The following is a 140,406-nucleotide window of genomic DNA, read 5'->3' as shown; positions in this document are numbered from 1 at the left end:
GTTGGGGCAGGCAGTAGACATTGCCAGAAACAAGATTGGATGAATATCGGAAACTTCCAAAATGTCATTATTGCTTAGGCACTAAGCGATATAAGATGGATGCCATTTACATATTTTTCTAGAATCATATGAAAATCTGACACCTGACAAGTTCAGTTGGCGCTAGATTAAAAGAATTTTGGAGCTCCTATTCTTAAACAAACTTTATGTAGATCCAAAAAACAAAACTTTTCTTTACAACCCCTAAAAGGTGATTACGCTTCGCAGTCTTCTCCCTTTATTGTTGTAAGATGTTGATCCAGAGGCTTTGTCAGAACCACGAACAGGAATGTGTTTTATGAGAACATTCTGTGTTCCTATGGATACTCAAATACTTACAGTTCCGCCGAAATTTAATAAGTGTGACATGACGTTCAGACAGTTCTTTGGATAATGTGGTAAAATGGAATCAAAATGTATAACATATTTCTAAATTAATGTAACCTGCTTATAAAATATCACAGATGAAGGAATTTATCTAGTGCCTACACCCCACTAATAACAAATGCAGTGAAACCTCTCCAAAAGACCATCTCCTTTGAAGACAGCCCCCTTATCCAGACCACATTTCCTGTGAAAGATTCTCAGTTATACCATATATTATGCATACTGGCCATTTTCTATGAGAAGACCACTTTTTAATGGATTTTTTGTTTGGTAATTCTCAAAGGATAAATGAAAAACGCTAATCAAAAAGGCAAACATGGTAGCGGTTACTGCTGCTGATTTGTCTTACACGGTATTGCTGTCATTACTACATTGCCGTTAACCCTATGCTGTTAGAAATCAGACATTGCTTCATTTTCTTTTACTATGTGTTGTACAATGTTCCCTAGATTTCTAAACAAATGGACAATATGGCGCAAGCTACTGAACTACCAATACCTATCATTTCACTACCACTATCTATCCGACAATGTTTGCAGCTATAGTGGTATTGAGTAACCTAAAGCCACACTCCATTCTATTTAGTGCAATAAACCAGAAAAAAGTGTATGTACTTCTTAAATAAAATTAAAAGTCATCTGTCAGTAGGATTAACCCTCCTAAGCCGTCTATATGGACATGTAGATCATAGGAAGCTGAATACAATGATACCTTGATATCTGCAATCCGACGTTTTATTCCAGAGAAATCCACGTTTATCTTACACTAGCTGAAGAGCCCAGCGTTGCCCGGGCATAGTAACTAACTGTGGCTAGTTATAACAAATTATAACGAAACACAGCCGGCGCCATTTTGTGGAAGCAAAAGGTTTTTTAACACAATATTAACCCCTTAACGACTGCTGATGCAACTTTTATCGGGGGCAGTTAAGGGGCCTTATTCCTCCTGCACCTCACGCTCCTCCTTTTTACACAGCATTTTTCTACAGCACAGCTTTTCTCCTTTATAGTCGCCTCCTCCGGCAGCACCTCACACTCCTCTTCTGCATACAATTGGAAACAGTTGATCGCGAGAGAAATTGCACTAATTGCAATAAAGTGTATCGTATACACAGCCTACTTCTTCTGCAGCACCACACTTTTCTCCTTTAGACCTCGTTCACAGGTTATTTGATCAGTATTTTTACCTCAGTATTTGTGAGCTAAAACTTGGAATAAAACAATCAGAGGAAAAGTTTATTAGAAACGTCACCACTTCTGTATTTTTCTCCCACTCCTGGTTTTGGCTTATAAATACTGAGGTAAAATACTGACCAACTACTGAGCGTGTGAATGTGGCCTTATACACAGCCTCCACCTGCAGCGCCTCACTCTTCCCTATATGCAGCGCCCCCACTGCCGCAGGGCCGAGGGGTACCCGGTACCGGGCCTCTGAGTCTCTGCTCTGGGGTTGTCACGGTGGCTAGACCCGGTCCGTGACCCTGCTGAGGGGCGCCCAAGGAAAGGTGTGGATGGTGGTAGTGGTGCGGTGCAGTAAATAACGAGAACACCAAGTTGCAGTCTCTTTACCTTTTTACTGAAGGCTTCTGGGTCCTCAGTCCGGAATACGGTTAACCGGGCTGCGCAAGTCCGGCCGGTCCGATGGCACCTCCAGAGTTCCCGTTGCAGGTGGAAATCTGTGCCTTCCTTCTAGCGTTTGTGTGTTGTGGTCCTCCCCTGCTGTGCTTACGGGATAGTACCCCACAACTGTTGTGTCTGTTCCTCGTGTTCCCTCACAACAACTCGATTCTGATGTTCTTCTTCTTCTTCTCGCCCCCCAGATCTTATGGTAGGACGCACCCGTATGACGGGAAGGCTCGGAGCTCTTCCGGGACCCTAGAGTCGCCCCTCTCCAAAGGTTGCCCCCTATGTCTGCGTAGGTGATGTAGGTGAGACAGCCAGCCTATAGCTCTCTGCCCTGCCGTTGGTTTGAAGTAATGCTTAGAGCTCTGTACTTCCTCGGCGTTCCGGCCACCGGTTATTTACGCCTCAGTCTAACAGCACGACTCCTACTGGTATTTCTCCCTGTTGCATTGATCTCATTTCTCACTCAGCACAATAAATCTCGCTTCTTGTCCTTTCTTAGGGCACTGCCGCTATGAAGTGCAGGCGCGGTCCCGTAGCTTTCTCTCTGATTGCCAGGCCTCTGTCAGGATCCCACCCCTGACAGGGACCCTACCGAATCTTCCCCTACAACACCCTCTGCCACAAGGTGTTGCCTGGTTCCAACCCAGTCAGCATTCTCCCTAACTTCCTGCCTAACCCCCAGTTTTACCAGACTGTGAGGAGTGGCCTAATGAATAGTACCCTTAGCTCCCCCTGGAGGCCAGACTGTGAAATGTATTGGTGTATGTGATACCTGGTCAGATGAACTCCTTCAGTGCCATCAGACGTACCATAGCCCCCCCTTAGCGGCGGAGCCACAGTACTGCAACGACCAGGACTCTGGGGCGCTGCACTATACACAGCCTCATACTGCAGCAGCACCTCACTTCTCTCATGTTCTCATCACACCTCATTTTCCCCAGTAACCCCAGTCATTTTGACCTCACACCTGTCATTTTCCCCTCACACCTGTCATTTTCCCTCACTCCTCTCATTTTCACCTCACTCCTCTCATTTTCACTTCACACGTGCACAGCAACTTCCTGTTATGAGCACAGCGGTGTAATCTATGAGGCTTCTCCCTTTCCCTTGATGTCATGCCTCACAGGAGCAACTCCATTCTAGACACGATGTGGGCGTAGCTTGATACACACACACACACACACACACACACACACACACACACACACACACACACACACACACACACACTTAGCTTTATATACATAGATGTCAATAAGCTGTTCAGGACCATGGGCCAGACATAGATCTCCCAGAGGCTCTGTCTCCAGAAGTTATTATAAATGAAAGGTGTTACTAGTTTGAGACATGTAACTAACACAGAACAATAAAACTGAACGTTGTCTCATACCAAACACGTTAGCAGCTGCAGCTCTCACAGCTCTGCTGTATTACAGCACTGGCTACCTGTGAGATGGAACCTGAAGCTGAGAGGAACCTGCAGGTGTGTCAAATATAATCACAAACCGCTCTGCAGTGAGATCAGAAGAGCAGAGAGCGGCCATTACACAGCACACTGGTAACGCTACCTTATATTTATAGTAATTTCTAGAGGCAGACTCCCATGCAGATCAGTGTCCGACTCATAGTCCTGAACAGCTCATTTACATATAAGAAAAACTTGGATTTCTCTGCAATAAGACATTGGATCGCAGATCATTTTATTCAACTTCTTATGACCTACATGCCCATTTGGCTGGCTTAGGAGGGTTGATCCTACTGACAGATTTCCTTTAAAAAATTAACAATGGCAATGCTATTATGATTTGTAATAAATGTGATATTACTGCACATTTTCTTGCTTTTTTAAACCAGATACTGACGCTTTTTTTAATTTAGCTTATTTTACTTTTTTATCCGAAATGCTAAAGTTGTATCATGTTCTTTAAACTTTTAAAGAGTAACTGTTTTTTTAATTTTTATTTAATAAATCAATAGTACACATGAAAATAAGCAACTTTGTAATATATCTGCTGTAAGGATTCTGTTGTTATACACAGGATCTCTGTATATTGTGTACAGGTAATTGAGAGATCGCCGGTGACATTATACATAGGAGCTCTGTACAGTAGATAGTATATAGTGTAATGGTAATATAGTGATCACTGGTGACACAGGATAACTGTAGATAGTATAATGTGTACAGGTAATACAGTGATCACTGGTGACATTCTACACAGGAGCTCTGTATTTAGTGTATAATGTACAGGTAATACAGTGATTAGTGGAGTTATACACAGGAGCTTTGTATTTAGTGTATAATGTACAGGTAATACAGTGATTAGTGGAATTATACACAGGAGCTCTGTAGATAGTATATAGTGTACAGGTAACACAGTCTGGTCTTTTCTGTAATAACATATGGATGTGAAACCTGGATGATGAGGAAACAAGACAGAAGAAGTATCAAAGCCTTCGAAATGTAGTCCTGGAGAAGAATGTTATCAATACCATGGGTGGCAAGAAAAACAAGCAACTCCATCTTGGAACAAATCAAGCCAGACATGTCACTCAAAGCAAGGATCACCAATCTACGACTTGGACACATCATATGAAGACAGCAACTACTGGGGGACATCATGGTCGGAAGAATAGAAGGAACAAGGTGAATAGGAAGACCTGCAGCTTGATGCAATCAAAATAACGGTGGAGAAGACCCTCTGTGTATAGTGCAAAGTGTAACACGCTATGGGCGTTGTAGGGTGGCATGGCCATGACAGACGAAAACAGTCCATATAAAGGAAATGTGGGGCTTTTATTTTCAGCCAAAATGTAGCAAACAACAGATCAACCGAAAAACAACAAAGACTTGTTCGGCTAGGCGCTAATACACCATCCCTTGTAGATTGTGAGCCCTCGTGGGAGGTCCTCTCTCCTCCTGTACCAGTTATGACTTGTATTGTTTAAGATTATTGTACTTGTTTTAATAATGTATACCCCTCCTCACATGTAAAGCGCCATGGAACAAATCGCGCTATAATAATAAATAATAATACCTCTGACTCACGATATCAAGGATTTGTGAGTGGCTTGGCTCCCCGGCAACTCAGCGTTTAGCACATTTAAACGCTATGCATATCCTTCTCAGAACAGTAGGGATTAGTCCTACAGGTAATAGGTTTTCCGGGAGTCCATCATGACGGCACTGCCAGTAGGTTGTCCTTCATATCCTTGATAGGGACAGGAACACACAAGAGCTTAAAACGCCCCTCACTCCACCACCCCTCAGTGATTTTTTTCAAGTACCACACCAGGATGGATGCAACTCTATTTTATTTGGTTTCCTTCTACATACATTAAAATTCTTATCTGATACGTGAAGGTAACATGTAGAAGCTCCTGTATGTATATATGTTTAACCTCTTGTGTGTTCTTGTTCCTATCAAGGATATGAAGGACAACCTCCTGTTAGTGCTGTCATGATAGACTCCCAGAAAACCTATTACCGGCAGGACTAATGCCTACTTTCCAGGATGTCGCTACTGACAGCACCATCAGGAGAATACCAGAGGATACATTCAGGGCGGGACTACAGCTTAGAGAACCTTTCTTCCGAAGGCCATTTTTTGGCCTGATAAAACGCCCAGTTTATAGCATCTGTAAAAGGTGTTAAGATTTGCCCATGTTGCAGCACTGCAGTCAGATCTGGTCCACTGAGGCCCCTGCTTGTCCTGCCCAAGATGTGGCTACTGCTCTAGTAGAATGGGCTCTAATGTTGATAGGAGGAGACTTTCCTTCTGATGAGTACGTCAAGCTGATCACTGACCTAACCCATCTCGCCAGCGCTGCCTTTAACATCTCCCCCCCCCCCCCCCATTTTTACCAGAAAACTGTATGAACAGATTGTGATCTATTTGCCAGCTCTTTGTGGAGGCCTACTCTTCTGACATTCAGGGAATTAAATGTCCGTTCCTATTTTTATGGACCTGGCAGAAGGAGGGCAAGACTACTTTTTGGCTCATGTGAAAGGTTGTTACTAGTTTCGATAGGAACACAGGATCTAGCCTGAGAATAATGTAGTTATCTAAGATCCTTAGGTATGTTTTTTTTTTATGGAAAATGCCTATATTTCCCCAATCTGTCTGGCTGTTGTTATGGTGACCAGGAATGCAGTCTTTAGGGAGAGAGATTTTATATCTGAATTCTCGAGTGGCTCATATAATGGTCTACATAAACCATTTAAGACTGTATTTAAATCCCATGGTGGGATGTGGGCTCTAACAGTGGGTCTTATTCTGCTTGTGACTTTAATGAATCTCTCGATCTATGGATGCCCTGCTAGTGGATAGTCCATAAACGCACTCAGAGCTGAAATCTGCACTTTCAAAGTGCTAGGTTTCAGGCCTATATCAAATCCTGCTTGGAGAAACTCTAAAATTTTGGGGATATTAGGCCTAGAGATTTCTACCGTCATCTCAGGATATTGTGCACAAAATTTCCCCCATATTTTTGTGTATATTGCCGCTGTTACTGGCTTCCTACTTTTTTGTTTGGTTGTTATGACGGAGTCAGAAAGGCCTTTGGATCTCAAGATCTGCTGCTCAGGATCCAGGCAGACAATTGTAGGAGCTTCACATTGGGATACTGTATTGACACTTGAAACACTAGATCGTGCCTTTCTGGAGGGATGATGGAATCTTCTATGGACATCCTTATAAGCAAGGGGAACCAGCTCCTCCTGGGCCAAAATGGTAATATTATGATCACCTTGGCTTGATCCTTCTGTATCTTCCATAGCACTGCAGGAATTAGAGGCAATGGAGGGAATGCGTATGCCAGGTCCATATTCCATTTCTGAGATAAGACCTGTCTTCCTAATTGAGGGAAAAAGTTTTTGCTGTTTTTGCATTTTTACTGGTAGCGAACAGGCCCACCTGGGGGGCACCCCATTGAAGTATTATGCGATTAAATTCCTCTCCCAGTTCAAGTGCATTCTGATAGATGAACTGTTTTCCTCTACAAAATTCTTAGACCCCTTCAGATGTAAAAGGTCACAGATAAAATAATATATATATATATACTTTCACTGGACATAACAGATTTATATATTGTCTTCCTACTCATATGATTGATACATATGCCTAGTTTCCTATTGGGGTCTATTTCTGCTTTTTAGTTTTCTAAATATATACTGATCTTCTACATGGGCTCCCCAGCGGCTGCTGCTTGCGTCTGTGGTCATAATTATAAATGGGACAGCTTCCACATAATACCTTTCCTCAGGTTGGTCCTGGAAGTCTACCAGGCTAATTACTTATTTGTTATTGCTGACAATATTATTTTCTTGTCTAGCCCTTCTCTCCTTGTGTTCCAGGCTGGCAGAACCTGATGATGTAACTGCCTTGAGTGGAATTGACTCCACCAAACTCCTGGTATAGAAGCAGTCATTAGACTCGGAATCCTCATAGCTTCTCTGATGGAAACTTGTGATTTCCCTCCAAAAGCTGTAACTCTCTCTCTGAGCTCTTTTTGTCTTTTTTCTTGCAAGAAGGACATCTGCTGTTCGTAATCGAAGAGTATTCCTAGGGAGTAGTGATGAGCGAGTGTACTCGTTGCTCGGGTTTTCCCCAGCACGCTCGGGGGACCTTCGAGTATTTATGACGGTTCGGAGATTTCGTTTTCATCGCGCGGCAGCTGAATGATTTACAGCTACTAGCCAGGCTGAGTACATGTGGGGGTTGTCTGGTTGCTAGGGAATCCCCACATGTACTCAGCCTGGCTAGTAGCTGTAAATCATTCAGCTGCCGTGATAAAAACAAAATTTCTGAGCAGTCATAAATACTCGGAGGTCACCCGAGCGTGCTGGGGAAAACCTGAGCGAGTACACTCGCTCATCACTACTAGGGAGATCTTCTGTCTTCCTGGCACAAGATGTGATTTTTCCCAATTTATGATCCATCCTAAGTTCTTTAAAACTAAGACGGTTGACGTTAAACTGGCCTTTCGTTGCCGGTGAGGCTCTGCCATCAACAGGAAATCGTCCAGATACTGGACAATCAATATTCCTTGTTCCCACAGGAAAGCCATAACCTTTGCCACCAGCTTGGTGAAAATGCGTGGGGAGGAAAGACCAAACGGAAGGCAAGCCTGTGAGGAATAATGGCCACATGATAATACACCGCTTTGAGATCTAATGTATACACTATCATTATTTCCCTTAATCAATGGAATCGTAAATCTTATCGATCCCATACTGAACATTTTGTAGGATACCCATCCTTTTAGAGACTTTAGATTTATAATTGTGTAATAATGACCCCAAGGTTTCTTTATTCAGAATAGGCTTGAATAGTATCCCAGAAACCATTCTGACTCTGGCACTGGTACCACTGCCCCTAAATCCACCAATTTCTTTATGTCCACGAGTAGCCTTCTTGTGACCTGGGGGACTGAATAGCTGTCAGCTGTATTTTGTATCCTCCCGCTATTGTTTGAAGTATCCATGGGTTCTTGGATACTTCTGTGCAGGCTTTGAGAGAGATTTGAAGTCTTCCCCCACTTTCCTGTCGTCATTGTCTATCTGTACTATTTGCTGAACTGGGAAAGGTATTCCTTTCTCTGGCTCCCATCGGGTAGCTCTATCTACCTGTCTTCCCTTTACTGGTATATTCCGGTTTCTGATGGGAACGAGGCCTCCTTTTAGGTTTTCCTTCTGGAAACCACCTCTTCTCATCTGAGGCCCTTGCTAGAATGTTGTCTAGTACATGGTCAAATGCTCGAAGGCCAGAGAAGGAAATGGAGCACAATTTGCTTTTGGAGGAACCATCCCCCGGCCAAGTTTTTAGCCAGATTGCTCGCCTAGCAGTGTTGGAGAGTGCCCCAAATTTATTATAGCTGCAGATGACTCCCATGTTTTTTGAGAAAACCATCTGCCTTTCTCTCCATAGGATACTTCAAACATGATGACTTCTCAAAAAAGATAGCAGTTTTCTTTGCTACCCTAGCTAAAAGAATATTGACTATAGGAATTTCTTCCCATAATTGTACTACTTCAGCCTCAAAGGGTAGACGTGGTTTGAAATTTCTTGGGATCACTAGTCTCTTTTCTATGTCTTCCCACTCCTCCAGGATCATAGCCTTTCTATGTTTATTAACAGGGAATACTCCATTCATACGGCTCCTCAAACCTCCAAGCATTTCATCCTGTATTGAGGAGGTTCTGGTGAGTTACCTCAACCTTCATGATATTTCTGACGGCCGATAAAAGTGTGTCAGTGTCTTCCAAGAGAAAAGGTAACCTGATAATTTTTCCTCCTCTTCTGAACTGGATTCTATCTCCCACCGGGGTCTTTTTTTTGACTGGCAGCCATCCGGAGGATTGCGGGGTGACTAACTCCGTAACGGAATTCTGAACCTCCTCTCTTATTATGGTCCTCAAGTAGATCAAAAAGGAGGGATGTTCCTCTTTAGCCACGTTGGCAATACACTCTGGGCATAATTGTTTCCCACATACAGTATGTCAGGCAGTCATACCATGTAATATACTACAGATGGTGGATGTAAGAGTGTGTGAGAAAGACCCAGATAACTCATTTCTACCAGGGTTCAGCAGAGGTAGCAAAATGGCCAGTGAAGTGATATGTCCTTCCATGGCTGGCAGTCTAGATGCACTGGAACATCAGCTCCCCTTTGAAAATACTTTAAATAGTATAATCTCTCCTGCCTTCCATCTGAATCGTCAAAAGGCGGTTCCCCTCTAATTAGGATTTGGCGCCTTTTTCAAAAATTCCTCTGTAACCGGAATAGCAGTGACGTCAGAATGCGGTGCATGGCAGTAACGTCACTGCCATGCACCAAGCGCTGACGTCAGTGGCTGGCAGCCATTTTAACTATTGCGGAACAATTACAAGCAGGCCACTCTATGTCCTGCTCGGGGGCCCACCAGAGCATTGTCTGATGCTGAACATATTAATGATGCATATTGCATAACTTGTAAGACATTATGGACAGTTTAGTAGGTATAAATGATGTAACAGAGCAAAGTACTGCAGTGTGCAGGCACTGGGCCTCTCTGACCTTTCCCGGCGCCTGCAGACTGTAGTACTTTGCTCTGCCTTCAACAGGGCAGGCAAAGTATGCCTGCGCCGCAGCATGAATACAAGAAGAGGACGTCATCTTATGAAGATGGGAGGCGCCGGACCCGGACCGAGACGCCCATCGGACCCGGACCGCCCCTGGGTGAGTATAAAATAACCTTTATTTCTCATCTTTCAGGATACATCGGGGGTTTATCTACAGCTTTACAGAATGCTGTAGCTAAGCCCCTGATGCCGGTGGCCGCAGCTCATATACGATTTTGGGGGTGACAGACTCCCTTTAAATAAGTTATCAATACCAATTTGGTGGGGTGGCGACACCCAACATCGGCACCCCTGCCTATTAGCTCTCCGGTTGCTGGCCGTATGTGCTTAGTTGTGGAGTGGAACTGCATAGTGGCTGCAGTGCATTACTGCACATCCACTTATATTAATTAGAATAAGGGACAGATGTGCAGTTACCAGTTATGGCCTCTATACAGTTGATGAAATTGTGTTGTGTAGTTCCTCAAATAATCACATCCAGACACTGCTGCCAGCAGGAACAGCTGATTGGTGGGGGTGCCGGGTGTTACACCCCTACTGATTTGGAATTAATAACATATCCTAAAAAAAGGACATCAATAATAACGTGTTGGACAACCTCTTTAACTCAGGCTCCACAGTTGCTCCTGGTAAATGCGATATCCACTACTCAGACAACACCTTCTCAATCCCTATGTTTCTCCCCAGTAAAATAATAACACCAGTACTCATCTCCGGCACCATTTCAGCTGTGTCCCGGGCCTCGCCTGACATTATGTCGCGTGATCACTGCGGCCAGTAGCTACCAGGGGGGCAGAGGGTGCGGGCGCCCCGGGCCTGGTGCTCAGAGGGGGCCCACCCAGAGCTACGCTACTGTAACTCTATCGCTGAGCGCAGCACGATGATACAGTTACCTTCTGTGGCAGAGCAGAGAGAATCGATCTCCCCGCTCTGCCGCCGGCCGCTGTGGGGCCCCTGAGCAGGCGGGGGGGGGGGGGGGGGGGCGGTGCCAGCAGTGGGCCCCCCGCCTGTCATCGCAGGGTCAGCTATACCGGCATTTAGCTGATACAGCTGACCGCAATGATGAGGGAAGGAGGGCTGCGCTCCTTCCCCCATCATCCCAGTCAGCGTCTGAAGTCGGCGACGTGACAGGGGCGCGATGACGTCACTGCCCAGTGCCCGCTGTCAGGAGACAAGCGGGAGCTCAGAGCAGCGCAGGAACCAGGAAGAAGAGAGGTGAGTATTTAAGGGGTGCTGCCTTATAATACAGGATCTGCCTTTGATGGGGGGGTCTGCCTAATACTGCCTGGTCTGTCTATGGGTGCTCTGCCTAAAACTACAGGGTCTGCCTGTGGGGGGTCTGCCTATGGGGGGTCTGCCTAATACTACCTGGTCTGCCTATGGGGGGTCTGCCTAATACTACAGGGTCTGCCTGTGGGGGTCTGCCTTATACTACAGGGTCTGCCAATGGGGGTCTGCCTAATACTACCTGGTCTGCCTATGGGGGGTCTGCCTAATACTACAGGGTCTGCCTGTGGGGGTCTGCCTTATACTACAGGGTCTGCCAATGGGGGTCTGCCTAATACTACCTGGTCTGCCTATGGGGGGTCTGCCTTATACTACAGGGTCTGCCTATGGTGTGGTTCGCTTAATACTACTGGGTCTGCCTGTGGGGGGAGGTCTGCCTAATACTACAGGGTTTGCCTATGGGGGGTCTGCCTAATACTACAGGGTCTGCCCGTGGAGAATGCCTTATACTACAGGGTCTGCCTATGGGGGGCCTGCCTAATACTATAGGGTCTGCCTATGGGGGGGTCTGCCTTATACTACAGGGTCTGCCTATGGGGGGGGTCTGCCTAATACTACATGGTCTGCCTATGGGGGGGGTCTGCCTTATACTACAGGGTCTGCCTATGGGGGGTCTGCCTAATACTACATGGTCTGCCTATGGGGGGTCTGCCTTATACTACAGGGTCTGCCTATGGGGATCTGCCTATGGGGGGTCTGCCTTATACTACAGGGTCTGCCTATGGGGGGTCTGCCTAATACTACATGGTCTGCCTATGGGGGTCTGCCTAATACTACAAGGTCTGCCTATGGGGGTCTGCCTAATACTACATGGTCTGCCTATGGGTGGTCTGCCTAATACTACAGGGTCTGCCTGTGGGGGGTCTGCCTTATACTACAGGGTCTGCCTAGGGTGGGGTTTGCCTAATACTACTGGGTCTGCCTATGGGGGAGGTCTGCCTAATACTACAGGGTCTGCCTATGGGGGGTCAGCCTAATACTACAGGGTCTGCCCATGGAGGGGACTGCCTTATACTACAGGGTCTGCCTATGGGGGGTCTGTCTAATACTACAGGGTCTGCCCGTGGAGGGGACTGCCTTATACTACAGAGTCTGCCTATGGGGGGTCTGCCTAATACCACAGGGTCTGCCTTATACTACAAGGTCTGCCTATGGGGGGTCTGCCTAATAATACAGGGAATGCCTATTGGGGGTCTGCCTAATACTACAGGGTCTGCCCGTGGAGGGGGTCTGCCTTATACTACAGCAGTGTGCCCCCCGCCTGTCATCGCAGGGTCAGCTATACCGGCATTTAGCTGATACAGCTGACCGCAATGATGAGGGAAGGAGGGCTGCGCTCCTTCCCCCATCATCCCAGTCAGCGTCTGAAGTCGGCGACGTGACAGGGGCGCGATGACGTCACTGCCTAGTGCCCGCTGTCAGGAGACAAGCGGGAGCTCAGAGCAGCGCAGGAACCAGGAAGAAGAGAGGTGAGTATTTAAGGGGTGCTGCCTTATAATACAGGATCTGCCTATGATGGGGGGGTCTGCCTAATACTGCCTGGTCTGTCTATGGGTGCTCTGCCTAAAACTACAGGGTCTGCCTGTGGGGGGTCTGCCTAATACTACCTGGTCTGCCTATGGGGGGTCTGTCTAATACTACAGGGTCTGCCTGTGGGGGTCTGCTTTATACTACAGGGTCTGCCAATGGGGGTCTGCCTAATACCACCTGGTCTGCCTATGGGGGGTCTGCCTTATACTACAGGGTCTGCCTATGGTGTGGTTCGCTTAATACTACTGGGTCTGCCTGTGGGGGGAGGTCTGCCTAATACTACAGGGTTTGCCTATGGGGGGTCTGCCTAATACTACAGGGTCTGCCCGTGGAGAATGCCTTATACTACAAGGTCTGCCTATGGGGGGCCTGCCTAATACTATAGGGTCTGCCTATGGGGGGTCTGCCTTATACTACAGGGTCTGCCTATGGGGGGTCTGCCTAATACTACATGGTCTGCCTATGGGGGGCCTGCCTAATACTACAGGGTCTGCCTATGGGGGGTCTGCCTAATACTACAGGGTCTGCCCGTGGAGGGGGTCTGCCTTATACTACAGGGTCTGCCTATGGGGGGTCTGCCTAATACTACATGGTCTGCCTATGGGGGTCTGCCTAATACTACAGGGTCTGCCTATGGGGGTCTGCCTAATACTACATGGTCTGCCTATGAGTGATCTGCCTAATACTACAGGGTCTGCCTGTGGGGGGTCTGCCTTATACTACAGGGTCTGCCTAGGGTGGGGTTTGCCTAATACTACTGGGTCTGCCTATGGGGGAGGTCTGCCTAATACTACAGGGTCTGCCTATGGGGGGTCAGCCTAATACTACAGGGTCTGCCCGTGGAGGGGACTGCCTTATACTACAGAGTCTGCCTATGGGGGGTCTGCCTAATACCACAGGGTCTGCCTATGGGGGGGGCCTGCCTTATACTACAAGGTCTGCCTATGGGGGGTCTGCCTAATACTACAGGGACTGCCTATTGGGGGTCTGCCTAATACTACAGGGTCTGCCCGTGGAGGGGGTCTGCCTTATACTACAGGGTCTGCCTAATACTACATGGTCTGCCTATCGGGGATCTGCCTACTACAGGGTCTGCCCGTGGAGGGGGTCTGCCTTATACTACTGGGTCTGCCTATGGGGGGATCTGCCTTATACTACAGGGTCTGCCTATGGGGGGTCTGCCTAATACTACATGGTCTGCCTATGGGGGGTCTGCATAATACTACAGGGTCTGCCTATGGGGGTCTGCCTAATACTACAGGGTCTGACCGTGGAGGGGGTCTGCCTAATACTACAGGGTCTGACCGTGGAGGGGGTCTGCCTTATACTACAGGGTCTGCCTATGGGGGTCTGCTTAATACAGGGTCTATGAGGGTGTCTGCCTTATACTACAGGGTCTGCCTATGGGGGGTCTGCCTAATACTACATGGTCTGCCTATGGGGGTCTGCCTAATACTACAGGGTCTGCCTATGGGGTCTGCCATATACTACAAGGTCTGCCTATGGGGAGTCTGCCTTATACTACAGGATCTGCCTATGGGGGGTGCTGTCTTATACTACAGGGTCTGCCTATAGGGGTGCTGCCTTATAGTACAGGGTCTGCCTATGGGGGTGCTGCCTTATAGTACAGGGTCTGCCTATGGGGGTGCTGCCTTATTGTACAGGTTCTGCCTATGGGGGAGCTTCCTTATAGTACCAGGTCTGCCTATGGGGGTGCTGCCTTATAGTACAGGGTCTGCCTAAAGAGGTGCTGCTTTATACTACAGCGTCTGCCTGCGGGGTGCTACCTTATACTACAGAGTCTGCCTATGGGGAGTGCATTACATAATATAGAGTAGGCCTATGGGAAGTGCATTATACTATATTGAGGACTATCTGGTACATTATACTATATTGAGGACTATCTGGTACATTATACTATATTGAGGACTATCTGGTGCATTATACTATAAAGAGGCTATCTAAAGGGGCATCATACCGTGTGGGGATTACAGTGTTGGAGCCATCAAACAGTTTGGAGGCTACTAAGGGGTCAGTATACTGTGTATAAGAGAGCATCATACTGTGTATAGAGGAGCTGTACAGGGGGCAGACTAGGGACATTATTAAATGTAAAGTGGGCACTTATTGTTATAGGGGAAATCAGGTTACTGTGACTGTCAAAGGAGCACACAAGGCAATATTACTTTCTAGGGTACAAAATATGGGCACTATTTTCTAGGGCACTTGTGCCCAGCATTACTATATTATAGAGGGGTGCTTTAGAATTTTGAGGGCACAGAGAACCACACAGCAGGTGCAGTAATAGGGACACATACGGCAGCAGTGGCTCAATATTGAGGTATCAGGGGCAGTAATAGAGACACTTATGGCAGCAGCGGCTCAGCATTGGGGTATCAGGGGCAGTAATAGGGACAAATACGGCAGCAGGGGCTCAGTATTGGGGTATCAGGTGGAGTAATAGGGACACATATGGCAGCAGCGGCTCAGTACTGGGGTATCAGGAGCAGTAATAGGGACAAATACGGCAGCAGCGGCTCAGTATAGGGGTATCAGGAGCAGTAATAGGGACACATACGACAGCAGCGGCTCAGTATTGGGGTATCAGGAGCAGTAATAGGGACACATACGACAGCAGCGGCTCAATATTGGGGTATCAGGTGCAGTAATAGGGACACATACGGCAGCAGAGGCTCAGTATTGGGGTATTAGGGACACATACGGCAGCAGCGGCTCAGTATTGGGGTATTAGGGACACATACGGCAGCAGCGGCTCAGTATTGGGGTATCAGGGGCAGTAATAGGGACACATACAGCAGCAGCAGCTCAGTATTGGGGTATCAGGGGCAGTAATAGGGACACATACAGCAGCAGCGGCTCAGTATTGGGGTATTAGGGACACATACGGCAGCAGCGGCTCAGTATTGGGGTATCAGGTGCAGTACTAGGGACACATACGGCAGCAGCGGCTCAGTATTGGGGTATCAGGGGCAGTAATAGGGACAAATACGGCAGCAGCGGCTCAGTATAGGGGTATCAGGAGCAGTAATAGGGACACATACGACAGCAGCGGCTCAGTATTGGGGTATCAGGAGCAGTAATAGGGACACATACGGCAGCAGCGGCTCAGTATTGGGGTATCAGGGGCAGTAATAGGGACACATGCAGCAGCAGCGGCTCAGTATTGGGGTATCAGGAGCAGTAATAGGGACACATATGGCAGCAGCGGCTCAATATTGGGGTATCAGGTGCAGTAATAGGGACACATACGGCAGCAGAGGCTCAGTATTGTAGTATCAGGTGTAGTAATAGGGACACATACGGCCGCAGCGGCTCAGTATTGGGGTATCAGGTGCAGTAATAGGGACACATACGGCAGCAGAGGCTCAGTATTGTAGTATCAGGTGTAGTAATAGGGACACATACGGCAGCAGCGGCTCAGTATTGGGGTATCAGGGGGAGTAATAGGGACACATTCGGCAGCAGCGGCTCAGTATTGGGGTATCAGGGGCAGTAATAGGGACACATACGGCAGCAGCGGCTCAGTATTGGGGTATTAGGGACACATACGGCAGCAGCGGCTCAGTATTGGGGTATCAGGGGCAGTAATAGGGACACATACAGCAGCAGCTCAGTATTGGGGTATCAGGGGCAGTAATAGGGACACATACAGCAACAGCGGCTCAGTATTGGGGTATTAGGGACACATACAGCAGCAGCGGCTCAGTATTGGGGTATCAGGTGCAGTACTAGGGACACATACGGCAGCAGCGGCTCAGTATTGGGGTATCAGGGGCAGTAATAGGGACAAATACGGCAGCAGAGGCTCAGTATTGGAGTATCAGGAGCAGTAATAGGGACATACGGCAGCAGTGGCTCAGTATTGGGGTATCAGGGGCAGTAATAGGGACACATGGCAGCAGCGGCTCAATATTGGGGTATCAGGGGCAGTAATAGGGACACATACGGCAGCAGCGGCTCAGTATTGGGGTATCAGGGGCAGTAATAGGGACACATACGGCAGCAGCGGCTCAGTATTGGGGTATCAGGGGGAGTAATAGGGACACATACGGCAGCAGCGGCTCAGTATTGGGGTATCAGGTGCAGTAATAGGGACACATTCGGCAGCAGCGGCTCAGTATTGGGGTATCAGGAGCAGTAATAGGGACACATACGGCAGCAGCGGCTCAGTATTGGGGTATCAGGGGGAGTAATAGGGACACATTCGGCAGCAGCGGCTCAGTATTGGGGTATCAGGGGCAGTAATAGGGACACATACGGCAGCAGCGGCTCAGTATTGGGGTATTAGGGACACATACGGCAGCAGCGGCTCAGTATTGGGGTATCAGGTGCAACTTTAGGGACACATACGGCAGCAGCAGCTCAGTATTGGGGTATCAGCAGGATGAGGAGTTTGTGCAGGATGGGAATAGATGGTGATGGGGGCTGGAATGTGAGAAGTGAAATGTGTCTTTGTTGTTTTCTCTGCAGCCGAGTACTGGCTGGAGAAGCGGTCATGGCGTTCTGGGCCAGATGGGAAAAGTGAAAGATTCCATCAGAAAGAACGTCAGCGGTAAGTCATTATCTAGAACTGCTGTGATCTCTTATATGTTCTGCAGGGCTGGTATCTACCACTGACCATATGGCGGTAACATCCATGTTGGTCTTTGTAAAAGGGCTCATTTCCACATGCGAGAGTCAAAACGGTCCGATTAACGGAACTGAAAAAACGGAGGAAAATCGTGCGATTGTCATGCGAGTGTCATGCGATTTTTACGCACCGGTGTCCTTTGAAAAGCCGGCAAATCAGTGCTGTGTACAGTAAAATCACACTGACAGGTTAGAATAGAGTAGATATATACACATAGAATAGGTATATATACATACACTCACCGGCCACTTTATTAGGTACACCATGCTAGTAACGGGTTGGACCCCCTTTTGCCTTCAGAACTGCCTCAATTCTTCGTGGCATAGATTCAACAAGGTGCTGGAAGCATTCCTCAGAGATTTTGGTCCATATTGACATGATGGCATCACACAGTTGCCGCAGATTTGTCGGCTGCACATCCCAAAGATGCTCCATACAAGGCAGGATGGATCCATGCTTTCATGTTGTTTACGCCAAATTCTGACCCTACCATCCGAATGTCGGAGCAGAAATCGAGACTCATCAGACCAAGCAACGTTTTTCCAATCTTCTACTATCCAATTTCGATGAGCTTGTACAAATTGTAGCCTCAGTTTCCTGTTCTTAGCTGAAAGGAGTGGTACCCGGTGTGGTCTTCTGCTGCTGTAGCCCATCTGCCTCAAAGTTCGACGCACTGTGCGTTCAGAGATGCTCTTAGGCCTACCTTGGTTGTAACGGGTGGCGATTTGAGTCACTGTTGCCTTTCTATCAGCTCGAACCAGTCTGCCCATTCTCCTCTGACCTCTGGCATCAACAAGGCATTTCCGCCCACAGAACTGCCGCTCACTGGATTTTTTTTCTTTTTCGGACCATTCTCTGTAAACCCTAGAGATGGTTGTGCGTGAAAATCCCAGTAGATCAGCAGTTTCTGAAATACTCAGACCAGCCCTTCTGGCACCAACAACCATGCCACGTTCAAAGGCACTCAAATCACCTTTCTTCCCCATACTGATGCTCGGTTTGAACTGCAGGAGATTGTCTTGACCATGTCTACATGCCTAAATGCACTGAGTTGCCGCCATGTGATTGGCTGATTAGAAATTAAGTGTTAACAAGAAGTTGGACAGGTGTACCTAATAAAGTGGCCGGTGAGTGTATATATATGTCAGTGAGACACCTATATATGTATATTTATATTTAATGCAGCGCAAGATAGCACTAAAGCCGCTAATTCAATTGCCGGCTTTTCATTTCTCCTGCACAAACCCGACAGGATATGAGACATGGTTTACATACAGTAAACCCTCTCATATCCCCCTTTTTTTTGCATATTCCACACTACTAATGTTAGTAGTGTGTATGTGCAAAATTTCGGCGCTGTAGCTATTAAATTTAAGGGTTAAATCGCGGAAAAAATTGGCGTGGGCTCCCGCGCAATTTTCTCCGCCAGAATGGTAAAGCCAGTGACTGGGGGCAGATATTAATAGCCTAGAGAGGGTCCATGGTTATTGGCCCCCCCTGGCTACAAACATCTGCCCCCAGCCACCCCAGAAAAGGCACATCTGGAAGATGCGCCTATTCTGGCACTTGGCCACTCTCTTCCCACTCCCGTGTAGCGGTGGGATATGGGGTAATGAAGGGTTAATGCCACCTTGCTATTGTAAGGTGACATTAAACCAGATTAATAATGGACAGGCGTCAATTATGACACCTATCCATTATTAATCCAATTGTATGAAAGGGTTAAAAAAACACACACACGATTAAAAAGTATTTGAATGAAATAAACACACAGGTTGTTTTAATATTTTATTGCTCTCTCAATCCATGTGATGACCCTCGCTTGGAAAAATAATAAACCAACAATATACATACCTTCAGATGACCTGTCACGTCCCACGAGGTAATCCATCTGAAGGGGTTAAAATATTTTACAAGCAAGAGCCCTGCTATAATGCAGCTGTGCTCGTGCTTGTAAGCCCCGGGGAATGAAGGAAATGTAGGTCAATGACCTATAGTTACCTTCAGTCGCGGTGATGCGCCCCCTGCTGGTTGTCCTCATATGACCTCGAGCGTGGGAAAAAGTTCCCAGGCTGCTGTTCATGAGGACATCCACCAGGGGGCGCATGTGTTTTTAGCGCGGCAGCCGTTTGTTTGTTTTTACCTATTGAATAACATTGGTCCGAGTGCAATCCGATTTTTTTATCGGATTGCACTCGTTCGTTTTCCTCGCCAGTGGAAATGAGCCCTAACAGAGATTATCTTCAGTAACAGCGCGGTCATCTGCTGAGGTTCTCCTCCAGTATTAGGACACGTCACCGAGCTGTAATCAAGGTTACCTGGTTAGGGGCCCACTCAGAAGCTTGGACCCCCCTGAACCAAAACCCTAGCTACGCCTCTGACTGCGGCCAATCAGCGCTGGCTTCACTCTCCTTCGAGACAATTCAGACATATGGAGGAACCGCTGTTGCTCTCTCACTTCCTTTGTGTGTCAATTTCGTCTGAAGGAGAGAATGAAGGCAGGGCTGATTGGCCGCAGGGATCATGTGACATAATGTCAAGCGAGCCCAGGGTGAGCCATGGTCGACACTGCTGAAACCTATAATGACAGGAGTGCAGCATTAAGGCCATGTTCACACAATCCTTTTTTTGATCCTTTTTTTGATCCTTTTTTTTTCAGGTCCTGATTTGGAAAACCCGCAGTGCAAAACTGCACTGCTGATTTTCCTGCAGTTTCTTCTGCAGATTCCTCTGCGGGTTTTCAACAGCACTTTCCTATTGGTGCCTGTTGAAAACAGGAGCTGAATCCGCAGAAAGAAGTGACATGGTACTTCTTTTTTTCTGCAGGCAAATCCTCGCGGATTTGCCTGAGGAAAAAAGGATAGTGGGCACAGCGGTTTTTGTTTTCCATAGAGTAACATTGGACTGTACCCTGCATGGAAAAAGGACCTGAAAAAAAAAGGATCAAAAAAAGGATCGTGTGAACATAGCCTGAAAGGGCTGAAATGAAAACGGCCAAGAATGAGAATGAGCTATGAATGGAGAGAAAGCAGTCCCGAACATTAGAGCGTTCCCACTTCCCCTCAGTGTGTTCCAATGACTCTCACTGCCTAGGAACCTTACTGCCGCTGTAGTTCCTGCCGGAATCGTTTCACCCGCGCACCACACAGTAAACATGGCTGAGCCCAGGGGATGCGGTGACACGGAAGGGTGAAGGGACTTGTTATGTGAATGTACAGAGAAAACCCGGGATTATGGGCTTCTGTCCCCCGTCCTGGAGAGCGCTGTCCCGGCTGCTGAATGTCCGGACCTCCAGGACTCGCATATGGGGAATAGTGAATGGACGCGAGACAAGCGGAGGCGACATGAAGGGACCGCCTGTGATCATGGGGGGTGCAGCGTCATGGAGAACGTCCGGCGTCTGGAGATGTGACTGTGAGAAGCGCTCACCACTGTCCGGTGACCGGACTCCAGAACTGAGCCCACGTACAGACTATGGACGGCTCCTGCAGGGCCCTGGCCGCGGTCACGTGAGGCTGTACACCTGTGGCGGCGGGCCGTCAGTCAGTGACTCCTGGGGTCGGACACGCCCCCCGTGGAACGTCATGTTCTTTGGAACTGATGAATTTGCTCTGGAAAGTCTGAAGCTCTTGAACAAGTGCAGGTACAGAGGTGGCCGTAGCAGGGTCGGCATAGGTACAGAGGTGGCCGTAGCAGGGTCGGCATAGGTACAGAAGTGGCCGTAGCAGGGTCGGCATAGGTACGGAGGTGGTCGAAGCAGGGTCGGCATAGGTACAGAGGTGGTCGTAGCAGGGTCGGCATAGGTACAGAGGTGGCCGTAGCAGGCTCGGCATAGGTACGGAGGTGGTCGAAGCAGGGTCGGCATAGGTACGGAGGTGGTCGTAGCAGGGTCGGCAGAGGTGGCCGTAGCAGGCTCGGCATAGGTACGGAGGTGGCCGTAGCAGGCTCGGCATAGGTACAGAGGTGGCCGTAGCAGGGTCGGCATAGGTACAGAGGTGGCCGCAGCAGGGTCGGCATAGGTACGGAACCAACTATACCCAGGTACAGACACGGCTATACTGGGGCCTGCGCAGGTGTACAGAGGCGGCCGGACCAGGGCCTGTGCAAGTGTACAGAGGCGGCCGGACCGGGGCCTGCGCAAGTGTACAGAGGTGGCTGTACCGGGGTTGGCGCAGGTGTACAGAGGCAGCTGGACCGGGGTCGGCGCAGATGTACAGAGGTGGCTGTACCGGGGTTGGCGCAGGTGTACAGAGGTGGCCGGTCCGGAGTCTGCGCAAGTGTACAGAGGTGGCTGTACCGGGGTTGGCGCAGGTATACAGAGGCAGCTGGACCGGGGTCGGCGCAGGTGTACAGAGGTGGCTGTACCGGGGTTGGCGCAGGTGTACAGAGGTGGCCGGACCGGGGCCTGCGCAAGTGTACAGAGGTGGCTGTACCGGGGTTGGCGCAGGTGTACAGAGGTGGCTGTACCGGGGCCTGCGCAAGTGTACAGAGGCGGCCGGATCGGGGCCTGCGCAGGTGTACAGAGGCAGCTGGATCGGGGCAGGTGTACAGAGGCGGCTGTACCGGGGTTGGTGCGTGTACAGAGGCGGCTGTACCGGGGTTGGCGCAGGTGTACAGAGGCGGCTGGACCGGGGTTGGCGCAGGTGTACAGAGGCGGCTGGACCGGGGTTGGCGCAGGTGTAAAAACACACACAAAATTTCAGCTCACCCTTCTTGAATGATCTCCATAAGTTTTAATCAGTCCGAGCACGGAAAGGGCTTCTGCCAAAGCTCTCTGGGAACGATGAAAGTGAGAAAAGAATCCAGCTCAGGAAAATGTATAAAATCAAAAATTCTTTATTCCAAATTATTTTTAAAAAGAGAGGAAACACTGCATGTCAAAAATCAGCAATATCCAAAAAATGGAAGGACAACCATGATACAGCTGAACGCGTTTTGAACACTGAGTGTTCTTAGTCCACAGCCTGTATCATGGTTGTCCTTCAATTTTTTGGATATTGCTGATTTTTGACATGCAGTGTTTCCTCTCTTTTTAAAAATAATTTGGAAAAAAGAATTTTTGATTTTATACATTTTCCTGAGCTGGATTCTTTTCTCACTTTGGCGCAGGTGTACAGAGGCGGCTGGACCGGAGTCAGCGCAGGTGTACAGAGGCGGCTGGACCGGGGTCGGCGCAGGTGTACAGAGGCGGCTGGACCGGGGTCGGCGCAGGTGTAGAGGCGGCTGGACCGGGGCCTGCGCAGGTGTACAGAGGCGGCTGGACCGGGGCCTGCGCAGGTGTACAGAGGCGGCTGGACCGGGGCCTGCGCAGGTGTACAGAGGCGGCTGGACCGGGGCCGGCGCAGGTGTACAGAGGCGGCTGGACCGGGGTCAGCGCAGGTGTACAGAGGCGGCTGGACTGGGGTCGGCGCAGGTGTACAGAGGCTGCCGGAGCGGGGCCAGCGCAGTGGGGTCGGTTCTGTGCCGATAATGTGAAGCTTCTTGCTGAGGTGTTAAGTACGTTCACATAAAGAATGCTATAATCTTAAAGGGGCGGCCCTTCCTTGTGATATTGGTGACCTCCACCCGCCGCTCTGCACCTAGTGACATAAACAACATAGCAGAATGGCTGTAATGTCTGGGGGCGAGAACTGCAACTTTGCTCCTATTCATTTCTATATGATTTAACCTATTTGGCCTTATATGTGACCATGAGTCAATATAAATCATGAATAATCTGATATGTAGAAATAACTTTCTACGTTTATTATGCACAAAACATTATAACAAGATCAATAAAATAAAATTTTGGGAAGTTTTACAGAATTAGTTCTGTCAATCAATAATATATGTAGTAGACAGATGATACTGTATAAAATCCATTATGCCCTGTAGGTTTCTCCATAACTTCTGCTTGGCATGCAAACAATAACTGAGTAACACCCATGGGAGAATATTTCCCTACCAATAGATCTCTATTATGGACGGTGCGTTCATTGTGCGCGGGATCCCAATACTTCACATCTACGACCATGGGAATCAGGATCAAGTACAGCTCCCCCTAGTGGGGTTCCTGGCATAGTACAGGTAAAATGTCAGGATAGAAAGTCTTTTCCATGATAAAAAGATAGCAGTGAAGGTATAAAACACTGTAAATCTTGTCCCAGCAGAGTAGATGATATTCCCTGATCAGGTCGTCAGCCTAACTAGGAGTGAGGGTTATTTATTGTATAGTTGGTGCCACCGGAAAACCTGTTTTTTGATATTTGATGAAAGAGTCATTTCTCTATATCAGATTATTCATTCCTCTATGACCTGAGCTGCAGCACCTAAGAACGGTCATCACAAAGTAAAGTGAACACCTGTGTTCTGTTGCACTTTGTTTACGTCATGGTGGGGGTCCCGGGTGTCGGACCTTCACTGTTCTGATATTGATGATCTGTTCTAATGATAGGTCATCCATATCACAAGGTCAGAAAATCACTTTAAAAAAGTTTTTTCATATTTTTTGTGAATAGTGCTTTTTTATCTGCTACTATTGATACGATAGTCAAATTTAAAGGGGTTATCTGGCCTCGCAAGAAAAGTCTGCAGTCACAATGGTTCCTGTGTTCCACATGTGGATGAACGGCCATATGCATGCCATTTACTATTCTCACCAGCTCCTTTCAATAGAAGAGGATTGAGAGGGGACTAGTTGTCACTTGACCACAGGTATGTATATCGCCTACATGGTGTCATGTGACCGCCCTCTTGCACAGGGGAATATAGTGGAATTATACTGACTGCAGATTTTTCTTATGAGACTGGACAACCCCTTTAAATTTGACACCACTATCAAAAAATTGCCCTTTACAAAAACTGCAAAAACAAAAGCCCAGCATTGTTTCAAGATGTAGAATATTCAGTCTGAAAAATCCACGTGCAAATAAAATGGCAAAATCTGCATCTGTAACTTAGGAATTGCACAAGATTTCACCCCTGTGACACTAAAAGGGGTAAAATCATTCTTTAAAATCTGCAACTATGAAACTAATGTATATTTGTAGTAAGCAAATACAATATAGGCTGTGTCACTAATCCGCTCTCTCCTATGTCCTGTATAGGCAAAGCAGCAAGGCACAAGAGCAAGTAGTGGGGAGACTGGAGGTGGTCTCGCTGCCCTCCTCATTGCCGAAAGGTCTTCCAGTGACCAATTACGCCTCAGACGAGGGGATTCCTTTCCATGAATGGCCGGACATTGGCGCCTGTGACCAGTTCGATGTCGGCGTGGTGGCATCATTTGGGCGACTCCTCAGTGAAGATCTTATTTTAAAGTTTCCCTAGTAGGTAAATTCCAGTGACGTATAAAGCGGATGACTCGGTTGGAACGTTTCTCACTCTTCCATCTTTTTTCAGTGGGATCCTTAATATACACCCCAGCCTCCTGCCCCGGTGGCGAGGTCCAGCTCCCTTAATCCACACAGTACTCAATGGAGATGAGAAGACGGGAGTCACCATCATGCAGATCAGACCAAAGAGGTAAAGAACCGGAGCACCGCACTACAGCTGTGTATGAGCCATAAACGTATGGCGGCGGAAGCTTGTAATGTCTGCTCCTGTCCTGCTATACACAGAGCAGAATAAGCAATACTTAAACGCAGGAAAAATTTATTCTAATGGCCGTGCCTTCCTAAACTAGAAAGTTCACTTTCTTTTTTTCACTGAGCCAATCGGCGTGTGAAACTAATGGCAGCATGCACTTTTTTCCTGCGTAAATCGGATGAGACTCGTCTATTCAAGTCTATGGGTGCGAAAAAATTGGATGCCACAGTATGGCATCCAATGGGTACAGATACATTACAATTCTGTAACACAGGACACTGTACTTGGTCTTGTAAATGATTAAAAGCTGCTGTAAAAAAACAAAACAGAAAACGGACTGCGCCAGATGTCAAGTGCGAAAAAAAAAAATCTTTTCTGGATGAAACTGAACAATTTTTTTTTACACATTAGTGTGAACCTGTCCTAAGACCATAGCTCGGTCCCATCACCATAAGGCAGAAATGAATGTGCAGTGTTGTGTTAACTTATTGGGCATTGTTGGGAGTCAGGATGGACATTCCTATGGAGAAATTTAGGAAACCCCCCTCTGATGAGTATTATCATCTGTGCCTTTTCCATGAGATGATGACCTGTCATCTGTCAGATCAGCCAATATCTTTTGTTCCTCACTCCATAACCAGGCACGCTCTGTTCAGCATACATGTTTATTACAATAGGAAATTGGAAATAAGCCTCGTGGGATGAAAGGATAACGGATTCCGTTACCATGTTATTTTGGGGGGACAGTTGGAAGGTCCCAATCCATATATAAGCAGCTAATGTCACAACCAGCATTTATGGAATATATTATGAGTTTAGCATAAATGTCAAGTGGTAAAACACCACCATCTGAACTTTGATGGGCTGACGCTGCAGAGGAACTGTGCAGCATCCAAATCATTTGGGTGCAAACACTCCCTGGCTGCAGCGCTGTTGTCTCCTCTCCACACAAGATGTCGGATCACGCAGGAGAATGGGATTAGAGCAGACACCTTACACGTTCAGCTTGAGGATCTATTGTTAATTGATTATTTTCTCCTTTAGGTTTGACATGGGTCCTGTAGTGCTACAGGAAACACTTCCCGTTCCTCCCAAGTGCACCTCTAAGGAGCTGGAAGCTGTGCTGTCCAAGCAGGGGGCTGAAATGGTAAAGGGTAAATGACATCTTGTCAGGCTGCGTTCTAGAATCCCATCACACCCTTGGGTGCCATTTTCACTGTTTTCTTCTCTCCCAGCTTATATCAGTTTTGAAAAACTTACCTGAACATCTAAGAAATGCCACAGAGCAACCAAAAGACGGAGCAACGTTCGGTGAGTTCGTGTTATAAGTCTGTTACTATCCTTTGTAACCATAAGATGCACCCCAAATTTTGTGGAGGAAAACAGGAAAAAATTTTTTTTTTTTAATAAACTGGTGGTGCTTCTAAGTTTTTATAGTCCAATTTTACGGTAATTTACAGGTGGCTGCTGCGTTGGATAGGGGTCACAGGTGGCAGGGACTGCTGTACCAGGGTCGGCGCAGGTGTACAGAGGCGGCTGTATTGGGGTTGGCGCAGGTGTACAGAAGCGGCTGTACCGGGGTTGGCACAGGTGTACAGAAGCGGCTGTACTGGGGTCGGCGCAGGTGTACAGAGGCGGCTGTACCGGGGTCGACGCTGGTGTACAGAGGCGGCTCTACGGGGTCGGTGCAGGCAGGTGTACAGAGGCGGCTGTACCGGGGTTGGCGCAGTTGTACAGAGACGGCTGTACCGCGGTTGGCGCAGTTGTACAGAGGCGGCTGTACCGCAGTTGGTGCAGGTGTACAGAGGCGGCTGTACAGTGGTCGGCGCAAGTGTACAGAGGCGGCTGTACAGCGGTCGGCGCAAGTGTACAGAGGCGGCTGTACCGCGGTCGGCGCAAGTGTACAGAGGCGGCTGTACCGCGGCCGGCGCAGGTGTACAGAGGCGGCTGTACCACAGTCGGCGCAGGTGTACGGAGGCGGCTGTACCGGGGTCGGCGCAGGTGTAGAGGCGGCTGGACTGGGAACGGCGCAGGCACGGAGGCGGCTATACCGCAGTGGGGTCGGTTAAGTGCTGATAATGTGAAACTTCTTTATGTGCATACACCCCAGCAAGAATGCTATAGTCTTAAATGGGTGGCCCTTCCTTGTGATATTGGTGACCTCCACCCGCCGCTCTGCACCTGATGACAAACAGCATAGCAGAATGGCTTTAATGTCTGGGGGCGAGAACGGCAACTTTGCTCCTATTCATTTCTATATGATTTAACCTATTTGGCCTTATATGTGACCAAGAGTCGTATAAATCATGAATAATCCGATATGTAGAAATAACTTTTTACATTAACTATGCACAGAACATTATAAAAAGATCAATAAAATACAACTGTGAGAAGTTTTACAGAATTAGTTCTGGTGATCAAGAATATGTGTAATAGACAGATGATGCTGTATAAAATCCATTATGCCCTGTAGGTTTCTCCATAACTTCGGCTTGGCATACAAGCAATAATAACTTGTTCAGTAACACCCATGGGAGAATATTTCCCTACCATAGATCTCTATTATGGACGGTGCGTTCATTGTGCGCGGGATCCCAGTCATACTTCACATATACAACAATGGAAAACAATATCAAATACAGCTCCCCCTAGTGGGGTTCCTATCATAGTACAGGTAAAATGTCAGGATAGAAAGTCTTTTCCATAATAAAAAGATAGTGGTCGGCGCAAGGCTGGCGGTGACGAGATCTCAATTTGCGCATGCACCACCTCCAGCGACCATTTTCACAATTCCCACCGCAGGAAAATCAATGGGAAGAGGACTCATCTTATGACAGCCTGGGGCTCGCAGCCTTGCACCTCCAGGACACCCCTCCTCCCAGCCTGGGGCCCACAGCAACCACTCCTGTAGCAGCAACCGTGCCTCCTGTGACCCTGATCCACCGCTGCCTCCCATATACAGTGAGCTACCTTCGGACCATTTTCCTCCCAATTTTTTTGGGAAAGAAAAGTGCGTCTTATTACCCGAAAAATATGGTATGAATAATTTGTCTAGTAAGGCACCTTATAGACTGGATAAAGGCCTCTGACATTGCTGGAGGATGTGATTGCTCTTTTTCTTTAGCACCCAAGATAAATGTGGCCATGAGCTGTATCAGGTGGGGAGAACAAAGTCCAGAACAGATCATCCGTCTAGAACGTGCCATTGGATTTGCGGTAAACAGTTTATAATATTATTTTATTGGGGCAGAATTTTTTTTTGTCTGGGATTGCTCACCCTGTTTTATAACCTGTCCATAAGAAAGTCATAAAGCATTTGTAGTTGGGTCCAGTGACCTGCACTTCATTAGTCCAATGACTGGGGCTGAAAGAGGTTGTGGTCCATTCTCAATGATCCGGGGTAAGATTGCTGCGGGGCCTTAGCTTCACATAAAATACAAGGGTGGGGAAACCTGGAGAAATGTCATAGTGAGGATCATGTACCCAAAAACATTGTCAGATGCAATAATGCAGCAGTTTTTTCTGGATGATTCCAACATTCATTTCTGCTAGAACGTTAGAAAAGTGGCTAATCTGTCCTGGGACTTGGTAATGGGGTTCCATTGATTTTGACAACAAGAATATTTAGGTGTTTAGACTTTTACTTTAGGCTAATGGAGAGCAGACATTTGATCTTGAATACTTTGATGTTTTTCCCTTTTCTTATGCATTCCAGTATATTTAATGGTTATAATATTGTAGACTACATTGTATTCTTAACAATATGAGGAAGGCGTTCCAGCTCCATAAAATTCCAATGCTTTATTTCTCCATTAAAAATTGGTGTGATACAAAACAGTCTTTGCCTGGACGCAAAAGTCCTAGTACAGAGTACATGCGACGCGTTTCGATATCCTCAAAGATGGGCTTAATATTGTGGCCAGGAGAGCGCCAACTATTGGCAGCTCGCTATCACCTAGTCTCTTTCCATCAAAGCCGGCTTCAAGCACTTGGCTTCAATGTAAAGGCTTTTACAAATGTGGTGCTACTGCGTGTAGCACGTGCAAATACGCATTGACAAAAAATACATTTCAAGATAAGGATAAAAATCAAACTTCATCAATTGTCATTCAAAAAATGTAGTGTACAAAATTGACTGTAGGGAATGCAATTTGTCATATATAGGGTGCACTACGAGAAAGCTAAAAACTAGATTTACAGAGCATTTAAGAGATCTAGGAAGCACCAATATCCAAAGTAAAAATATATCAGCTGCTGCCAAACATTTTAACATGTGCCATTCAGGTAATACATCTATGATGACAATTCAAGGCATAGAACAAACTAATCTGTCACAGCGGGGGGGAGATATCAAAAGACAGCTCCTAACTAGAGAAGCTTTTTGGATATATAATTTGCGAACCAGGTATCCATTTGGCCTTAATCGTAAAAATGAAATTATGTATCACTATTGTTGAATTTATTCTATTCTTAGTCTTTTGAAATTTATCTTTGTATTAATTGTTGCATTATTGATTGTTTTGTATGTATATTTATAAGTATTGTCTGTTTTGTTACTTATTTTAATCACATTTGTGTGCAATTTTCACAGCTGCGGCGAAGTTTAGGTGTTCAGGACCTGTGGTAAAAATCATGTGATTAGTATCGATCACTGGATTGGCCCAAGAACACTAGATAACAATCACTGCAAATCTCAGAAAATCATGCATTGACTAAGATCGGGTACGATCGAAACGCGTCGCATGTACTCTGTACTAGGACTTTTGCGTCCAGCCAAAGACTGTTTTGTATCACACCAATTTTTAATGGAGGAATAAAGCATTGGAATTTTATGGAGCTGGAACGCCTTCCTCATATTGTTACGTATGTTCATCTCAGTCCTAGATGATGTTCCGTGCACCTGCTTGGATTGGTGAGCTGGCTGTGGCTTCTTATAGCCTTTTCTTTTTGCACATTTACATTGTATTCTTGCTGGTAAAAATATCCACCATACCCTGATCTTATGCTCTGTTCACACTGACATCGTGGCTGCTGTTTATAAGTGTTTAACTGGCTCCATTAGGTTATTATGAGATTCTGTCTTGTTGATGGAAAACTCTAGTGCAAGTGTGAACATGGCCAAATCAAGGGATATGACCAGCTGTCGCCGCTCTTCTGAGAACTGCAGACATTATGCCAGTGTGAAATATAAAATTCTCATTAATCCGACTGAAGCCTCTGATTTCTTACAGATGCCACTACAGGCTGTGTGGATGGGAGCACCTATTAAACTGCTTGACTTTGTAAATGTTCCAGATTCCCTAATCGCTTCAGGTCAGTCTCCACTGCATGTAGTGTACAGTACAAGCAGCATTACCCCTCGTGCATGAAGATATTGCAGTTTGGGTCAATGAGGATGATAATTTGCACAAAATGTAGATTAACCCCTTCATGACCCAGCCTATTTTGGCCTTAATGACCTTGCCGTTTTTTGCAATTCTGACCAGTGTCCCTTTATGAGGTAATAACTCAGGAACGCTTCAACGGATCCTAGCGATTCTGAGATTGTTTTTTCGTGACATATTGGGCTTCATGTTAGTGGTAAATTTAGGTCGATAATTTCTGAGTTTATTTGTGAAAAAAACGGAAATTTGGCAAAAATTTTGAAAATTTTGCAATTTTCACATTTTGAATTTTTATTCTGTTAAACCAGAGAGTTATGTGACACAAAATAGTTAATAAATAACATTTCCCACATGTCTACTTTACATCAGCTCAATTTTGGAAACAATTATTTTTTTTGCTAGGAAGTTATAAGGGTTAAAATTTGACCAGTGATTTCTCATTTTTACAACAAAATTTACAAAACCATTTTTTTTAGGGACCACCTCACATTTGAAGTCAGTTTGAGGGTTCTATATGGCTGAAAATACCCAAAAGTGACACCATTCTAAAAACTGCACCCCTCAAGGTGCTCAAAACCACATTCAAGAAGTTTATTAACCCTTCGGGTGTTTCACAGCAGCAGAAGCAACATGGAAGGAAAAAATGAACATTTAACTTTTTAGTCATAAAAATGATCTTTTAGCGAAATTTTTTTTATTTTTCCAAGGGTAAAAGGAGAAACTGGACCACGAACGTTGTTGTCCAGTTTGTCCTGAGTACGCTGATACCTCATATGTGGGGGTAAACCACTGTTTGGGCGCACGGCAGGGCTCGGAAGGGAAGGAGTGCCATTTGACTTTTTCAATGAAAAATTGGCTCCAATCTTTAGCGGACACCATGTCGCGTTTGGAGAGCCCCCGTGTGCCTAAACATTGGAGCTCCCCCACAAGTGACCCCATTTTGGAAACTAGACCCCCAGGTGCTTCACAAATTGATCCGTAAAAATGAAACAGTACTTTTTTTTCACAAAAAAATTATTTTAGCCTCAATTTTTTCATTTTCACATGGGCAACAGGATAAAATGGATCCTAAAATTTGTTGGACAATTTCTCCTGAGTATGTTGATACCTCATATGTGGGGGTAAACCACTGTTTGGGTGCACGGCAAGGCTCGGAAGGGGAGGCGTGCCATTTGACTTTTTGAATGGAAAATTAGCTCCAATCGTTAGCGGACACCATGTCACGTTTGGAGAGCCCCCGTGTGCCTAAACATTGGAGCTCCCCCACAAGTGACCCCATTTTGGAAACTAGACCCCCAGGTGCTTCACAAATTGATCCGTAAAAATGAAACAGTACTTTTTTTTCACAAAAAAATTATTTTAGCCTCAATTTTTTCATTTTCACATGGGCAACAGGATAAAATGGATCCTAAAATTTGTTGGGCAATTTCTCCTGAGAATGTTGATACCTCATATGTGGGGGTAAACCACTGTTTGGGTGCACGGCAAGGCTCGGAAGGGGAGGCGTGCCATTTGACTTTTTGAATGGAAAATTAGCTCCAATCGTTAGCGGACACCATGTCACGTTTGGAGAGCCCCTGTGTGCCTAAACATTGGAGCTCCCCTACAAGTTACCCCATTTTGGAAACTAGACCCCCAAAGGAACTTATCTAGATGCATAGTGAGCACTTATAACCCCCAGGTGCTTCACAGAAGTTTATAACGCAGAGCCGTGAAAATAAAAAATAATTTTTCTTTCCTCAAAAATGATTTTTAGCCCAGAATTTTTTTATTTTCCCAAGGGTAATAAGAGAAATTGGACCCCAAATGTTGTTGTCCAGTTTGTCCTGAGTACGATGATACCCCATATGTTGGGGTAAACCACTGTTTGGGCGCACGGCAGGGCTCGGAAGGGAAGGCACGCCATTTGGCTTTTTGAAAGGAAAATTAGCTCCAATCATTAGCGGACACCATGTCGCGTTTGGAGAGCCCCTGTGTGCCTAAACATTGGAGCTCCCGCACAAGTGACCCCATTTTGGAAACTAGACCTCCCAAGGAACTAATCTAGATGTGTGGTGAGCACTTTGAACCCCCAAGTGCTTCGCAGAAGTTTATAACGCAGAGCCGTGAAAATAAAAAATAATTTTTCTTTTCTCAAAAATGATTTTTTAGCCCACAATTTTTTATTTTCCCAAAGGTAACAGGAGAAATTGTACCCCAAAAGTTGTTGTCCAGTTTCTCCTGAGTACGCTGATACCCCATATGTGGGGGTAAACCACTGTTTTGGCACACGTCGGGGTTCGGAAGGGAAGTAGTGACGTTTTGAAATGCAGACTTTGATGGAATGCTCTGCGGGCATCAGGTTGCGTTTGCAGAGCCCCTGATGTGCCTAAACAGTAGGAACTCCCCACAAGTGACTCCATTTTGGAAACTAGACCCCCAAGGGAACTTATCTAGATGTGTGGTGAGCACTTTGAACCCCCAAGTGCTTCACAGAAGTTTATAACGCAGAGCCGTGAAAATAATAAATGTGTTTCCTTTCCTCAAAAATATTTTTTTAGCCCAGAATTTTTTATTTTTGCAAGGGTAACAGGAGAAATTGGACCCCAAAAGTTGTTGTCCAGTTTGTTGTGAGTACGCTGATACCCCATATGTGGGGGTAAACCACTGTTTGGGCACATGCCGGGGCTCGGAAGGGAAGTAGTGACGTTTTGGAATGCAGACTTTGATGGAATGGTCTGCGGGCATCATGTTACGTTTGCAGAGCCCCTGATATGCCTAAACAGTAGAAACCCCCCACAAGTGACCCCATTTTGGAAACTAGACCCCCCAAGGAACTTATCTAGATGTGTGGTGAGCACGTTCAACCCCCAAGTGCTTCACAGAAGTTTACAACGCAGAGCCGTGAAAATAAAAAAATCATTTTTCTTTCCTCAAAAAAGATGTTTTAGCAAGCAATTCTTTATTTTCACAAGGGTAACAGGAGAAATTGGGCCCCAATGTTTGTTGCCCAGTTTGTTGTGAGTACAGTGATACCCCATATGTGGGGGTAAACCACTGTTTGGGCGCACGTCAGGGCTCGGAAGGGAAGTAGTGACATTTGAAATGCAGACTTTGATGGAATGGTCTGCGGGCGTCACGTTGCATTTGCAGAGCCCCTGATGTGCCTAAACAGTAGAAACACCCCACAAGTGACCCCATTTTGGAAACTAGACCCCCGAAGGAACTTATCTAGATGTGTGGTGAGCACTTTCAACCCCCAAGTGCTTCACAGAAGTTTATAACGCAGAGCCATGAAAATAAAAAATAATTGTTCTTTCCTCAAAAATTATGTCTTAGCAAGTAATTTTTTATTTTTGCAAGGGTAACAGGAGAAATTGGACCCCAACAGTTGTTGCCCAGTTTGTCCTGAGTACGCTGGTACCCCAAATGTGGGGGTAAACCACTGTTTGGGCGCATGTCGGGGCTTGGAAGGGAGGGAGCACCATTTGACTTTTTGAATGCAAGATTGGCTGGAATCAATGGTGGCGCCATGTTGCGTTTGCAGAGCCCCTGATGTGCCTAAACAGTGGATACCCCTCAATTCTAACTTCAACACTAACCCCAACACACCCCTAATACTAATCCCAACTGTAGCCATAACCCTAATCCCAACCCTAACCCCAACACACCCCTAACCACAACCCTAACCCCAACACACCCGTAACCCTAATTCCAACCCTAATCCTAACCCTAATCCCAACCCTAACCACAACTGTAACCCCAACACACCCCTAACCCTATCCGTAACCCTAAGCACAAGCCTAATCTTATCCCTATTTCCAACCCTAGCCCTAATTCCAACCTTAACCCTAAGGGTATGTGCCCACGTTGCGGATTCGTGTAAGATTTTTCCGCACGATTTTTGAAAAATCTGCAGGTAAAAGGCACTGCGTTTTACCTGCGGATTTACAGCAGATTTCCAGTGTTTTTTTGTGCGGATTTCACCTGCGGATTCCTATTGAGGAACAGGTGTAAAACGCTGCGGAATCCGCACAAAGAATTGACATGCTGCGGAAAATACAACGCAGCGTTTCTGCACGGAATTTTCCGCACCATGGGCACAGCGGATTTGGTTTTCCATAGGTGTACATGGTACTGTAAACCTGATGGAAAACTGCTACGAATTCACAGCGGCCAATCCGCTGCGGATCCGCGGCCAATCCGCTGCGGATCCGCGGCCAATCCGCTGCGGATCCGCAGCCAAATCCGCACATGCCATAACCCTAACCCTAGTGGAAAAAAAAAAATATATATATATATTTTCTTTATTTTATTATTGTCCCTACCTATGGAGGTGATAAAGGGGGGGGTTTATTTATTATTTTTTTTATTTTGATCGCTGTGATAGAACCTATCGCAGCGATCAAAATGTACTTTTAACGAATCTGCCGACTGGCAGATTCGGCGGGCGCACTGAGCATGCGCCCGCCATTTTGGAAGATGGCGGCGCCCAGCGAGGAGGCGGACGGACACCGGGAGCCTCGGTGAGTATAAGGGGGGGGGGGAGATCGGGGCACGGGGGGGGGGGGCGTCGGAGCACCGGGGGGTGACATAGGAGCAGGGGGGGAGCGGGCAGGAGCACGGGGCAGCGGAGCACAGGACCGAGGGGACCGGACCCCATAACGGAGCACTGGGGGGGCGATCGGTGGGGTGGGTGGGGGGGGGGGTCACGTTAGTGTTTCCAGCCATGGCCGATGGTATTGCAGCATCGGCCATGGCTGGATTGTAATATTTCACCAGTTTTTCAGGTGAAATATTACAAATCGCTCTGATTGGCAGTTTCACTTTCAACAGCCAATCAGAGCGATCGTAGCCACGGGGGGGTGAAGCCACCCCCCCTGGGCTGAAGCACCACTCCCCCTCTCCCTGCAGATCGGGTAAAATAGGAGTTAACCCCTTCACCCGATCTGCAGGGACGCGATCATTCCATGACGCCACATAGGCGTCATGGGTCGGATTGGCACGGGTTTTCATGACGCCTACGTGGCGTCATGGGTCGGGAAGGGGTTAAAAAAAAATATATATATATATATAACAGCAACAGTTGTTTGTCTCAGGTCTAATATAGAGGCCAAAGCACTGCCACCATGTGGTTGGATGACTGCATCACACACTAAGGCATTCATAGATCTGGGCCTGTTATAAGGGACTGGACACTAATGTTTGTACTGTAGAGGATGCAGTGGCCGGGGTGGTGGAGGGAGAATGATGCCACAACAATCTGCCCGGGGGCCAGATAAAAGGTCATCAAGGGCCGTAAACTGCCTCAGGTCCCCCACCCCTGCCTTAAGTTGATGCATTTTCTATTAAGGTATGTGTCCACGTTCAGGATTGCATCAGGATTTGGTCAGGATTTGACGTCAGTATTTGTAAGCCAAAACCAGGAGTGGGTGATAAATGCAGAATTGGTGCATGTGTTTCTATTATACTTTTCCTCTAATTGTTCCACTCCTGGTTTTGGCTACAAATACTGATGGAAATTCCTGACCAAATCCTGATGCAATCATGAACGTGGACACATACCCTTACTGTTATTTATTTATTTTTTTTAGATTTTTCCAGAATTCCAGGATCCATTCAGTATCTCACTGCACCACAGATCATGGTTGTCCAGTGTAAGGTGGGTATCACTAGATATTTGGTTTGCTTGCATTCACCTTTTGTTAGGCTTTGAATCTCCTACATGGACGCAGCAGAGCCGATTCTCTTGTGTGACTCTCTGCACCCTCATTTTGTTTAGTAAATTAAAGATTTCTACCTGTTCATGTGCAGTCCTATGTAACACACAACGTCCCCAATGCTAAACTCAGCTCTGCTATAGCTTTACTCTGTAGTCCATCTAGAGAAGTATTTTCTTAGAAAAATCTACAGGAAAATTCAAATTTTTTAATTTTGTGCGTTGCAGGATGGCTGGGTGGGTGTCAGGTCTGTAAAGCTCAGGAAGAAGCTGTCTGCTAAGGATTTTTATAATGGTTACCTGCACCGCTGGTTTGTGAAGACTTCGGATGCTCCACTGGAGGAGTGTCGCTTCTACACGCTTCATCTTCCACCAAAAACGAAGACCCCAAAGAGATCTCTGTCTGCTGGAACCATGGGCTGCTAGCACAGCCACAGAGAGGATGAGTGACACTGCTACGGACAAAGTTCAGCCAATATATTAACTTCAAAGCCTGAACAGCTTTGGCATAAAACAAAAAACTTTGTAATTATGTAAAAACATCTGAAAATAAAAATTTGGACGATAATTCAATTATTATAACTTCTATTTCTTGAAATGTAATTTTTAGTCTTTGAAAAACAACATTGAGCAGGACCTGTGCGGCAGGGGCCACTTTCCGACTGTGGCAGTGACACACGTATCCCATCTTGTACCCCCAGCTGAACTCATTCGCCAATTCTGTCTACTATCTCTGCTAAACTTCATCCACTTGGATAAAGCTGCCTTGTTGGCAAGCAGTAACCACTGCTGACAGTGATTGGCTGCAGCTGACATGGGTAAGGACAACCGCTTTAGCCAATGTAAGCACAGACTGACTAGGCATTAAGAGTGGAAGGGATATTTTGTTAAATTTTTTACCCTTTTAACTATGCGAAACCCTTCCCTGGCCTTAGCATAGGGGAACTAGAAAAATTGCATAGAACAGCCGTTGTCCTGCACAATCTCCCTACCTGCTGCCATGTTTGTATCCCTAATGGATTAAAGAAACAGATTTTTGCAAGAATTTGGCCGTTTTTCTACTTGAAGGACACTGATTTATCACTACTGTGCGAACCACCAGTTATTTCTGCATTTAGTTGATATGCTCCATATGTGGGAAAATAATCTTGCTAGTAAAAAAAGCTGGTGCCAGTAAACCTCCACTCCTTTTGCTGATATTTTAAAGTGGGTTATCTGGTCACTTGCTAAAAGTTTGTGGTTATTCTATATCCCCGATTCATCAATACAGGCGATGTTCACACCAGTCTTGATGAGGGAGTCAGACGCTCCCGATTCATTAAGGCGATTAAGCATTTTAATGAATCCGGCATGTCTGGAAAAATGGCATGTACCACGTCACAAATCTTACTGCAGCCACAAAAAATAGAAAAAAAAAAAAGCATATGCATCAAAAAAAGGGATCACTAAATAGATTACAATACAAAAGTTATTATTGGAAACCACCACATGTATGTGATGGTTTCTAATAAAAAAAAATAATTTTTGTATTGTACTCTATTTAGTGATCCCTTTTTTTGATGCATATGCTTTTTTTTTCGATTTTTTTGTGACTACTTGTTCTATATGCATTAGGTGATCCCAGCGTAATTGTATTTGTTTATTTGGTGCCCCCTTACACATTATTTAAATCTTACTGCAGCGTCATGAATGTGACAAGTGGGAATTGCTAAGTTCTGGGTTCGTTGCTGGGTGAAAATGGCGCAAGACCACAAAAACTTGCTAAATTTGGTTGCATTTTCGCATTCTGCCAAAATTGAGACTTTTCAAAGCTTTTTATGCCAGAATCCTAATGTAAGAGCTTTGATGAATCTGGACCTATGTGACTGCAGGCTCCTGAATGTGTACAAGGTGCGCAGCGCACGCTGTCAGGATTCGCTAGTGTTGAGGCAGAGTGATGTGATCTCAGTATAAAAATGTCTATTTTATTAATGTTCCCAATCACACAAAATGATCAGAACTGTAAGAAGTAACTTTATTGTCTTTATAATTTTAATAAAACATTTCTTTTAAAAGAATCATTACAAGTTATAATGTGGAATATGTCGTTTTGCTAATAAATATCTGGTTCTCCGGCACAGTCTGACCTGACACAACCTTGAAAAACGAATTTAGTAGAACACAAAAAAATATTTCTGATCTGATACTTAGCTTAAAAGAACAAGGATATCAGCCATCCTTCATTCTCTACACATTGCCCAGCAATGAGTCCTTATAACTTGGGTATAGACGTGTAGGGACAGTCATTATGATGAGGGGACAGTCGCTCTGATGAAGCAGCAGGAGGCGCCATTATCCATGGTCATGTATGCTCGCCATATGATTTCTTTCAGGACGGTTTTACCAAGGGGAGATACCACTGCAAGAGAGGAAATGACAGCTAAGTGCAAGCAGACTGTAATGGCTACTCATCATTATACAAGGAGGTACAGAAATATTTTTAGCAGACAAAAATAAATCTTGTCGCTATGGAAACAAGTATTAATTTTGACAAGCGCGCTATGTTTTTGCAGAAAAGGTTATGTCATTTTGAAATTATGTTTTGAGAAAAGATAACCCTTTCAGGTGAAGATGGGAACTTCAGCAAAAACTTTTCCAAGGCGTCTTGTTTTTTGATAATCCGCCCACCTGCGTAACGTAACTGAGGTCTTAAAGAAATATTTATTCAGTGGAGCATACAAATCTCTTGAAAAGTAAATGTTTATTGGATATGCACATTGCATAGCCAGTAAACATTTCCTTTTTAAGGGATTTCAATAGTCCACACGACGCCTAGTAATGTAGTGATAATCTCCTGCTGATAAAACACTGATTTTATTGAAACAGCAAAACACAGCCCAGTAAGTGACACATTGCTGTTATCAGGGTCTCTGTATCTACATCAAGCTGCCCTCAGATTACATAACAAAAACCTGCTGACAGATTCCCTTTAAGGTATCGTGCCTAAAATATAAACCTCCCCCTAAAAAAAACAAATCTTGGTGGTTGGTAACTTTGTCGGGAGCTGCAGGCCAGATTACAGGTAGTAGATAGATAAATAATGGCATGAGACACATCCAATAGTCTAGAACATCACTGTAATAGCCGCCTGGTGGACCGTGCACCGGTAGCCTGAGACCTAGGGCCACGTCACACAGGTTTACACTACCTCCTCAGACATCCCTGCCGATTTCCTCCCCTCCGTATTGAATGGAGGCTTTAGGTATCCCCTAAAATACAGCGGCACCAGCTCATGGAAGGTAGATAAGCAGTCCTGGTGGAGAAAGACGAGAAATGCATAAAAGTATTGTGTACAAAGTCGTTACAGAACATATACTTCATACCCTTGTTAGGAATCGCCCAAATTAACAGCAATTCCTATGGTCTAACCCTGCACTTGTCATAACTAATGTCACCGCTAAGATAAAGTAGCGGACGTGGCCTTAGTGTTCTACGTGGGATCCAGGTGGCTCCGCACTACAGGCCCTTTTTGTATATTATATTTGCCATTAGAATCAATATCTCTGTCTAATATATTTTTTAAAATAGATTCATACCGAAAACCTTGTATGAAATCGGAGGCACACTGCAGTGTAATGCTGCTCTGTAGCAGGGCCATGCTTTCTACGCATAGTTTGTGTATGGACCCCAAAACTTTGTCATGACCCACTGGATTGTGAACTCTATGCAGCCACAGGCAGCAGGAGGAAGCCCCATGGCTGCACTACATGGGCAGCTGTGAATTACTTAAAGGGTTTATCCATGCCGATATTGGACTGATGCAGGTTTGACACGCGGCATCACTACTGATCGGCTGTTTTCCGCTCCTCTGCTGGATGTGCACATTGTGCGGAGCAGGAACAGCTCCTTACACTCTGTAGTGGCCGCTCTCAGGAGCAGCAGATCATTCATTTTTTAAGAATAGGTCATCCATATCAACGTCCTGGACAATCCTTTTAAAGGGGTATTTTAATTGATTTATGGCCTATTTCCAGCTGGCATATGGGGATGTATCACACATTTTTACTACAATGGTGCAAGTTGGTTATACCGCCTTTACAAACTAAAAATTTGCCTAACTGGTCTGATAAAAAAAAATAAAAAAATAATATCTATCTATCTATCTATCTATCTATCTATCTATATATAATCTATCTATCTATCTCTGGTTTTCAGAAGTGATCTTTAACAAATACAGCCGCCTCCTCCTCCTCCCCAGTCATTGCATAATAGTTTTGTTCCCACCACCTGGGTGTCTAATAGGGGCTTATTCTACTTTCCCTATTAAAAACACATGCACGCTCAGCTGAAATGTGCATGCAGATATACAGTATGCAGGGGTAAGACTTGTCGGCTGAGCCTGTCTTCAGCTAACTGCTGTCCAATTTTCATCTATTTTTATCGTCACTGTGGAATCTGATATATTACTGTATATACAAAAAGATAAATACATTTTAAATTCTTCTCCTACCCAATAGACAGTAGAAAATGAACAGCACATGGACGACAGGCAAGTGCATTTTTTTTTATTGACCCATTTAAATGGGTGATCCTGATCCAAAACTGGATGTCTCTAATTTTTTTTTTTGTTTGGCAGGCAGCAAATCGGTTTGCACAAAATATATACAACTGTACATGCCCTTAGAATTATAATGGGGACATATCCTATCCTTGACAAACATGAATTGATTGCATATGTGAAAAACAGACGTCTGGATCAGGGTTCAAGGTCTGTTTACGTGGACCGACTTGCGGCACAATGTTACCCCCGATCGGTAAAATTTTCCTAACTGACGGTCGTTTTAATGCCTGATTACACAGGTAGAACAAAGCATACACTGCAGGCTGAGCCATCTATACTGTCCCGTTGTTCTCGGCATAAAAAAGTCATTTCACCTGATGAACAAGCATTTTGTTCATTAGGTGATTGGCAGCCGGTTCACACGGCAAGAGAATTGTGAACTGATTGCTTTTAACAACGCTCGTTCATGATTATCTTGCAGTGTAAATGCCCCTTCTACTATATAATTGTCTAAGGGTCACTTCCGTCTGTCTGTCTGTCACGGATATTCATTGGTCGCGGCCTCTGTCTGTCATGGAATCCAGGTCGTTGATTGGTCTCCCCAGCTGCCTGTCATGGCTGCCGTGACCAATCAGCGACGGCCACAGTCTGATTAGTCCCTCCCTACTCCCCTGCAGTCAGTGCCCGGCGCCCGCTCCATACTCCCCGCAGTCAGTGCCCGCTCCATACTCCCTTCCAGTCACCGCTCACACAGGGTTAATGCCAGCGGTAACGGACCACGTTATGCCGCGGGTAACTCACTCCGTTACTGCCACTATTAACCCTGTGTGACCAAGTTTTTACTATTGATGCTGCCTATGCAACATCAATAGTAAAAAGATCTAATGTTAAAAATAATACAAAAAATAAAAAATCATTATATACTCACCTTCCGCCGCCTTTCCCGCTCCTCGCGACGCTCCGGTGACCGCTCCATGCAAGTGGCAGGTTTCGGTGTTAAGGATGGTATGCGAGAAGGACCTGCCATGACGTCACGGTCATGTGACCGCGACGTCATCACAGGTCCTGCGCTCATACCAACCCTGGGACCGGAAGCTGCCGCGTGCACCGCACACAGGCGTCAGGACTTCATCGGGCCTTCGGAAGGTGAGTATATGTTTAGTTTTTATTTTAAGTCTGTATACTATGTGGCTCTGTGCTGTATACTCCGTCGCTGTGCAATATACTACGTGGCTGGGCAATATACTACGTGACTGGGCTATATACTACGTGACTGGGCTATATACTACGTGGCTGGGCAATATACTATGTGGGCTGTGCAATATACTACGTGACTGGGCAATATACTACGTGACTGGACAATATACTATGTGACTGGGCATTATACTACATGACTGGGCAATATACTACGTGGCTGGGCAATATACTACGTGGCTGGGCAATATACTACATGACTGGGCAATATACTACGTGGCTGAGCAATAAACTACGTGACTGGGCAGTATACTACGTCACTGGGCAATACACTACGTGGCTGGGCAATATACTACGTGGCTGGGCAATATACTACGTGGACATGCATATTCTAGCATACCCGATGCGTTAGAATCGGGCCACCATTTAGTTAGCTGTATAAGTAGCTTTATGATAGACAGAAGTAGAAGCAAACATCCTACAGGCACCATGGAAGTCTAAGTATTGCATATCTGGCAATGACAGGTACAGGAATTCTCTACAGTACCTAAGCTTTAGATCAGTTCTTCATGTACAGAGAATAACTGTGCCTCTTACCCGCTGCTCCACGTCACAGATGTAGGTGAACCACTTCAGGCCTGCCGCCACGTGGGTGATCTCGTCAGTGTAAAGAACTTCTAATACCTGAGCTGAACTTTTATCTCCTTGTGCCAGAAATCTTTGCAGCGTCTGAGGATGGACATCTAGACCCCTTAAAACAAAAAGAGAAAAAAAAAAGTCACACATGCTCACATATACCACTAGTGCCGAGGCCACGTGTGCATGGTAAGCGCTGTGCCGTTCACGGTGGATCCAACTAGAGGTGATTCCAATTCTCTGTGTTATGAGGACTTACAATAAAAACATCCCTGAAAACCGCAGCAGCACAGTTCCCAGTACCGCCCGTGTAGCGCTACCGCTGCCGTCTGACCATTGGGGTCTTCTGCATCCCGCAGTTCATTAGTACTGTGACCCGGTATTGGTAAGTGTGGCTGATTTTATTCTAGAAAAAACAAAGGATGACTTCACCTCTGGGGTTGATTACCTGGCTTCATGGACCATATGTACAATAGCCAACCGTCCGAGAAGGTCGTGTGCTGTATCTGAAGCAGACTGCCACAAACCTACAAAAGGTAAAGAGATTAAAGGGAACCATATCTAAGCTACTGCAATGCCCTGCACATGGGGTAAGCAACATAGCTAATCAGAAATACTACACTACATTTCTAAATTTGCTAATATTATTATTACACCTACTATATTGGAATAGGATCTTGGAGATGGGAATACCTCTTTAACCCCTTTCTGATCTCGGACAGGATAGTACGTCTGAAGTCAGAATCCCCACATTGATGCGGAGTCCGGCGGTGAGCCCGCATCAAAGCTGGGACATGTCAGCTGTTTTGTACAGCTGACATGTGCCCGCAATAGCGGCGGGTGGAATCGCGATCCACACGCCACTATTAACTAGTTAAATGCCGCTGTCAAACGCTGACAGCGGCATTTATCTAGCGCTTTCGGCCATTAGGCCGGAAATGCGTGCATCACTGACCCCCGTCACATGATCGGGGGTCAGTGATGTGTCGGCATGACAACCAGAGGTATATTGAATTGGCAATGCAGCAATTCTACTACATAGGAGCGATCTGAGCATCGCTCCTATGTAGCAGAGCCGATCAGGCTATGCCAGCTTCTAGCCTTCCATGAAGGCTATTGAGGCATGGCAAAAGTAAAAAAAAAAAAAATGTTTTAAAAAATATGAAAAAAATAAAAATATAAAAGATTAAATCACCCTCTTTCACTCCATTCAAAATAAAACAATAAAAAAAGATTTCAAATATACACATATTTGGTATCGCCGCATTCAGAATCGCCCGATCTGTCAATAAAAAAAGGATTAACCTGATCACTAAACGGCATAACAGGAAAAAAAATTAAAAACGCCAGAATTAAGTTTTTTTTGGGTGTCGCGACATTGTATTAAAATGCAATAACGGGCGATCAAAAGAACGTATCTGCACCGAAATGGTATCATTAAAAACGTCAGCTCGGCACGCAAAAAGTAAGCCCTCACCCAACCCCAGATCTTGAAAAATGGAGACGCTACAGGTATCGAAAATTTGCGCAATTTTTTAAAAAAATGTTTTTAGCAAAGTTTGGATTTTTTTTTACCACTTAGATAAAAAATAACCTAGTCATGTTTGGTGTCTATGAACTTCTAATGACCTGGAGAATCATAATGGCAGGTCAGTTTTAGCATTCAGTGAACCTAGCAAAAAAGCCAAGCAAAAAACAAGTGTGGAATTGCACTTTTTTTGCAGTTTCACCCCATTTGGAATTTTTTTCCCGTTTTCTAGTACATGACATGGTAAATCCAATGATGTTGTTCAAAAGTACAACTCGTCCCGCAAAAAATATGCCCTCACATGGCCACATTGATGGATAAAGAAAGAAAGTTATGGTTCTGGGAAGAAAGGGAGCGAAAAACGAAAAAAGCTGGGGTCAAAAAAGGGTTAATGGTCACTGTGCATAAAAAAACCCACTGTCACAGTGATACATCACATTTTATTTGTTAGTAGCAAACCCACCATTGTGCACAGGAAGATCTCCAAAACGACTGTCCAGCTCTATGAGCCGCTTCTCCAGCAAACAGTAGTGCTGAGAAAGACATCATAGGTTATTTGTGCCACATCAATGTACATGAAGCTCTCCAGCCATAGAGCAAGAGTTACCAACCTTTGCTTCATCTCCAGCAACTTTTACAAAATCCGAGAAGAAATCTTTCGGAAGCCTCTCCCCGGTCTGCAGTTGAAAGGCAGCGAAGCGAGCGATGATGTCCCAGGACAGGTCTATCGCCCACTGCTCGATATTTGCCAGAGAGTGCAGCAATGCTATTCTGCTGGCCTGGGGACGACACATGCAGAAAATGGTTATAGCAATGCCAAAATGGTACGGATCAGAAGAAATTATGTGATTGGTTTTCAGTAATAACTCATGTTACGTCACATTATAGAGTTCATGGAAAGAGATATCCATCAGTCTGGATAACAGGACTGAGATCCTCTCCCATCCCTCGGTTGAACTTGAAGTATATGTGTCTTTTTTCAACTATGATAATATGAATAACTTCACTTACGGTAATCTGTCATCCCATAATGCATCCCAGCAAAAATCTGATAATCTGATACAACTTTTCCAATAATCTGGCATCTATAAAGCAGGGCTGTGGAGTCGGAGTTGTGGAGTCGAAGCCCATTTTGGTAAAGTCGGAACATAGAAATTGAGAGGTCGGAGGTTTGGCTTACCGACTCCACAACCCTGCTATAAAGTCTCATTGGGGCTGATAAAATAATTTTACTATACTAACGTGTCAAGGAAATCTTAATAAAACCGCTCCTCAATATTCTCTGTTAAAGACAAACTCCACATTAGTAGCTACTTCTATAATTCTGGACCATCTCTTCTTGTAACGCCTCATTCAGACGTCCGCTTTTCACATGTAGGTTCTAACCCAGTTTTCCACGCATCTATTATAGAATAGACTGTGTGCACGATTATTAGGCAATTTGTGATTTTGATCATTAGTTTTATTATTGAATAACTACAGTGCTGTGGGTCAATCCAAAAAGTGAATAAACCTGAATCTTATAAGAAAGTAGAAGTGAGGTTTTGTCTTTCATTGGAGAATATATGCACAGAAGTATTATGCAACTACGTGAAAAACGTAAATTTTCCAATCTCAATTGTTTATTTTCATCTGTTTAAGTGAGAGTAATAACCAAACAACTCAATGTACAAAAATACATTCTGACATTTCAAAAATATGTCAGCAAGTGTCGTAGAGAAAAATTGTAAAATCCATAAAGACATCTTCGGAGAGGTGACATATCACCCTCACATTGAACTTATGGGATTAATTATAACTTGGGAAGTAAGAAAGAGCTGACACTTCAACCTCCATTGAAGTAGGACTTCCTGCCATGAACAGGTAATTACAGCAGAGCGCTGCTGAGAACCAGCCAACAAGTCTAGGATTTGTATATTCAGAGGCTGAAAAGTGGGTCTTAGTCTGTTCTAAGAAATCTCAGACTCTCTGGATCCAGTGATGAATACTGAGTTTACAATATTGAAGGGAGATATATTTTCGGTGTCGTAGCAAATGGACAAACATAACATATTCACAACTCACATCACCGTAAGGCTGGCCAAACACCTCCAATCGATGAATGATGCTATCCATGCCATGTTTCGTCTCTATAGAAAGCTAAAATCGTGATAGGAAACATGACAACAATATTTCCCGCCTGGGACCTTCAGGGGCGAAGATATCCTGAAAGTTGGGGGATCTCATAAACTTCTAAAAGACCTAGCACATCCCAAGACAAGCTCCCCATAGGGAGGTATGTGGGCGCAACCTTGATCTAATAAAAAGCAGAGTTAGGATTTTCGTCAGTCCTAGAAGTTAGTTTGTTGTGATACTTTTCGTTTTCCTAAAAGTGCATTCCTCTGCTAAGCTCTGAGCCATTTCTGTGCCACATGTTTAGTTCTTTTTCTTTTGTTATCCACTTTATTTTATATCATTGTATATACCATGTTGTTTTGTTCCCATTTTGTAACATCTTTGGATATCTTTTATAAACACTGCCTAACTTTCCGGTTAAATATATAACTTTTAATAGCCTTCCATCCATGAAGTCTGTCAGTTTCTTAATCTTAATCAACTTTTTGAGCAGCACCAAACAACCTCAAAGACACTGTTTAGAGAGGTGGACTGGTTTCCTTCACCGTAAATCTCCCGTTTAAGAAGGACCCACAAGCTCTCAATAGGGTTTAGATCAGGTGAGAAAGGTGCCGGGTCATTATTCTTTTATCTTTAAGGCCTTTACTGGCAGCCAAGCAGTGGACACTTCAATCCTGCAATAGAGAATTGTCCTCCATAAAAATCATGGTTTTCTTGACAGTTGCAGACTTTTCCTGCACCACTACTTGAATAAAGTGTCTTCTTAAAACCGGCTGTAAGTTTGGGAGTTTATTTTGAGTCCATCTTAAATCCCAAAAGGTCTAACTCATTTTTATTAATACCAGCCCATAGCAGTGCCCACCTCCATGGATGTGGAGTCGGTAAGACAAACCTCCGACTCCAACTCCTCAATTTCCATGACACCGAGTCTGACTCTACCAAAATGGGCTCTGAGGCTGCTTTCACACTAGCGTCGGCACGGGGCCGTCGCTATGCGTCGGCCCGACGTGCGTTGTGAAAGAAATGCCCGACGTGGGCAGCGGAAGCAGTCTTACGATGCTTCTGCTGCCCCATTGTAAGGTCTGGGGAGGAGGGGGCGAAGTTTCGGCCGCGCATGCGCAGTCGAAAATGGCGGACAAGACGCACAAAAAAAGTTACATGGAATGTTTTTTTGTGCCGATGGTCCACCAAAACACGACGCAACCGTCGCACGACGGTTGAGACGTGTGGCCATACGTCGCAAGGCGTCGCTAATGTTAGTCTATGGGGAAAAAACGCATCCTGAACACAACTTTGCAGGATGCGTTTTTTCTCCTAAACGACGCATTGCGACATACAGCCAACAACGCTAGTGTGAAAGTAGCCTTACTCCCATTCTACGCCTCCAACTCCACAGCCCAGCCCACCTTCATCTCGCTGATGTCTCAGTTGAAGTGGAGGATCGTGTCCGTTACTGATCCAGTCATGGACCCATCAATCTGGTCCATCAAGACTCACTCTCATCTCATCAGTCCATTAAAACCTTTAAAAAAAAAAATCTGTCTTAGTCCAATGTTGACGTTTCCTCTTCTGTGTCTTGCTCAGTGGTGGTCGTGTTTCCTTGGCCATGTCTCTGAGCACTTTGTACTTCTGGCCACGTCACGGAGGTTGCAGTTCTGCAATATGACAGCACTGAAGAATAATGGCTTCCTGGTCGCTTCATCATTTCATGTTCGATTCTTCTCATAACTTTTGCAGTTAATAAGCGTCTCTTTTTCTCAACATGTTTTTTGAGACCCCGTTCACAATTTAGATCAAAACTTTTGATGGTTCTGTCATCACCCCAATATCTTAGCAATTTCCAGAGTGCGGCATCCATCTTAAGACTTGCAATGATTTTTCAGAATCAGTATAATCTCTTTTTGACCCATTTTGAGTGAGGAAAACAAGCTTCCTAATAATTCTGCATATACCACTAATGAAGCCCTTAATTTGTAAATGTGTGCTCTTATGACATATTCTATTCAGGGGGTTGAGTAATTAGGAAACTGCAGCAGTCATTAAATAGAAAAGTGACGTTTTCTGTAGAATGTGATGAAACCACTTGTTATATTATTTGTGTTGAGCTATTTACATTTTCCTTGTTTGATTTTTTTGCAGAAAGAATATACATTTTGCTAAGGAACCTACTTTGTAGTGGTAGTTGAATAATTTTGATTGCAACTGTGTGTACCTTTTTGTTTTGCTAACCACCATCAACGATGCAAGGTTACCTTAGATTCTTAAAGGGAATCTGTCAGCAGGTATGTGCTATGTAATCTGACAGTAACATGATGTAGGGACAGCGACCCTGATTCCACTGATGTATCACTTGGTTTTCTGGGTGCAGCAGTTATGATACATACACAGTTTTGTGTGCTGATATAACAGAGCTCAGTTATGCTGTGTAGAACCTGCCCACACCACAGCTTTCTTTGTACATTGTATATAGACAGAGAGCTGCTAATCAGTGCTAGGGGCGGGATTGGACTAGCAAGCACGAGGCAGCTAGTCAAATAGTGATAACCTCCTGCTGATAAAACACTGATTGTATTGAAACAGAAAAACACAGCCCAGTACGTGACACATCGCTGGTTTCAGGGTCTCTTCTCCTACTTATGGTCCTCTCAGACTACATAGCAAAAAACTGGTGTATGTTTTTTTTTTACTAGGTTCTTTTATATTGTTGTGAGGGGGACGGGATACTCTCTGAAATGTTTCTCAGTAATGATGTGCACAATTTAAAGGGAACCAGTGCCCCCAGAACCACCAGCAATTGTGTTACACATAAACAGATCTTTAGAAACAGTATTTCTAAAGTCCATGTATGGTATGTCAATAAAGGCTTTGACTAGTCGATGGGGAGTTAGTGTCCCCAGACTAGTCGGTCCATGTTATTACGCCCCTGTGAGCGAGATAACATGACTTAGCTGACATCATCACCATACAAACCTCACGCATGCGCGCAGCTTCTTTCTCTCACTACATTGAGCCACTGAAGCCGGGTGACTTCAGGGAGGTGAACTGGGCATTATTGTAGTTTTTCGGCATTTCCATTCATGCGCAGTACGCCTCTCTGAAGCTGGGACGTGTACATCCGGCATCAGAGGCTCAATGTAGGAACCTGTCAGGGCCCGCAGCGTCGCCCCACCCATGCCACCGTCGGCCTACTGTTACCCTGCTCCACCGTTGCCACCTCCCAAGTAAGCTAGTGTTAGAACAGACTATAAGACGCACCACCGTTTTATTTAAAAAAAATTTCCTACTTTGCAACCCAAAATTTGGGATTCTTTTTATGCTTGAATGCTGTCAATGAGAAATACTCATTCCACAAAAAAGCAACCCTCAAATGGTTACATGGAAGAAAAAATAAAAAGCTGTGATTCTTGCAATGCAACCATGAAAAAGGCAACCAAAACACATATAGACGCACAGTCTTATAGTCTGCAAAATGCGGTATATATAATTTTTTCTTCCATTTAGCCATTTGAGGGTTGCTTTTTTGTGCAATGAGTCATATTTGTCAGAGACAGCATTTTGGGCTGCATGCAACTTAATAACTTTTGTTAGCTATTTAAAGTAAGGAATAAAAGATGAAAGGCAGCAATTCTGGCATTGTTGTTGCATATGTTAACTTTTACTCACTAGAATGCACAAATAAAATGTTAACTTTATTCTGTGGTCCAATGGAATTATAGCGATACCAAATTTACAGTTTTAAGTATTCTTTTGCCCAAAAAAGTTTTCTTTTTTTGTGACACCATATTCTGAGAGCCAAGAGTTGTAGATTTTACTGTAAAGGAACTGTGTGAGGGCTTATTTTATGCTGACAAGCTGTAGTTTTCTTTGGCATCAATATGAGATACACAAGACTTGTTTTTTTCTTTATACACCTTTAAGGAAGTGGAATGAACAAAAACGGCAATTCTGGATTATATATACACATATGTTTTTTGAACATCGGTTGCTATTTGGAATAATTGACATGAATGTTCCATTTATTCTGCAGGTTAAAACAATTACGGACAAAATGTTTTTTTGGGACATTTCTTATTTATGTTTTTAAAGCACCTAATCTAAATTCCCTGCTCTTACTCTCATACTCATCAGCCGGCATTTTCATCTGTTATCAGCACCGCTCCCGTCGGTCTTCATCAGGTTGTGATCTGCCGGATCGCTCCAGTGTTTGCTTGAGTGCGCCAGAGGTCACTTTTCAATGAAAGTCTATGAGACAATACTCTTGGCCTCATAGACTTACATTGAGAGCTGGTGACCGTTACCTCTGACTTCTTGTCAGTCAGAAGTTGGGGGTCACAAGATGGCACCACGGGACTGGAGCGGCACCAAGAGAAGGTGAAAACAGCAGTGGGCGAGTATAAAACTAAGTATAGGTTCCTTAGATTAGAAGCACCACCTCCAGCGCTGAAAACACTTGAACATGTAAATATGTATGTATAGGGGTTAATGCACATGCAGATGGGTTATGGACATCACTCTAATAAACCTGGGTGCTGCACTAATATAGCAACTTCTATATTCACAAGAGTAGCATTAATGAAATCAGCGCAGCTTTCATTAATGTTATCATAACGTCACACACATAGGGGTTAATGCGCCATCTATCAAACAGGGTACTGCACATACGGCCAAGATCTAAGAGGCGAAAAAGACATAAAATCAATCCAAGTTGACGTGTCTCACCAACGTTCCTCCCTTGCCTCTCTTGATCTGGCCCGGCTGTACTATGGTGAGGTCCTCTTTGCGGCTTGGTTGGACGGGGGGTTCGATGTGTCCGATTTCTGTAATGTTTCCTGCGTTCCACATCTCTTGTACCTGATGAGTCAGTTTAGCCTGGGGAGAACATCATAATTAAGTAAAGCATCTATATTAAAAGCACCAGTTCATCAAGCAGTTTTTGAGAGTTTTCTGGTGTAAAATTGTTTGAAATGTCACTTTCTTGGGCAACTCGTAATTGTGAAAAAGTCAGCGACATTTGGTTATTTTACACCAGTCCTGATCAGGCTGGACAACAATTTCTAAAGTGCGTGGAGCTCCACCCAGAGGGAGCATGGCCGGCAAATTCATCATGGTGTAAATTGGAATAGGTTTGTTGTAACGGCACACGGCAGCTGAATCATGCGGTAAATTCATTAGCATGCGCATGCCTCTTAATGAACTTGGCGCACCTTAGTGCAATGCACTTTCCATCAAGACTATCGTAGAAAGTGCCAGTCTTAATGAATTGGGGAAACAGCTGAGAAAACAAACAAAAAAAGGAAGAGTAACAATAATCTCATTCTGCGATTAGAGCATGTCCGCCCCTTCACCTTCTCTTCTGGATCTGGAGTGCAGAGGATTTTGCTGGCCCAATAAGTCAAGGAACATTCATCACTGGCTTTCACTTGTTTGATCTCAGATGCTCCAACGTTCCCTACGAGACATAATTCTTGTATGTTCAGACTAAGAATCCGTGTATTCCTGTGTATCAGAGAGTCTGAAGAGAGAAGTCAACCAAATCGTTTAGCTGACAGCTATCCAATGGTTATGAGGGGCTTAAAGGGAATCTGGCGCCAGGTTCCTGCCATCTCATCTGAGATCAGCAAAATGTGGGAAAAAAGCCCAATTCCAGCGATGTGTCACTTAGATTACTGGGTGCAGTCGTTGTGACACAATCAGTTTTTAGATGCAGCAGAGCCGTGAAAGCTAACACTGCCCACATCACAGCTTTCTATGTACACCGTCTGATAAGCAGCTCACTGTCTAATAGAGGGGGTGTCGCCAGACCAGGGCTCACAAGAGCATCAGTCCAGGCAGCGATTATCGTATAATTTTGATTATCAGATGCACTTTTTCCTCCCAAATGTGTGAGGAAAATGGGGGTGTGTCTTATAATCCGAAGGCAGCTTAGCGGGGGGGGGGGAAGGGATGGCTGCAGTGGAGCATGGTCACAGACAGGAGGCAGGGTTGCTGCTTCAGGAGGAAAGGGGAGTTCACCAGCGCATACATCTTATGAGACCCCATAGCCTTGCACCGCCTGGACGCCCCCTCCTCCCAGCCAGCGGCCCGCAACATCGCCCCACTTCTACCGCTGGCCTCCTGAAGCAGCAACGCTGCCTTTTGTAAACCCGCTCCACCACTGCCGCCTGCCAACCCAAACCCCCCCCCCCCCCGGTAAGCTACAGTTAAAACGGACTATAAGACTCACCACCATTTTATTTAAAACATTTTTTTCCTATTTTCCAATCCAAAATATAGTATCTTCCAGAGATAAAAACTTCATTGTATCTAAACGACAGCACACAGCCCAATCAGTGACACATCCCTGAAATCAGTGTCTCAGGTCCTACCTCATGCTGTCCTCAGATGACATATCAAAATCCTACTGACAGATTTCCTTTGAAGGGCATTCATATTAATAAAAGTTTGCAATGTGATGTCAGGAAACCCACATCTTGTACGTAGCCAAGCCCAGATCTGCTGTGCTCCGGTATCTGGGGGAGAGGACTGATGCTGACAGATCCATAGATAAGACATCAGAGGTCTTACCTGGCTGCTCACAAGGAGTTTTCTTCCAAGGGGTTAGCGACAGTGCATTCTGAGTCTGGACATAAACTTTCCCTTCACAAACCTTCACTTCATATACTTGGTTCTGGAAACACAAATTAGTCAAATTAAAAATCAGGGTAGCCCAATGACTACCCTCGCCTGGAAAAGTTTAACGGGTTATTTCCTGGAAACAAAAACAGCACCTACCCACCAAGCAATGCAATGAGGGTCCTACTCCCCTGTTTCTCCCACTGCTGGTGAGATTTTATAGAACAGTGTTTATGCAGAGCTCCTCTCTGGGGTCCGAGAGGTGGGGTCTTCAGTGATCAGACACATATCACCTATTTTGTAGGCATTTCATATAAACATCAGTTGTGGGCAAACTACTTGGTGACTCACGGTGTACATGTACAGCAGAAAAGCACCATCACTCAGGACCTAAGCCCACCCTATACCGAGTGTGTGCAGGCTGTGTTATACAGCTGACACCTAAGGGCTCATGCAGACAAGCAGATTTTCGGTCCAATTGCAATCCAACAAGACCTTGTATCACACTCGGACCAATGTTATTCTATGGGACCGTGCACATGTCAGATTTTTTTTTCTTCAAACCAAGTCTATCAGGGTAAAAAAAAAAAAAATTGCAGCATGGACGAGTTGCATCTGTAAATCAGATTGCACTTGGCCATGCAAGTCAATGGGTCCAGGGAAAAAAATCGGACTGCACTTGGATGAAATCCAAGTGCGGTCTGATTTTCATGGACTGACAGAATTAAGAATATGGAGACATTATTTATTTTACATTTTCTCCACACCTGAGAAATTTGGATCACACTCTCACCACACACACACACTCTCACCACATACACGCTCTCTCCACACACACACACTCTCTCCACACACACACACACACACACTCTCTCCACACACGCACACTCTCTCCACACACGCACACTCTCTCCACACACGCACACTCTCTCCACACACGCACACTCTCTCCACACACGCACACTCTCTCCACACACGCACACTCTCTCCTCACACACACACTCTCTCCACACACTCTCTCCACACACTCTCTCCACACATTCTCTCCACACACACACACTCTCTCCACACACACACACTCTCTCCTCACACACACACTCTCTCCACACACACACACACTCTCCACACACACACGCTCTCTCCACACACGCTCTCTCCACACACACACTCTCTCCACACACACTCTCTCCACACACACTCTCTCCACACACACACACTCTCCACACACACACGCTCTCTCCACACACACACGCTCTCTCCACACACGCTCTCTCCACACACACGCTCTCTCCACACACACACTCTCTCCACACACACACGCTCTCTCCACACACGCTCTCTCCACACACACACTCTCTCCACACACACACTCTCTCCACACACACACTCTCTCCACACACACTCTCTCCACACACACACGCTCTCTCCACACACACACGCTCTCTCCACACACACACGCTCTCTCCACACACACGCTCTCTCCACACACACACGCTCTCTCCACACACACACGCTCTCTCCACACACACACGCTCTCTCCACACACACACGCTCTCTCCACACACACACGCTCTCTCCACACACACACGCTCTCTCCACACACACGCTCTCTCCACACACACGCTCTCTCCACACACGCTCTCTCCACACACACACTCTCTCCACACACACGCTCTCTCCACACACACGCTCTCTCCACACACACGCTCTCTCCACACACACGCTCTCTCCACACACACGCTCTCTCCACACACACGCTCTCTCATTTTTCTGCACATTAATTGGTTGAATGAATGAAGTCAATCAAAACTACAAATAGTCCTACAAAAAAAAAAAAAAACCCTCATAAAGGTATGATGGAAAGAAAAAAAAAAAGTTATTGTTCTTGGGAAAACATAAATGGCCATGCTTCCAAGGAGTTAAGGCCTCATATGGCAAAGTTGCCAGCAACATGCACATGTGTCATAGGCAGATTTTGCTGCACATTTCACCCTTATACACTGAAGGGATGAAATCCCGTATCATCATCACACCAACGCCATGATTGGATATTTGCACCATATCGGTGTGGAAGGTTATGTCATTTGCTGCCAACATGTGGTCCAGATTGTGCTCCGCAGATTCGCCATATTTGCATTCGAATGTGGCCATGTTCAGTGACGTCCATATTCTACCACTATTTAACTGATATAAAAACCTCCAGTGTCAAAGGGTTATTTCATTTTCAGCCAATAAATCATCAGAAGTCATACAATCTTCTGTCTTTTCACCAGTGTCAAGTTGACAGCGCTGCAGCCAATCAGTGAGCTCAGCGGCTCTGTCGAAATTGACAGAAGAAAGTGCTCAGCAAAGTTGAGCTCACCGATTGGCTGTCGACATGATGCCATAGCTGCAGGCAATAACAGACACTGGGAACGGCAGCAAAGACAGACAGAAGATACATGGTGCCCCAACCATAGGCAGCATGAATCATCATTGTAGCCAGGTAGGTTTTATTCTGAAGCACAGCGGTGTTTTAGAAAAAACAAGACTATGGGATGACTAAAGGTACCTTCACACTAAACGATATCGCTAGCGATCCGTGACGTTGCAGCGTCCTGGATAGCGATATCGTTTAGTTTGACAGGCAGCAGCGATCAGGATCCTGCTGTGATATCGCTGGTTGTTGAACAAAGTTCAGAACTTTATTTGGTCGTCAGACCGGCGTGTATCGTCGTGTTTGACACCAAAAGCAACGATACCAGCGATGTTTTACACTGGTAACCAGGGTAAACATCGGGTTACTAAGCGCAGGGCCACGCTTAGTAACCCGATGTTTACCCTGGTTACCAGTGTAAAATGTAAAAAAAAAAAAAACTACATACTCACCTTCGCGTCCCCCGGCGTCCGCTTCCCACACTGACTGAGCGCCGTAAAGTGAAAGTGAAAGCACAGCACAGCGGTGACGTCACCGCTCTGCTGTTAGGGCCGGCGCTCAGTCAGTGCAGGAAGCGGACGCCGGGGGACGCGAATGTAAGTATGTACTGTTTGTTTTTTTTACACTTTATGCTGGTAACCAGGGTAAACATCGGGTTACTAAGCGCGGCCCTGCGCTTAGTAGCCCGATGTTTACCCTGGTTACCTGGGGACCTCGGCATCGTTGGTCGCTGGAGAGCGGTCTGTGTGACAGCTCTCCAGCGATCAAACAGCGATGCTGCAGCGATCGGCATCGTTGTCGCTATCGCTGCAGCGTCGCTAAATGTGAAGGTACCTTAATCCAAAAGGCAGGCTTCTTGCAGCTTCTCCAAGGTGGACAGATCTCTCCTTATGTGTGTACATAGCCTGTTGACCTTGTCTGTCTACAGGAGTGCGGTGGGAAGAACCCACCAGAGACCGGCCTCATGGACTAGTCATAAGAAACCCACAGCCTCCGGTTGACTCTTCAAGGCAGGTTTACTTTTAGGCCGGGTGCCCACGATCCAGAACTAGCAGCGCTATGGAGGCAGCGTATATTCACTGCATCTAAAGCGCGGCCTTCTATGGAATGCAGGGGAATCCGTATGTGATCACTGAACCGTGCGGAATCACCGCGTCCAATACATTTTATGGGTGAGATTTCTCTTGTGGAGACTCGTGTCCCCGCAAGAGAAATAGACATGCTGCAGTCTGGAAAAACGCACCACATGTCAGTGTCCGCGGGTGATCTGCGGGAGTCTGTGGACACATAGTGGGCATGGGATTTCACTATGCTGTAACATCTGGCCGCTGCGGGTTTGACATTGCACAAGTACGCAGCATCCAACCCACAGCAACTCCAGATCGTGGGCACATACCCTTAAACACTGGAATAATTCAGCCAGCGTCTGATCCATTCCGTCTGTGGATCAGGCAGCATCAATCTCCCGTCAGGTTACCATTACATTTAGGTTTTTCATTGTGACAGAATGTAATTTTTGTTACATTTGTTATCGTCATGTACAGACAATGGCAAGATTAGAGGTTTTATTACTTTCAATAGTATATTAGTGGTTATTCAACCTGTAAACCTGTGGAAGAAGATCCATCCTCCAAGCAGAAGTCAAAGTAATGCCAGGGGCACGTTAATGCCAGTCGGCCATCACACAGCTCCTCGATGTCTCCTTGCTCTAACGGCCCACCTGATGGATAAGAACAAACAGCACGTTATATCAGCCGCTGTCACCGTACAACCAGGTGCCGATATAGAGCCGGGTAATACACGGACAATTACAGCAGCTGTACTGAAGATAACATTTTACAAAATCACATGCAGCTGCGGCACCGAACAGCTGATTATCGGGAGCGCTCCAGGTATCCGGGTTCCCGATGCAGTTATTTGGGAAGCGCTATAGCTATTCGGATGAGGAGTTATGGAGTTAGAAGCTTTTTGTTCATCCCTATTTGCGAGATGTTCTTTTTTTGAAATTCTGTGCCCTTTATTCTCCACACATACGTTTGATCATTGTGGCCAAAGAGTTCTAATTTAGACTCATCGGTCCACAAGACTTGTTGCCAAAATACATCAGGCTTGTTTAGATGTTCTTTTACATACTTCTGACGCTGAATTTTATGGTGAGGACACAGGAGAGTTTTTCATTCAATGACTCTTCCATGAAGGCAAAATTTGTGCAGGTGTCTCTGAACAGTAAGACAATGTACCACAACTCCAGAGTCTGATAAATCAATCTTTCTGAAGGTCTTTTACAGTCAAGTGGGGGTTGGGATTTGCCTCTCTAGCAATTCTACTAGCAGCTTTCACAGAAATCTTCCAGACCGTATCTTGACCTCCATTGTTCCTGTTAACTGCCATTTCTTAATTACATTTCAAACTGAGGAAAAAACAACTTGAAAACGCTTTGCTATCTTTTTATCACCTTCTCTCGATTTGTGGCCTCCACCATTTTCATTTTCAGAGTGCTAGGCAGCTGCTGTTTTTTACCACAAGGTTAGAGGGGGCTGGATTTTTATAAAGGTGGGAAATTTGCATCACCTGGTCTTTCCTAATGATTTTCGAGAACAAGCCATATCCCCAACAGGCCAGTTAAGGTCTGAAACCTTGGTCAAAGTTATCTGAGCACACGAATATCCAAGGGTGCCCAAACTTTTACATCTGCCCATTTTCCATTTTGACAAAGAAGGAAGGAGAAGACCGGGTTTCTCAATGTATCCGCGCTGACCACACACGAAGGAAGTGTTCTTGAAAGCTTTATTGTGCCGACGCGTTTTGTGGCAATCTGCCACTCCATCAGGGCCAATCTTTTTTGCAAGGGGTTGTGACTTTTCACAACCTCTAAAGGTGAGTGCACCTACAGTGTATTGTCATCCAAAAGTATCACTTTTATCGCCCTATGTGCGCTCTCTCTCCTTAATTTTAATTTCATTTTCCATTTTGTAATTTTTTAAATGTAAAAAATGACTATATGTATTTTTGTGCCAAAAAAACAAAGGAAATGTGTAATCTTTAACTTTAGGCCATTTAGAGATAATTTCATCTTTAATTTCCTTAACGGTATAAATATATACACGCACACACACTCGTACTCATAGGTTACCTTCATGGGGACATGCCGAATCCATGGCATAAAATTTACCATTGGTGTGAATTAAGACCAAATGTTCTCCATCTTCTGAATATAATCTTGAAAAGAAAAAAAGACAGGAAAGCAAATATTGAAGCATACATCTACAAGTAATGATGCAGAGAGCACTCACACTGATCTAATAACCGTAGGCATATATTACAGGATGTCATAGTTAATAAAGTGGATAAGCACAGCTTTCTTTTCACACAAATCTGTGAAAAAAGGGACCCAGTTTTCAGTTTCGGCAGAGACTTTCTTTTCCTTGCCTCTTATCAATATACAAACCCTGGCAAAAATTATGGAATCACAGGCCTTGGAGGATGTTCATTCAGTTGTTTAATTTTGTAGAAAAAAAGCAGATCACAGACATGGCACAAAACTAAAGTCATTTCAAATGGCAACTTTCTGGCTTTAAGAAACACCAAAAGAGATCGAGAACAAAAAATGTGGTACTCAGTAATGGTTACTTTTTTAGCACAAGCAGGGGGGGGGGGAATTATGGAATCACTCAAATCTGAGGAAAAAATTATGGAATCATGAAAAACAAACAAAAAACACTCCAAAACATCACTAGTAGTTTGTTGCACCACCTCTGGCTTTTATAACAGCTTGCAGTCTCTGAGGCATGGACTTAATGAGTGTCAAACAGTTGCCAGATCAGCTTTGCAGGTTGGAGCCTTGTCATGAACCATTTTCTTCAACTTCCACCAAAGATTTTCAATTGGATTGAGATCCGGACTGTTTGCAGGCCATGACATTGACCTTATGTGTCTTTTTTCAAGGAATATTTTCACAATTTTTGCTCTATGGCAGGATGCATTATCATCTTGAAAAATGATTTCATCATCCCCAAACATCCTTTCAATTGATGGGATAAGAAAAGTGTCCAAAATATCAACATAAACTTGCGCATTTATTGAAGATGTAATGACAGCCATCTCCCCAGTGCCTTTACCTGACATACAGTCCCATATCATCAATGACTGGAAATTTGCATGTTCTCTTCAGGCAGTCATCTTTATAAATCTCATTGGAATGGGACCAAGCAAAAGTTCCAGCATCATCACCTTGCCCAATGCAGATTCGCAATTCATCACTGAATATGACTTTCATCCAGTCATCCACAGTCCACGATTGCTTTTCCTTAGCCCATTGTAACCTTGTTTTTTTCTGTTTAGGTGTTAATGATGGCTTTCGTTTAGCTTTTCTGTATGTAAATTGTTGTGAATTCCGTTCTCGGGCTCCCTCCTGTGGTTATGAGTGGTACTGTCTGAATTTCTTCTTGGGCTCCTTCTGGTGGCCTTTAGCGATATGGCTGGTCTTGGCTGGGCTCAGCTGTTTCATCTCCTGCTAGGCTGGGCCTATTTAACTCACCTGGACCTTTACTTGTCGCCTGCTGTCGGTGTGTTCAGTCCTGATCCTGTGCTCTCCTGAATATTCCTTGTGACCAGTCTCCTGCTATGAGAAGCTAAGTTTGCTTGTTCAGTTTCTCATTATTTCCTTGAAAACGTTTCTCATTATATTATGAGTTCAGCCCAGCTTGCTTTTATGTGATTTTTTGCTTGCTGGTTAGTTCTGGGGTGCAGAGTGCGCCCCCACATCGTGAGTCGGTGTGAGGGTTCTTGTATTCTCTGCGTGGTTTACTTTTGATAGTTTTTGTACTGACCGCACAGACACCTATCTATTTTCTGCCTATCTAGTATTAGCGGGCCTCATTTGCTAAACCTGTTTCATCTCTACGTTTGTGTTTTCCCCTTAACTCACCGTTATTATTTGTGGGGGGCTATCTAAAACTTTGGGGATATTTCTCTGAGGCATGCGAGGTCTTTGCTTTCTCTCTAGGGGTAGTCAGTTTCTCAGGCTGTGACGAGGCGTCTAGGTTTTCAGGTAACGTTCCACAGCTGCCTTTAGTGTGTTTGGATAGGATCAGGATTGCGGTCAGTATAGCTTCCACATCCCCAGAACTAGTCCTATATATTCAGGGTATATGTGTCTGGTCAGTTTGAGATCCTACCACCAGGATCATAACAGTAAATCCCTTTTCCTTTAGGCGGTTTCTTACAGTTCGGTCACAGAGGTTGACTCCAGTTTCCACCCATTCGTTCCTCATTTGTTTTGTTGTGCATTTCCTGTTTTGGAGACATATTGCTTTAAGTTTCCGGTCTTGACGCTTTGGTATCTTCCTTGGTCTACCAGTATGTTTGCCTTTAACAACCTTCCCATGTTGTTTGTATTTGGTCCAGATATTAGACACAGCTGACTGTGAACAACCAACATCTTTTGCTACATTGCTTGATGATTTACCCTCTCCTTTGTTTCAATTGACATCTCTCGTGTTGGAGCCATGATTCATGTCAGTCCACTTGGTGCAACAGCTCTCCAAGGTGTGATCACTCCTTTTTAGATGCAGAATAACGAACGTATCTAATTTGATGCAGGTGTTAGTTTTGGGGATGAAAATTTAGATGGCGATTCCATAATTTTTTTCCCACATTATTGAGTGAGTCCATAATTTTTTCCCTATGCTTGTTGTAAAAAAGTAAACATTACTGACTACAACATTTTTTTATTTTAATTTATTTTAGGGTATGTGCACACATTGCGGATTTTGCTGCGGATCCGCAGCGGTTTTGATGTTTTCCCTGAGTTTACAGTACCATGTAAACCTATGGAAAACAAAATCATCAGTGCACATGCTGCGGAAAAAAACTAGTGGAAACGTTGCGTTGTTTATTCTGCAGCATGTCAATTCTTTGTGCGGAATCCGCAGCGGTTTACACCTGCTCCATAATAGGAATCTGCAGGTGTAAAACCGCAGGTGGAATCCGCACATAAAACGCATAAAATCCGCAGTAAATCCGCAGATAAAGCGCAGTGCTTTTTACCTGCAGATTTCTCAAGATAGGTGTGGAAAAATCCTCAGAGCTTTCATCTACGTGTGCACATACCCTTAGTGTTTATTAAAGCCAGAAAGTTGCCATTTGAAATGATTTTAGTTTTGTGCCATGTCTGTGATCTGCTTTTTTTCTACAAAATTAAACAACTGAATGAAAATCCTCCAAGGCCGGTGATTCCATAATTTTTGCCAGGGGTTGTATTATCACGTCACAGATATATTACATGTATTTTTTCTAGTAGAAACAACTATGGAGGATATCCATTATTAAAACATAACCTTTAATAACATGAGATTAAAATATTTCAGACACCCAACAAAAGACACAAACAAAAACAAAGTGCTCAAGTGAACCAGTGCTCAAGAATAAAAATTGGATTGGTCTCACCAATGAGGACGGACATGTAGTAGTATACTTCCCAGTCTCTCCAACTGAAAAAACATGGTCCCGGGCTGTAGGAAAGGGGTAGTGTTCAATAGTGCTGTCTACCCTGTATACCCCTCTGTAACTCCTGTCCTTACAAGGACAGGCCCCAAGTGGACCCTACTGTGGACAACCACCAAAACTGGAGTGTAGATGAAACAAAGTTCCTATATCTCCCAACGCGTTTCAAGAGCTGAAATGACCGTCTGTGTCCGCAGTCTTAAGTGAATCCTTGGATTCACCCAGCCACTGCAGGACCCATGACATATACGGACTTCTGTTTGGACTATTTGTGCCTATTGGCACGTATTTCTATTTAAACTCCCCTGATGATTCTCCAGGACCGGAGTTGAAACGCTTAGGGAGAAAAAGGAACCTTGTTTCATCTACATTCCTGTTGTGGTGGTTGTCCATAGTAGGGTCCACTTGGGGCCTGTCCTTGTAACACGAAGATTCAATTCCATCAATGTGAACAGTTACTGTCACGACTCTGTTGTCAGGTATCCAGGGGCTCCTTCCCTGTCCCTAAGGCAAGGGGGTGCCCTAGCTCGCCCTGGTCCCCGGGTTACTTCTAATGGTGAAGATGCCAGGGCCACGTACCCTGCCTTAGCTCTTGAATCTACCTACAGTCTGTGCTCTTCCCCAACCCAAGGAAGAGGGGAGTAGTGGTGTACTGTAATACACTAACCAGACTAACAAGGTAATATGAACAGGGATAAAGGAAAATACCAATCATACAAATATACACACACAAATAACAGAGGAATGCACCGGGGAGAGGAGGATGGAGTAAAACCAATGTGAGAGAAGGGAATTATCACACACTCAAAACCTAGCAAACGTCACAGATAAACCCACCAAACGCCTTTCTCCAATAACCACCAGCAGCAACTTCCAGCCATGCAGCAAAGCCTAGCTCTGACAGTGAGTGCTATCTAGGGCCCAGAGTATATAGAAGATGGGAGTTTCTAACAGTGCACAGCTGAGAGCCAAAACTTTCCAGGAGCTCTCCACAGAGCAGATTAACCCCTGCACTGCCAAAAGAAATTTACACTGTTTAACCCCTTTCTGACATATGACGTACTATCCCGTCGAGGTGGTATGGGCCCGTATGACCACCGACGGGATAGTACGTTATCACCGATCGGGGCCGGGTGTCACCTGACTATCGCAGTTGACATCCGGCACTATGTGCCAGGAGTGGTCACGGACAGCTCCTGGCACATTAACCCCCGGAACACTGCGATCAAACATGATCGCAGCGTTCCGGCGGCATAGGGAAGCATCGCGCAAGGAGGGGGGCTCCCAGTGTGCTTCCCTGTGACCCATGGAGCAACGCGATGTGATCGCGATGCTTCAAGGGTCTCCTACTCCCTCCTCCCTGCAGGCCCTGGATCCAAAATGGCTGCGGGGGGGCCTTCCGGGTCCTGCAGGGAGGTGACTCGCAAGCCTCCTGCAGGGCCTGTCAGATCGCTGATCTGACACAGTGCACTGCAAAGTGTCAGATCAGCGATCTGACACTATAACATGATGTTTCCCCCTGGGGCAATGTTATAAAGTTAAAAAAAAAAAAAATGCATATGTAAAAAAAAAAGTAAAAAAAAAAACCTAAATAAAGAAAAAAAAAATATTGTTCCAATAAATACATTTCTTTATCTAAATAAAAAAAAAAACAATACAAGTACACATATTTAGTAATGCCGCATCCGTAACGACCCGACCTATAAAACTGTCCCACTAGTTAACCCCTTCAGTGAACACCGTAAAAAAAAACCCGAGGCAAAAAACGCTATATTATCATACCGCCGAACAAAATGTGGAATAACACGCGATCAAAAGGAGGGATATAAAGAAATATGGTACCGCTGAAAACTTCATCTTGTCCCAAAAAAAAACGAGCCGCCATACAGCGTCATCAGCAAAAAAATAAAAAAGTTATAGTCCTCAGAATAAAGCGATGCAAAAATAATTATTTTTTATATAAAATAGTTTTTATCGTATAAAAGCGCCAAAACATAAAAAAATGATATAAATGAGGTATCACTGTAATCGTACTGACCCGAAAAATAAAACTGCTTTATCCATTTTATCAAACGCGGAAATGTATATACGCCCCCCCCCAAAAGAAATTCATGAATTGCTAGTTTTTGGTCATTCTGCCTCACAAAAATCAGAATAAAAAGCGATCAAAAATTGTCACGTGCCCGAAAATGGTACCAATAAAAACGTCAACTCGTCCCGCAAAAAACAAGACCTACATGACTCTGTGGTCCAAAATGTGGAAAAATTATAGCTCTCAAAATGTGGAGACGCAAAAACAATTTTTTGCAATAAAAAGCGTCTTTTAGTGTGTGACAGCTGCCAATCATAAAAATCTGTTAAAAACCCGCTATAAAAGTAAATCAAACCCCACTTCATCACCTCTTTAGTTAGGGAAAAATAATAAAATAAATTTTTTTAATTTATTTCCATTTTCCCATTAGGGTTAGGGTTGGGGCTAAAGTTAGGGTCAGGGCTAGGGTTGGGGCTAAAGTTAGTGTTGGGGCTAAAGTTAGGGATAGGGTTTGGATTACATTTACAGTTGGGATTAGGGTTAGGGGTGTGTTAGGGTTAGGGGTGTGGTTAGAGTTATGGTTGGGATTAGGGTTAGGGGTGTGTTGGAGTTAGGGGTATGTTTGGGATTAGGGTTACGGTTGGGGTTAGGGGTGTGTTTGGGTTTCAGTTAGAATTGGGGGGTTTCCACTGTTTAGGCACATCAGGAGCTCTCCAAACGTGACATGGCATCCGATCTCAATTTCAGACAATTTTGCATTGAAAAGTCAAACGGCGCCCCTTCCCTTCTGAGCTCTGCCATGCGCCCAAACAGTGGTTTACCCCCACATATGGGGTATCGACGTACTCGGGACAAATTGCACAACAACTTTTGGGGTCCAATTTCTCCTGTTACCCTTGGTAAAATAAAACAAATTGGAGCTGAAGTAAATTTTTAGTGAAAAAAGTTAAATGTTCATTTTTTGTTAAACATTCCAAAAATTTCTGTGAAACATCTGAAGGGTTAATAAACTTCTTCAATGTGGTTTTGAGCACTTTGAGGCTAAATGCACACGTTGCAGAATTCTGCGCCTCATGCCACGGGTATATTGCATGTGGAATTGGCATGCATATTCCCGCAGAAAACTAGCGTTTTGCAAGCATAATTAGCTTGCAGAATGCTAGCGTTTTCCAAGCGATCTGTAGCATCGCTTGGAAAACTGATTGACAGGTTGGTCACACTTGTCAAACATAGTGTTTGACAAGTGTGACCAACTTTTTACTACTGATGTAGCCTATGCTGCATCAATAGTAAAAGATAGAATGATAAAAATAAAAAAAATGGTTATACTCACCTTCCGCAAACAGCCGAGCTCCTCAGCGGCTTCCGTTCCTATAGATGGTGTGTGTGCAGGACCTTCGATGTCGCGGTCACGTGACCGCGACGTCATCGCGGTCACGTGACCGCGACGTCATCGCAGGTCCTTCACACACACCATCTATACGAACGGAAGCGGCCACGTGCACCGCTGAGAGGCGGGAGGACTCCGGGGCCATCAGAGGGTGAGTATATCACGATTTTTTATTTTAATTATTTTTTTTTTTAACAATTATATGGTGCCCAGTCCGTGGAGGAGAGTCTCCTCTCCTCCACCCTGGGTACCAACCGCACATGATCTGCTTACTTCCCGCATGGTGGGCATAGCCCCATGCGGGAAGTAAGCAGATCAATGCATTCCTAGGTGTGCGGAATCCCCGCGATTCCGCAAATTAATGAACATGCTGCATATTTTACCGCAAATCGTTTCTGCTGTGGAAAAATACTCAGTATGTGCACAACATTTGTGGATTGCATTCTAATTAATAGGATGCTTAATGTGAGCGTTTTTTTGCAGTTTTATAGCGAAAAACCGCGAAAAAAAAACCGCGAAAAAAACACGACGTGTGCACATAGCCTGAGGGGTACAGTTTTTAGAATGGTGTCACACTTGGGTATTTTCTATCATATAGACCCCTCAAAGTGACTTCAAATGTGATGTGGTCCCTAAAAAATGGTGCTGTAAAAACAAAATAAAAATTTTGGTTCTAAAATTGTGCTAATGTAAAGTAGACGTGGGAAATGTTACTTATTAAGTATTTTGTGCGACATATCTCTGTGATTTAAGGGCATAAAAATTAAAATTTGGAAGTTTTTTTTTCACAAATAAACGCAGGTAATATCAAAGAAATTTTACCACTATCATGAAGTACAATATGTCACGAGAAAACAATGTCAGAATCACCAGGATCCGTTGAAGCGTTCCAGAGTTATAACCTCATAAAGGGACAGTGGTCAGAATTGTAAAAATTGGCCCGGCCATTAACGTGCAAACCACCCTTGGGGGTAAAGGGGTTACCGTATATACTCGAGTATAAGCCGACCCGAGTATAAGCCGACCCCCCTAATTTTGCCACAAAAAACTGGGAAAACTTATTGACTCGAGTATAAGCCTAGGGTGGAAAATGCAACAGCTACCGGTGAATTTCAAAAATAAAAATAGATGCTCCATACTGTTCATTATGGCCCCATAGCTGTGCCATATAGTGCTCTGCACCATTATTGCCCCATAGCTGTGCCATATAGTGCTCTGCACCATTATTGCCCCATAGCTGTGCCATACAGTGCTCTGCACCATTACTGCCCCATAGCTGTGCCATATAGTGCTCTGCACCATTATTGCCCCATAGCTGTGCCATACAGTGCTCTGCACCATTACTGCCCCATAGCTGTGCCATATAGTGCTCTGCACCATTATTGCCCCATAGCTGTGCCATACAGTGCTCTGCACCATTACTGCCCCATAGCTGTGCCATATAGTGCTCTGCACCATTACTGCCCCATAGCTGTGCCATATAGTGCTCTGCACCATTATTGCCCCATAGCTGTGCCATACAGTGCTCTGCACCATTACTGCCCCATAGCTGTGCCATATAGTGCTCTGCACCATTACTGCCCCATAGCTGTGCCATACAGTGCTCTGCACCATTACTGCCCCATAGCTGTGCCATATAGTGCTCTGCACCATTACTGCCCCATAGCTGTGCCATTTAGTGCTCTGCACCATTACTGCCCCATAGCTGTGCCATACAGTGCTCTGCACCATTACTGCCCCATAGCTGTGCCATATAGTGCTCTGCACCATTACTGCCCCATAGCTGTGCCATGCAGTGCTCTGCACCATTACTGCCCCATAGCTGTGCCATACAGTGCTCTGCACCATTACTGCCCCATAGCTGTGCCATATAGTGCTCTGCACCATTACTGCCCCATAGCTGTGCCATACAGTGCTCTGCACCATTACTGCCCCATAGCTGTGCCATATAGTGCTCTGCACCATTACTGCCCCATAGCTGTGCCATACAGTGCTCTGCACCATTACTGCCCCATAGCTGTGCCATATAGTGCTCTGCACCATTACAGCCCCATAGCTGTGCCATACAGTGCTCTGCACCATTACTGCCCCATAGCTGTGCCATATAGTGCTCTGCACCATTATTGCCCCATAGCTGTGCCATACAGTGCTCTGCACCATTACTGCCCCATAGCTGTGCCATATAGTGCTCTGCACCATTACTGCCCCATAGCTGTGCCATACAGTGCTCTGCACCATTACTGCCCCATAGCTGTGCCATATAGTGCTCTGCACCATTACTGCCCCATAGCTGTGCCATATAGTGCTCTGCACCATTACTGCCCCATAGCTGTGCCATACAGTGCTCTGCACCATTACTGCCCCATAGCTGTGCCATATAGTGCTCTGCACCATTACTGCCCCATAGCTGTGCCATACAGTGCTCTGCACCATTACTGCCCCATAGCTCTGCCATATAGTGCTCTGCACCGTCCATTATTGCCCCATAGCTGTGCTGCTGCTGCTGCAATAAAAATAATAAAACACATACTCACCTGTCTTGCTTGCAGCTTCTCGGCGCCATCTTCCCGGCGTCTCCCTGCACTGACTGATCAGGCAGAGGGCGGCGCGCACACTATATGCGTCATCGCGCCCTCTGCCTGCAGTCAGTGAGGAGAGAGAGACGCCGGGAAGATGGAGACAGCGCCCGGCGTGTGGAACGAGGACAGGTGAATATGACATACTTACCTGCTCCCGGCGTCCCGCTCCTTCCCCCTGCCTGTGTTCGGTGCCGCAGCCTCTTCCTCTGTCAGCGGTCACCGGCACCGCTTCATTAGAGAAATGAATAGGCGGCTCCGCCCCTATGGGAGGTGGAGCAGCCTATTCATTTCTCTAATGAGCGGTCCCACGTGACCGCTCAGGGGAAGAGGCTGCTGCACCCGGAGACCGTGGGACGGGCAGGGGGAGTGACAGGATCGCCGGGACTAGGTAAGTATGCCTCAGCGCCCTCTCCCCCTCACCCGCCGACCCTGCCACAGACCGTGACTCGAGTATAAGCCGAGGGGGCACTTTCAGCCCAAAAATTTGGGCTGAAAATCTCGGCTTATACTCGAGTATATACGGTAATAAGGTGAAGTGCTTGTAAGGCCATGTTCATACTTTAGTTGCAAATGTTGGGTTTTATTCTGATGTTTTTGTGTGCAGAAAACTGCTGGATTTAAGAGTTCAACACAAGCGGGGTATGAGTTCCTAGAAACTCATGATCAATTTGCCCTTAGTGAGGGTGTTTGCAGGTTATTTTATAAAGTCCAGTGAGTTTCTACTAATTCTGGAACATTTTCTTTTTGCTCTGTTGAAAAGTTACCATGCCCGGGAATAAAAATGTAAATTTTCCCTTTGACCAACTGGGCGTATACCAGAGAATTTCTCTATGGATATTTGCTTTTTCTCCTCTATAACAGAAGTTATGTGGTATATGCCCAATTGGATCTAGGAAAAATTTGTTTCTTTATTACCAAGGGGTATAACTTTGCAACAGAGAAACACAGAAAAAAAAGAAAAATTGTTCCAGTAATAGTGGTAGTTGCAACTAAAGGAGGTGTGCAGTATAAAACACCACTCCAGCTTTTGTCTTCTATTTTAGGCTAGTTTCACATTAGCGTTCGAATCCGCAGCGTTTAATCCGCATCCGCAAGTGCAGGAAAAAACGCATGGAAACACAGGAACACATGCGGTTAAAAAAACGCAGCGTTTGCACGCTTTTCTATGCGTTTTTTCCTGCGTTTGCGTTTTTGGTGCGCATGGTGACAAATTTTACAGGAGAAAAATCTAGATAACCAGAAACTGCCAACGGGACTACAGAGGGATCTCTATATATAGACCCTTGAACAGCTGAAATCTTCAGATTTTGCTCCTGTATACGGTGTCAGAATGGATCTTCGCATTCGGTACATTAAGGTACGTTCCAAATCTAAACCATTGACAGTCCAAATTTTAGGTTTTCTGACATGTATTTTTGGGGTATTTTCCGCTGTCTTTAGCGTAACCACAACATAAATAGAATAGATTGTAATTTGTTTGTTTTTCTTACAGATTTCTTGCAACCGGAGAGCGTTTATCATCCCTCCACTTCCAATACCGGCTTGCAATATCCACCCTGTCCGGAATAGTTGCGGACACCTGCCGGGCTTTGTGGAATGTACTCCGGGATGAGTTTATACCCGTACCCACCTTGGACATGTGGCTTGAAATTGCGAAACAATTCTGGAGTGTGTGTGATTTCCCAAACTGTTTGGGAGCGGTTGATGGAAAGCACATCCGCATTATCAAACCCGCCAGAACAGGATCGGAGTACTTCAATTACAAAAAATATTTTTCTGTTGTGCTCATGGCAATAGCTGATGCGAACTGTCGCTTCATCGCCGTGGACATTGGAGCTTTTGGCCGTGGCAATGATTCCCAGACTTTTAAGAACTCGGATATGGGCCGCCGTGTGTATGGCAAAAATTTTAATTTTCCACAGCCACAACCTCTCCCCAACACTCAAGGTCCACCGATGCCATTTGTTATGGTTGGGGATGAGGCCTTTCAGATGTGTGAAAACCTACTGAAGCCCTATTCCAGTCGGGACTTGAACCACACTAGAAGGATCTTTAACTACAGACTGACCAGGGCCCGAAGAACTGTAGAGTGTACCTTTGGGATTCTAGTCTCAAAATGGCGCATTCTTGCATCAGCCATAAATCTAAAAATGGAGACAGTTGACGAGGTGGTCAAAGCCTGTGTGGTGCTGCATAATTATATAATGGTTAACCCCTTAACGACCGCCGATACGCCTTTTAACGGCGACCGCTAAGGGTACTTAAACCACAGCGCCGTTAATTAACGGCGCTGTGGAAAAAGTGAATAGCGCCCCCCAGAGTCGGATTTTCTCTGGGGTCTCGGTTGCCGAGGGTAGCCGAGACCCCAGAGAACATGATTCGGGGGTTTTTTACCGACCCCTGAGTTGCGATCGCCGGTAATTAACCGTTTACTGGCGGTCGCAACAAAAAAAAAAACACGATTTGCCATTTAATTTCTCTGTCCTCCGATGTGATCGCACATCGGAGGACAGAGAAATAGGGTCCCCGATGGCCCCCCAATACTCACCTATCTCCCCCGGTACTCCTCGTGGCTCCCGATGGGTGCCGCCATGTTTTTCCGGGGAAAAAATGGCGGGCGCATGCGCAGTGCGCCCGCCCCCCGGAAGATCTTTGGGGTCTCGGCTGCCGGGGGTAGCCGAGACCCCAAAGAACATGATCGGGGTCGGTTTTTACCGACCCCTGTTTTGCGATCGCTGTTTACCGGCGACCGCAAAAAAAAAAAAAAAAGCGATCTGTAATTCTCTGTCCTCTGATGTGATCGCACATCAGAGGACAGAGAAATAGGGGGATTCGGGGACCCTATCATACTTACCGGTGTCCCTGGGTCCTCCTGCGTCTCCTCCTGCTTCTTCCTCGGGAAAGAAAATGGCGGGCGCATGCGCAGTGCGCCCGCCATCTGCTGCCATCTGCCGGCCGGCAGGAGAGACGAGTTGGGGCTAAAATTAGGGTTAGGGTTGGGGCTAAATTTAGGGTTAGGGTTAGGCTACTTTCACACTAGCGTTTTTTTGGCTTCCGTCGCAATGCGCCGTTTTGGAGAAAAAACGCATCCTGCAAAAGTGCTTGCAGGATGTGTTTTTTCTCCATTGACTTGCATTAGCGACACATTGCGACGGATTGCCACACGTCGCATCCGTCGTGCGACGGATGCGTCGTGCTTTGGCGGACCGTCGGCACAAAAAAACGCTACATGTAACGTTTTTTTGTGCGACGTGTCCGCCATTTCCGACTGCGCATGCGCGGCCGGAACGCCGCCCCCGCCTCCCCGCACCTCACAATGGGGCAGTGGATGCGTTGAAAAACAGCATCCGCTGCACCCGTTGTGCGGCGCTTACAACGCTAACGTCGGTACGTCGGCCCGACACACTGCGACAGGCCGAGTACGACGCTAGTGTGAAAGTAGCCTTAGGCTTCTTTCACACTTGCGTTGGTACGGGGCGGTCGCAATGCGTCGGCCCGACGTACCGACGCACGTTGTGAAAATTGTGCACAACGTGGGCAGCGGATGCAGCTTTTCAACGCATCCGCTGCCCAGTCTATGTCCTGGGGAGGAGGGGGCAGAGTTACGGCCACACATGCGCGGAAATGGCGGACGCAACGTACACAAAAAAGGTTACATTGAACTTTTTTGTGACGACGGTCCGCCAAAACACAACGGATCCAGTGCACGATGGACGAGACGTGTGGCCATCCGTCGGCAATACAAGTCTATGGGCAAAAAAGGCATCCTGTGGGCACATTTGCTGGATCCGTTTTTTGTCCAAAACAATGGATTGCGACGGATGCCACACGACGCAAGTGTGAAAGTAGCCTTAGGGCTAGGGTTAGGGTTGGGGCTAAAGTTAGGGCTAGGGTTAGGGTTAAATTTAGGGTTAGGGTTGGGGCTAAATTTAGGGTTAGGGTTAGGGCTAAAGTTAGGGTTGGGGCTAAAGTTAGGGTTAGAGTTGGGATTAGGGTTAGGGTTTGGATTAGGGTTGGTATTAGGGTTACGTTTGGGATTAGGGTTGGGATTAGGGTTACGTTTGGGATTAGGGTTGGGATTAGGGTTAGGGATTAGGGTTAAGGTTGGGATTAGGGTTAAGGGGTGTATTGGGATTAGGGTTAGGTTTGAGGTTAGGGTTCAGATTAGGATTAGGGGTGTGTTGTATTTAGGGTTTTGATTAGGGTTATGGTTAGGGTTGAGATTAGGGCTGGTTTGGGGTTAGGGTTGTGATTATCGTTAGGGTTGTGATTAGGATTATGGATCGGGTTGAGATTAGGGTTAGGGTTGGAGTTAGAATTGGGGGGTTTCCACTGTTTAGGTACATCCAAACACGACAGCCAATTTTGCGCTAAAAAAGTCAAATGGTGCTCCCTCCCTTCTGAGCTCTGCTGTGCGCCCAAACAGTGGTTTACCCCCACATATGGGGCATCAGCGAACTCAGGATAAATTGGACAACAACTTATGGGGTCCAATTTCTCCTGTTACCCTTGTGAAAATAAAAACTTGGGGGCTAAAAATCATTTTTGTGGAAAAAAAAATATTTTTTATTTTCACTACTCTGCATTATAAACTTCTGTGAAGCACTTGAGCATTCAAAGTTCTCACCACATATCTAGATAAGTTCCTTAGGGGGTCTAGTTTCCAAAATTTGGTCACTTGTGGGGGGTTTCTACTGTTTAGGTACATCAGTGGCTCTGCAAACGCAACATAACGCCAACAGACCATTCTATCAAAGCCTGCATTCCAAAATGGCGCTCCTTCCCTTCCGAGCTCAGCCATGCGCCCAAACAGTGGTTTACCCCCACATATGGGGTACCAGCATACTCAGGACAAATTGGACAACAACTTTTGGGGTCCAATTTCTCTTGTTACCCTTGTGAAAATAAAAATTTGGGGGCTAAAAAATCTTTTTTGTGGGAAAAAAAAATATTTTTTATTTTCACGACTCTGCATTATAAACTTCTGTGAAGCACTTGGGCATTCAAAGTTCTCACCACACATCTAGATAAGTTCCATGGGGGGGTCTAGTTTCCAAAATGGGGTCACTTGTGGGGGGTTTCTACTGTTTAGCCACATCAGGGGCTCTCCAAACGCGACATGGCGTCCGATCTCAATTCCAGTCAATTTTGCATTGAAAAGTCAAATGGCGCTCCTTTGCTTCCGAGCTCAGCCATGCGCCCAAACAGTGGTTTACCCCCACATATGGGGTGTCGGCGTACTCAGGACAAATTGTACAACAACTTCTGGGGTCCATTTTCTCCTGTTACCCTTGGTAAAATAAAAATTTGGAGGCAAAATGATCATTTTTGTAGAAAAAATGCTATTTTTTTATTTTCATGGCTCTACGTTATAAACTTCTGTGAAGCACTTGGGGGTTTAAAGTGCTCACCACACATCTAGATAAGTTCCTTAAGGGGTCTAGTTTCGAAAATGGTGTCAGTTGTGGGGGGTTTCCACTGTTTAGGCACATCAGGGGCTCTCCAAACGTGACATGGCGTCCGATCTCAATTCCAGCCAATTCTACATTGAAAAAGTAAAACGACACTCCTTCTCTTCCAAGCTCTGCGGTGCGCCCAAACAGTGGTTTACCCCCACATATGGGGTATCGGCGTATTCAGGAGAAATTGCACAACTTTTGTGGTCTAATTTCTCCATTTACCCTTGTGAAAATAAGAATTTGTGGGTGAAAAGATCATTTTTGTGTAAACAAATGCGATTTTTTATTTTCACGGCTCTACGTTATAAACTTCTGTGAAGCACTTGGGGGTTCAAAGTGCTCATCACACATCTAGATAAGTTCCTTAAGGGGTCTAGTTTCCAAAATGGTGTCACTTGTGGGGGGTTTCCACTGTTTAGGCACATCAGGGGCGTCCGATCTCAATTCCAGCCAATTCTGCATTGAAAAAGTCAAACGGCACTCCTTCACTTCCAAGCTCTGCGGTGCGCCCAAACAGTTGTTTACCTCCACATATGGGGTATCGGCGTACTCAGGAGAAATTGCACAACAAAATTTGTGGTTAAATTTCTGTTTTTACACTTGTGAAAATTTAAAAAAATGGTTCTGAAGTAAAATGTTTGCAAAAAAAAGTTAAAATGTTCATTTTTTTCTTCCACATTGTTTCAGTTCCTGTTAAGCACGTAAAGGGTTAATAAACTTCTTGAATGTGGTTTTGAGCAGCTTGAGGGGTGCAGTTTTTAGAATGGTGTCACACTTGGTTATTTTCTATCATATAGACCCTTCAAAATGACTTCAAAGGTGATGTGGTCCCTAAAAAAAAGATGGTGTTGTAAAAATGAGAAATTGCTGGTCAACTTTTAACCCTTATAACTCCCTAACAAAAAAAACTTTTGTTTCCAAAATTGTGCTGATGTAAAGTAGACATGTGGGAAATGTTATTTATTAACTATTTTTCCTGACATATCTCTCTGATTTAAGGGCATAAAAATACAAAGTTTGAAAATTGCAAAATTTTAAAAATTTTCGCCATTTCCTTTTCTTTCATAAATAATCGCAAGTAATATCGAAGAAATGTTACCACTAACATGAAGTACAACATGTCACGAAAAAACAATCTCAGAATCAGCGGGATCCGATAAAGCGTTCCAGAGTTATAACCTCTTAAAGTGACAGTGGTCAGAATTGTAAAAATTGGCCTGGTCATTAAGTACCAAATTGGCTCTGTCACTAAGGGGTTAAGGAGCAACCCAACATTGAACTGGATGAACCAGTTGCACACCCACTGCCCGATTTCCAGCATCACCCGCTGTGGTCAACTGCAGAAGTTGGTCACATGCGGGACCAATTTGCTGCCTTTTTTGATTCAGATATTGGACGTGTGTCATGGCAGGACAATGTTGTGTAAATGTCCTGTTGTAATTCGATCTGTACCAGTAATTTTCTGCAATGATAATATTTCTCATTAATAAACTTTATTTTTGGTTGTGTTGACCGTGTCTCCTATGTATTTCCTCTACAAACCAAGGCTGTCCTAAAACTAGCAGTATTTGGTCTGTATTTAATATCAGTATTTGTATCCAAAACCAGGAGTGGGTGATAAAGGCAGAGGTGATAGTTATTATGTTAATATCATAATTTACTTCTAATTGTTCCACTCCTTGTTTTGGCTTACAAATACTGATATAAATCACTGGCCACATACTGCTAGTGTTATGGCAGCCATGTTGCTTTATTGGTAAGCTTGTTGACGTCATTGCATCCTGATTCTGTTCTGCAGTATCCATTGGACACAGACTGAAGAGACAATGACTGTCACACTAAAGAGATCTATACTCATCAAGTCAGGTGTCAGAAATAATGAATTCATGATGCACATATCACAGCTTCATGAATTTACTACTTCTGACACCTGTGCAGGTGAGCATAGATATGCCGTGTGTGATCACCATCATCACTTCAATTTGTGTGTAATAGATTATGTACACAGAAGAGAAAATGGAGGTTATACATGGCAGTTCTCTACTCACCAGGTCAGGTGTTCTAACTAATGAGTTTTTTGACACCTGACCTGCTCAGTAGAGTTCTGCACTGTATTTCCGCCATTTTCTCTTTTGACTGCAACACTAGTCACAGACAAAGCAGAAAGAAGAGATTATGGAGATAATACAAGTATAAATTTTTTGGCCCACCTCATATCTCTATACTAAAGACACACAAAACTGCAGTCTTTTTTTTTTTTATAACTACTTGAGATATGATGTGGCCAAAAAATAAAGTGTGTGGCGAAGTTTCTTATTTGGCGCACAGTGTGTGTTGCCGGCGGCGAAAGACACAATAAACCAAACATAATTGGGGCAAAAAAACTTTGTATTTATTTTTTAACAACCAAAATATTTGTTTAACTGCGGCGGCTTGGGGTAGAGTGATGTAAACGGGGGGTGTGAAGCACTGAGGCCTGGCTAACCGTGGACGACGCAGAGGTGGCAGAAGAGGCAATGAAACTAGTAGGGTCTGGTAGTTAGGGGATAGGGCTTGACACATGAGAGGCTTGAGACGCACTGGAAGGGTGAGACAAACCTGACATTACAGACACACTGGGAGGTGAAGGGGGAGGAATACTAAGACTCCGCTGTTTTTTTTTGTGATTGCTGTGTTCTGGGAAGCCTCGGTGGGCTCATATGTCGTGGCATGGTCGTGGTGGGTGACCTGTCAGGGTCCGGCTGCACTGTGTCAGAGTCCATAGTGCTCGTAGAGCATGCAGCCATGCCAGAGTCCATAGTGCTCGTAGAGCGTGCAGCTATGCCAGAGTCCATAGTGCTCGTAGACCGTGCAGCTATGCCAGAGTCCATAGTGCTCGTAGAGCGTGCAGCCATGCCAGAGTCCATAGTGCTCGTAGAGCGTGCAGCCATGCCAGAGTCCATAGTGCTCATAGAGCGTGCAGCCATGCCAGAGTCCATAGTGCTCGTAGAGCGTGCAGCCATGCCAGAGTCCATAGTGCTCGTAGAGTGTGCAGCCATGCCAGAGTCCATAGTGCTTGTAGAGCGTGCAGCCATGCCAGAGTCCATAGTGCTCGTAGAGCGTGCAGCCATGCCAGAGTCCATAGTGCTCGTAGAGCATGCAGCCATGCCAGAGTCCATAGTGCTCGTAGAGCATGCAGCCATGCCAGAGTCCATAGTGCTCGTAGAGCGTGCAGCCATGCCAGAGTCCATAGTGCTCGTAGAGCATGCAGCCATGCCAGAGTCCATAGTGCTCGTAGAGCATGCAGCCATGCCAGAGTCCATAGTGCTCGTAGAGCGGAAGGCCATGCCAGGGTCCATAGTGCTCGTAGAGCGGAAGGCCATGCCAGGGTCCTGCTGCATCGTGGTGGTGGCGGTACGGAAGGCCATGCCTGGGTCGTGCTGCATCGTCGTGTCAGTGGACGAGGTCCAAGCAGGAGCAGCGGTTGTCATTGTGGTGGCGGTGGGCTGTCCAACAGCACTCAGCATCGTGGTGGTGCTGTACTGGTGTCCGGCAGTGCTAGGAATAGAAGTGGCCTTGCAGTGGTATGCAGCAGAGGTTGGCATTGAGGTTAATCGTGACAGTGAAGGCACAGGTGGATATGCCGCCACTGTCTGCTGAAAAATACCGACTCTGCTGCATAGCCTGCATGTAAGCAGCATTGCAGGCCTGCATGACACTCAGCTGGAGATCAGGATTAAGGTGTTCCGACATGCCCTTCTCAATTTGGTTAAAACATTATGTGCTGGCCTCTGGAGGTCGGCTTTTACTTGGTCAAGGCTTTTGGTGACCTCCTGGATACGTGTATTCATGTGGCTAAGTGAAATATCCATTTGGTCAAACAAAGCCTTGAGTCCTTCGTAAAAACCGAGCTCAAGTGCAAAAACTCGGGCATGAGGGACCTGTCCGATGCCCTCTGCCGCTGCCGGGAGGAGCCCACCAAAAAAGGGGCAGTAGCAGAGGACTGGGAAAGGGGAACACCTGATGGACCAGCTTCCTGGTCTCCAGTTAGCGTGGCAGGCCCACATGCTGCAGCGCTGCTGGATGGCTGGGACGGGTCCGTGGCTGTCTGATGAAGGACCGCTCCAGAACTTGGGCCAACAGTAGTGCTCCATGTGCTGTGAAAAATGGAAAAAGAAAATTAATACCAAAAATTAACCAGATGCAAAATCCTGTGGAATAGAAATATATAGATTATGGCAATACAATACAACCTAATGCACGGGAGAAATACTTACGTTCTCTGGGCAAGGACCGGTCTTAAAAATGCCAAAACACGATGGTATTTGTATTTTCTGATCCTTGCTCCTGAACCACTGGGAACACGGCTCTCTTGACGCAGGTCCTTGTTGAAGCGGTCCTTCATCGAACGCCAACGTGTTTTGACTCTGGCCACTGTTGAAAAAATAAAACATAATGGTTAGACAATGGACTTTTGGCTGTGCTCACACAACTGTGTGTGATGAGAGAAACTCCTGAGAGTTTCTCTCATCACACACAGTTGTGTGAGCACGGCCAAGGTCTCTGCTGCTTCACACTGCAGTGCAATACTTACCAAATGCAGTTCGGACCCGAGTCGGGGCGTTGTCCCAGCCATCCCACATCGCTTTGGCCACCTCATTCCATAGGCGCCGGATCGTCATGTTGTTTGAGTGCAGTGGATCCCGGGTGTCCCACAACGGGACTCGCTACTGGACCAGGGAGATGAGGAGGTCATTTTCTATGAGGTCTTCATCCCGTTCTGGAACCTAAAAATTAAATAAAGACATTAATGTTGGGTCAATTAACATTAGGAAAAGAAAGAAAACAGGCTGAGAAATGGCATGAATAGGAAAGTCAAGATACAAAAGGATTCCAGAAGAAAAATGTAAAGAAATAGGAATATAAAGGAAGATTCAAGAATACTAAAGTGAGGATACAGTAAACAGTCAGCCTTGTATACGTACACGCTGCCACCTTGCCACCCGACCGTGACTCCGCTGCTCCTGCCCTGTCTCTGCCGCAGTAGAAGAGCTCTAAAAAAATGAAAAACAAAAATTGTCATATGTGTAGATGTGACAGTGAACACTTACCAATCTGAGGAGGAGAGTACTCACCTCACTGACATGTTCTACTTCAGAAGGCCCAGGATGTTGCTCCTCATCAGAAGAAGACGACATTCTGATGCATGCAGAAAGAAAGAAATGGCAGAAATTAGGACATGTAGAGACAGAAAATAGAAAATGAAGGCATTGGTTAGGATATACTCACATTGTTCAGTGTCTTGTTTTCCTCCAAGGATGTAGCCTGCGTCTCGTCTGCTTCAGTGTCTGCTGAGTAGTGACCTGCAAATGTCCACTCTCTCCCTTTATCACCTTGTATGTGGGGGGTGGCTTATCAGTGTCTAGATATGTTTTTCTCTTGTGGAACGCATGCGTTCATATAGACAGCAATGCGTTTTTTTGGCGCATTCCTTGCGCAATCGACCGCATACGATTCCAGGCGGCAAATTGACGCCTCTAAAAATTACTACATGTTGCATTTCCGCGACAAGCCGCAGACGACGAAACGACACATGCGTCGTCAAATGCGGCAAAACGCGAACGATCGCAGACGCATGCGTCCCTAATGTTAAAGATAGGAATACACAACGCATGCGGATATTTGCGGAAGAAACGCTGCGGACACAACCGCAAATGTGAAACCAGCCTTAGCGCTGGAGTGGTACTATTAATCTAAATTTCCTGCACATGGTATTATACTAACCAGCCACCGTCTTGTTCTAAAAGCAGAATCCCAGGGTGTCTGCACAAAAATAATGAATCAAAAAAATATTCTGCTTGAAATCTGCACCAAAAAAATGCATTAAAAAAGGCCAATCAGAGCAGACTGCTAAGATTTATTCTGGGGACACTGTACCAAAGCCCGTGCAGAAAAACTACAGCTGAAACAAACATGTTTTTGTACGTGGGAATGTGGCCCCAGTGAACAACAAGCGATCAACACAATGTAGTTTATTAGAAATTTGAGCCACTTTAGTCCGAGGCTACACAGCATCTAAAACATTAATGAGACATTTTTGGAGACTAGATTTGGCTAAGAACAGCAAAGTGACCGGTTGCACGCGCCTCATATCCAGGGCCGGCGTTTGGCACAGGCAGACCAGGCAGACGCCTGGGGCCCCCACCTAGAAAGAGGGCCCCCTACCTCTACAGCCCCTGTATGAAGTGCCCAGAGGGTGTACAGCAGTGGCGTCTCTCCCAACCCCCCCTTGAGACCCCCTCAGTGCAGTGATTTACTCATGTGGTCCCGGAGCTCTGTGCTCTGTGCTGTAGGATCAGGTTTCACAGTCACATACAGCATCCATCAGCATCGGCTCTGACCAGTCACTGAATCACTGCTTGTAATCTGACAGGGCGACCTCCTGTCACTACTGTCTGGATGACACAGGACAGGAATATTGTCTGCTGAATCAGGGCATTTATTATATAGAAATAAATGAATTCCCACGTGAAACAATAAGGGTAAACTATACACATATAATACAGATGTGCATAGGAATCAGTGTTTTTGGTGCATTTTTTTTTCTGCAGCCAAAGCCTGCTCTCTTGGCAGTGAAAACACTGCTTTCACAACACCCATTTTTTAGGGTATGTGCAGAGAATCCGGAAATGGCCGCCCTTGGATGCAGCAGACATGTGCTGCGTCCAAAGTGCTAGCATGTGTTGAGCACAGATGATTCCGCGTGTGTTCATTGATCTGTGCGGAATCCCTGCGTCCTATACATTGCAGGGGTGAGATTTCTCTGGTGGAGACTCGCGTCTACGCCATATAAATACTGCAGCCTGGACAGACGCGCCCCTTGTCCGTCTCCGCAGGTGAGGTGCAGGTGTCAGTGCATAGTAGAGATGGAATTTCTTGAAATCCCATCCACTATACTGTAACATCTGGCCGCTGCGGGTTGGACGCTGCACAAGTACACAGCAGCCGACCCGCAGCGTTTACTGATTGTGGACACACACCCTTAGAGCTTTTGCTGTTTGTTTTTTACAGTATGCATTTTGTCTACAGTACATGTTTAATAAAGTTAGTGTTATTCACAAAAAACGCAGCGAAAAACAACGTTGCGACATTTGCAGCATTTTTTTAACTTTTTCATTGCTTTCTACGGATGAAAAAAATTGCTGAAAGAAGTGACACTGCAGATTTAAAAAAGGCTGTAGTTGTGAAATTCAGTCAGGGGAAAATAAAAGGGTGTGCAGGAGATTTCTGAAAATCTCAGTTTTTGCTTGTGCTGTAAAATGCTGTAAACGTCTTATTTGCAGAAGAAAAAGCTGCAAAAATTCTGCATATGAACATGGCGAAAAGCTGCTTTTCAAAGTGCCAGCAAAACATAGGTGCAGGCGCTTGTTTTTTTTCTGACTGGATTTCAGAACTGTAGCGCTTTTTAAGTCCCCTCAGTTTTATCTGCAGATTTACCGCAGATTTATCGTGGAATTACCGCGGTTTTTGTGCGGTTTTTAACAGCGTTTTTACACCTGCGGATTCCTATTATGGAGCAGGTGTAAAACGCTGCGGAATCTGCACAAAGAATTGACATGCTGCAGAAAATACAACGCAGCGTTTCTGAGCGGTATTTTCCGCAGCATGTGTACTGCAGATTTTGTTTTCCATACGTTTACATGGTACTGTACAACGCATGGAAAACTGCTGCAGATCCACAGCAAAATCCCCAACGTGTTCACATAGCCTGAGAAACACATCACCACTTCTGTATTTCTCACCCTCCTGGTTTTGGCTTACGTATGCCGATTTGAAATACTGACCAAACATCCTCACTCCAAAAAAAAAGCTGAAAAAAGTGTGAAGAACACCACAAAACAAGCTGAAAAACAGGTGTTTTGAACGCAACATTTTTACTGCTAATAGAAAAGGTTTTGGCTACTAAAAAAAAATGCTGCATGTGAACATAGACATAGTGTTTCAGACTAAGACTATCTGTGGTGTTACATAGGACTGCAGGTGACATCTACTACATTATCTGTTCTCAGAGAGTTAGCACTGTTTTATCTGAAGAGTTACAAAAAAATTAAGAGGGGGTTGGGGGCAACTCTTTGTCTTGGGCCCCCAATCTTTTCTGACCCTAGCAACGCCCCTGCGTACAGCTAATAGTGGCAGACCTGTTGGCCGATATAAGGCCCCTAAATATGGGGGCCACAGTGCAATGTTATCATTTGGGGCCCCCACTTTAAATTTTTGCCTAGGGCCCCACTTTGTCTAAAACCGGCCCTGCTCATATCCAACCCAGCCTGGTCACAGAATTCAGTATTGCGGATCTCATCAGTCGTGCGGTAATTGCGGGACAACCTCACCGAGAGTAGATGCAATGTAACATCGAGTTCCTCATGCCGTGTGACCAATGTCACCTTGTAGCCATAACCCTAACCCACAAACCAGGCCCAAACTCCAATCTACGATCCTACAATGCCAGCCTCGCCGCTAATCTGCTGCATTTCCTGATCAGGATTTTAGGGATTCTGCTTGTTTTACAACCCACAGCTTAATGCTACTAGCATATACTGGTCACGCCATACACAATATGAGTCACACTCGTGGGCAAGAGTGCCTGATCCCATCTACAGTGGGCACAAATACTGCCCCCAGCCCAATCTACAGTGTGCAGAGCTACCTCCCAGGCCCCATATACAGTTGGAACATATACTGCCCCCGACCCTATATACAGTAGGCACAGATACTGCCCCCAGCCCCATCTACCGTGGGCACAGATACTGCCCCCAGCCCCATCTACAGTGGGCACAGATACTGCCCCCAGCCCCATCTACAGTGGGTACAGATATCGCCCCCAGGATCACTTACAGCGGGCACAGATACTGCCCCAGCCCTATATACAGCGGGCACAGACACTGCCCCCAGCCCCTATATACAGCAGGCACAGACACTGCCCCCAGCCCCTATATACAGCAGGCACAGACACTGCCCCCAGCCCCTATATACAGCGGGCACAGCCACTGCCCCCAGCCCTATATACAGCGGGCACAGACACTGCCCCCGACCCTATATACAGTGGGCACAGACACTGCCCCCGACCCTATATACAGTGGGCACAGACACTGCCCCCGACCCTATATACAGTGGGCACAGACACTGCCCCCAGCCCTATATACAGCGGGCACAGACACTGCCCCCAGCCCCTATATACAGCAGGCACAGACACTGCCCCCAGCCCCTATATACAGCGGGCACAGCCACTGCCCCCAGCCCCTATATACAGCAGGCACAGACACTGCCCCCAGCCCCTATATACAGCAGGCACAGACACTGCCCCCAGCCCCTATATACAGCAGGCACAGACACTGCCCCCAGCCCCTATATACAGCGGGCACAGCCACTGCCCCCAGCCCTATATACAGTGGGCACAGACACTGCCCCAGCCCTATATACAGTGGGCACAGACACTGCCCCCGACCCTATATACAGTGGGCACAGACACTGCCCCCAGCCCTATATACAGCGGGCACAGCCACTGCCCCCAGCCCTATATACAGTGGGCACAGACACTGCCCCAGCCCTATATACAGTGGGCACAGACACTGCCCCCAGCCCTATATACAGCGGGCACAGACACTGCCCCCAGCCCTATATACAGCGGGCACAGACACTGCCCCCAGCCCTATATACAGCGGGCACAGACACTGCCCCCAGCCCTATATACAGTGGGCACAGACACTGCCCCCAGCCCTATATACAGTGGGCACAGACAATGCCCCCAGCCCTATATACAGTGGGCACAGACAATGCCCCCAGCCCTATATACAGTGGGCACAGACAATGCCCCCAGCCCTATATACAGTGGGCACAGACACTGCCCCCAGCCCCGGGCACACACCGCTCTGCAGCAGGATATGAGGGCACAGGTGTCACACATCACTCCACAGTAGCAGCGCTTACTTAGTACAGGGGGGTTTAAACCTCTCCTTGTCCCCGACACACTGCCAGTTACTGTGGCTGACCACCTCCTTCAGGGCGCTCACCAGCTCCTCCGAGAAGCCCTCCATTGCCGGGCGGCACAAGGCTGAGCACAGCCGCCGGCAGCAGCACCGAGCCGGCAGGAAGCAGAGCTACAAGCCGGGGACTGGGCCCTACCACAGGGAACCTCCTGAGGGGCGGGGCGAACGCATGACGCAGCTCAGGCGCCTGCTTCTGTTGTTATGGCAACAGTCACTTTGCTACTTTGGGTTAGTTGCGAGGACACATTTCCTAAGCATCATGGTCGTTACCATAGCGACAGACATCACGTGCTGCTCCTTCCAGGAATGCTGGAGGTTGTGTGAAAGTTCTCAGAACAGAGGACAGAGCTCCAGACCATGGCCAGTACTGTGACCCCAGCTCAGGACTGGGCTGTTAGGCTGCTGCCCTGTGTGCCCCTGAAATACCACTTACTGGAGTGCCATATTCTCCCCCATAATGGAGGCAGGCAGTAGAGACCCTGACCCATCACCTCAGAGCCCAGAGCCCAGGGACTAAGGCCGGGTTCAGACAGTGCTACTGAAAAGCTCGTGATCCCAAACTGTGGCTGACTCCGTGGGAGCGCCATGTGCCCGTCCGCACTGTGCACCGCTGTGGGGAAACCTGCGCTATTCTGGTTTACAAAACTAACCAAAATCTTTGACGTGATTTCTTTCAAGCATCTTATCTGTGTGGAAGAGCGGCCTTGTGCCCTCTCCATGGGCTGTAATGGGCCTGTGTGCTCCCCGTGGGGATTATACGCCCGAGCTGCTCATCCGAACCACATGTTCAGTATTTGGTCAGTATTTTACCTCAGTATTTAGGAGCCAAAACCAGGAGTGGGTGATAAATACAGAAGTGGTGACATGTTTCTATTATACTTTTCCTCTGATTGTCCCACTCCTGGTTTTGGCTACAAATACTGAGGTAAAATACTGACCAAATACTGAGCGTGTGAACGCGGCCTTCGGATACTTTCACATTCTGTGGCTTGGCTGAATTTCTGCCTCTGGTTGACAATGATTGCTACGCAAACAAATAAACTTGCCCTCTGTAGTGCTAAAGCATGTGAATATGTAATATATGAAATATGAATAGCAATACTGCTCTAGATAATAAGAAACAATGGAGACGCTTAGCACATAATTTGGCCAATTCCTGCGTGCCCAGCAGCCAACGACAAGGCTGTCTCCGGTTTGCTGGGAACCTGCGTATCTAGTATGAACACATCTATTGGCCTATGAGGTAAATGTTAAAAACAACTATTTCAATAAATGATTACATTTTTATTTTTCAAAAAATGTTTTGTGTCATATTAATAAAAATTGCATATCCCTGGGAATGCACCAGACTAACGCATTTCAAACTATTTGTTCTTAGTATGGTACCATACTGTGACTAAGAACAAGTCGTTCGAAACGTTGTTCTGGTGCATTCCCAGGGATGTGCAATTTTTTACTAATATGATATCACTTACCTCTCTGGATCTGTTGCTGGACAGCTTCTCTACCAAGTTGTCTTCAGTTCCTGCTGCCAACATAGGCCTTCATGTCCCTGCACTACCGGAGTACTTCAGTTTATGGGTGAGCTGGATAACCATTTTTTCTGTGAATAGTCTCGTAGCCTAAGTGATCAGAGGACAGAGTGATGCATTGGGTATAGGACGCCTAGCAGTACGCCCCGTAGAGAAGTAATAGGCCAGGACAAAGACCGTGAGACTAAGAGAGTGGCCTGGGCAGGAGTTCCAAGGTGTCAGAAGCTGAGAAGCTAAGTCCCGGCCATATTGGCAATCTAGTTCCCTTAAGAGGGAAGAGGAAACAGAACCATGAGTTGAGAATAGGACTCTCTTGAACTGGGCTGTAGTAGTGTGCAGGGTTGTGGTGAAGACAGAGAAATGTGAGGCAGGAACAAGTAAACACAAAGCGGTACAGACTGTGTGTGAAGATGCTCCATATTGTGAAAGAAACGGTATGTCCCCGCTATCTATTGTACATCTCCCAACCGTCCCGGATCCCGCGGGACTGTCCTGATTTTGACAGTCAGCCCCGGGATCCCGGGAGGGACATTAGTTGTCCCGCACTACGTGCCTAGGGCGGGGACAATGCAGGGGGCGGCACCTGAGCAACTTAGGTTTGTGGCTGTTTTTTTTTTTTTTTTTTATAAAAGCTGCCTCCTGACCGCCCGCGCCCCCCCCCCCCCGCCCCCGCCCCCTGTGCGGCGCTGCCACGCTGAGGGAGAGAGCCTGCAGCAGTCAAGAAGAGAGGTCAGCGATTCACTACCTCTGGCTGTGTGTGCACGGAGCTCCGGCTTCTGCTCTTAGCTGCTATCCCGGCAGAGAAGGAGAGAAGGGGGAGGTGCCGGGACAGTGCAGAGCTGTGAGAAGGAGACTGAAGACTTCAGCAGAGAGCTGCACATGGACATCAGCCGCCCCTGCATCACAGAGGAGATTGTGTGTGTGTGATGTCTGTGATGGCTGCGTGTGTGTGTGTGTGATGGCTGTGTGTGTGTGATGGCTGTGTGTGTGTGATGGCTGTGTGTGTGTGTGTTATGGCTGCGTGTGTGTGTGATGGCTGCGTGTGTGTGTGTGTGATGGCTGGGTGTGTGTGTGTGTGTGTTATGGCTGCGTGTGTGTGTGATGGCTGTGTGTGTGTGTGATGGCTGCGTGTGATGTGTGTGATGGCTGTGTGTGTGTGTTATGGCTGCGTGTGTGTGTGATGGCTGCGTGTGTGTGTGTGATGGCTGCGTGTGTGTGTGATGGCTGCGTGTGTGTGTGTGTGTGTGATGGCTGCGTGTGTGTGTGATGGCTGCGTGTGTGTGATGGCTGCGTGTGTGTGTGTGATGGCTGCGTGTGTGTGTGTGATGGCTGCGTGTGTGTGTGATGGCTGCGTGTGTGTGTGATGGCTGCGTGTGTGTGTGTGATGGCTGCGTGTGTGTGTGTGATGGCTGCGTGTGTGTGTGATGGCTGCGTGTGTGTGTGTGATGGCTGCGTGTGTGTGTGTGATGGCTGCGTGTGTGATGGCTGCGTGTGTGTGTGTGATGGCTGCGTGTGTGTGTGTGTGATGGCTGGGTGTGTGTGTGTGTGTGTTATGGCTGCGTGTGTGTGTGATGGCTGTGTGTCTGTGTGTGTGATGGCTGCGTGTGATGTGTGTGATGGCTGTGTGTGTGTGTTATGGCTGCGTGTGTGTGTGATGGCTGCGTGTGTGTGTGTGATGGCTGCGTGTGTGTGTGATGGCTGCGTGTGTGTGTGTGATGGCTGCGTGTGTGTGTGTGATGGCTGCGTGTGTGATGGCTGCGTGTGTGTGTGTGTGATGGCTGGGTGTGTGTGTGTGTGTGTTATGGCTGCGTGTGTGTGTGATGGCTGTGTGTCTGTGTGTGTGATGGCTGCGTGTGATGTGTGTGATGGCTGTGTGTGTGTGTTATGGCTGCGTGTGTGTGTGATGGCTGCGTGTGTGTGTGATGGCTGCGTGTGTGTGTGTGATGGCTGCGTGTGTGTGTGATGGCTGCGTGTGTGTGATGGCTGCGTGTGTGTGTGTGATGGCTGCGTGTGTGTGTGTGATGGCTGCGTGTGTGTGTGATGGCTGCGTGTGTGTGTGATGGCTGCGTGTGTGTGTGTGATGGCTGCGTGTGTGTGTGTGATGGCTGCGTGTGTGTGTGATGGCTGCGTGTGTGTGTGTGATGGCTGCGTGTGTGTGTGTGATGGCTGCGTGTGTGATGGCTGCGTGTGTGTGTGTGATGGCTGCGTGTGTGATGCATTTGTGTCAAAGCTGCATGTGTTTGTGAGCTGCGTTTGTGATGCTGCGTGTGTGAGCTGCGTGCGTGTGTGAGCTGCGTGCGTGTGTGAGCTGCGTGCCTGTATGTCATTATACAGTATGGAGCATCATGTGCAGTCATTAGACAGTATGGAGCATCATGTGCGGTCATTAGACAGTATGGAGCATCATGTGCGGCCATTAGACAGTATGGAGCATCATGTGCGGTCATTATACAGTCTGGAGCATCATGTGCGGTCATTATACAGTCTGGAGCATCATGTGCGGTCATTATACAGTATGGAGCATCATGTGCGGTCATTATACAGTATGGAGCATCATGTGCGGTCATTATACAGTATGGAGCATCATGTGCGGTCATTATACAGTATGGAGCATCATGTGCAGTCGTTATACCGTATGGAGCATCATGTGCGGTCATTATACAGTATGGAGCATCATGTGCGGTCATTATACAGTATGGAGCATCACGTGCAGCCATTATACAGTATGGAGCATCATGTGTGTTCATTATACAGTATGGAGCATCATGTGTGGCCATTATACAGTATGGGGCACTGTGTGGCCATATTTTTTTGTTTATAATTATTGTATATGAAACAGTGTGATCGGCAGTGCTAAATGGGTGTGGTTGGGATGTGGATATGGGTGTGACTAATTATGAATGGGTGTGGTCAGAGGCGTGGCCTAAAATTTGCCGCGGCGCGCAAAGCGCGCCGCAAACTTTGTCCCTCTTTCCCATCTTCAAAAGTTGGGAGGTATGAGTTCCCACCAAGTTGATGTTTAATAAAAGACTATTTTTCAGTGGTGGTCTCCCTCATTGAACTGCTCAACATTCGGTCCTGGACAGCCGATATCACCAGCATCATGAGGCCTGCCAGGGTGTAGCTCTCCCTTAGACAAAGTCCATACCAGCAGCGTGACTCCCCCACCTTCATGTTACATGCCGGGCGTAAGAGACTAGTACCTCACCCCACTGGCGTAGCTAGAGCTTTTGCCACCCGGGGCTGTTCCCGAGTTTGGCGCCCCCCCCCCCCATTGCCGTCACTCAACGCCGGGCACCGCCCCCTCAGCGCTGTTTACCCATGAAATCCGGCGCCTGCACTGTGTATCGCTGTTTGGTGCAGGCGCAGAGAGCTCTGGCCGTCTGACGTCACAGCCAGGCTTGCAGACTGCGCCTGTGCGGCGATTGCGGCCACCCACCTTGGCAATCCCAGCCCCACAGTGTGTTATGCATTATGCAGAGTGCGGGGCTGGGATTCACAAGCAGGGCGGCCGCACAGGCCGCAGTGTCCAGCATTGCCCCAGTGTGTCCAGCATTGCCCCAGTGTGTCCAGCAATCTGCCCCAGTGTCCAGCATTGCACCCAGTGTGTCCAGCAATCTGCCCCAGTGTCTAGCATTGCCCCAGTGTGTCCAGCAATCTGCCCCAGTGTCCAGCATTGCCCCCAGTGTGTCCAGCAATCTGCCCCAGTATGTCCAGCAATCTGCCCCAGTATGTCCAGCATTGCCCCCAGTGTGTCCAGCAATTTGCCCCAGTGTCCAGCTATCTGCCCCAGTGTCCAGCATTGCCCCAGTGTGTCCAGCATTCTGCCCCAGTATGTCCAGCATTGCCCCAGTGTGTCCAGCATTGCCCCCAGACAGTGTGTCCAGCAATCTATCTGCCCCAGTGTGTCCAGCAATCTGCCCCAGTGTGTCCAGCATATTACCCCCAGTGTGTCTGAGTCAGACATAAAGAAAAAAAAAAAGTAAAATCCTCACCTCTCCCGTTCCCAGCGCAGGTCCGGTGCACTCAGCGTCTCTCCGGCTCTGCAATGCTCAGGACAGAGAGGCTGAGCGCGCAGTGATGACGTCATCGCACCCTCTGCCCTGAGACATCGCAGAGTCAGAGGGCGCCGAAGACGCTGCAGCTGCCGCAGGAACCAGGAGAGGTGAGTATTAGGACGGGGGGCCCAATGCCAGAGCTGGCATCGGGGGAGGGGGGATGGGGGGGCCCTGGTCGTGGTGGCGGCCGGCGCCGCCCGAAGATTTAAAGGGCCCGCGTCTCTCTTTTTTTTTTCTTCCTCCTCCTCTTCTCTGGGTCGGACCCGCCCCCGGCATTGTGCCGCCCGGGGCGGCCCGCACCCCCCTTCCTATGCCACTGCCTCGCCCACAGCTACCGCCCAGCTCCATGTTACAAACACCTTTTCCAGTTCCCAAGTTGTCATCAAGTGATGCAGGTCTGGCTTATTCTTACAAGCCATGGCTCCTGTGGATAGATGTAGTTGGCTTATGTCATTGTGCTGCCGTCTGCATGTCTGAGGTGCTTAACGAGGTTGCTAGACCATGTGGAGACCCCTTCTCCCGACCAGTGATTGATTATTCAATTGTATCTGCATCCTAACTATGCAGTTAAAGTTGAGTGTCGGGAGAATTGATTTGGGATCTCTCTTCTCCTTGGTTCCCCAAACCACTATTATTTTAAAAACAAATTCAGAAAAATCAAAGGGAATCGGCTGAGTTCTTCAATACTAAAATTAAAGCAGTATATCTCAGCCCAATCTCCTCAGTGCCTGGATCCCCTTCCCTGCAGCATCTCAAGCTCACTAGACATCTTTGAGCCTGTCTCAGAAGAAGAAGTTTCCAAGCTCCTCGCTTCTGCTCGGCCTACAACCTGCAACAGTGACCCCATTCCTTCACCTCTCCTGCAGTCTCTCTCACCAGTGTTCACCACTCACCTGACTAAAATATTTAACCTCTCTCTTTCTTCAGGTATCTTTCCCTCCTCATTTAAACATGCCATCATAACCCCTTTACTTAAAAAGCCATCCCTGGACCAGAACTGCACTGCTAACTACAGACCTGTATCTAACCTTTCCTTCATCTCTAAACTCCTGGAACGCTTGGTCCACTCCCGTCTAATCCGCTATCTCTCGGATAACTCTCTTCTCGACCCCTTACAATCTGGTTTCCGCTCTTTACACTCCACTGAAACTGCCCTCACTAAAGTCTCTAATGATCTAATAACAGCTAAATCCAAAGGTCATTGCTCTCTGCTGATTCTCCTGGATCTCTCTGCCGCATTTGACACTGTGGATCACCAGATCCTTCTCACTATGCTCCGCTCCATAGGCCTCAAGGACACAGCCCTCTCCTGGTTCTCCTCCTACCTCTCTGAGCGCTCATTCACTGTATCCTTTGCCGGCTCCTCTTCCTCTCCTCGTCCCCTTACTATCGGGGTTCTGCAGGGCTCAGTCCTGGGCCCCCTCCTTTTCTCTCTATACACTGCCCCTATTGGACAAACAATCAGCAGCTTTGGGTTCCAGTATCATCTCTATGCTGATGACACCCAATTATACACTTCTTCCACTGTCATCACCCCTACCCTAATTCAAAATATCAAGGATTGTCTGCTGTCTCTAACATCTTGTCCTCCCTCTATCTGAAACTAAATCTCTCCAAAATGGAACTTCTTGTGTTTCTCCCTTCTACTAACCTCACTCTTCCCAACATCGAAATTACTCTGGAGGGTTCAACCATAACTCCCAAGCAGCATGCCCACTGTCTTGGAGTCATATTCGACTCCGAACTTTCCTTTATTCCCTATATCCGATCACTCACTCGCTCTTGTCACCTGCATCTTAAAAACATCTCCAGAATCCGACCTTTTCTCACCTTTGAAACTGCTGAGACTCTTAGGGTACCGTCACACAGTGGCATTTTTATCGCTACGACGGCACGATTCGTGACGTTCTAGCGATATCGTTACGATCTCGCAGTGTCTGACACGCTACTGCGATCAGGCACCCAGCTGAGAATCGTACGTCGTAGCAGATCGTTTGAAACTTTCTTTCGTCGCTGGATCTCCCGCTGTCATCGCTGGATCGTTGTGTGTGACAGCGATCCAGCGATGCGTTCGCTGGTAACCAGGGTAAACATCGGGTTACTAAGCGCAGGGCCGTACTTAGTAACCCGATGTTTACCGTGGTTACCAGCGTAAAAGTTAAAAAAAACAAACAGTACATACTCACCATCTGATGTCCGTCAGGTCCCTTGCAGTCTGCTTTCCGCTCTGACTGTCTGCCGGCCGGAAAGTGAGAGCAGATCACAGCGGTTGACGTCGCCGCTGCGCTCTGCTCTCACTGTACGGCCGGATCTCAGTCAGAGCAGGAAGCAGACGGCAAGGGACCTGACGGACATCAGATGGTGAGTATGTACTGTTTGTTTTTTTTTACTTTTACGCTGGTAACCACGGTAAACATCGGGTTACTAAGCGCGGCCCTGCGCTTAGTAACCCGATGTTTACCCTGGTTACCTGGGGACTTCGGCATCGCTCCAGCGCCGTGATTGCAACGTGTGACCGCAGTCTACGACGCTGGAGCGATAATCATATGACGCTGCGACGTCACGAATCGTGCCGTCGTAGCGATGTAAATGGTACTGTGTGACGGTACCCTTACTGTCGCTCTTATTCATTCTCGTCTGGACTACTGCAACTCTCTTCTGATCGGTCTCCCTCTTGCCAAACTTTCTCCTCTCCAATCCATCTTGAATGAGGCAGCCAGGGTCATATTTCTGTCCAGCCGCTTCACCGATGCCTCCATCTTGTGCCAGTCATTACACTGGCTACCCATTCGCTACAGGGTCTAGTATAAACTCATCTCTCTCACCCACAAAGCTCTCCACAGTTCTGCACCGCCTTATATCTCCTCTCTCATCTCTGTCTATCTCCCTACACGTGCCCTCCATTCTACAAATGACTTAAGACTAACATCCCCCGTAATCCGAACCTTGCACCTCCGTCTACAAGACTTCTCTCGTGCTGCGCCAGCTCTCTGGAATGCACTTCCCCAGACAATCAGACTGATACCTAGCCCCAACCTATTCAAGCGCGCTTTAAAAACCCATCTCTTCAAACAAGCCTACCACATCAACTACTCAATAAACTAACTTTGCCCTGTTCCCTCCTTCCAAATATTATTCTAAATCTGCACCCTACTATTCATCTGTCTCCACACCCTCCATGCTCATGATAACGGCACTTGATACTTGACTATTGCACTTAAACACACGGGCTGATGACCGGATCATGCAGCTTTATATGAAAATCCCTATTTATTGTAATTGCCAGACCTGAAATAACAAGCACTTTTCACCTATTATGTCCCCCCCATTTCCTTGTATACTGTAAGCTTGCGAGCAGGGACCTCACTCCTAATGTCACTGTTTAAATTGTCTTAACTTGTATTGAATTTGTCTGTATATGTCCCCCTTAATTGTAAAGTGCTGCAGAATATGTTGGCGCTATATAAATAAAGATTATTATTATTTATTTTATTAAACCTGATCCGTTATCAATATACACTCACCGGCCACTTTATTAGGTACACCTGTCCAACTTCTTGTTAACACTTAATTTCTAATCAGCCAATCACATGGCGGCAACTCAGTGCATTTAGGCATGTAGACATGGTCAAGACAATCTCCTGCAGTTCAAACCGAGCATCAGTATGGGGAAGAAAGGTGATTTGAGTGCCTTTGAACGTGGCATGGTTGTTGGTGCCAGAAGGGCTGGTCTGAGTATTTCAGAAACTGCTGATCTACTGGGATTTTCACACACAACCATCTCTAGGGTTTACAGAGAATGGTCCGAAAAAGAAAAAAAATCCAGTGAGCGGCAGTTCTGTGGGCGGAAATGCCTTGTTGATGCCAGAGGTCAGAGGAGAATGGGCAGACTGGTTCGAGCTGATAGAAAGGCAACAGTGACTCAAATCGCCACCCGTTACAACCAAGGTAGGCCTAAGAGCATCTCTGAACGCACAGTGCGTCGAACTTTGAGGCAGATGGGCTACAGCAGCAGAAGACCACACCGGGTACCACTCCTTTCAGCTAAGAACAGGAAACTGAGGCTACAATTTGTACAAGCTCATCGAAATTGGACAGTAGAAGATTGGAAAAACGTTGCTTGGTCTGATGAGTCTCGATTTCTGCTGCGACATTCGGATGGTAGGGTCAGAATTTGGCGTAAACAACATGAAAGCATGGATCCATCCTGCCTTGTATGGAGCATCTTTGGGATGGGCAGCCGACAAATCTGCGGCAACTGTGTGATGCCATCATGTCAATATGGACCAAAATCTCTGAGGAATGCTTCCAGCACCTTGTTGAATCTATGCCACGAAGAATTGAGGCAGTTCTGAAGGCAAAAGGGGGTCCAACCCGTTACTAGCATGGTGTACCTAATAAAGTGGCCGGTGAGTGTAGATTGCAGCATTATTAAATAGATCTCTGAGATCTGATGAGGCATGTGCACTTAGTTTGAAAATCCGCTTCAGAATGGCCATATTTTCCTGATGTTAAAGGGGTTGTCCACCTCTTATACTCAGCTGCGGTCACAGCGCCATTCCAGCAGTGTCGGCACTGTCTCTCCCGGTGTTCTTATTATATTGTTATGTCAAGCGAGTCGTGTTGTTAATCAGCGGCCGCTTGACTCCCCTCACCTTTGAGCTGCTATCTGTGATATGACTGAAGGGCTTGCATGACGTAACAATGGCACGTGCTCCCTGTGATAGACAGTGCCGACGCCGATGGGACATCGTTGGAGATGAGTACAGGTATCATTATTTTACTGGGGGCAAACATACAGATTAAGTAAGGGTTGTCCTAGTAGTGGACAAACCCTTTAAAATGCTCTGCCATAGAATGAAATAACTCATGAGTTCAAATCAACTCAGTCTCCACCCACTGAACCTGGATAACATCTGCAGCTGCTGCTGAGCAGTGTGAGATCGCAGCAGAGAGGAAGGACAGTGAGGAGATATTAATCAGGCATTGTGGGCAGAGATTGTGATTAAACTTTTGAAAAGGATCTTACAGACACTCTGACACCAGCTTCATCAGGTCTAAGAGATCAGTTTAATAGAGTACGCAGTTTGTATCGTGAAAAGTCCAATTTAAAGAGCAAATTTTAGAGCAAATGAGACATTTTTGTGTCCTGGAAGAAGCGTGAGGAGTAAATAAGTAATTGGGGACTTTAGGAAGATTGGGAGGGTGGTATGCCTTGGAACTAGTTTTCCATATGTCTCCAGTGAAGGACATAGGGTTTAGTAAAGATATTAGGGGAGCAGACGCAGTACAAGATGAAAGCATTGCGGGGCTATTTACAGCTTTTCAGTCCATCTGTTGTCAGCTTATAATGATGCACAAAATAATTCTCCAAAGTTAAGCTGCAATGTAGTAGCTATACATATCAAGGACCCCAAGTGTGCTAGTGAGACCGCTTTTGCAATTCAGCTGCAGTTGTTGGCCCAAATATAGTTCAGAAGAGAAGGCTGAATTTCTTTTCTCAAGAATGAGACTGGGAAGCACTGACCACTGACCAGCCAGCAAGAGCCGAACCTGTAGGGGGATGCTCAGGGTATCATTTTTTATTAGTTTTAACCGCTTGTGAATACATTTTATTGGATGAAAGACCCCTTTACTGGAGTTCTTTCCTACTTTTCCTTAAAATGGTACTTGTGGTGTTTCACTTAGGCACTGTGAAAATGATCTATCTAAAAAAACTGTTAATGTGCGTGGAATGAGGGCTATTTGGATTTCTGCCCTATTAGCTAAATTCTACAGAACCGCCCTCCTTATAAATTCTCTGCAGCACCAGTACTATATGTGAATGTTTGCCTTGATTCTTTGTGGCCTTTGTATTAACTTTTTTTATTTTCTTGGTATTATGCTCCACAAGTTGGAGACATTGTGCCGCCCATAGCGTCAGACAGCGTAGCCACTAAGGGGCCTATGTGTTGGGGCAGTACCATGCGGCAACCCCCCTCACACTCATTCTAACGAGTATTTTGATTTCAACAGTATCTCAGGTTGCCGATACCATTGAATACGATCATTGATCATCTCCCAGTGCCACCATTCTGCCTGTGCCTCTGAGCTCTAAGTCGCAGTGCAGCAGACATGAGATGTGACTACGCTGCTGCCTGGAGCCTCAGTCCACACAATGCACAGACTAGAGCCGTCCGTCAGGGGAACCGGGGCAATGTAGTATTATTTTTCTAATGTATTTTGTCAGTCGTTACATTTGGAATGTACTGTGGTGGCATCATACTGTGCAGGGTTATGCGACCATCAAACTGTGTGAGGACTGTAGGGTCATTATAATGTGTGGGGACTGTGAGGACCATCAAACTCTTTAAGGGGCTGTGGGACCATCATACTGTGTTTAGAGCTTTGAGGCCCTCATACTGTGTGTGGGGGGTTGCAGAGTCCATTATCCTGTATATGAGAGGCTGTGGGATCATCATACTGTGTGGGGAGCTGTGGAAGCCATCATACTGTTTGGGGGCCTGTGGGGGAATGATATTGTATAAAGAGGTTTTGTGTAAGGGGGATGTACAGTGGAGACATCATGCTGTGGGATGAGACGCTGTGTAGGCATTATACTGTGAAGAGCAGTTTGGGAGAATCAAACCATTGGGGTCACAGTGCAGGCATTTTACTGTATGTGTGGTGGGTCATACAATGAGGGCTTGCTGTGGGTTCGTCATACTGTACCGTGGAAGCAAATTGTGTAGGGGAATTCACTGTAAGGTATAATAAAGTGTGTGGCGTGGCATATTTGGGGACATCCTATTCTAAGGGAGCTATGAAAAAGGTATCGTAGTGGATGAGAACACTACATGTCATAATACATGTCCTTCTCCCTGTGTTCAAAAGTTAGGAGCAATGCTCTTCTGTGATTAAGCCTGTGTGCCCTGACCCAGCCTATTCCGCAGAATATACAGTATACAGTGACATGTAAAAATTTGGGCACCCCTGGTCAAAATTACTGTTATTGTGAACAGTAAAGGCCCCGTCTCACATAGCGAGATCGCTAGCGAGATCGCTGCTGAGTCACAAGTTTTGTGACGCAACAGCGACCTCCATAGCGATCTCGCTATGTGTGACACGTACCAGCGATCAGGCCCCTGCTGCGAGATCGCTGGTCGTGTCGGAATGGCCTGGACCTTTTTTTGGTCGTTGAGGCCCCGCTGACATCGCTGAATCGGTGTGTGTGACACCGATCCAGCGATGTCTTCACTGGTAACCAGGGTAAACATCGGGTTACTAAGCGCAGGGCCGCGCTTAGTAACCCGATATTTACCCTGGTTACCAGCGTAAATGTAAAAAAAAACAAACAGTACATACTCGCCTTTCGGTGTCCAGGTCCCTTGCCGTCTGCTTCCTGCTCTGACTGAGATCCGGCCGTACAGTGAGAAGTGAGAGCACAGCAGTGACGTCACCGCTGCGCTCTGCTCTCGCTGTACGGCCGGATCTCAGTCAGAGCAGGAAGCAGACGGCAAGGGACCTGGACACCGAAAGGCGAGTATGTACTGTTTTTTTTTTTTTACATTTACGCTGGTAACCAGGGTAAACATCGGGTTACTAAGCGCGGCCCTGCGCTTAGTAACCCGATGTTTACCCTGGTTACCCGGGTGCTGCAGGGGGACTTCGGCATCGTTGAAGACAGTTTCAACGATGCCGAAGTCGTTCCCCTGATCGTTGGTCGCTGGGGAGAGCGGTCTGTGTGACAGCTCCCCAGCGACCACACAGCGACTTACAAACGATCACGGCCAGGTCATATCGCTGGTCGTGATCGTTGGTAAATCGCTTAGTGAGACGGGGCCTTTAGGCAAGTTGAAGATTAAATTATCTCTAAAAGACCTAAAGTTAAAGATGACACATTTCCTTTGTATTTTTGGCAAAATATACAGTAAATATATATATATTTTCATCTTTCACATTTTGAAAATTACACAATGCATGCCACTGTATTTGAATATATTTGTATATATATATATATATATATATATATATATATTTATTTTTATTTTTTTGGGGGGGAGTGGATTTCGGACTACAGTAGACATGGAGACATTGCCGTGCTTATAAGCTACATAACCTAACCTCCCCATAAAGTGATACACCTCCCCAAATTCATGACTGTCCCGCTGGATACAGGATGATTGGGAGGTACCCTTACACAGGGTCGGACTAGCCCACCGGGACACCGGTGAAAAGACCAGTGGGCCCCGCCCCAGAGAGGAGGAGAAAGAGGAGGAGAAGGAGGAGGAGGAAAAAAAAAAAAGGACGAGGGCCCTTTAAATCTTCAGGCGGCGCTGACCGCCGCCACGACCAGTGCTAACGAACCCAGGAAAGCGCTGGCATCGGGCCCCCCTTCTAATACTCACCTCTCCTCATTCCGGCAGCAGCAACAGTGTCTTCAGCGCCCTCTGACTCTGTGACGTCTCATGGCAGAGGGTGCGATGACGTCATCACTGCGTGCTCAGCCTCTCTGTCCTGAGCGTTGCAGAGCCGGTGAGATGCTGAGTGCACGGGACCTGCGCTGGGAACGGGAGAGGTGAGGATTTAACTTTTTTTTGTATGGGGCCCATAGTAATGTATGGAGGAGCCGGGGGGGCATAATGCTGTGTGGAGGAGTGGGGTCCCATAATACTGAATGGAGAACCTGGGGGGCATAATACTGTGTGGAGGAGCTGGAGTGGCATAATACTGTATGGAGGAGCATAATACTGTGTGGAGGAGCATAATACTGTGTGGAGGAGCGGGGTGTTAGGTGTTGAGTTCTCACTTCTGCACAGGTGGAATATCAAACCACCTCCGCTGCGGTCTCCCACTCTTCTCCAGCCGCAGTGAAGTCTGCTCAGCAGAGACGTCGGTCCCAGCATCTAGCTCAGGCTGATACTGGACAACTGGTTACTACTGCCCTTCCAGGCTCTGTCCTTGTAGCCAGCAATGTTCAGCAGCGAGCAGGTCTTTCTGGGACTAAGTCCTGCTTTTCACATACTGAGCATGCCCAGGGTAAGATCTCTTGTTGGAGATCAAGGGTCACATGCTTAGATACTGCAGCAAATCCCATTGGTCCTCTAGGAAGGTCCTGAAGGTGCTCAACTTCTGTGGCAGCCTCCCATTGGTCCTTCTGGGAAGGTCCTGTACTTGCTGCAGCTATAAAAGGTTTGCATGACCGCACAGCCATGCGCTAGTGTACATTTGAAAACGTGTGTGTGTTGATGAGTGCAAGTCGTTCTTTAACTCCTTTACCCCCAAGGGTGGTTTGCACGTTAATGACCAGGCCAATTTTTACAATTCTGACCACTGTCCCTTTATGAGGTTATAACTCTGGAACGCTTCAACGGATCCCGGTGATTCTGACATTGTTTTCTCATGACATATTGTACTTCATGATAGTGGTAACATTTGTTTGACATTACCTGTGTTTATTTGCGAAAAAAATTGAAATTTGGCGAAAATTTTGAAAATTTCGCAATTTTCCAACTTTGAATTTTTATGCAATTAAATCACAGAGATATGTCACACAAAATACTTAATAAGTAACATTTCCCACATGTCTACTTTACATCAGCACAATTTTGGAACCAAAATTTTTTTTTTGTTAGGGAGTTATAAGGGTTAAAATTTGACCAGCAATTTCTCATTTTTAAAACACCATTTTTTTTTATGGACCACATCTCATTTGAAGTCATTTTGAGGGGTCTATATGATAGAAAATAACCAAGTGTGACACCATTCTAAAAAATGCACCCCTCAAGGTGCTCAAAACCACATTCAAGAAGTTTATGAACCCTTCAGGTGTTTCACAGGAATTTTTGGAATGTTTAAATAAAAATGAACATTTAACTTTTTTTCACAAAAAAATTTATTTAAGCTCCAATTTGTTTTATTTTGCGAAGGGTAACAGGAGAAAATGGACCCCAAAAGTTGTTGAACACTTTGTCCTGAGTGCGCCGATACCCCATATGTGGGGGTAAACCACTGTTTGGGTGCATGGCAGAGCTCGGAAGTGAAGGAGCGCCATTTGACTTCTCAATGCAAAATTGACAGGAATTAAGATGAGACGCCACGTTGCGTTTGGAGAGCCACTAATGTGCCTAAACATTGAAACCCCCAACAAGTGACACCATTTTGGAAAGTAGACCCCCTAAGGAATTTATCTAGATGTGTGGTGAGCACTTTGATCCATTAAGTGATTCACAGAAGTTTATAATGCAGAGCCGTAAAAATAAAAAATCATATTTTTTCACAAAAATGATCTTTTCGCCCCCAATTTTTTATTTTTCCAAGGGTAAGAGAAGAAATTGGACACCAAAAGTTGTTGTACAATTTGTCCTGAGTATGCTGATACCCCATATGTGGGGGTAAAGCACTGTTTGGGCGCATGGGAGAGCTTGGAAGGGAAGGAGCGCCGTTTGACTTTTCAATGCAAAATTGACAGGAATTGAGATGGGACGCCATGTTGCGTTTGGAGAGCCACTGATGTGCCTAAACATTGAAACCCCCCACAAGTGACACCATTTTGGAAAGTAGACCCCCTAAGGAACTTATCTAGATGTGTGGTGAGCACTTTGACCCATTAAGTGATTCACAGAAGTTTATAATGCAGAGCCGTAAAAATAAAAAATCATATTTTTTCACAAAAATGATCTTTTCGCCCCTAATTTTTTATTTTCCCAAGGGTAAGAGAAGAAATTGGACACCAAAAGTTGTTGTACAATTTGTCCTGAGTACGCTGATACCCCATATATGGGGGTAAACCACTGTTTGGGCGCATGGGAGACCTCGGAAGGGAAGGAGCGCCGTTTGACTTTTCAATGCAAAATTGACAGGAATTGAGATGGGACGCCATGTTGCGTTTGGAGAGCCACTGATGTGCCTAAACATTGAAACCCCCCACAAGTGACACCATTTTGGAAAGTAGACCCCCTAAGGAACTCATCTGGATGTGTTGTGAGAGCTTTGAACCCCCAAGTGTTTCACTACAGTTTATAACGCAGAGCCGTGAAAATAATTTTTTTTTTTTTCCACAAAAATTATTTTTTAGCCCTCAGTTTTGTATTTTTCCAAGGGTAACAGTTGAAATGGGACCCCAAAAAAGTTGTTGTCTAATTTGTCCTGAGTACGCTGATACCCCATATGTGGGGGGAACCACCGTTTGAGCGCATGGCAGAGCTCGGAAGGGAAGGAGCATCATTTGGAATGCAGACTTAGATGGATTGGTCTGCAGGCGTCACATTGCGTTTGCAGAGCCCCTAATGTACCTAAACAGTAGAAACCCCCCACAAGTGACCCCATATTGGAAACTAGACCTCCCAAGGAACTTATCTAGATGTGTTGTGAGAACTTTGAACCCCCAAGTGTTTCACTACAGTTTATAACGCAGAGCCGTGAAAATAAAAAATCCTTTTTTTTTCCACAAAAATTATATTTTAGCCCCCAGTTTTGTATTTTCCCAAGGGTAACAGGAGAAATTGGACCCCCAAATTTGTTGTCCAATGTGTCCTGAGTACGCTGATACCCCATATGTTGGGGTAAACCCCTGTTTGGGTGCACGGGAGAGCTCGGAAGGGAAGGAGCACTGTTTTACTTTTTCAACACAGAATTGGCTGGAATTGAGATCAGACGCCATGTCGCTTTTGGAGAGCCCCTGATGTGCCTAAATAGTGGAAACCCCCCAATTATAACTGAAACCCTAATCCAAACACATCCCTAACCCTAATCCCAATGGTAACCCTAACCACACCCCTAACCCTGACACACCCCTAACCCTAATCCCAACCCTATTTCCAACCGTAAATGTAATCCAAACCGTAACCCTAACTTTAGTCCCAACCCTAACCCTAACTTTAGCCCCAACCCTAACTGTAGCCTTAACCCTAGCCCCAACTCTAACCCTAGCCCTAACCCTAGCCCTAACCCTTGCCCTAACCCTAGCCCTAACCCTTGCCCTAACCCTTGCCCTAACCCTAACCCTAGTCCTAACCCTAGCCCTAACCCTAGCCCTAACCCTAACCCTAATGGGAAAATGGAAATAAACACATTTTTTTTAATTTTTTAATTTTTCGCTAACTAAGGGGGTGATGAAGGGGGGTTTGATTTACTTTCATAGCTGGTTTTTTAGCGGATTTTTATGATTTGCAGCCGTCACACACTGAAAGACGTTTTTCACTGACAGGGGTTAACTAGTGGGACAGTTTTATAGGTGGGGTCGTTATGGATGCGGCGATACTAAATATGTGTACTTTTATTGTTTTTTTTATTTAGATAAAGAAATGTATTCATAGGAACAATATATATATATATTTTTTTATTTTTAATTTTAATTTTTTTTTTATTTTTTTTTTACACATGTGAATATTTTTTTTTCTACACTATAACATTGCCCCAGGGGGCATCATGTTATAGTGTAAGATCGCTGATCTGACACTTTGCTGTGCACTGTGTCAGATCGGCGATCTGACGTGCACAGCTCCAGGCTTCCCGGCGCCTTCTCTGAGCAGGCGCTGTGAAGCCACCTCCCTGCAGGACCCAGATGCCGTGGCCATTTTGGATCCGGGCCTGCTGCAGGGAGGAGGAGGTAAGAGACCCTCGGAGCAACGCGATCACATCGCGTTTCTCCGGTGGTCTCAAGGAAGCAGGCAGGGAGCCCCCTCCCTGCGCGATGCTTCCCTATACCACCGGAACACTGCGATCATGTTTGATCGCAGTGTGTCGGGGGTTAATGTGCCGGGGGTGGTCCGTGACCACTCCTGGAACATAGTGCCGGATGTCAGCTGCGATAGTCAGCTGACACCCGGCCGATCGCATATGACGTACTATCCCGTCGGTGGTCATACGGGCCCACCCCACCTCGACGGGATAGTACGTCTAATGTCAGAAAGGGGTTAAACATCCCCTCCCTTGTGTATGACTGCTCGCATAAGGTGGATGTCTGCTATCTGGCGCCCAGCTGAGCTATCAGCACAATAACACACAAAACAGCGTCTAAATTGCTGTGATCACCAGTGTGGCGCCGTGCGCTATTAGAACGCTTTCCTTACCCAAGTCTGGGTGGTTAGTGGCGTGCGCCAGAGTGGCACAGTGCGCACTCTTGTGCATTTAAGTTACTTTCTCAGTTATTCTGTTACCCCAATTGTGGTGTCGAGCGCAAGAGGTCTACACGAACTCTAATCCTGTGTCATGGGGTTCGCTTCCTTCACACTGGGTGAAGTTAACCCATGTGTGAATCCTCATTGTACCGCCATATAGTCCGTCATTACTCAGCAGCAGGTTCCATCTCTGCACGGTGGACCCCGGGCTGCGAACACACCTTATACCATCTCTCTAATTATTTGGTGCGTTCCGCTAGCCCTAACACGGGGTCCCATAATACTGTGTGGAGGAGCTGGGGGGGGGCATAATACTGTGTGGAGGAGCTGGGGGGCATAATACTGTGTGGAGGAGCTGGGGGGGGCGTAATACTGTGTGGAGGAGCAGGGGGCACATAATACTGTGTGGAGGAGCGGGGGGCCCATAATACTGTGTGGAGGAGCTGGGGGCCCATAATACTGTATGGAAGAGTGGAGGGGGGGCATAATACTGTGTGGAGGAACGGGGTCCTATAATATTGTATGGAGGAGCGTGGTCCCATAATACTGTATGGAGGAGCGGGGGTCCCATAATACTGTATGGAGGAGTGGGGGGGCATAATACTGTGTGGAGGAATGGGGTCCCATAATACTGTATGGAGGAGCGGGGATGCATAATACTGTATGGGGGAGCGGGGTCCCATAATACTGTGTGGAGGAGCTGGGGGCCCAAAATACTGTGTGGAGGAGCAGGGGGGGCATAATACTGTATGGAGGAGCGGGGGAGCATAATACTGTATGGAGGAGCGGGGGGGGGGCATAATACTGTGTGGAGGAGCGGGGGGGGCATAATACTGTATGGAGGAGCTGGGGGCCCATAATACTGTATGGAAGAGTGGAGGGGGGGCATAATACTGTGTGGAGGAACGGGGTCCTATAATATTGTATGGAGGAGCGTGGTCCCATAATACTGTATGGAGGAGCGGGGGTCCCATAATACTGTATGGAGGAGTGGGGGTCCCATAATACTGTATGGAGGAGTGGGGGGCATAATACTGTGTGGAGGTACGGGGTCCCATAATACTGTATGGAGGAGCGGGGATGCATAATACTGTATGGAGGAGCGGGGTCCCATAATACTGTGTGGAGGAGCTGGGGGGCATAATACTGTGTGGAGGAGCACGGGACTCACAATACTCTATGTAGGAGCAGGGGGCCCATGATGTGCTGTATGGAGGAGCATTATATGGGGCCCATAATACTTTATGGAGGACTATGTGGTTGGCCATAATACTGTATGGAGGACTATGAGGTGCTCATAATACTGTATGAAGGAGCATTATATGGGGCCAATAATACTGTATGGAGGAGCATTATATGGGGCAATAATACTGTATGGTGGACTATGTGGTTGGCCATAATACTGTATGGCAGACTATGAGGTGCCTGTAATACAGTATGGAGCACTATGTGGTTGCCCATAATACTGTATGGAGTACTATGAGGTGCCCGTAATACAGTTTGGAGCACTATGTGTTGACCATAATACTGTATGGCGCACTATGAGGTGCCCGTAATACTGTATGGCGGACTATGTGTTGACTATAATACAGTATGGCGCACTGTGTGGTGCCTATATATTGTACTATATCTGTTTTTTTATCTGTGCATCAGGAATCGTGGCATGTGTTAAAGGGGCCCACTGATAGTCTTTCGGCCGAGGCCCATGAAAACCTGGAGCCGACCCTGGCGACAACGCACATCAAGATGAATGCCGGCTGCAGCTGTGACAGGGCGCTCTGCTCTGTAACAGGCCATGTGTTGAAGTCACATAGCAGTTTTGTTAAATGACTCCTGCAGCCTTTGATAGGCCGGCGGTCTTTCAATATTACTGCTATGTGACGTCAGCGCGCGGCCTGTCACAGAGCAGAGCACCCTGTCACAGCTGCAGGCGGCAGCCATTGTAACAACCATGCCGAATATGAAGCCACAAGAGGATGCCGGGGAGCGCAAGAAGGTGAGAAGAATCCCCCCCTCTGTAGTTGGGCAAGGTAGTGGCCATAGGAACGGACATAGGGGCCCAGGGAGGGTACATTAAGTAAAGGGAACCAGGATCAGGACATTATTACTGGAAGGGGCCCAGGATATGGACCTTATTAAGGTGGAGATTGGGGTCCAAGATGGAGACATTAAATAAAGGGGCCAAGGATCTGGCACCTTATTAAAAAAAGGGGTGACATAATTACTGTATTGAGGTCAAGATGAGGAACATACATTATTGGTTTATGGTGGAAAGTGGGGACATAATTACTGTAGAGGCCAATCAGGGGACATTATTACTGCTGTAATTTACTTTTGAGCTTACTGTCTTCCATGGGGAGAACAAAAGGGGGTCCTGCTACTGTGCAGGGTGTCACTATGCCTTTTTTTTCTTCATCTGACATAGTATACAGAGCCACATGTGTTGTCCCTTTTATGTGTCCAGCTAAGAGGTGTGTCCAGCCCCATGTGTGGGGAATGATGTCACAAATCTATTGTCCACAGGCAAAAGGTACAGCCCCTCAATCCTGAAACCTGTTTTACCAGCACATGGCAGATTACAGCAAGATGGAGGAGGGGCTTCTGAGCACATGTGGGGGAATTATACACAGATATACAGTACAGACCAAACGTTTGGACACACCTCATTTAAAGATTTTTCTGTATTTTCATGACTATGAAAATTGTACATTCACATTGAAGGCATCAAAACTATGAATTAACACATGTGGAATTATATACTTAACAAAAAAGTGTAAAACAACAGAAATTATGTTTTATATTCTGGGTTCTTCAAAGTAACCACCTTTTGCTTTGATGACTGCTTTGCACACTCTTGGCATTCTCTTGATGAGCTTCAAGAGGTAGTCACCGGGAATGGTTTTCACTTCACAGGTGTGCCCTGTCAGGTTTAATAAGTGGGATTTCTTGCCTTATAAATGGGGTTGGGACCATCAGTTGTGTTGTGCAGAAGTCTGGCGGATACACAGCCGATAGTCCTACTGAATAGACTGTTAGAATTTGTATTATGGCATGAAAAAAGCAGCTAAGTAAAGAAAAATGAGTGGCCATCATTACTTTAAGAAATGAAGGTCAGTCAGTCTGAAAAATTGGGAAAACTTTGAAAGTGTCCCCAAGTGCAGTGGCAAAAACCATCAAGCACTAAAAAGAAACTGGCTCACATGAGGACCACCCCAGGAAAGGAAGACCAAGAGTCACCTCTGCTTCTGTGGATACGTTTATCCGAGTCACCAGCCTTAGAAATTGCAGGATAACAGCAGCTCAGATTAGAGACCAGGTCAATGCCACACAGAGTTCTAGCAGCAGACACATCTCTACAACAACTGTTAAGAGGAGACTTTGTGCAGCAGGCCTTCATGGTAAAATAGCTGCTAGGAAACCACTGCTAAGGACAGGCAACAAGCAGAAGAGACTTGTTTGGGCTAAAGAACACAAGGAATGGACATTAGACCAGTGGAAATCTGTGCTTTGGTCTGATGAGTCCAAATTTGAGATCTTTGGTTCCAACCACGGTGTCTTTGTGCGACGCAGAAAAGGTGAACAGATGGACTCTACAGGCCTGGTTCCCACCGTGAAGCATGGAGGAGGAGGTGTGATGGTGTGGGGATGCTTTGCTGGTGACACTGTTGAGGATTTATTCAAAATTGAAGGCATATTGAACCAGCATGGCTACCACAGCATCTTGCAGCGGCATGCTATTCCATCTGGTTTGCGTTTAGTTGGACCATCATTTATTTTTGAACAGGACAATGACCCCAAACACACCCCCAGGCTGTGTAAGGGCTATGTCAGGACTCTGAACATTTTTATTACCTTTTGTGCATTACTACCCTTTTCCAAGATGGCGTCTTTGGTCTCATGTGCACTGTGTCTTCCTGCTATAAAACTCCAGCCCAGCCTTCAGTCTGTGCTAGAGTATTCTGCCTTGCATCCAGCTCCTGACTCTGGTGACTCCCTGGCTATATACCTGCTCCTGTGAACCTGTGTGGTTATCCTGCTACTCTGCTCTGATTTCCTGCTGCATACACCAGTTTCCAGTAATCCTCCTTCATCTGCTGCTCATGTTTACTTCCATCTGCATGCTGGACATGTAAGCTGTGTTTTGCTCTGCAAACACCTGAGACTATTACCCAGGCCTCCTTGGTTGTGCTAAGATATTATTTGAACTGCCTTATAAGCATATCTATCTGTGTTTGGACTAAAACAAGGACTTATTCGTGTCAAGTATCCTCAAGAATAACTGTGCTTCATAGACTTTCTGCGTGATTGCATTTTCCTCTGAAGTCCCCTATAGACTGCTAAGCTGCGTTTAATGTTTACACCATGTGTTGTGGACTTGAGTTTCTCTCTGCACCTGTTTGAATCACCGTGTGATAATATAGACTTTACCACTTATAAAACTGTGTCCTGTAGTTGTCTTGTTCCACGCAAAGAGTCTCCTGAGTTATCCCCTATAATTATTACAGGCTATTTGACCAAGAAGGAGAGTGATGGGGTGCTACGCCAGATGATCTGGCCTCCACAGTCACCAGACCTGAACCCAATCGAGATGGTTTGGGGTGAGCTGGACCGCAGAGTGAAGGCAAAAGGGCCAAGATTGTTGGAAGACGATTCCCGGTGACTACCTCTTAAAGCTCATCAAGAGAATGCCAAGAGTGTGCAAAGCAGTCATCAAAGCAAAAGGTGGCTACTTTGAAGAACCTAGAATATAAGACATATTTTCAGTTGTTTCACACTTTTTTGTTGAGTATATAATTCCACATGTGTTAATTCATAGTTTTGATGCCTTCAGTGTGAATGTACAACTTTCATAGTCATGAAAATACAGAAAAATCTTTAAATAAGGTGTGTCCAAACTTTTGGTCTGTACTGTATATGGAGCATTATATGGGCCCATTATATATGGAGCATCATATGCAGCTCGTTATATATAGAGCATTATATGGGGATTATTCTGTATGGAGCATTATATGAGGCCCATTTTGTGTGGAGCATTATATGGGACTCGTTCTACTGTATGGAGGAATATATGGGGCTCATTATACTCTATGAGGCCCATCCTATACTGTATGGAGCATTATATGGGGCCCATTAAATATGGATCAATATATGGGGCCCATCATATACTGGAATATTATATGGAGCCAATCATATACATGGAATAAATGGCGCTATAATAATAATAATAAATAATAATAATAATAATAATATACTGTATGGAACATTATATGGGACCCATTATACAGTATGGAGCAATATATGGGGCTCATTATACTGTATGGAGCAATATATGTCCCTACGCTAATCAGAGCATAGTGGCAGTGGAACCGGTGATCCGGCATTTACAGTATATAGGCCGGGTTACGTGATATGTTGGCCATCACAGCCATGCCAATACTTGCATCAGCTGTGATGGCTCCGGAAGTGCCCACAGCCTAAAAACTTGTTGACTGGCTGCTCTGAAGCCTTTTAACAAACTTTATTAGGTATCCAAACCTGAACAGTAAACCGGACTTAAGGGAAAAAGTCAGTGTTCAGGGTTTAGTACAAGACACTATGTATCCAGTACAAATCCCGAAGTTTACTTTTCGGGTTTGCTCATCCCTACTCATGAATGTTCTATTATCATCTAGAGCTGCCACTTATCTCTCCTGCACTCCCACTCGTCGTTGTGGCCAATCACACAGTTGCTACGTCTGATTTCTCTCTTCGTCTACTTGGAAGTTCTCGAATATACCTGACAACAGCCAAAACATAATTTTACTGCTGCTTGCACATTGGAGCTCGGTTGCTCCACCTGCTTCCAATGTCAGTCAACACTGACTGTAAATTTCTTTTAAAATAAAGTCAATATTATTTTTTGTCAGTTGCACTGGGTCCACAAAAGACGTAGGGCCCATAGATCAGTGACCACTATGCCTAATTGGTAATCTGGCACTGCCACCAATCCACACGCACTAAGACCGACGTACCATCAATCCATCTGCCATCTGATATTTGATGAAGGTCACATGAGATGACCAAAATGTCACATATTACATCTTTGGATTGTGCAACAATAAACTCACCTAATTAGCAAGTTATAATTGAGTGCAGAGTCCTTTTTTATGATATTGGAAGGTGTTGGGATTCTTCTTAAAAGGGTTTTCCCACGAATAAAGTTAATTTTAATATTTTAATCAATAGATCTTTAAATAATAATATGTTCCACATTTGGATGTGTTTTAAATAAAATGTTCCTGTGCTGAGATAATCTTATAAATGTGCCCCTGCTGTGTACTGTGTAATGGCCGTGTCTGACCGTACAGGAACATGATCTGATCACACCACATCTCCTGGGCAGGGGAGGAAGCAAAAGAGTATACAGACATAACATCATGGGATCTCAGCTGATTCTTTCTTTTGAGGTAAAACATGGCCTAAAAACAGTCAGGGAAATATTTTACCTCGCAGAAGGCAGCAGCTGTGATCCCCTGCTGTAATGTTGGTATACCCTCTTTGGCTTCCTCTCTGCACGGGAGCTGTGATATGATCAGACCATGTTCCTGCATGATGAGACACAGCCATTACACAGTACACAGCAGGGGTCACATTTATATGATTATCTCAGCACAGGAACATTTTTTTAATCGCATCCAATTGTAGAATTTATTTTTATTCCAAGATCTACCTATTAAAATGTACTTAGTTCATGGGAAAACCCCTTTAAGCACCAGAATCTTCTCTGCATAGAGTCGGGTTCTGTCCTCTAACATTATTCCTTGGATAAATGTTTCTCTGCAGTATTTTAACTTGTAATATTATATATTTTTTGAGGACGGCATTAAGGAGCTCATGTTTTAAGTCCAAAATTTCAACATGTTGTGGCAGAGAGTTCCATTATTTCACTGCTTGTGCAGTATAAAAAAAATCACCATCTGGGATAAAGATTAAGCCTTTCCACTAAGATGTACTTGGTGCTGCCTTGTCATCACTGCATGCCTAAGTGTAAAATGATTATTCAAAAGATCTCTGTATTGTCCCTTCATATATTTGTAGATTGCAATAAGTTTACACCTTATCCTTTGTTTTTCCAAACTGAATAATCTGTCTTGATCCAGTAGTTCACCTGTTATAATAACCTCGTTTGCTCTTCTTTGCTCCCGCTCTAGCTCAGCTATGTCCTTCTAATACACTGGAGCACAAAATTACCATATGTTATACCATGTCATTTTCATGAGAATCTATGCCTTTTTTAAAGGAGACCTGATAGCTGATACATGCTGCCCGATCTAACTCTGAAATACTGCTGCCAAACATATGGTAGTTTAAAATCTGCTGATTCTCCAGAACAGAATCTCTTAGAAAGCCAACTGTCATGATTCTCCTATATTCTACATGTGGGTGGGCGCACGTGACCTCATATATGCGATTTACATACTTGCAGTTACTTGCCAACTAGACTTTCCTCCATTAGAACATGCATAAGCAGAGAAAAGTCTGGTTGGCATGTGCATATTTCAATCATATGGCCACGTAACTGCCAACCTTCTTGGAGAATAGATTGAAATCTTGAAAGTGTGCACATTGCATCCAGCAGTCTTCAGTCACGCAGAGTTATTGCAGACATTTCTTCTTAGACTGGATAACCCCTGTAGAGAATAATGTCAAATGTATATGAAGGAACCTAATATGGTAACAGTGTTTACATCTGCATGTAATTGCTTGTACGTTTTTTAGCCTCATCTACTCGAATGTGTCATTCACGTATTAATCTTGTGTGTCTTTTAAGCCAGTAGTTACATAACATAGGAGGCTTTATTTTTTATGATTCTGTATGACGTGAGGAAAATTCCTGTAATGCACTGTGGTTTGTTCTATATCCGCTGTATCCATTATCCTTGCTTCAGTTACTTGTCTCATTTTATGAATAACCAAAAGAGCAGAAACAGAAGAATATTCAGCTTTCATTACCTATATTTATCTAGTAAATTGTAGCTTGGACCATCTTGCAGCTATTCTGTACTTTATTAATTACTGTATCACATTTCATAAAAGTTGTGATTGATGGAAATCTGGAGGCTTTAACCCCCACTTATTATAAGAGTGAACTGATACCGTGCCCATTTTTTACTTTTCACGTGTCTATGCATGCAGTTACTCTCCACCGATTGGTAGAACAAGAAGAACGTTGTGTTTATTTCTTCTTGCAAATATCTCTCACCCATTCATTGAAGTGAATTGGAGACAAGCAACCACCAAATGGAATTTCTGTCCGCTCAGAGACCACATGCACGGATTGGCCGCGAGTCTCCTAACTGTAGCATGACACCTTCATATACAGTGGCTTGCGAAAAAGCATTAACCCTTAGTATTTTTCACTTTTTGCTATTTCACAACCTGGAATTTCACTGATTCTGTTAAGGGTTTTGTTTCAGTTAAAGTAAAGAACATGCCTATAACTGTGAACATTTGGTTTCTTTTTATTGTGAAGCAAACAACAAATAGGACAAAATAACCTGTAGACTGTGAGCCCTTGCGGGCAGGGTCCTCTCTCCTCCTGTACTTGTGTGTGCCTTGTTTTACTCATGTTTATTGTACTTGTCTATATTTGCCCCGTTCACATGTAAAGCGCCATGGAATAAATGGCGCTATAAAAATATATAATAATAATAATAACTGTAAACTTCAGTGTGCATAACTATTCACCTCCTTAAAGTCAGTACTTTGTAGAGCTTCCTTTTGCCAAAATTACAACTGCAAGTTGCTTTGGGTAAGATTCTATGAGCTTTCCACATCTTACTGCTGGGATTTTTGTCCATTCCTCAAGGCAAAACTGCTCCAGCTCCTTCAAGTTAGATGGTTTCCTCTGTGAACAGCAATCTTCAAGTCTGACCACAGATTCTCAATTGGATTAAAGTTTGGGCTTTGTCTAGGTCACTCCAAAACATTTACATGTTTCCCCTTAAACAACATTTGCATGTAAGCTTTGGGTCATTGTTTAGTTGGAAGGTAAACCTCCGTCCCAATCTCAAATCACTGGCAGACTGAAACAGACTTTGCTCAAGAATATCCCTGTAATTCGCACTATCCATCTTCCCCTCGACTCGGACCATTTTCCCTGTCCCTGCTCCCGAAAAACATCCACACAGCATGATGATGGCACCACCATGTTTCACTGTGATGATGGTGTTCTTGTGCTGGTGAGCTGTGTTGGTTTGGCACCAGACATAGCGTTTACCTTGATGGCCAAAAAGTTCAATTTTAGTCTCATCTGACCACAACACCTTCTTCCATGCATTTGGGGAATATCCCACATGTGCTTCAGAATGAGCCTTATAATTTGACTACATCTGACTACACTTTTGTCTTACCCTCCTTTACTTCATACCCGTGCCTCTAACCCTTCAGTTAGTTGCTGCAGTCCAGGGGACAGCCCTAGAGTGGTACCTGGTGTCTACCGGCATCCCAGATTATCCTCACTATTAGAGGCCCTAGTGTAGACCCGGTAGACACTTAGTCAGGCCCCTACAGGGTAAGCCCGTGGCACAATGGGTCCACACCCACCAGCATTACACTTAGACTTGAAAGTTGTAATATTAGATTTATCTAACATTGTCATGAAGACATCTGGGTCACCTGGCTCTAGCAAAGTTAGATCATGCACAGCTTTTTAGTAGGACAATGCTGGTGTATTGCAATGCATTAAAATAGTGAGCAGACTGCAGAAAGTGAAAGTCTCATGGAGGGATTTAATAAAAAATTGTAAAAATATTAAAAAAAATCACAAAATAATAGTAAAAAAATTTAAATATATTGTACCCATAAATAAATAATTTTATGAAAAAAAAAAAAGTACACATATTTGGTATCACCACGTTTGGAACGAGCTGGTCTATAAAACTGTCAGACCTGTTAACCCCTTCAGTGAACCCGGCAAAAAATAAACAAGGCTTTTTCATCATTTCATCATACAACCATAAAATGGAATAAAACGAGATCAAAAAGACCAGTGTAAAAAATGGTATCTCTGAAAACTTCATCTTGTCTTGCAAAAAATATGCTGCCAGCCATACAACTCATTCAGCAGGAAAATTAAAACGTTATAGCTTTCAGAATAAAGCGATACAAGAATAGTTATTTTTTCTATAAAATAGCTTTTATTGTGTAAAATTGCCAAAACACAATCAAATATATAAATGTGGCATGGCTGTAATCGTAGTGAACTAAAGAATGAAGCTGCCTTATCAATTTTACCACACACAGAATGGCATACAAAACTCTCCCAGATATCAATTCCTGAATTGCTGATGTATGTGCTGCCTCCCAAAAATCGAAATAGAAAGCGATCAAAAAATGTCATGCGCCTGAAAAAGGTACCAATAAAAACATGAACTCAACCAGCAAAAAACAAGTGTTCTCGTGACTCTGTCGACAGAAATATAGAAAAAGTATAGCTCTCAAACTATAGCAATGAAAAACTTGTTTTATTTTAAAAGCGTTTTTTAGTGTGTGACAGCAGCCAGTCCATATAAATCAGGTATCTCGCCCCGACTCAAAAAATAAAGTCGTCTAATCACTTATATCACACCAGAAACGGGGAAAAAATAAATAAAATCAATTCTTCACCTGCTGTTAATTTTTTCATTCTATCAACCAGAGATCGCAGTAAGGAGGCACGGCACACATTTATCCTGAGCTCTGTACGCTGAGCTATTACACTAGTGTTTCCATGTAAATATCTGAAATATATGATTTAGATGGAACTCCCAGTGGAAGAATCCCTATAGTAAGACAGATGGAGGCGCTGTGGACGCTGTCTGGCCTATGATCCAATGAAAAAACACAAAAATTGAGCTTGACTTAAGTTGGTACACATGCAGCACATAAACGCATGTTCCCATTGGCCATAAAACACATAAAACCTACAAGAGAAAAAATGAGCAAAAACCCTGCTGTAAGTAAAAGCAAAAAGTGCATCTAAATAACACAAAGATTTTAGTAATACTGTTTTTGATCAAAAATAGTATAAAAGCCATCCCACCATGACACGGTAACTCTGATCGGGACGGTCCTACACTGCCTAATATTCAGAGGCGTAGCTAGGGTTTTGGTTCAGGGAGGGCAAAGCTTCTGAGTGGGCCCCTAACCAGGTAGGCTTGATAACAACTGGGTGACGTGCCCTAATACTGGAGGAGAACCTCAACAGGTGACCACGCTGTTACTGAAGATAATCTCTATATAACGACCAACATAGATATTACCGCCATATGGTCAGTAGTAGATACCAGCCCTACAGAACATATAACATCACAGCACAGTTACAGATAATGTCTTACCGCTGATGTTCTTTCTGATGGAATCGTTCACTTTTCACATCTTTTCCACCTGGCCCAGACCGACATGACAACTTCTTCCAGCTACAACTCATCTGCAGAGAATACAACAAAGACACATTTCACTTCCCACATGCGATCCCCAACCTGCACAAACTCCTCATCCTGCTGATACCCCAATACTGAGCCGCTGCTGCCATATGTGTCCCTATTACTGCACCTGATACCCCAAATACTGAGCCGCTGCTGCCCTATATGACCCTATTATTGCCCCTGATACCCCAATACTGAGCCGCTGCTGCCGTATGTGTCCCTATTACCACACCTGATACCCCAATACTGAGCCGCTGCTGCCATATGTGTCCCTATTACTGCACCTGATACCCCAAATACTGAGCCGCTGCTGCCCTATATGACCCTATTACTGCCCCTGAAACCCCAATACTGAGCCGCTGCTGCCGTATGTGTCCCTATTACCACACCTGATACCCCAATACTGAGCCGCTGCTGCCGTATGTGTCCCTATTACTGCCCCTGATACCCCAATACTGAGCCGCTGCTGCCGTATGTGTCCCTATTACTGCCCCTGATACCCCAATACTGAGCCGCTGCTGCCGTATGTGTCCCTATTGCTGCCCCTGATACCCCGATACTGAGCGGCTGCTGCCGTATGTGTCCCTATTACTGCACCTGATACCCCAATACTGAGCTGCTGCTGCCGTATGTGTCCCTATTACTGCACCTGATACCCCAATACTGAGCCTCTGCTGCCGTATGTGTCCCTATTACTGCTCCTAATACCCCAATACTGAGCCACTGCTGCTATATGTGTCCCTATTACTGCCCCTGATACCCCAATACTGAGCCGCTGCTGCCGTATGTGTCCCTATTGCTGCCCCTGATACCCCAATACTGAGCCTCTGCTGCTGTATGTGTCCCTATTACTGCACCTGATACCCCAATACTGAGCCGCTGCTGCTGTATGCGACCCTATTACTGCACCTGATACCCCAATACTGAGCCGCTGCTGCCGTATGTGTCCCTATTACTGCACCTCATACCCCAATACTGAGCCACAGCTGCCGTATGTGTCCCTATTACTGCCCCTGATGTCCCAATACTGAGCCACTGCTGCCAAATGTGTCCCTATTACTGCCCCTGATACCCCAATAGTGAGCCGTTGCTGCCGTATGTGTCCCTATTTCTGCACCTGATACCCCAATACTGAGCCGCTGCTGCCGTATGTGTCCCTATTACTGCCCCTGATACCCCAATACTGAGCCGCTGCTGCCGTATGTGTCCCTATTACTGCCCCTGATACCCCAATACTGAGTCGCTGCCGCCGTATGTGTCCCTATTACTGCACCTGCTGTGTGGTTCGCTGTGCCCTCTAAATTCCAAAGTAACCCTCTATAATATAGTAATGCCAGGTCCAAGTGCCCTAGAAAACAGTGCCCATATTTTGCCCCTTGAAAGTAATATTGTCCTGTGTGCCCCTTTGATAGTCACAGTAACCTGAGTTCCCCTATAACAATAAGTGCCCACTTTACATTTAATAATGTCCAGACTCCCCCCCTGTACAGCTCCCCTATACACAGCATGATGCTCTCTTATACACAGTATAATGTCCCCTCACTGTATAGTACCACCCACACAGTATACTGACCCCTTAGTATCCTCCAAACTGTTTGATGGCCCCAACACTGTATAATGACCCCCACAATGTAATCTCCATACTGTATGATGGCCCCCATAGATAACCTCCATATAGTATAATGTGCCAGATAGTCCTCAATATAATACAAGGCAGCACCCCCATAGGCAGATCCTGTAGTATAAGGCAGCACCCCACCCCATAGGCAGATCCTGTAGCATAAGCAGCACCCCCTATAGGCAGATCCTGTATATAAGGCAGCACCCCCATAGGCAGATCCTGTAGTATAAGGCAGCCCCCCATAGGCAGATACTGTATGTAAGGCAGCACCCCCCCAAAGGCAGATCCTATATATAAGGCAGCACCCCCCCAAAGGCAGATCCTGTATATAAGGCAGCACCCCCCCAAAGGCAGATCCTATATAAGGCAGCACCCCCATAGGCAGATCCTGTATATAAGGCAGCACCCCCCAAAGGCAGATCCTGTATATAAGGCAGCACTCCCCCAAAGGCAGATCCTGTATATAAGGCAGCACCGCCCCAAAGGCAGATCCTATATATAAGGTAGCACCCCCCATAGGCAGATCCTATATAAAAGGCAGCACCCCCCAAAGGGAGATCCTATATATAAGGTAGCACCCCCTATAGGAAGATCTTGTATATAAGGCAGCACCCCATAGGCAAATCCTGTATATAAGGCAGCACCCCCCAAAGGCAGATCCTGTATATAAGGCAGCACCCCCCCAAAGGCAGAGCCTGTATATAAGGCAGAACCCCCATAGGCAGATCCTGTATATAAGGCAGTACCCCCCAAAGGCAGATCCTGTATATAAGGCAGCCCCCCATAGGCATATCCTGTATATAAGGCAGCCCCCCATAGGCAGATCCTGTATATAAGGCAGCCCCCCATAGGCAGATCCTGTATATAAGGCAGCACACCCCATAGGCAGATCCTGTAGTATAAGGCAGCCCCCCATAGGCCGATACTGTATGTAAGGCAGCACCTCCCCAAAGGCAGATCCTATATATAAGGCAGCACCCCCCCAAGGCAGATCCTGTATATAAGGCAGCACCCCCAAAGGCAGATCCTATATAAGGCAGCACCCCCCATAGGCAGATCCTGTATATAAGGCAGCACCCCCAAAGGCAGATCCTGTATATAAGGCAGTACCCCCCCAAGGCAGATCCTGTATATAAGGCAGCACTGCCCTAAAGGCAGATCCTATATATAAGGCAGCACCCCCCATAGGCAGATCCTATATAAAAGGCAGCACCCCGCCAAAGGGAGATCCTATATATAAGGTAGCACCCCCTATAGTCAGATTCTATATATAAGGCAGCACCCCCCATAGGCAAATCCTGTATATAAGGCAGCACCCCCCAAAGGCAGATCCTGTATATAAGGCAGCACCCCCCCAAAGGCAGATCCTGTATATAAGGCAGCACCCCCATAGGCAGATCCTGTATATAAGGCAGCACCCCCCAAAAGCAGATCCTTTATATAAGGCAGACCCCCATAGGCAGATCCTGTATATAAGGCAGCCCCCCATAGGCAGATCCTGTATATAAGGCAGCACCCCCATAGGCAGATCCTGTATATAAGGCAGCACCCCCCCATAGGCGGATCCTATATATAAGGCAGCACCCCCCATAGGCAGATCCTGTATATAAGGCAGCACCCCCCATAGGCAGATCCTGTATATAAGGCAGCCCGCCATAGGCAGATCCTATATATAAGGCAGCACCCAACATAGGCAGATCCTATATATAAGGCAGCACCCCCCATAGGCAGATCCTGTATATAAGGCATCCCCCCCATAGGCAGATCCTGTATGTAAGCCAGCACCCCCCCATAGGCAGATCCTATATATAAGGCAGCACCCCCCATAGGCAGATCTTGTATATAAGGCAGCAGCCCCCCATAGGCAGATCCTGTATAAAAAACACAATAAATACTCACCTCTCTTCCTCCTTGTTCCAGCAGCGCTCCCTGCTCCCGCTCATCTCCTGACAGCGGGCGCCAGACGGTGACGTCATCGCGCCTGCTGTCAGACGATTTGGGGGATGATGGGAGAAGGAGTGCAGTGTAGCGCTCCTTCCCTCATCACTGCGGTCAGCTGTATCGGCTAGAAGCCGATACAGCTGACCTTGCGATGATGGCGGGGGGCCCACTGCTGGCACCAGGCCCCCGCCTGCTCAGGGGTCCCATAGCGGCAGAGCAGGGAGAATGATTCTCCCTGCTCTGCTGCAGAATTTAACTGTATCGGCGTGCTGCGCGCGCTGATACAGTTACAGTAGCGTAGCTCCGGGTGGGCCCCCTCTGAGCGTGGGGCCCGGGGCGATGGCCCCCTCTGCCCCCCCGGTATCTACACTACTGCTAATATTAAAAACCTAGCCATGTGTAAATGCTAACCTCAGTATGGATAAGGGCAGACAAAAGAACTCTACTGGTTGGGCCCAGTCCTTTTGTCTGCCCTTATTAGACAGTGTAGGACCGTCTTGATCAGAGTTACCGTGTCATGGTGGGATGCTGTAAAGGACACCGGACTGCCCTTGCTTACCGAGCCAGTGCATGTGTCCTGAGTTGAGCGGATGGTGCCCAGAGATTCCAGAGGAACGGGACAGCCGCGATAGGGAAGGGTGCTTCAGGTAAAGAGGATCTGAAGCACGTGACCGCAAGGGGAGTGTCAGGGGGCGGAGACAAGCCCCAGACTACTGGGACCAGAGCTTGGGCTAGAGAAGCCCAGGGGAATGCCAGACCGAAGTGGGTAAACCAGGAGACGACACAGTACAGACAGAAACAGACAGAGACGTGGTCAATAACAATCCAGGGTCAGAAAGCCGGACATAGCAGTGTGGTATAAGACGGGAAACACAAGGTCAGGTGAATTTCAGGGACAAGCAAAGGTCAAAACCGAGAGACTAAGAGAGCACAGAATCAGGTAGCAAACTCAGAAACAGGAACGGACCAGGTTATACACAAGCACTCACATATAGACAGGCGTTATCCTCAGATACATGGGGATCAGGAACTCAGCGGAGGTCAAAAGTATCACTGACAATGGACAGAGCCTAAAAGAGGCTATTTAAAGCCCTCCCACAGCCAGAGGGAGGCCAACAGCATTAACCCCGGAAACACTAGACAAAAACTTCCATACAGACCATGACAGATGGCTTTTATGCTATTTAAAAAAAAATGTTTTACTTATTTACAGCAGGGTTTTTGCTCATTTTTTCTCTTGTAGGTTTTATGTGTTTTATGGCCAATGTGAACATGCATTTATGTGCTGCATGTGTACCAACTTAAGTCACGCTCAATTTTTGTGTTTTTTCTTTGTATTAAGACCCGTGGAAGCGCAGTGAGAGCGCAAAACAGCTGTCGCCTTCACACTGCTCACATGAGCTCCTTTGTTCACTCTCCCGGCCATGATGTTTTAATGGACATTTAATAAAGACAAGTCAAGATTCAGATCGGTGAGTGCCCTCCTTCTTTTTCTCATGCAACAAGTTTCTTTGTATTATTGCATTCTGTGCAAGCCGGGTGTGGCCTCCCTTTTCTGAGCTGGAGATTGTATATAAAGTTCCCACAGGCTGGTGGTCTACTGGTTGGGCCCAGTCCTTTTGTCTACCCTTATTGACACTGAGGTCGACATTAACACATGGTAAGTTTTTTATATTAGACAGTGTAGGACCGTCCCGATCAGAGTTACCGTGTCGTGGTGTGATGGCCTTTATGCTATTTTTGATCAAAAACAGTATTACTAAAAACTCTGTGTTATTTAGATGCACTTTTTGCTTTTTACTTATTTACAGCAGGGTTTTTGCCCATTTTCTCTCTTGTAGGTTATATATGATCCAATGGTCTCTGTCTTTTTAGGATTCCATAAATGTGCTGTTAGCCACAGTTTTGTGCACCTCTGAAAAGAAGCACAACGCTGAACAGAGGTCAGATGGAGTCCAGAGTAACTCTGCTGCCTCATTATAGTAAATAGATACTTCTGAGGCTTCATTTGAATCACGCCAGATAGAGATTTAGATGGAAACGCCAAAGTAAGTGCTCAGCATAGAGCACAGGATAAATGTGATCCCAAATGTTATGCAAAGTGTTCCAATCCTAACAAAAGCTTCAAATCAATCCACAGAAAAAGCAAGTCCCCAATCTGGTCCATTATCTGTCAATGGAAATATAGGAGGCTTTCACGTTATTGTTACAATAAAGGCTCTGGAAATGCAAAATGTCTCTTCGCCCCCAAAAGAAATCCAACAAATTCTGCGCTCCCAAATCCAAATGCTCCCCTCCCTTCTGAGCCCCACAGCGTGCCTAAACCACATTTAGAGTCCACATGTTTGGCATTTCTGTAATGATGAGAGCCCGCCTAATTACGGGTGCGTATCTCCAGAAGCATGAGCAGGGCACAACATACTAGTCACTACATCGGCAATTTTCAATGTTCACTTAGCAACTCCTGCTGCTGCTTGTTTCTGGAAAGCAGCTATGGAGTCAAAATCGTCACTACACCTGTAAATAAATTCCCTAATGGGTATAATTTCCAAAATGGGGTCAATAGAGGGGGCATTCTGCTCTTCATGCCCTTAAAGGGCTCTGTATATGGAGTTCGCAAACTATTATTGGAAAATCTGTGCTCCAGGAGGCAAATAGCGCTCCGTTGCGCCAAAGTCTCGCCGTATGACTAAGCAGTACTGTACAGCCACATATGGGGTATTTCTAAATTCAGCAGAAATTGTGGGACACATTTTACTGCCATTTTACCCATTTCCCAGTGTGAAAATGTAAAATCTGGGGCTAAAACAACATTTTGGTGGTAAAAATGTAATTATTTTTTTCTCTTCACTGACCAATTGTATAAAGTTCTGTGACCCATCTGTGATGTCAATATAATCACTGCACCCCTAGATGAATTCATTGAGAGGTGTAGCTTGTAAAATGGGGTATCTTATGTTTTTTTTTTTTTTTGCTGTTATGGCACCTGAGGGGCTCTGCTCATGTGACATGGCACCTTCGAATGAGTTTAGCAAAATCTGAGCTCCAATATAGTGTTTCTTCCCTTCTGAGGTTTGCTCTGTGCCTCAAAAGTAGTTTTCGACCACATGTGGGGTATTAGCCTACTCAGGAGAAATTGCACAACAAATTTTCTGGTCCATTTTCTTCTGTGACCCTTGTGAAAATAAAAAATAATTGGGCTAAAATAACATTTTTGTGGGAAAAATGCAAATTGTCTCTTTAGAGAGGAACAGGGCTAATAATAATAATCTCTTTATTTATATAGCGCCAACATATTCCACAGCGCTTGTAATAATTATAGGGGATAACTCAGGAGACTCTTCGCGTGGAACAAGACAACTACAGGACACAGTTTTATAAGTGGTAAAGTCTATATTATCACACGGTGATTCAAACAGGTGCAGAGAGAAACTCAAGTCCACAACACTTGGTGCAAATAATAAACGCAGCTTAGCAGTCTATAGGAAACTTCAGAGGAAAATGCAATCACGCAGAAAGTCTATGAAGCACAGTTATTCTTGAGGATACTTGACACGAATAAATCCTTGTCTTAGTCCAGGCACAGATAGATATGCTTATTAGGCAGTTCAAATCATATCTTAGCTCAACCAGGGAGGCCTGGTTAATAGTCTCAGGTTATTGCAAAGCAGAAACAGCTTACATGTCCAGCAAATGCAGATGGAAGTAAACACGATCAGCAGATGAAGGAGGATTACTGGAAACTTGTGTATGCAACAGGAACTCAGAGCTGAGTAGCAGGATCACCACACAGGTTCACAGGAGGTGTATAGCCAGGGAGTAATCAGAGGTCAGGAGCTGGATGCAAGGCAGAATACTCTAGCACAGACTGAAGGCTGGGGTGGAGTTTTATAGCAGGAAGACACAGTGCACATGAGACCAAAGATGCCATCTTGGAAAAGGGCAGTAATGCACAAAAGGTAAAAAATATTCAGAGTCCTGACAGCGCTTTACAGTTTGTTTTTTGCATACATTATCATTGCTGTCCCCAATGGGGCACACGATGTAAATTCCCTATCAGTATGTCTTTGGAATGTGGGAGGAAACCAGAGAACCGGGAGGAAACCCACGTAAACATGGGGAGAACATGCAAACTCCTTGCTGATGTTGTCCTTGGTGGGATTTGAACCCAGGACTCCAGCGCTGCAATGCTAACCACTGAGCCACCATGATGCCCTTAACATATCACTCTCCGGAAGGAGAAAGAATACTTCTTGGACCCCAATCAGATGCCTCACACAGCCAAATAAAATCTCACACTTTGTGTCTGCAAATTGAGATTCTGGTTTGGCTTTTACCCTAAGTCATGTGACAAGGCTCATTAAAGGGTTGACTTTGACTGTTAGGATTGCTGCTTCCAATAGGTGGCACTAGAATTCTAGTCCTCTTCATCTCTGAAGAGACAATTTGCATATGGAGTTCGCTAATTATTCCAACAAATTTTACATTCAAAAATTCAAATGACACTCCTTCCCTTCAGAGCCCTGCCATGTGCCCAAACAGTAGTTTTCCCCCACATGCGGGGTATCGGCATACTGTGGAAAAATTGCACAACAAAGTGATTGGTGTAATTTCTTCTGTAACCCTTGTGAAAATGCAAAATTTGGGTCTAAAAACATTTTTGTGGCAAAATTTTTATTTTTTTTATTTTCACGGCTCAATGTTATAAACTTTTGTGAAGTACCTGGGGGTTCAAGGTGTTAACTACACATCAAGATAAGTTCTCTGAGAGGTCTAATTTCCAAAGTGGTATCACTTGTGGGGGGTTTCCACTGTTTATGCACATCAGGGGCTCTCCAAACGCGACATGGCATCTGCTAATTATTCCTCAACTTTTAAATTTAAAAAGTCAAATTGCGCTCTTTCCCTTCTGAGCCCTGCCATGCCACCAAAAACTAAGTTTTCCCCCACATATAGGGTATCAGTGTACTCAGAAAAAATTGCACAACAAATTGTATGTTGCAATTTCTTCTGTTTACCTTTTTCACAGCTCAATATTCTAAACTTTTGTGAAGTAACTTGGAGTTCAAGGAGCTCACCACACATCTAGATATGTTCCCTGATGGGTCTAGTATCCAAATTGGTTTCACTTGTAGGGAGTTTCCACTGTTTAGGCTCTCCAAACATGACATGGCATCCATTAATTATTTCATCAAATTTTGCATTTAAAGGGAACCTGTCACTCCCCAGGCGTTTGTAAGTAAAATAACCACCTTGTGCAGCACTAATGCTGCATTCTGTCAACGTGGCTCTTTAAGTTCTTGGTGCTGTAACTGCAGAAATAATAGATTTTGCAATTTGTCCAAAATACCTTGAAATAGTCCTGGGGGCAGGTCTTTCCCCCCCTAATGCAGATGCAGCACCCGCCCCGCAGTGTCTTCTGATTTATTCACAATGCGGGGCGGGATCTTGGGCAGCGCGGCGCACAGGTGCAGTCAGCAAGACATCAAATGATATCAGAAGACGGGCAGCGCTAACTGCGCATGCCCAAGGCATAAGATAACAGTGTAGGCACCAGGACAGTTGAAAACAACGCTGAGGAGGCGGCGCCAGGCACCAAGAGGGCATGAGTGACGGTGGAGCTGCGTCTGCATTGGGGGGGGGGGGGGAAAGACCTGCCCCCAGGACTATTTCAAGGTATCTTGGACAAATTGCTAAATCTATTATTTCTGCAGTTACAGCACCAAGAACTAAAAGCGCCACCTTGTGAGAATGCAGCATTAGTACTGCACAAGTTGGCTCTTTTAGTTACAAACGTCTTGCGGGGGTGACAGGTTCCCTTTAAGAAGTCAAACGGCACTCCTTCCCTTCCAATCCCTGCCCTGTTTCGGCATGCTCAGGAGCAATTGCACAACAAATTTTCGGTACAATTTTTCCTGTTTCCCCTGGGTAAATTAAAAAATGATGGGGTGTAAATTAAATTTTTTTGTGAAAAAAGTTAAATCTTAATTTTTTCCTTCCACATTCCAAAAGTTTCTGTGAAGCAACTAAAAGGTTAATAAGCTTTTTTAATGTGGTTTCAAGCACCATGAGAGGTAGTTTATAGAATGGTGTCACTTTTGGGTATATTATGTCATATAGACCCCTCAAAGTCACTTCAAATGTGATGTAGTCCCTAAAGCAAATGGTTTTCTAATTGAAATTTTTGTTGAAAAAATGAGAAATCGCTGGTCACCGTTAAACCCAAATAACTTCCTAATAAAAAAAAGTTTCAAAAATTGTGCTGATGTAAAGTAGACATGTGGGAAATGTTATTTATTGACTATTTTGTGTGACATATCTTTCTGATTTAAGGGCACAACAATCAAAATTTTGAAAATTGCTAAATTTTAAAAATTTTCTTTAAATTTTCATTTTTTTTCAGAAATAAACACAAGTTATATTGAAGAAATGTTACCACTGTCATGAAGTACAATTCGTCACAAACAAATAATCTCAGAGTCAGTGGGATCTGTTGAAGCATTCCAGATAAAGTAACACTGGTCATAATTGTAAAATTTGGCCTCGTCATGAAGGTGAAAACAAGCTTGAGGGCTGAAGGGGTTAAGAAAATGGGTGAACTTTTATTACTATATGCAAATATATGAAGGGACAGTGCAAAGTTATAGGAAACTAATCTGATTGTTATATGTTGAATCAGGAAGGAATTTTTCCCCTAAAATGGGGTACTGTGCCTCGTAGGGTTTTGTTTTCCTTTCTATCAACATGTTGGGTTATAGGTTGAGTTTAAGAGATTTACATTTTCTTTCAACTTTAAAACTATGTTCTCATGCTATGTTGACATTTGAACCATGTATTTGATTCGGTTATCATTCAGGATGCCTTACTATACAGTGTGAGAGTCAAACTGTGTGTAACTATGACATGCTAGGTCTCCTTGTCGTCTTTTTTCTGGTGGAGGTGGTGATGAGCTGGGTTGCAGGCTCCCAAACAATGATATTCATATTCTTTTTTATGCTGTCCCATGGTGGTCATTTTCCTAATTATGCATTTTGTTTCAGAGATCCCCTAGAACACGTTAGCCTTACATTTCTTACTACTCTGTGATCTGGCAACAAACTGTAGAACGTGGAGTGATTCCTTAGCTGGGCTGTATATGATAGCACTAGGAATATTTTCCGGGCGGAATCCAGGAAATGGAAAAGTACTGGCCATATTAATATGAAGATACAAAGGCAGGTGTAAATTTCCATCACCTTCTGATGGTACAAGTAGGATGCAGAAAAGCCACAATGTCTTATAGACGTGAACTTAGAGTTGCCAAATACTGGGTCCAATTCATCATTTGTGATTTCTTGTAGTCACTTTTCTTTTTTTGTCTTTTATTCAATGACATTTTTTGCGCCTAATTCTTAAAAATGGTGAATTAATTTCAAGAATTTGGCAGGCATTCCAAAACCCCCTTTATTTTTGTCTTCTACAAATTTTTGTAACTGTTCCGCATCAATAGTTGCAAATTCTTTAAAAAGTTTTGAAAAGGGACATTTGGTAAAAGTCACATTTCATAAATCTGTTAAAAATCATCTGGAGAAGAAAAGTTGTAGAGGAAAAATCAAAAAAGACTTGAAAAAGAAAGACAAACTAAAAAAAGAAACAAAACATATAAAGAATAAGGAATAAGGTGCAAATGCTGAAGTCACTGAAAAGAAGCAAGCTACTGCAGAAAACTGGAGAAAAACCAATAATAAATTGGGGCACTGACATTCAGCCAATCTCACACCTAACAGCTTCCGGCTCAGTATTGTAGCTGCCAGTAGAAATAAAAGCAACCTTCTTCTTTTACGGATCAACATTTTATTAGAGTAGCACAATTGCTTATGTAGGTATCGGCAATAACCAGAGGCTGTAAGATTTTATTAAAAAAAAACAACTGCAACTGGCCTCATGTTAATATCATTAAGCATTATTAAGTTGAATAATAAGGACAAAATATAGTAAATTTTGCAATTTCCTCCTGTCATGCGTCCCAATTTATTTTTCCCTGCCTAATTTAAATTTCTCCTGTCATGCTTCCCAGATTATTTTCACCCTGAGGTGAGCTTCCTATTGTTGTTTCTGCTGATTCATGCATTTTCTTTGACCTGCTAAGAGGAATAAATTAAAGTTTATTTCAGTAGGATACGTTGTTGCTTCTTTACAAACCCATTGGACTCTTATTCTGATATTGAAAGACTTTGTTCACCTAGGGCATATGTTTTATTTGCTGCCCAGCCCTGTATCTAAATGCTCTGGGATATTTCCAGTCCCTTTCAGTTGTTCATCAAAAGCTTTAAAATGCTAAGAATAACGATTACGCTCATGGATCGTGGACCCACTGTGCCACCGTCTGTGCTTACTCTTGGAGTGATGTGCCTAAGTGGCCACCTGGTTTTCGCTAGAGCTTCTGAAGTTGGAGTTAGGCTTGAGCTTCAGGTGGCCACCGTGTACCACTACAAGGGCAGTCCCCGGTACTGCGGCAGCTGACCCCAAGGGTCAGGATCGCAGACACAGACTAGGAATCCAAGGCAAGACCGGATACTAATGCTGTTTCAGAGAGTGTGGTTCCTGAAACATTTCATAGGGTGGTCACTGGTACTTGTGCAGACACTGAAGGAGCGGCTGCAGGTTTAGGTGCCGCAGGAGTGGTTTCATGCTCAGGTACCACGGATAACAGGAACATGTTCGGGTTCAGACTAGGTGGGTTTAGCAACAGTATAATCAACCAAACACAAGCTAAACAGCAGGAGTAATGAAGAGAACCATACTAGTAAAATTAATGAATCTTTATTAGGAATAGCAAAAAAATATAATACAAATTGATAAAATAACAGGGTGCCTAATGTAGGGATGCCACTGAGTCCTGATAGAGCAAAAAGGTGAAGGCAGAGAAACAAAAAAAGGGGTACTATAGATGGTGTCAAGTGTCTCTCCCAAATGCTAGAATGATCCCATATACAGTTAGGTCCATATATATTTGGACACAGACAACATTTTTCTAATTTTGGTTATAGACATTACCACAATGAATTTTAAACAAAACAATTCCGATGCAGTTGAAGTTCAGACTTTCAGCTTTCATTTGGGGGTATCCACATTAAAATTGGATGAAGGTTTAGGAGTTTCAACTACTTAACATGTGCCTCCCTGTTTTTAAAGGGACCAAAAGTAATTGGACAGATTAAATAATTTTAAATAAAATGTTCATTTCTAGTACTTGGTTGAAAACCCTTTGTTGGCAATGACTGCCTGAAGTCTTGAACTCATGGATATCACCAGACGCTGTGTTTCCTCCTTTTTGATGCTCTGCCAGGCCTTCACTGCGGTGGTTTTCAGTTGCTGTTTGTTTGTGGGCCTTTCTGTCTGAAGTTTAGTCTTTAACAAGTGAAATGCATGCTCAATTGGGTTGAGATCAGGTGACTGACTTGGCCATTCAAGAATATTCCACTTCTTTGCTTTAATAAACTCCTGGGTTGCTTTGGCTTTATGTTTTGAGTCGTTGTCCATCTGTAGTATGAAATGACGACCAATCAGTTTAGCTGCATTTGGCTGGATCTGAGCACACAGTGTGGGTCTGAATACCTCAGAATTCATTCGGCTGCTTCAGTCCTGTGTGACATCATCAATAAACACTAGTGACCCAGAGCCACTGGCAGCCATGCATGCCCAAGCCATCACACTGCCTCCGCCGTGTTTTACAGATGATGTGGTATGCTTTGGATCATGAGCTGCACCACGCCTTCGCCATACTTTTCTCTTTCCATCATTCTGGTAGAGGATGATCTTGGTTTCATCTGTCCAAAGAATGTTCTTCCAGAACTGTGCTGGCTTTTTTAGATGTTTTTTAGCAAAGTCCAGTCTAGCCTTTTTCTTCTTGATGCTTATGAGTGACTTGCACCGTGCAGTGAACCCTCTGTATTTACTTTCATGCAGTCTTCTCTTTATGGCAGATTTGGATATTGATACGCCGACCTCATGGAGAGTGTTGTTCACTTGGTTGGCTGTTGTGAAGAAGTTTCTCTTCACCATGGACATTATTCTGCGATCATCCCCCACTGTTGTCTTACGTGGGCGCTCAGGTCTTTTTGCATTGATGAGTTCACCAGTGCTTTCTTTCTTTCTCAGGATGCACCAAACTGTTGATTTTGCCACTCCTAATATTGTAGCAATTTCTCGGATGTTTTTTTTTTCTGTTTTCGCAGCTTAACCCCTTCACCCCCAAGGGTGGTTTGCACGTTAATGACCGGGCCAATTTTTACAATTCTGACCACTGTCCCTTTATGAGGCTATAACTCTGGAACGCTTTGACGGATCTTGGCGATTCTGACATTGTTTTCTCGTGACATATTGTACTTCATGTTAGTGGTAAAATTTATTCGATATAACTTGCGTTTATTTGTGAAAAAAATGGAAATTTGGCGAAAATTTTGAAAATTTTGCAATTTTCCAACTTTGAATTTTTATGCCCTTAAATCACAGACATATGTCACGCAAAATACTTAATAAGTAACATTTCCCACATGTCTACTTTACATCAGTACAATTTTGGAACCAAAATTTTTTTTTGTGACGGAGTTATAAGGGTTAAAAGTTGACCAGCAATTTCTCATTTTTACAACACCATTTTTTTTTAGGGACCACATCTCATTTGAAGTCATTTTGAGGGGTCTATATGATAGAAAATACCCAAGTGTGACACCATTCTAAAAACTGCACCCCTCAAGGTGCTCAAAACCACATTCAAGAAGTTTATTAACCCTTCAGGTGTTTCACAGGAATTTTTGGAATGTTTAAATAAAAATGAACATTTAACTTTTTTTCACACAAAATTTATTTCAGCTCCAATTTGTTTTATTTTACCAAGGGTAACAGGAGAAAATGGACCCCCAAAGTTGTTGTACAATTTGTCCTGAGTACGCTGATACCCCATATGTGGGGGTAAACCACTGTTTGGGCGTATGGCAGAGCTCGGAAGGAAAGGAGCGCCATTTGACTTTTCAATGCAAAATTGACTGGAATTGAGATGGGACGCCATGTTGCGTTTGGAGAGCCCCTGATGTGCCTAAACACTGAAACCCCCTACAAGTGACACCATTTTGGAAAGTAGACCCCCTAAGGAACTTATCTTGATGTGTGGTGAGCACTTTGACCCACCAAGTGCTTCACAGAAGTTTATAATGCAGAGCCGTAAAAATAAAAAATCATATTGTTTCACAAAAATGATCTTTTCGCCCCCAATTTTTTATTTTCCCAAGGGTAAGAGAAGAAATTGGACCCCAAAAAATGTTGTGCAATTTGTCCTGAGTACGATGATACCCCATATGTGGGTGTAAACCATTGTTTGGGCGCATGGCAGAGCTTGGAAGGGAAGGAGCGCCATTTGACTTTTCAATGCAAAATTGACTGGAATTGAGATGGGACGCCATGTTGCGTTTGGAGAGCCCCTGATGTGCCTAAACATTGAAACTCCCTACAAGTGACACCATTTTGGAAAGTAGACCCCCTAAGGAACTTATCTAGATGTGTGGTGAGCACTTTGACCCACCAAGTGCTTCACAGAAGTTTATAATGCAGAGCCGTAAAAATAAAAAATCATATTTTTTCACAAAAATGATCTTTTCGCCCCCAATTTTTTATTTTCCCAAGGGTAAGAGAAGAAATTGGACCCCAAAAAATGTTGGCCAATTTGTCCTGAGTACGATGATACCCCATATGTGGGTGTAAACCATTGTTTGGGCGCATGGCAGAGCTTGGAAGGGAAGGAGCGCCATTTGACTTTTCAATGCAAAATTGACTGGAATTGAGATGGGACGCCATGTTGCGTTTGGAGAGCCCCTGATGTGCCTAAACATTGAAACTCCCTACAAGTGACACCATTTTGGAAAGTAGACCCCCTAAGGAACTTATCTAGATGTGTGGTGAGCACTTTGACCCACCAAGTGCTTCACAGAAGTTTATAATGCAGAGCCGTAAAAATAAAAAATCATATTTTTTCACAAAAATGATCTTTTCGCCCCCAATTTTTTATTTTCCCAAGGGTAAGAGAAGAAATTGGACCCCAAAAAATGTTGGCCAATTTGTCCTGAGTACGATGATACCCCATATGTGGGTGTAAACCATTGTTTGGGCGCATGGCAGAGCTTGGAAGGGAAGGAGCGCCATTTGACTTTTCAATGCAAAATTGACTGGAATTGAGATGGGACGCCATGTTGCGTTTGGAGAGCCCCTGATGTGCCTAAACATTGAAACTCCCTACAAGTGACACCATTTTGGAAAGTAGACCCCCTAAGGATCTTATCTAGATGTGTTTTGAGAGCTTTGAACCCCCAAGTGTTTCACTACAGATTATAACGCAGAGCCGTGAAAATAATTTTTATTTTTTTTCTCAAAAATGATTTTTTAGCACCCAGCTTTGTATTTTTACAAGGGTAACAGAATAAATTGGACCCCAAAATTTGTTTTCCAATTTGTCCTGAGTACGCTGATACCCCATATGTGGGGGGGAACCACTGTTTGGGCGCATGACAGAGCTCGGAAGGGAAGGAGCGCCATTTGGAATGCAGACTTAAATGGATTGGTCAGCAGCCGTCACGTTGCATTTGCAGAGCCCCTGATGTACCCAAACAGTACAAACCCCCCACAAGTGACCCCATATTGGAAACTAGACCTCCCAAGGAACTTATCTAGATGTGTTTTGAGAACTTTGAACCCCCAAGTGTTTCACTAAAGTTTATAGCGCAAAGCCGTGAAAATAAAAATTCTTTTTTTTTTTTCACAAAAATGATTTTTTAGCCCCCAGTTTTGTATTTTTACAAGGGTAACAGGATAAATTAGACCCCAAAAGTTGTTGTCCAATTTGTCCTGAGTACGCTGATACCCCATATGTGGGGGGGAACCACTGTTTGGGTGCATGACAGAGCTCGGAAGGGAAGGAGCGCCATTTGGAATGCAGCCTTAAATGGATTGGTCTGCAGGCGTCACGTTGCATTTGCAGAGCCCCTGATGTACCCAAACAGTACAAACCCCCCACAAGTGACCCCATATTGGAAACTAGACCTCCCAAGGAACTTATCTAGATGTGTTGTGAGAACTTTGAACCCCCAAGTGTTTCACTACAGTTTATAACGCAGAGCCGTGAAAATAAAACATCTTTTTTTTCCCACAAAAATGATTTTTAGCCCCCCAAATTTTTATTTTCCTAAGGATAACAAGAGAACTTGGACCCCAGAAGTTGTTGTTCAATTTGTCCCGAGTACGCTGATAACACATATGTTGGGGTAAACCCCTTTTTGGGCGCACGGGAGAGCTCGGAAGGGAAGGAGCACTGTTTTACTTTTTCAACGCAGAATTGGCTGGAATTGAGATTGGACGCCATGTCGCGCTTGGAGAGCCCCTGATGTGCCTGGACAGTGGAAACTCCCCAATTCTACCTGAAACCCTAACCCAAACACACCCCTAACCCTAATCCCAACGGTAACCCTAACCACACCCCTAGCCCTGACACACCCATAATTCTAATCCCAACCCTAATCCAAACGTAAATGTAATCCAAACCCTAACCCTAACTTTACCTCCAACCCTAGCCCTAACCCTAACCCTACCCCTCACCCTAACCCTAAACGTGACTGAAATACGTGTCACTAAAATACGTGTCACTAAAATACGTGGCACTGAAATACGTGGCACTGAAATACGTGGCACTGAAATACGTGGCACTGAAATACGTGATACGTGGCACTTAAATACGTGGCACTGAAACACGTGGCACTGAAATACGTGATACGTGGCACTGAAATACGTGGCACTGAAATACGTGGCACTGAAATACGTGGCACTTAAATACGTGGCACTTAAATACGTGGCACTTAAATACGTGGCACTGAAATACGTGGCACTGAAATATGTGATACGTGGCACTTAAATACGTGGCACTGAAACACGTGGCACTGAAACACGTGGCACTGAAACACGTGGCACTGAAATACGTGGCCCTGAAATACGTGGCACTGAAATACGTGGCACTGAAATATGTGGCACTGAAATACGTGGCACTGAAATACGTGGCACTGAAACACGTGGCACTGAAACACGTGGCACTGAAATACGTGGCCCTGAAATACGTGGCACTGAAATACGTGGCACTGAAATACGTGGCACTGAAATATGTGGCACTGAAATACGTGGCACTGAAACACGTGGCACTGAAACACGTGGCACTGAAATACGTGGCACTGAAATACGTGGCACTGAAATATGTGGCACTGAAATATGTGATACGTGGCACTGAAATACGTGGCACTGAAATACGTGGCACTGAAATACGTGGCACTGAAATACGTGGCACTTAAATACGTGGCACTGAAATATGTGATACGTGGCACTGAAATACGTGGCACTGAAATACGTGGCACTGAAACACGTGGCACTGAAATACGTGGCACTGAAATACGTGGCACTTAAATACGTGGCACTGAAATATGTGATACGTGGCACTGAAATACGTGGCACTGAAATACGTGGCACTGAAATACGTGGCACTGAAATACGTGGCACTGAAATACGTGGCACTGAAATATGTGATACGTGGCACTTAAATACGTGGCACTGAAACACGTGGCACTGAAACACGTGGCACTGAAATACGTGGCACTGAAATACGTGGCACTGAAATACGTGGCACTGAAATACGTGGCACTGAAATACGTGGTACTAAAATATGTGGCACTGAAATACGTGATACGTGGCACTGAAATACGTGGCACTGAAACACGTGGCACTGAAATACGTGATATGTGGCACAGAAATACGTGGCACTGAAATACGTGGCACTGAAATACGTGGCACTGAAATACGTGGCACTGAAATACGTGGCACTGAAATACGTGGCACTATGACTGTCAGAAAATGTTCATTAAACGGTTAGGGGTGAGGTTAGGGGTAGAGTTAGGGTTAGGGTTTGGATCCCTTTATCACCTTGATGGTGGTGGGTGGCTTTTCAGTGTGTTTTCTGTTTTTTTTCGATAAAAATGCATGCGTTTTTAACGCAAACAAACGCATGTGCTTAAAAACGCAAGAAAATACTGCAGGTTGTATTTCTGAAAATGAACGCATGCAGAAAAAAAACCGCATGCGTTTGAAAACGTGACCAAACGCGTACAAAAAAACCGCATGCGTTTTCAATGTCAAATATAGGGAAAAAACGCATGCGTTTTTTTGTGCAAAAAACGCTGCAGACAAAAACGCAAGTGTGAAACCAGCGACGCTTTTTATAGCAAAAAAGTTTTTGCGTCTCCACATTTTGAGACCTATAATTTTTCCACATTTTGCTCCACAGAGTCATGTGAGGTCTTGTTTTTTGCGGGACGAGTTGACGTTTTTATTGGTAACATTTTCGGACACGTGACCATTTTTGATCGCTTTTTATTCCGATTTTTGTGAGGCAGAATGACCAAAAACCTGCTATTCATGAATTTCTTTTGGGAGAGGCGTTTATACCGTTCCGCGTTTGGTAAAATTGATAAAGCAGTTTTATTCGTCGGGTCAGTACGATTACAGCGATATCTCATTTATATCATTTTTTTATGTTTTGGCGCTTTTATACGATAAAAACTAAAATATAGAAAAAATAATTATTTTGGTATCGCTTTATTCTCAGGACTATAACTTTTTTATTTTTTTGCTGACGATGCTGTTTGGCGGCTTTTTTTTTGCGGGACAAGATGACGTTTTCAGCGGTACCATGGATATTTATATCAGTCTTTTTGATCGTGTGTTATTCCACTTTTTGTTCGGCGGTATGGTAATAAAGCGTTGTTTTTTGCCTCGTTTTTTTTTTTTTTTTCTTACGGTGTTTACTGAAGGGGTTAACTAGTGGGGCAGTTTTATAGGTTGGGTCGTTACGGACGCGGCGATACTAAATATGTGTACTTTTATTGTTTTGTTTTTTTTATTTAGATAAAGAAATGTATTTATGGGAATAATATATTTTTTTTATTATTATTTATTTAGGAATTTTTTTTTTATTTTTTTTTACACATGTGGAAAAATTTTTTTTTTACTTTTTTACTTTGTCCCAGGGGGGGACATCACAGATCATTGATCTGGCAGTGTGCACAGCACTCTGCCAGATCGACGATCTGCTGTGCAGGGCTGCAGGCTTACCAAGTGTCTGCTCTGAGCAGACACTCGGTAAGCCACCTCCCTCCCTGCAGGACCCGGATGCCGCGGCCATCTTGGATCCGGGACCTGCGGCGAGGAGGGAGGTAGGAGACCCTCAGAGCAACGCGATCACATCGCGTTGCTCCGGGGGTCTCAGGGAAGCCCGCAGGGAGCCCCCTCCCTGCGCGATGCTTCCCTATACCGCCGGCACATCGCGATCATGTTTGATCGCGGTGTGCCGGGGGTTAATGTGCCGGGGGCGGTCCGTGACCGCTCCTGGCACATAGTGCCGGATGTCAGCTGCGATATGCAGCTGACACCCGGCCGCGATCGGCCGCGCTCCCCCCGTGAGCGCCGCTGATCGATGATGACGTACTATCCCGTCGGCGGTCATACGGGCCCACCCCACCTCGACGGGATAGTACGTCAAATGTCGGGAAGGGGTTAAGGATGGCTTGTTTCACCTGCATGGAGAGCTCCTTTGACCGCATGTTTACTTCACAGCAAAACCTTCCAAATGCAAGCACCACACCTCAAATCAACTCCAGGCCTTTTATCTGCTTAATTTAGAATGACATGACGAAGGGACTGCCCACACCTGTCCATGAAATAGCCTTGAAGTCAATTGTCCAATTACTTTTGGTCCCTTTAAAAACAGGGTGGCACTTGTTAAGGAGCTGAAACTCCTAAACCCTTCATCCAATTTTAATGTGGATACCCTCAAATGAAAGCTGAAAGTCTGAACTTTAACTGCATCTGAATTGTTTTGCTTAAAATTCATTGTGGTAATGTCTATAACCAAAATTAGAAAAATGTCGTCTCTGTCCAAATATATATGGACCTAACTGTATATAAATAATGCTAAGTTGCTAACCCATCTAAAGATGCAATGTAAACAGGTAAGTACTTAGAAGAAAATATAATTTCTGCGATATGAATGAACACCTAAATATCTGCTATAATCAAATAGCCAGCCCTGGTCATACAGCAATGTGAATGTCAGGTAAGTGGACAAATATAGATGATGAAGAGTAATAATTACACAATGGGAAACTATGAGCCCCCTTGTGAGACATAGAGTGACTGCAGACTTGTAGACTAAGGGCGGATAACCCCTTCAAATAAGATGCAGTAATAAAAATTTGGTAAGAATTATGTTTTAGTCCTATCTATTCAAGTTTAATATCAAACAAAAACATTGAGCTGAATCTAAAGCTGACCATAACTGTGAAGATTTCCACCTTGATCTGATGAGTGGTCTTTTTTTTTGCCATCGGACACAGAGTTGGTTCATAAAAAGTCATATTTACCACAATACGAACTATTTCCCCTTGTCTCATTAGTCTTGGCACATATTTTGAATTGTGCTGTATGTGTAACAAGGTGGCACGGGGTGGTAGTCGCAGGCGAGGCCACCCAAAGCAACAGTCTAAAAGCATCCTGGCCCCTTGCACATAAAACAGAGAGGACAGATGTAACCCCAGGCAAATTTACCTCTTCTCCACAGTCTCTGCATTACGAGGAATTAGGATCCAGGTACACAGTTGCAATTCAAAAGGGAAACAATTTATTGTAGAACAAAAGAAGTAGAAAAAATGGATGCAGTAAATGGAACGAAACTTCCTGCTCTTTCCCTAGTATTTCTCACTGCCGTATCACTGGCAGCAAAAGCTACAGTCATAGTCCTCAAGCCGATTTCTGAACGCTTATAGTCCTCGGCGGGGCACTACTCAGTCCTATGCCCACTTCACTGCCCGTGGGTCCGGGGCAGCAGTTGCTGTCCCCCTCCTGGATTTTGGCAAGCTCCCGACCACGGTGGAGCACCTGCCCGAGGCACTGAACTGGGAGCAGGAGCTTCCTGCTCTTTTGGGGCTGTTAGTCCAGCCCACAAGCTTAACCCTTAACTAACCCTGCACTACAGACATTATACAGTACAATAACAGAACATATGAACAGATCAACCACAGCATAAAGACATTATAAGCATAGTACAACATGACCATAACACATTACATTAATACATATAGTGCAGTGAATAGGTACACCATCTGGGTACCGCATAAGGTACACAGGCCCATCACATACAGTAGGAAGAAGAGAAGGCAGTGAGGTTCTCGGCCACCCCCTTACATATGCATATTCTGGTTATAAGTAGAGATAAATGAATGTGTTCGGAAAACGTTCGACAATCTCAAATTCGGCCCAAACGTAGCACATTCGGATTCGTGTTCGATATCACAAGTATTTTTATTCAAAGTCAGCAAAAGTCGTTCACAGTTCGGTAAGTCATCGCGTTTCCACTAATGCTTTTGTTATTACTATGGCTAAAATAGCGGTCCTGTATGATGAGCGAGGGGGACGTGTTTGATGAGGGGAGGGTGTGTGGAGCGGTTAGAGGAGCATCTGAAGAGATTACAGGAGAGGCTTTTTTTTCCATCCAAACCATCCACAACATCATGACACAAAGTTGTCTGTGATTGGCTGCCAAAGTCACATATCCCTGGCCATATAAAAAGCAGACATTTTGTTTTGCTGGGGCCATTTGCTCAGTCTCACAGTGCAGAGAAGTCGCACATGCGCTAGTGCTAGTGCTGAAAGTGAACTTGTCAGTGAAATAGATAGGATCCTGTCCTGTGTAAAATTGATCTTCCAGCATTGAAGTAGATGTGCAAAAACTGTGTGGCAGTCTCCGGAAGCCCCATTAGCTGGTCCAAATTGTTTGTGCTAAAACTGTGTTTCAGTGGCAAATCAGAAGATCAGATTTCCACTTAAAAATTGTTAGGCCTAATTTAGTGGTGCAACCACGAGGCCCAATTAGCTGCTCCAAACTGTTTGTGCTAAAACTGTGTTTCAGTGGCAAATCAGAAGGTCAGATTTCCACTTAAAAATCAGGCATAACAGTGTTGTTCAGGCACACTAGCTAAGAAAATCAATAGTGATTGTTCATTTAGTGACAGGTGACTGACAGCTTTGTGCCTAAGTTTGTGTTACAGCAGGGCACAGGTGGCTACTTACAACATGAGTGGCAAAAGTGAGGTTATGGAGGAAAGGGAATAGGCTTGGTGTTAGACTTGTGCGTGGGTTAGGTGTTAATGTGGATGAAAGCTCAACTCAACAAACACCATCTTGTTCTATCCAAAGACCACTGACATCTGTTACTGGCCAGGCTACTTGACTCCCTATTTTTGGACAGAAAGAGTGTGTGCTCAAGTGGATGGCAAGCACTGCATCAAGTGGCATCTCCTCTTCCTCCACCTTAACATTACACACAGTACAATGCTCAGAGGTGGCCCCCCAATCACCTTTGTTTACCCCACATCAAAAATTTCCAAATGCCCAACTGACTGTGGGGAACCTCAGATGAGCCATTCTGAAGATCGGTTCACACATTCTATTCCTTGGACATCAGAGATCTGCTCCAAAGAGTCCAGAGGAGGAAGGCATCTGCACCAATGCCCAAAATGTTTTCATATTGGATCCAGGGCCAGACGAAGGAGGGTCCGAGCATAATCCAGACCCTCGTCACTAGACATTAACCACCAATGGTGAAGATGATCCAAATGAGACTCAGATACCAGAGGTGCACGCGGACGGTACTGTCAGGGCAGGAAGAGGAGGAGGGTGACTCTCAGAGTGAGGAATCTGAGAACAGAGAGGATGATGATGAAGTTGTAGATCCCACTTGGTGTGAACCCAGAGGTATGCAGCTGAGTAGCTCAGCAGAGGAGGTGGAGGAGAAGGAAGATAAGGACGTTACATTGTGGCTTCCCACATAGGCACAAAGTGATGCAACCATGACAAGCCCTGCTTCCTCAGCTCCAACTTTGACCGGCACTGGTCGCAAGTATGCAGTTCGCAGGGGTGGCAAGGGTTGCCTAGCCTGGGCTTTTTTGAGACCGCACAGGATGACCCAACACACGTTAATCTGTCACATTTGCAAGAAAAAACATAATAGAGGCAAAAATTGTAACAATTTGACAACTACATGCATAAACTGGCACATGTACGATCAACATGCCTTAGTGTGGGAATGTCACTGCACTAAAATGTGGACTATCGGGCCTTACCAACCACCGGCCATCCTGTCAACCCCATCTGCTGCTTCTTCCTCCTTTGTCACTATTCTAAGTCTTCACATACAGGTCTCCTGCCGCAGAAACAATTATTTACTCACCACAGTCGGGGTGAGTGAGAGCCGGTCAGCTGTTACCGAAGTAGACAGGACTGCTACTTTTGTATCACCTAGCACAACACATCTTTCTCAATCCACTATAACATCTCCACCTGCACCTCACTCACAGTCCAGCAGTTTTTCCTGTTCTCCATACTCCGCCCTCTCTCATCACAGCATCCAGCCCTCAATCCCGCAGTTGTGGTCACGTAAAAGAATGTTTCCTCCTACACATGGTAAAGCTAAGAGCTTGAACTCCACCATATCCATTGTATTGGCCATGGAAATGCTGCCTTTCCACCTGGTGGATACAGACGGTTTCTGAAAGTTGATGGCCAGCGCAGTCCCCCAGTACCAGTTGCCCAGTCACCATTACTTGTCTAAGAAAGCTGTGCTTGCACTACACCAGCATTTCGCTGACAACATCACCTGTTCCCTGAAAAAATCTGTGTCTGCAAGGGTGCATTTCACCAGTGACACCTGGACAAGCAAACATGGGCAGGGGAGTTACATTTTGCTGACTGGGCAGTGTGTGACTCTTGAGGCTGTGGGGGCAGGCAGTCTTTTTGCTGCTCCACAAATCTTTGAATCCCCAAGGCTTGCAGTACAAACCTCTGTATCTAACAGTTCCTCCATTGCTTCTGCCTCCTCCACCTCCTCTAGGGCCTCCACCCGTGCCCTCAACTTCTCCCTTAGTCAGACATGTGTTCCAACAGTGCAGATATAATCTTCCCCCCCTCCGTACCACCACAATCAGACAGTGTTAAAACTAAGATGCCTTGGAGATCAGTCACACAGCTCAAGAGTTATGGACTGGTATTCAGACTGAGTTAGAGTAATGGATGTCTCCACTAAACCTGGAGCCAGGGAAGGCCGGGTGCTATAACGGTGCAAACCCAGTGGTGGCCTTATGCCATGGAAACCTCACACACATGCCTTGCATGGCTCACGTCCTCAACCTGGTGGTACAGCAATTTCTCCGACACTATCCCGGCCTGGATGCGCTGCTGCTGAAAGCATGGTCACTGTGTGCTCACTTCCGATGATTGCGCCTTGCACATCATTGACTTGCATCGCTACAAAGGTCTTTCGGGCTACTGGTTAACTGTTTGATTAGCGATGTTTCAACACAGTGGAATTCCATTCTGCACATGTTGCAGCGGCTGTGGCAGCAAACACGAGCCCTGATGCAGAATGCCCTTTTACATAGCCTGCTCCAATGCAGTCCAGATGTGATGCAAATCACGCTTGCAGGGTGAGCACAGGTGAAGGACCTCTGCACGCTTCTACACAGTTTTGAAATGGCTACTAAGATGGTTAGTGTTGACGATACCATCATCAGCATCACTATTCTGGTTATCTACATGCTGGAACTCAGTTTGAATAGTCTCTATGAGGAGGTGATGGTCCCAGATGAAGAGTTGGAAGCAGAGGAGGATGCGAAAGGGATAACAGTATCTTAAATTTCTGGACTGTCATCACACAGGTGGGTGCCATGGGAGGGTGGCTTACAGTGATCAAGGGAGGCTCATAGTACCAGACAAACTGTTAGTGAAGATGCACGAGCCGAGGAACAAATGGAGGAGGATGGGGTGATGGACATGCAACGGTCAGGAGATGAAGAGGATAATGATCCACTTTCTGTTGTCCGTGGTTGGATGGAGGGGCAGAAGAAGCAACCTTGAGTGTCATCCCACTATCAACACAGTATGGACTTGGACCTCATGGAAGTACCCGACACATGAGCATCTTCTTGCTGCACTATCTTCAACATGATGCCTGCATTCATAGTGGTAGAATTAGTGCTGACTACTGGGTTGCCACTCTGTTAGATCCACGGTACAAGAATTAATTTAGCCAGATGCTTCCCCTCTGGAAAGGGATGTGCGCATGCTGGAGTATCAAAATATGCTTGTACCTCCTGTTGCTACTGCTGCTGATGTTACAAACATTTTTTTGTAATGTGGAGACTCAAAGATGGGTCTCCATCTGGTGGTTTGCCTGTTGTAGAAGGTGTGTCAGGAGCCTATTATACTGTTTCTACTCTGTGGAAATTGATGCCACTTTGGGGGCGAATGACAATTACCGTATATACTCGAGCATAAGCCGAGAATTTCAGCCCATTTTTTTAGGCTGAAATTGTCACTCTCGACTGATACTCGAGTCATACCCAGGGGTCGGCAGGGGAGGTGGAGCAGCAGCTGTGTAATCATACTCACCTGCTCCTGGCGCTGTCCCTGGTTCCCCGACGCCGGCAGATTCTTCCTGAAGTGAGCGGTCACATGGTACCACTCATTACAGTAATGAATATGGACCCCACTCCACTCCCATAGGGGTGGAGCCGCATATTCATTACTCTAATGAGCGGTACCATGTGACCACTCAATACAGTCAGGAAGAAGCTGCCGGCACCGGAAAACCAGGGACCGCGCCAGGAGCAGGTGAGTATAACGCAGTGCGCGATATTCACCTGCTCTCCATTCCACCGCTGCCAGCCGCCGCTGCTTCTTCCGCGTCCTCTACACTGACGCTCAGGTCAGAGGGCGCGATGACGCGATTAGTGTGCGCGCCGCTCTCTGCCTGAACAGTCAGTGCAGAGGACGGGGAAGACGCAGCGGTGGCCGGCGGCGGTGGAACGGGGAGCAGGTGAATATACCAAGTGCCGGGGGCCTGAGCGACGAGAGGTGAGTATGTGATTTTTTTTTTATCCCAGCAACAGCATATGGGGCATAATCTATGGAGCATCTTATGGGGCATAATCAATGTTTGTGCAGCTTTATATGGGGCAAATATCTTTATGGAGCATCTTATGGGGCCATTATCAACATCTCTGGAGAATTATATGGGGAAAATATCTTTATAGAGCATCTTATGGGGCCATAATCAACTTTTGTGCAGCATTATATGGGGCAAATGTCTGTATGGAGCATTTTATGGGGCCATAATCCACATTTGTGCAGCATTATATGGGGCATATTTTAATATGGAGCATCTTATGGGGTCCATCATGAACTGTATGGAGCATTATATGGGGCTCCTGATTCAATAT

The 140,406-nt window shown here is 45.5% G+C and overlaps 2 protein-coding genes across 3 annotated transcripts; one reads left to right on the top strand and one right to left on the bottom strand.

The window, feature by feature from the left end:
• The first annotated feature begins 20,620 nt into the window (after window positions 1-20,620).
• Window positions 20,621-36,852, top strand: MTFMT (mitochondrial methionyl-tRNA formyltransferase). Its single transcript, XM_077263318.1, has 9 exons — window positions 20,621-21,282; window positions 24,725-24,943; window positions 25,017-25,139; window positions 26,247-26,349; window positions 26,438-26,513; window positions 28,327-28,418; window positions 30,434-30,515; window positions 36,160-36,227; window positions 36,513-36,852. Exons 1-9 carry the CDS (start codon window positions 20,873-20,875, stop codon window positions 36,708-36,710), a joined length of 1,371 nt encoding a protein of 456 aa, XP_077119433.1. The 5' UTR covers window positions 20,621-20,872; the 3' UTR covers window positions 36,711-36,852.
• Window positions 36,853-38,277: 1,425 nt separating this feature from the next.
• On the bottom strand, window positions 38,278-83,473 carry LOC143775323 (uncharacterized protein HI_0077-like). 2 transcript variants are annotated; one of them, XM_077263322.1, is made up of 12 exons: window positions 83,256-83,473; window positions 58,459-58,544; window positions 56,927-57,045; window positions 52,862-52,964; window positions 51,643-51,746; window positions 51,017-51,166; window positions 44,794-44,961; window positions 44,646-44,715; window positions 43,103-43,181; window positions 42,616-42,769; window positions 39,472-39,576; window positions 38,278-38,682 (listed from the first exon to the last, which is right to left on the bottom strand). In XM_077263322.1, the coding sequence occupies exons 1-12, from the start codon at window positions 83,360-83,362 to the stop codon at window positions 38,653-38,655; spliced, it is 1,275 nt and encodes a 424-aa protein (XP_077119437.1). In that variant the 5' UTR covers window positions 83,363-83,473; the 3' UTR covers window positions 38,278-38,652. The 2 variants fall into 2 exon arrangements, with proteins under 2 accessions (XP_077119437.1, XP_077119438.1); XM_077263323.1 differs by having other exon boundaries at window positions 83,339-83,466.
• Between the last annotated feature and the right edge of the window lie 56,933 nt (window positions 83,474-140,406).

Source organism: Ranitomeya variabilis, chromosome 5 (assembly GCF_051348905.1).
Source record: "Ranitomeya variabilis isolate aRanVar5 chromosome 5, aRanVar5.hap1, whole genome shotgun sequence".
Classification (NCBI taxonomy): domain Eukaryota; kingdom Metazoa; phylum Chordata; class Amphibia; order Anura; family Dendrobatidae; genus Ranitomeya; species Ranitomeya variabilis.
This window is presented reverse-complemented; position numbering and strand designations above follow the sequence as displayed.

Bases quoted from the DNA above. Each gene is read 5' to 3' on its own strand.
- MTFMT (XM_077263318.1), top strand. From the start codon at position 20,873: ATGGGCTTCTGTCCCCCGTCCTGGAGAGCGCTGTCCCGGCTGCTGAAT. The intron at 21,283-24,724 runs GTACAGAGGTGG...TGTCCTGTATAG, and splicing joins AAGCTCTTGAACAAGTGCAG to GCAAAGCAGCAAGGCACAAG. The intron at 30,516-36,159 runs GTCAGTCTCCAC...TATTTTTTTTAG, and splicing joins AGATTCCCTAATCGCTTCAG to ATTTTTCCAGAATTCCAGGA.
- LOC143775323 (XM_077263322.1), bottom strand. From the start codon at position 83,362: ATGGAGGGCTTCTCGGAGGAGCTGGTGAGCGCCCTGAAGGAGGTGGTC. The intron at 58,545-83,255 runs GTAAGCGCTGCT...TTTCTTTTCAAG, and splicing joins TTTAAACCCCCCTGTACTAA to ATTATATTCAGAAGATGGAG. The intron at 44,716-44,793 runs GTTGGTAACTCT...TGTCTTTCTCAG, and splicing joins TTGCTGGAGATGAAGCAAAG to CACTACTGTTTGCTGGAGAA.